This window comes from Monodon monoceros, unplaced genomic scaffold (genome assembly GCF_005190385.1).
Source record: "Monodon monoceros isolate NGI ecotype Baffin Bay Population unplaced genomic scaffold, NGI_Narwhal_1 Super_Scaffold_13, whole genome shotgun sequence".
Taxonomy (NCBI): domain Eukaryota; kingdom Metazoa; phylum Chordata; class Mammalia; order Artiodactyla; family Monodontidae; genus Monodon; species Monodon monoceros.
Genome location: NW_021703769.1, coordinates 31899697 through 32043875, shown reverse-complemented (window position 1 = coordinate 32043875; position 144179 = coordinate 31899697). Strand labels below are relative to the sequence as shown.

General features: G+C 41.5%; 2 protein-coding genes, 1 non-coding gene and 1 pseudogene across 8 annotated transcripts in view; 1 reads left to right on the top strand and 3 right to left on the bottom strand.

Annotated features, from left to right (window-relative positions):
- CHGB (chromogranin B) overlaps positions 1–851 on the bottom strand; it is a 13183-nt gene extending 12332 nt beyond the window's left edge. Inside the window, exon 1 of one of the 2 annotated variants that reach the window (XM_029219397.1) lies at positions 686–851. In XM_029219397.1, the coding sequence (XP_029075230.1) occupies positions 686–734 (49 nt within the window). In that variant the 5' untranslated portion in view covers positions 735–851. Of the gene's footprint in view, positions 1–550; positions 614–685 lie in introns of those variants that run through there. The other variant, XM_029219398.1, reaches the window with a different exon arrangement.
- Positions 852–34118: 33267 nt separating this feature from the next.
- On the bottom strand, positions 34119–123446 carry SHLD1 (shieldin complex subunit 1). 5 transcript variants are annotated; one of them, XM_029220102.1, is made up of 4 exons: positions 123369–123446; positions 114658–114918; positions 112671–112852; positions 34119–35037 (listed from the first exon to the last, which is right to left on the bottom strand). In XM_029220102.1, exons 2-4 carry the CDS (start codon positions 114708–114710, stop codon positions 34595–34597), a joined length of 678 nt encoding a protein of 225 aa, XP_029075935.1. In that variant the 5' UTR covers positions 114711–114918; positions 123369–123446; the 3' UTR covers positions 34119–34594. The 5 variants fall into 5 exon arrangements, with proteins under 5 accessions (XP_029075935.1, XP_029075936.1, XP_029075938.1 ...); XM_029220103.1 differs by lacking the exon at positions 123369–123446 and adding an exon at positions 122408–122427; XM_029220105.1 differs by lacking the exon at positions 114658–114918 and having other exon boundaries at positions 123369–123412.
- Positions 97903–101350, top strand: LOC114893999 (annotated as a pseudogene).
- LOC114895115 lies at positions 101329–101435 on the bottom strand. The gene has a single exon (XR_003793423.1). It is a non-coding gene; the product is annotated as a U6 spliceosomal RNA (small nuclear RNA).
- Positions 123447–144179: the final 20733 nt, after the last annotated feature.

Sequence of the window (144179 nt, the reverse complement as noted above, 5' to 3'; positions counted from 1 at the left end):
CAAAACATCTCTTGCAGTTACCATTTATAACAAAGATGGATTCATTTGAATCTGAAATTACCTCTCCCCAGAGGCAGAAATACAAAATACAGAAAAATATTACACTAAACCTGTGCATACATATACCTGAACACACATATATGAATGTGTTAAGAAAAAAGATATATCTTATCTACATATATACATAAGAGACTTACTTTTATCTAATCATGTTTAAATAATAAAATAATAAATTATACAGTTGCCAACTAATATAATACATGTATTCCTGTCTCTCCGTGGTCATCTGGCTTTAAAAAGCCAAACAAACACTTAATTACAGATACAGAATAAGACTATCACAGCATCTCTCTAAACAGGTAAAGAGGATGTGACATTTTAGAAGTGAGCACAAAATGTGGGGTTTCCTTGGAGGCGCGGGCACGTCTTCTTTATATCGATTAAAACAGACTCTTTTGGTTGGGCTAGGAAGCTCTCTGACTTTTTCCAAGTCAGACGTTGGGGCGGGGAGTTGAAGGGAAATACCCAGGGAAGAGAAGAAAGTAAGAACCTCAAGCAAGAGGGAGACACCATCCACTCAAGCCTCCCCGTCTTCCAGTATCCGCCAGTCAGGATGCCCAGAGCGGCCGGAGAGGCAGAAGCTGGCGCTGTCCGCCGTTCTGAACTCCCCACAGTGCCCACTCACCCGCCATCATCGTGGCTCCCAGGAGGCCGAGAAGCACTGCAGGCTGCATGGCCCGGCTCGCCGGAATCTGCGCAGGAGAAGAGGGCGGCGGCTGACGGTGAGCAGACGTGGACGGAAGGCGAGATGAAGATACTCGGGGAAAACAGCCTTGTATCTTGGTCCCCGCGGTGTGGCGCGGTTGGCGCAGGCCCCGCTCTTTTAAAGAGCAAGCCGGGGCCGCAGGGCCGGGAGGGGCGGGCACCCAGGAGGCGGCGCCCCCTCGCTCAGCCCTGACGTCATGAGGCGGCCCCGGGGCGGTGGCGCAAGTAGGAAGAAATTTACGCCAGTCCAGTCGCCTTGGTGCTCTGGGTCTTGAGCGGGGGTGGGGAGTTAGGCAGAAGAAGGGGTGGAAGGGTGAGGGGAGGTAGTTAAAATGAGTCGGGGGGAGAGGAGCGAGGTCCTGCTTAGATTGTTCAAGCTTATTTCTCATCTCCCCCGCACCGCACCACCCTCCAACCTCCATATCTAGAAACATGTGTTTGAGGCTGTGTATGTCTTTTCACTGTTGTCAGTTGGTCGACAGCCAGTTCCTACATTCAGGCTTACTTTTCTTTTTTCTCATTATTTTATAATCTTTTTATTATTTCAGATCAGCATGTACAGGGAGGGGGAGAAGCCTTTGGGAAGAACATTTCTCAGGAATTCTCTCAAAGCAGGATGACAGAGGAAATCAATATTTTCCTTAGGAAACAGGGCTTTAGACTAAACATGGTATGAGATAGGGGTACAATCACTTTTTTTTAAACCATATCACCACCTAAGTGTTCTGGGAATTTTTTTTTTTTTCCTGAAATGACCATATTTCCCACCTGCTCTGTAGTTTAACTTTGAATAAAACCTGGAGTCCATATGTGTACAGGTATGTGTCTGGACTGTTCTAGAATATCAGTCCATTCCATTTCGGTGGTCTATTTGTTTATCCTTGGAGCGGTACCATACTTTCTCTATCACCATAGCTTTTAAATAAATCTTGATATCTGGTGGAAAAGGTCTTCTCACCTTGTTTTTCTTTAGGATGTTATTGGTTATTCTTGGCCCTTTGCATTTTCATATAAATTTTAGAATCAGTTTTCAATTTTCATGAAAAACTCTGAGGATTTTGATAGGAATTGCATCAAATCTATAGATCAATTTGGTAATAGCTGACATTTTTAATCTGTGGATCAATTTGGGAACACATGACATCTTTACAATAGTGGGCTGACCTAGCTTTTTGATTGCTGATGTTGTTCTGGATATAATTTTATCTCAAGTTGTACAGAATACTATTACTGTAGGAAAAGAAAAGAAGCCATAGGGAAGAACATTTCTCAGGAATGCTCTCAAAGAGGAATTAAGGAGGAAAGCATATCTCCCTTAGGAACCAGGGTTCAGAAAAAAACATAGCTTTGCACATGGCTCCTGAAATAGGTAATCCATCAGGACCCAGTCAGGAAAGTGAAACTACCAGAGGGAATTTAATACAGGAAATAATACTCAAGGATTAGAAAAGCTAAAAAGCAAATAGGAGAAAATGAGGAGACCCAGAGATTGTTAACTGCAGGCAGCTGCTACACCCCGAGGGAATGGTAGGTAAAGAAAGGATGTATCTTCGCTGGACCCCAGAAACATGGACCACCTGGTAGGAGTGGGAAGCTTTACAAGCTACAAAGGCCATGGGGCCATGGAGGAAGGGAGCTAGAACCACAGAAGAGAAGCAGCCACCGCTAGTGATGCATCCCCTTCCTCCCAAGAAGAGAAAGGGGGATAAAAACCCGACTTCTCCTTTCTTTCAGTGCAAGTACGTCTTAGTGTCTGAACATACCTGGGAAAGACTGACAGAGAAGACTTTAAAATTTAGTTTGCAAGGGCCAGTCTCTCCAGCAATACAGAACAGAGGAAGGAATCAGGAAGCAAACAGGCAAAAAAATGGCATATAGTTCAAAACCACAGGTTAGCAGTACAGGTTCTGAATTTAGATTTTTCTCTCAAAATTTATGAATTCATTTCATTTGCATATATAAATGCTTATCAAGCACTGTAGTAGATACATATTCCACTGGCTGTAGCAGATTACAGGGTTAATCCCAACATTAATGGCTAAAGGAAATATACTCCTCCCCCTGCTCTAGCAGAGTTCACTAGTCAGAGAGTAAAGATGGGAGAGGTGTAGGGTAGACTCCAGGTCTACAGAGGAGGGTGAGAGAGCATGGCATGCCAGGAAAATGGCATTACCATGGAAACTGATGCCCTGCAGATGTACATCTACAGAATTCTCTGTGTTTGTGGCCAATAAGATAAACATTTATCTCTGTGACTTTAAGGTTTTTTCCTAATAAAGACCATGTCAATAAGTAGTTTTCCTTAGATAATTTGATCCTACAATACATTTAGTACCTGGTTTCTTAGGTTAGATTCCTAATACACTTTGACATCATTAAGAAATCACAAAACAAATCTTCATCTTAAGAGAAGATAGAAACTATTTTTTAACCTACTAAATTATGGGTAATATAACTCCATATACCTTGCAAGAAGATATATATTAACATTTCTAAAAAGAGGTCAAGAGATGGGACTTCCCTGGTGGTCCAGTGGTTAAGACTCCTCGCTCCCAATGCAGAGGGCACAGGTTTGATCCCTGGTTGGGGAACTAAGATCCTGAATGTTGCACAACACAGCCAAATTAAAAAGAGGTCAAGAGATAGAGCTACAACCATTCAGGTGTGACAAAACAGGGAATCTTCCTCTTCAGTTTGGGGTTTTGCAGAAAATTAGATGAACAGGTGCACTTATTTGTTTATATACTGGAGAGAAAGCAAGAAATAGATATTGAGAACTAGGGGAGATAACTATGATTTGGGTCTGATGGGTTGATAAGACCATTAGGTGCTTGAAAAATCTATTATAGTTAAACACATCACATGGTAAGGATCTAGAATGAAGGCTGCTTGCTGGTCTCTCATATGTTCCTCCTCCCAACATACACACACACACACACACAAACACACACACACACACACACACACACACACTGCAGCAGATGCTGCTGGTTTTCTGCCCATTTCCTTAATTTCCCTCATTCTTACCATTTTGGAGCACACTGGCTTGATTTCCAATGGCCAAGATCTGCATTTCTTTGCCTGATAGCTCTCTCTGGTCACCAGAGCAAACAGAGCTGTGCAAATGGCAAGTTGGAAATGCTGAGGAATCAAGACCCTCAGGAGCAGCCCTCACCCAAACATGAGGTGTGCAAACACCCCAGATTCACAGCCCCCTCAGAGGTATGTATTCTACAAAGGCTCTGAGAGTTTCCCAGCAAGACTGAGCTTAGTTACACACAGTGGAAATTTTCTTGATAGCAAGCTCTTTATGGCTGACTTTTCTTTCCTGTTTTTCTTCTCTACTCCCCACTGCTGTTTCTTGGAATTATCTCCAGATAAATTACTTGCAGTCAAATCTTTGTCTCAAGGTCTGCTTTTTGGGAAAGTTGAACGATGACACATACATTCACAAACATATAGCAGGATGTTAAATAGAATTTTTCTTATTATGTCTGACTTTTGACTGAAGCCTCAAAGCTAGGCAACATGGGTTTTAAGTACTCACATGCTTCAAAGAGAGAAGCCAGTCACATTTCTACAAGACTTGTTAACAGGGGGCCAAACTGGCACAGTGGGTATTACTCACAAGTCTGTGTAAGGGAACACTACAGATACAAACCTAGAAATGCAAAACTATAAAAGGACTGGTTGGAGAAAGAACTTTTTTGAAGAGAGTTTGTAGGGAGCCCTGTACTGTTTCATGATGCTTCTTCCTATCTCTGCCAAGTTGGGGGCCGCAAGAAGCTAACATAAAGTGGAGTTGTCTGCAAGAAGGGAGACTGATATCTCATTTCCTTGCCAGATGCTTGCTGAGCTGCAGAAACCCATAGACTCGCTCCAATGCCAATAGAGGAGAGTGGGAAGGAGATCACAAGGCAATTTAATTTGTGTCCCCAAGAGTTTGAGAGTGAAGTGAGCAAGGTGGAAGTGGGAAGGAGGTCAGCCGGAGCAGCCTCAATGGCAAGTTGAGGGGAGAGGACAGTGGCTGGAACATCTGCATGTGCAGAGTTTTCCCTGGGCTAAGTGGCCTCCACAGAATGCTACTGGTCTCAAGTCACCCCAAAAAGCCCCTGCTTGAAAGAGCAAGGGGATCCCTAAGATGTGCTGATAATGGTAGCTGAGAGGTGTTATGAGAGGTCAGAGAGCATCACTCTTGTCAGAGACTGGGGGAGTGAAGAGGTTCCCATGGAGGACTCTAAAGAATCCACAAAGGTCCCTTGTGAAAGGGCCAGCCAGCATCTGGAGGTGTGCCACAACAGAGGGCACTGAAAACCAACAGAGGACCACAGATGACTGGCCATCTCTGAACCCTCCTCCAACTCTGTCATCCTCCTCTTTGGTCCAGACCTGAAGGAACTGAAGGGAGGGGTAGGATAGGAAAGAAAGAAACAAGGGAACAAAAGGAGAGGCCAACCCTTCCCTCTTCCCCATGACTTGACTTGTTCCAGGTCAGGCAGCAGCTGGGAGTTAGAGGGGCTTTGAATTGGGTGAAAAATAGAAGTTTGGACTACTGTAATAGTCCAGAGTTAATGAAAAGCTATTGTTTTGCCTGAGATATTGTTCAAGGGTCAGAAAAGGAGCTTTGACAGAAATGCTTGCAGACAGTTGTAAGAGAAGATTGAAGCTGCTTCCTGAGTGTACCTGCCAAGTTCATCATGTTCAAATGGGTTATGTGTAACATAGGATAGAAAAATGCTTGCACATTGTTTACAAATATGAGTACTGTAGTATAAGGGGGAATGCTCCGATAGGACCAGAAATCATGAAGAATCCTTGAGAGATAAAAGCAGATAGGTAGAGAGTGAAGGAGAAAAATCACAGCTCCTAAGATAGGACTAATGCAAAAAATCAGAGGAAGTTTGGAGTTCTGTCAAGCCCAGAAGCAGGGGAGGAATGTGGGTGTGAATGTTGAGGAGTTTGAGTGGGGTCCCTAGTGGAAGCACACACAGATGGTGTGGTCCTCCCCTTTTCCAGCACTTGTGCCAAGCAGTGAGTAGCAGAGATGTCAAGACCTGCAACCTGTTCTGTTGGGTTCTTTCCACCTCTTAGGAGCAACCTCTTTCGATCTCTGATGCCTTGATGTCCAGGGGCCTATTTCTCCTCTTTTCCTGAAAAATCCTTCTCTATATGACACTCTTCATAGGGATTTTTGAAGTTTGGTTTCATTCCAAAATATGTATCTCAATTTGTGGAATTTCTAGCAACAAGCCAGAAATAATGGTCATGACCTTGAAATCACAGTAACTTCAGGCCAACATGTCTGATACTGGAAAGCAGAAGCAGTCCTGTGCTGATTGTTTTGAAGTCTCCCTTGCGTACTCTGTCTGGCCTTTTTCTCTGTGCTCATCCTCAGGAGTCATGAAATGTAAGTTGGTTCCATCTCGTGATCCTGAGAGATCTGGTGGACTTAATAAGCACTCTTTGCTCTGAGAGGAGGCATTCTTTTGGTGGTGCTGAATTTTAAATTATTTATGGCGAAGATTAGCGCATACCAACTCCCAGGCAGGCCTCTCCTTTACAAAAATGTATTCTGTAGATGTAAACTCCAGAAAAACTCCATGTAGGCTAATTACAGTTTTATACCTATGAATATTTTATTTCTCAATAATTCATAATGGTCCTCAAGGAGCCATTACCATTAAGTAAATATGCATAATCAGAAACCTCCCAAGATTGTAATTGCCCGTATTTTTGTTCTGGGTAACATGTATATATACAGTGGGCCACTTATCAGTTTTATTAAAGGATTGTTCTCCATCTCTTTCTCCCACTTTCCTACCTGCTTTCCTTTCTTTTGCATTCACTCACAAAGTTCAGAAAACAGCACCGAATAATATTATCCTGCCATACAAACTCAGTACTGCCTAAAACTAAATTACCAATGGATGGGCCAGTCTCAACTTTTTTGTCTTTTAGAAGGTATATTATCCTATTACGTATGAAAATAAATATTGGAAGACTTACTGGATTTGGTCTTTCCCCCCCAGAAGTAAAGTGAAGGCAGACTTCATAGCTAACTAAGGAAAGGAGAAAGAACATTTGCAGGCATATGACCCAAGGGGCAAAGAGGTACCCGGCTCCTGCAGACTAAAGCAAAAGTCTCAGGGTTCATCGGACCTGAATCTTGGGCCAGTTTCTAGCCTAGAGATGGAAGAGGAAGTAAAGGGGCATCCAAAAGGCCCCACTGAATCTATAGCCCAAGGAGAGGTTGAAGAAAGGCCAGAGCAGCACAAAGGAAAGCAGTTGCTTCAAGGGAAATGGTTGAGTCACTGAAAAGTGAACTTGAATTACCCCCACTCCTGAATTCACCCAAAACACCATGAAATGGATAGACAATATTTCTTCAAAGCTAGAGCAATGATTTGTTTGCATAATAAGTAAATGTTTTATTGTGATACTCTGGACACTGTTTTGACAGTGGGAATGTAGAGCAGGAAAGAAAACAAGAAGAGTATATAAGAGACAGAGTGTCATACACACAAGTTCCTACCCCCTGCTCTAAGTAAACCCACACATGGGTGTTCTTGGATGCTGCTACCTCTTGATTTGAGGTAAAAGGGCACAAAGAGGGACTTCCCTGGTGGTCTAGTGGTTAAGACTCTGTGCTCCTAATGCAGGGGGCCTGGGTTCAATCCCTGGTCAGGGAACTAGATCCCGCATGCTGCAACTAAGAGCCCGCATGCCACAGCTAAAGATCCTGCATGTGGCAATGAAGATCCCACATGCCACAACTAAGACCCAGCTCAGCCAAATAAGTAAATAAATAAATTTTAAAAGGGCACAAAGAGGCAATGAAAGCCTCAGAGAAGGCACTGAAATGCCAAGTCAGTCAATGGCCCCCAAGCCTCTCATTTCCATACTCTCTTTTCCATTTCTCCCCGGCCCTCTAGACGAAAGGGAGACACCAAGAGAACTTTGGGAGGTGAGGAAGAAGTAACTTGGGGACCACGCTTTGTCTCCTTGTCATTCTGCTCTAGAGTAAGCATCCAGATGACCCAGCTTCCATCATCTTCCTGTCTCAGTATCTGATAACATCCCACCATACCAGTTCTAAAAGTGAAGTGGTAATCTGTACAAAATGTGCTATTACAAAGCGCTAATGAATGCTGGGAGGCTCCAAACCAAGCCAACATTACTCCTGGAGGCATTTCAGAGCAACCTGTCCCTAGAGACCTCCAAGGGGAGAGAATCCATGAGTACAATGTCACACACAGCAAGAGGTTCCCCAGGGACCCACTTCAGTTGGGACCTTCTCAGGATCTCTCAGCTCATACCTGTGAGTTATGGCCCACTTGGTGGGCCAGCTCTGCTCTTGCTCCACACAGAAACAATAACTCCCATAATTATATTCTTGGGGTGAGGGTGGGGCTGCTGAAGTGGACATTTCTGTGAACACTGCAAAGTGGGTGGTGGGAAGCCTTTCCAGAACTCCTGGGAGGAGGGTGCAGGCCTTTTAAAATCTCTGTCCCCTGACGGCATTTGATCCAACTTCAGGGGGTTAAGGAGGTTTTTGTCTCAGGGTGTCACTTGACTGCCTCTGCTGATTTCAACTGTCCACAGCGAATACACTTTACCCTGTGCCTATGGGCTCAGCCTTGCCCGAATCTTAGGACGCCTTTTAGCCTCTGTTAGGAGAGATTCACAGAGTTTAGCATCAGGCCACGTTTCTATGTGGTTGGGTTCAATCTGGAGTCTGACTTTTTGTGACTAGTCTTATTTCTGATTCGTCTTTAACCTATCCTCAGCCAGCTCTACTGTAGCCCAAAATTATATAATGTATGATTAAGAGTTTGGGACCTCACTCCTGTAAATGGTGTCTCCATATTTTCAGGTGCTCTGCCACAAGCCTTGGGGTCATCCTCAACTCCTCTATTCTCTCACACCAATAGCTGATCTTTTAGAAAATCCTGAAGACTCTTAATTGAAAATAAGTACAGAATTTAACTGCTGGTTTCCACCTCTAACTACCACTACCACTACTACAAGTCACCACCATCCCTCAGCTAGCTAAATGAATGGCCTCCTCACTGCTCTCCCTGCCTCCACTCTGGTCTCTTTATAGTCCACCCTCCATATAGCAGCCAGACAGAGACTGAAATGTTTAGTCATGTCGCTGCTCTGTTCAAAATGCTCCAGTGGCTCCCATTTCACTCACAACCAGCCTTTCATGATTTGGTTTCCTTTACCCCTCTCACTTCTCCTCTCATGCACCCTGCTCCAGCCACACAGGCCTCTGTGCTCTTCCTAAAACATGCCAAGCATTCTTCTGCCTCAGATCCTTGGCACTTTCTGTGGCTTCATTGCCACCTTTTCAGTGAGGCCTTCCCAGACCTCCCCTCTCCCACTTTGCCAGCTTTCCTTATCCTTTCTCCAGATTTATTGTTCTCCAAAGTACTTATTACCACTAGTAAAACAGCACATTTATTTTACTTATTTGTTTGCTGCCTACATCTCCCACTAGATTGCAAGCTCCATGAGGGTAGGGGTTTTTGCCCTTTTCATTCTGTACTCTATTCCTGGCACCTAGAACAGGGCCTGGTACATTGTGGCTGCTCATTGCGTGCTGCTGAGTGAATGACTGATGAACAACCAAATGTGGGAATCGTTATTAGGGAGGACATTCAACCAATAGGAAGGTGGGTGGTCTACTTCTGAGAACATTAAAACTATGACATTGTGTAGCATTTACTGGGTTAAATTCAAATGTTAGATTATTTTTAAAAACTATTCAATTATGTTCACTGGCATTTACAATGTTTGGATATTTGCTATAGGCTACAGTTTTTTGTAAATACTGCTAAGCTGTATGTTTCTTATATATTGAAATATTTTAAGAAATCCATAATAATGAGTAAAGAATTGCTAATTTTTCACTTTCAGTTTCTAAAAATTAATATTTTTTGAAAATTTAGAAACACTACAATGAGTGAGGATACAAAAAGTTTACTGAGAATCTGTTTTGAAACTTTACCCAGGGTCAGTTTTGTTCCTGGAGGACAAATAAGTTTCCAAGAGGCGTGGGTTTCTACAGGAAGCATAGATATTTAGTAAATGTCATAGGCTAAAGAAGCCACAGAAAGTTGCTTTTGTTTGTCTTCTCTCCCATGTTCTCAATTTCATTTAAAACATCATTTTACTTTTGCCTTGGCTGACAAGTCAGCTCATATGCCCATGGCGGCTTAAAAGAATGTGGCAACCTGAGTTGCCATTTGGTTGTAGGATAAGCAGTTTCTTAACTACTCTGAGGCCCAAGCACCCAGGGTGAAATTGCAAGATCTGTGGCTTCCCACGTGCCAACTGTATGTTTTCCAGCCCAAATGAGTTTAGGTGGAACAAGATGTGATCCAACCATATCAAGTTCTCAAAGGGCAGCGACTGCTCTCTTGAGAGTAAATTATTCTTTATCACAATAGTAGAGACAATTGTGTCTGCAGAAGATGCCCTCTGGTCCTGGGGGCTGGTAAGCAAAGAGAGGGCGTGAATGAAAATCATCAAGCACATGCTTAACTTCTCACCTCAATCCAAGTCAAAATGGAAGTCTCTTTGGCTTCTTCTATCAGGAGCCAAAGTTGTCCTTTGAAGCCAGGAAAAAGCCAGCAAAGAGTTCACAACTCTTACACTTTAGCGAGTGTCATCGACAATGGTCATGCTCTGTTCCACTCACATTTTAGTATGTGGCTAGAGGAGGGAAGAATTAAAATTAAATTTTAATTTTAGATTAAATGGACCACTCATTCTGTTGTAACATTTTTGTATGTGGCCTGTGATATTGTGATTCATAACAAGAAATATACGTTTAGTCTCTGTCCCTGTTTCTGGCAAAGAGCTCTTAAAACCCTTGGAATTTCCTAAGAGTGATAAAGTTGCCTTGATATTCAGAACAAGCCTCTTTTGACTGAGTTTATGTTAAGAAGGTGACTTTTGAAAGCACCTAAGGATGGGAGCTGGTTGCTGGGGGAACCAACCACATGATTGGAGAGTTGGAACTTTCAGTCTCATCCCTTGACCTCTGGGGAAGGGAGAGGGGCTGGAAGTTGAATTCATTAATCAATCATGACTATGTAATGAAGCCTCCATAAAAATCCCAAAGGATGGGGTTTGGAGAGCTTCCTGGTTGGTGAACCAAAGTGCTTGCATGTGCCATCATGCTGGGCCCCAAACTCCATGAGAACAGAAGCCCCTTTGTCTGAGACTTTGCCTTGTGCATGTTTTCATCTGGCAGTTGATGCATGTCTTTTAATATCCTTTGTAAAAAAACAGAGATCTAGTGACTAAACTGGTTTCCTGAGTTTTGTTAGCCACTCTAGCAAACTAATTAAATCCAAGGAGGGGGTCAAGGGAACCCTTCATTTATAGTCAGTCAGTCTTGGACTTGTGATTGGCACCTGAAGTAGAGGGCAGACTTGTGGAACTGAGCCCTCAACCAATGGCATCTGATGCTATCTCTGGGTTGACAGTGTCAGAATTGAGTTGACTTGTAAGACTCCCAGTTGCTGTCTTACAGTTGCTTGGTGGTTTAGGGAAACCCCAAACTGCACCCCACTCCACACATTTGAATTGGTTCATCAGAATCTTTATGGTCAGAGGAGGGGAGAATTAAGATTAAATTTTAATTTTAGATTAAATGGATCACTCATTCCAATGTAACAAACATGCTCTGAGCTGCTAATTAGATACACAGGTAGATGTAGATGTAAAAGATGTAGGTTACGTAGATGCAGGTGCTGATATAGATGATGTGGTTTATGTAGGTACTGTAATGCTGTTGTCAATCACATAGATGTAAATGCACATGTAAATGCTGTAGATATAAAGACAGATGTAGACAGAGTAGATTTCAATATAGGTGCAGATGTGCATGGCATAGCTGTAAACACGGATGTAGATTAAATTTTTTCAATCTCAGCACTATTGATATTTTGGGCTGGATATTTCTCTACTGTCAGGGGCTGTTCTGGGTATTGTCCTAGTTGCCAGGGGCACTCTCTCCCTCATCCACAAGTTGTGACAATCAAAAATGTTTCTGGATGTTGCTAAATGCCTCTTGGGTGCCAAGTTGCCCCGGATGAGAACCAGTGATGTAGCCAACGTAGATACTGATGTAGATTTAAGCATCCATGTAGATGATGCATATGATGAACATGAAAATGTAGCTATAGATGATATAGATGTAAACACAGATGTAGGTAAAGTGTATGCAAATATGGATGTAGATGATGAAGTAAGAGTAGATATGAATGATATAGCTCTAAACATAGATGTAGATGATGTGTTTGATATAGATAGATGGCATAAATATAAATTTTATGATCTGGGCAGGAAAATGTAGGTGTTAATGATGCAGATGACATAGACTAAGTATAGGTGATGAGATAGATATCTAGACAGATCAATATAGAAGTAAGTTTCCCAACTTGAATTTAAGTTCTTCGAAGGTGGTATATATTCATATCTCCAAGAGTAATTTGGAGGTGTTCATTAATGATCTGTTGATTGTTTAACTAGTTCTACCACTTAGGAGCCAATAGAGTTCTCTTTAGTATTTCAAGTATGCTTTCTATTAAGAAAAGATTATCTTTAGGAAAGTTTGTGGTAATTTAAAACCCCAAGTTATAAACAAATGTATGTGGGTAGACATTTAATACACTTAAAAAATATCCTTCATATATTTTCCCAACATTTTATTATGAAAAATTTTCAAACATGCAGAAAACTTGATAAAAGTTTTTATTTATTTATTTATTTTTGGTTGCACTGGGTCTTCATTGCTGCGCGCGGGCTTTCTCTAGTTGCAGCGAGTGAGGGCTACACTTCGTTGCGGTGCGTGGGCTTCTCATTTGCGGTGGCTTCTCTTGTTGTGGAGCACGGGCTCTAGGCGTGCAGGCTTCAGTGGTTGCGGCATGCGGGCTCAGTAGTTGCGGCACGTGGATCCTAGAGTACATGGGCTTCAGTAGTTGCGGTGCTCAGGCTCAGTAGTTGTGGCGCACAGGCTTAGTTGCTCCACAGCATGTGGGACCTTCCTGGACCAGGGATCGAACCTGTGTCCCCTGCATTGGCAGGCGGATTCTTAACCACTGCACCACCAGGGAAGTCTCTTGATAAAAATTTACAAATAAGAGCTGTATACCTACCAGCTTTTACCATTAACATTTACTATCCTTACTTATCTCATGTCTATCCATCTAGACACCATCTGTCCATCCATCCATCACCTCATCTTACTTCTTGATGCATTTCAAACCAAGTCCTACTTATGTTTTTAATTGATTTCTTAGAAGACTAAATTCCTGAAAAACTACTTACTTCATATACTTAAATACTATCATTTTACTTGTGATGGTCATAGGTCACTTGGGATATTCTGCAGAATAAATCTTTGTAGTGTTGAGAAGGTCACCATGACATTTATTAAAAATTTGAAGCTGAAATTCAAAAGGATAAGCCCAGAGCTTATTAAGGAGAGACACTGAGAACAGGGAGGCTGTGGCATTTCTCCCACCTCTCTTTTGGGAGAGTTTTCAGACCAAGGGTAAGCAGCTTTCTGTCAGGAATGGTTTAGTGTAGTGTTGCCTGAAGGCAGAGAAACTTCCCAGGTGATCTATTAAGGTCCTTTTCATTAGAGCCAACTGACTGAGATCTCCCAGTCTTTACTAAAGGTTGATAATCAGGGTGGAAGAAGAAAAAAAAATGATGAAAACCAGAAAGACACCAGATTCAAGCTATCCCTTCATTAAATAAGATTATACATCAAGCCTCAGATGGCCTTTCAACTCACTCAGTGAATCCTCGTAGGATGTTCATACACCAGACAACAATTGAGTAAATGTTTCTGCTCTCACCGAGGTCCCAGCCTTTCTTCCCAGACATCGCTAAGTTGCCAACTCACAGCTGGCTGGCCCACAGTTTACACTGATGCTATCCATAGTCCTAAAAGAATCTGACCTTTTCCTTTGGAGACGAGAAATACTATATCCCCTCAAGATCACATTCCCCAAACTTATCATGTTTAGCAAATAGTTAATCTCTCCAAAACATCAAAGCTGACAGGGACCTGTCTAAAGTGCATTGGCTGTAGACTGTGGCATTTCCAAACATCTAGGATGTTACTGAATGGATGGAGGTTGGAGTCAGTCAGTCAGTGAGATTTATTCAGTTATTCCAGGGCTGTGGTCAGGGTCTGAGCTGTTAGCGTGTTACCAGACAGGGAAGAAAGAGGACTCAACCACAGAGTGACCCTGTAACGTGGGTGGAGAGCTACTGAACAATGAGTAGTGCAGTAAGCAATCTGTATCAATTGGAAATTTGGTTTGGGGGAGGCAGAGGATGTGCATCTACCAGTTGATTCCGGGAAGATTTACTCTGGGCTCTGAATGGATGGGGAGCAGAAAGTTTGTCCACTAGTCTGGAGGATGAGAGAACACAGTGTAGCAGATGCTGAGGATACCCTGCCCGCATCACCCTGGGCCTTGACATTTTGTGCACAGCAGCCTGACTTCCAACTGCCGGAGGGCTTTGTTTGGTGGTTTGGGTTTGCTTTGCCTAGACACACAGCAGGCCAGAAGTGCTGGAGAGTTAGTGCCTTCCCAGCTGCAGCCTTCGACCAAACACTGTGGAATTGGTGTTTTTATACCCCAGCTCCATAACTCCTTGTTCAGGATAACTGAGGCTTACATTCTGCACTGGCCCCCCAGAGTTCCCCAATAGGGTTAAGTTCCAATTGTCCACGGTGGCATCTTCCTTAAGCAAGCACCTCCTATTGGCTTCCGTCCCTCCTGTCTCTGTTCCCCACTCCCCTACTCAAATAAACTACTTGCACTTGAACTTGTGCCTCAGAGTCTGCTTCTAAGGGAACCTAAACTAAGACACACAGGCAGTGGACAAATGCTTTGAAGATCCCTCTGGCTCATTATTTTCTCTCTTGTAATGTGTTAAGATGATCAGAAAACAGAGAAGACAGGGACTGCCAAGCACTCTTACCTCAGCCCAGGAAATGCAAGGACATCTTTTCCTGGTAACAAAAAAATTCTTTGCCTTTGGGAACAGCTGCCACAGTGTCAGCTCTGGCTTCATATTACTTACCCACACAATACTATCTTCCATTATAGAATTTGAGAGCCATCAGAAATACACTGAGAGAACAGTGACAGAATCCTAGCTGTTGCCTCAACAAATCTCCTGTGTTCCAGCTCATCTCTGCCCCAATCTGATATGTAGCAACATGAAATATTTTCGAATGCAAATCTAATCACTAATGGAATCCTTGTAGAAGAAGTTTTAATGCCCTTGGAAGCCACTGTGCTCACACTGAGCATCTGAGTGAGAGTCAGGTGGACAGATCGATCTTCAGTTTTCCCCCAGAAATTAGGCCAGGAGACAGTCACTGAACTACTAGGACACAAAAGAGACTGTTTCTCCTCCAATGAGGTTAAATCCTTTGCAAAATCAGCACTTAGAATAGTGATGTTTGTCTGGGGATGTAATCCATTTTCTGGAGGTGGTAGGAAATATCTCTATATTTCGTAGAACTAAAATAACTACTGTTGTCTATGTCCTTACACTAACAGAAGTTCAATCGTGGAGATAAAGTGTCATCTGCTATCATGGGAGGATAATTAGCATCCTAAGGCTCTTTCCTCTATGATGTGGGTCATGGTGGGAAGCAGGATTCACTTCCTGCTGTAGAAGCAAGCCAAGCCAGATGGCCCTTTCCCTGACCCCTGGCTGAAGAGGGCAGTCACATTATCCAGCCTCAGCAACTCAGGTGTTCCCACCCTGGATTTTTAATTTAGACTCAGGAACAGTTCAGAATTCCATGGCAGCAGAGGCACTTGGGCTCTTGGCCTCAGCTGTGGTGGTGTCCATCAGCCAGAGAGGCATCAGGGCCAGGGTTAGGGACATTCAAGTCAGGCTGTCCCTGCAGCATGACCTCAGCTGTGTTCCTGCGGCCCAGCCTCTCTCAGATCCTGCCTGTCTTTAAAACCTAGTTATCCAGGCTTCTGGTCAATTCTGTTAGCCCCCATTATCCTTCTACTAAAGTTAGCTGGAGTCTACTCCTGTTATGTGCCATCCAGAACCCCGAGGGGCACAGAGAGTGATATCCCCAAGTGTACAGAGTCTCTCCTGTAGGTCAGAGACCTAGCTTTTGTCTAGGGGACACCTAGATGTCTAGATAACTAGTCAAAGGAGCCTTATCTCCTTCGCTGCAGGGGGCTTGATTGCATAATTTTTAAGTTTCCTTTCCTGTTCTAAAAGTCTGTGACTCTACATGGAGTGTTGGACAGTGAAGACACAAAACTACTTGAGCTTCTGTATCCTTAGTGGTAAGAAGAGGGTTTCTAGAAAAATAAATGCCATTGTGTGAAGCCCACAGATGGATCTGGTCCATATCAAACAATCAAAGAGTATCTCAAGTCTATACTACGTATATGTCCCCAAATATCTCAGTTCTATATCGTGCATATGATTGTATCTGGTAAACATTGTTTGGGGCATATCAAGGCAAAGGAAACCCATAGTTCAATTAACAATGTTCACAGGTGTCTGTTATATGAATGGTCCCATTGGAGACAAAGAATCAGAGATGTTAAGACAGGGAGAGTGACTGGCACTTTTACGTACTCAGTAATATGAATGACTTTGTAGCCATGAAAACAGTCTGGAGAGTGGGCAGTGTGGTCATAACATGCATAGATCATGGAGTTTGGTTGGGAGAGTAGAGGTCATTTGTTTTTAAGCCCTTCCCATGGTCACACTATAACAATTTCAGGGAAAACCCACTTGAAACATTATGAATCAGGGAAACTTTTGTAGTTAATGATAAACCAATCTAGAGAGTGGTTCAAAACAGTTTTTGAAGGAAAGGGAGACTATTATAGATTAAAAGAGGCTTAAGAGATATGTCAGCCAAAAGCAATGGTAGATCCTTGTTTAAATCCTGATTCAACTAAAACTGTAAGAACACAGACTATTAGATGATGTTAAGGAGTTATTGATGATTATCTTGGAGGTATTAGTGTTATTATGGTGTGTTTTTTTCCCCAAGTCCTTATCTATTAGACATACATGCTGAATCTATGGGTGAAATAAAAGAATGTCTTGGATTTGCCTTAAAATATTGTAGCACAGTATTACTGAAAGTGTGGTCTGTGGATCAGTGCCAGTTTGCCAATTGTGTGCTATTAGTCTGTGGTAAGTGCAGACATTGACAATGAGTGTTTAGAAACAGTGACAGCACTTTGCATTGTCATGGCATCCAAGCAGCTATGAGTGGACTTGTCTCATTGACCAGCGCAGAGCCCAGTTGGGTATTGTTGAACTTGCATGCCCAGCTGCCTGTGGTCCATGACAGATTGGAAATTAAACAGAAGGATTCTTCACCACTGATAGCTTAAGAAGAATTGCTTTAGCACACACACAAAGAGGGGCAGGGGTGGGTAGAGATAGATGAAAAAGAATGGCAGAAAGTTGATGACTGTTGAAGCTAGGTGATGGGCACATAGTACAATTCTCTCTATTTTTGTGAAGGTTTGAAAATCTACATCGTTTGGTTTATTAAATAGTTTTTAAACACCCAGCCTGTTAATGGAGATATTTTAAATACATACATTTTCAATGCATATATTTATATCTAAACATATAGTATATATGTATGTGTGTATTTCAAATAAAATAATATAAAAATGACACAGAATTCATAGCTCACACAGCTTACATAACATATGTAATGTTATTTTACAGAAATATTAGGTAAACAAAGTAATTTCCTGGATCATAAGCTTGGTGAGCTTTTATTATATAATTATAATAAACAGATTATATAATAAACACCTTGAGGCCAAGGATCCTGTGAGATATCACTTCTGTTCCTCCACAGCACTCAACCCACAGTACTGCAGAGTTAATGGTCCCTAATAAACCCTGGCTGATAGGCTAAACTCAGGAACTGAATTGTTATGAAGAGTGGTTTAACTCTCCATGCACTAACAACACACCACTCAATCAATCAATTTGAAAATCAGTTTCCTGAATCCACCCTCACAGAGATTTGTCACGGAACATTTGAGACTGAGGAGGACTTCAAGCTTTGCTAATGTCCTCATTTTGCAAATGGAAATGAGGGCCAGAGAAGTTATATGAGCTTCACTGGATATTCTGCTTGTTAGTGCCAGTGCTGTTGCCTCTGATGCCTACAATTGGACTGTTCCTTCTGCCATGATGTTTCTCAGAACGTACAAGTTCACCTCCCACCCCCTGCCCCTTGCTCCTCGTTTAAAATTATATGGTTTCAGTTGTAGGAAAGAGAAAGAAGTTGTCAAGCTGACTCCACCAGGAGGCTGAACAAGAGGTGCGACTATAGAATAGGTTCATGTAATGGTCAGTATTTGCCCAGCACTGCTCTGCGCCTCTGGCCTTCAGGAACTTTCTGTCTATTTGGGGAAAGCAGATGTACACATGTTAATAGAGGATGGTCCTGATGTGTAGGATTAAAGCATAAATGAGTAGCTGGGTACAGCTGGGGGTGGGGGGTGGGGCTGGAGAAGGGAGGAATATCTTGGAGGCCGTAGAGCTTGGGCATGAGGTCAGAGAACCAAGGAGAGGGAAGAATCCTAGGGTTAGAATCACACAGACCTGGGTTTGTGCTTCAACCTGTTGGTATAAAAGAGCTTGGGCATGAGGTCAGAGAACCAAGGAGAGGGAAGAATCCTAGGGTTAGAATCACACAGACCTGGGTTTGTGCTTCAACCTGTTGGTATTAAAGAGCTTGGGAGGTTTCTGTGGGGAACAGGATGGGATCCAACACTGACTGGATTTAGAAAGACCAATATGGTAGCAACAGTGTGTGGGAGTGTCTGGCAGCAGGGAGAACCATGAGGAGGGCCTAAGGAGATGAAAGCGTAGAGCAGGTGATGGCAGTGGGAAGAGAGAGAAAAGGCAGATGTGAGAACTTTGACTTTTAAGTAAAAAAAAAAAAAAACACCAAAAATCCCCCCAAGACTATGTGATGTGCCAGGTACTGTTCTAATACCATACAAATCTGAACTTATTTGAACACCCTGAACTAGTATTATTGTTATTCCTGAAACTGAGACACAGGAAGGTTAAGTCACATGCCCAAGGACACACACTGATAAATGGTAAAGTCAAGATCACACCCAGGCAGTTTGGCTGCTGCGTCTCAGCTCTTCACCACTGCATGCTATAGTGAAGTAAAGGTGTTATAGGTTAAAGTCATGATGACTCCATCATGACTAAGTGACTTAGAAACTGTTAATGCCATTGACAAGTTAGATACATTAAATGAGAATATTAGCCTGGGGGAAAGCAGATACATATACTGGGTTTTTTATATGTTTTGTTTAAGTTGACAAGGCTGCATCTGAGTAGAATGTCCTGTGGGAAATTAGAACTATAGGACAGGAACTCGGGAGAGATGTGGTTGTTAGTTCCTTTCTGTCAGCACTTGAAAAATGTTGTGCCACTTCATTCTGGCCTCCATGATTTCAGATGAGAAATCTGCTGTCATTTGAATTGATATTTGCCTGTAAGTAATGCATCATTTCTCTCCTGTTGCTCTGAAGATTTTTTTCTTTAGTTTTCAGAAGTTTAATTATGATATGTTTTGACGAGGAGTTTTTTAGATTTATCCTATTTCAGGTTCACTTAGCTCTTGAGTCTGTAGGTTTCTGTCTTTCACCATTACTTCAGCCATTATTTCTTTGAATGTTTGTTTAGTCCCACAGTCTCTCTTGTCTCCTGCTGGGATTCTGATGGTATATATGTTAGAGCTTCTGTTACTGTCCCACAGGTCCCTCTTTTTCCCTAATCTCTCTTAGCTGTTTTTCAGATTGAGTGAATTTGATTGAATAGTCCTCAAGTCCAGTGATTCCATCTTTTGTAATCTTCAATCTACCATTAAGCCTATCCTATGAGTTTTTTATTTTAGTGGTTGTACTTTTCAGTTCTATAATTTTCACTTGGTTCTTTTTTGTAACTTCTATTTCTTTGCTGAGGTTTTCTATTTTTTCATGTTTCTGGGGATTTCATAATTGCTGGCTGAAACCATTTTAGAGTGGCTGCTTTAAAATCTTTGCCAGATAATTCCAACAACTGATTCATCTCACTAGTGGTGTCAGTTGATTATCTTTTCTCATTCAAGTTGTGATTTTCCTGCTTCTTGGTATGACAAGTGATTTTTTTTATAGTATTTGGATATTTTGCATATAATGTTAGGAGACTCTTGATCTTATATAAATCTTCTATTTTACTGGGCAGCCACTCTGTTTAGTTTTTTTTAAGGCTTACTCTTGTAGGCTATCATTTCAATGACAGTTTAGTTTTCTGAGCCCTTGCAATGTTGCTCTGATCCACTTTGTTCTTCTGGCTCTGCTTAAGCTCCAACTGGATCCCTACATATGATGCCTACATGGGTTAAAGGTGCTTCCCTGGGCTGCTTGGTGTCATTAGGCAGATGAAGGGGGTTGCCCTGGGTTACCTTCTGTCACTGCATAGAAGGCTGGAGACACTGAGCCTGCTGGCACTACTAGTGAATTTGGAGGGGCTTGCCTGTTGTCATCTGGTGTGGGGCAGTGGATGAGCTTGGTTCCTGGGTTTCTCTGTTTCCACCGATGTGGGCAGATTGGGTCGACTGTTGTTTGGGGTGGGAGGGTAGGGCATGGGATGGGTTGGCCGACCTGCATTTTGCTGTTACCACCGCTATGGGCAGATCAGTCTGCTGCTGACTGTGACTGTGGGGTGAGGGATGGGTTGGAAATTCATTTCTGCTTCTTGCTGCTGCTGTGAGCGGGTTGGTCCTGCTGCTACCACAGGGTATGAGTCTCCCCACTAAGGCTTTGGTATCATTCTCTTTTCCTGGTCCTTTAGCCAGAGAGAACAGGCTTTTCTCCCTTCCTCCTCTCCTTCTTTCCTTCCTTCCTTCCTTCCGTCTCTTTCTTGCTTGCTTGCTTTCTCTTGCTCTTTCTTTCTCTCTCTCTTTTTGTCCATTGTTTTTGTTTTTTTTTAAATCTGTTGTCTGTTGTTGGTTTCAGGTTGGCTGGTACCCAGGATCTATGGAAGATAAAAGAACACTCAGAGAATTCACCGTGGTGTTTTTCTTCAAGACATGAGGTCCCCAGCCAGTCCTTTTTCTTCTTTCCATCTTTAAGAGTCCTTCAGAGTAGGATTGTCTGTCGAATTCTTTCCATGGCATTTGGCTGTTTTTAGAGGGGAGGAGCCAGGAAAAATGAGTCTATATCATCTTCTCCTGGAACTGGTAGCTGCCTCAGGATTTTGAGCAAATGTGTTTGTTTAAGCCACTGTATTAGCTGCTGACTGCTGCTGTAATAAATTACCACAACCTTAGTGGCTTAAAACAACACAAATATATTATCTTGGGGCTGCATTCCTTCCAGAGGCTCTGGGGAGAATCCATTCTTTGCCTTTCCAAAGAATGCTATCTGTGGTCCCCTTCCAGCAATGGCATCACTTTGACCTCTGCTTCCATCATCACATCTCCTTCTCTGACTCTCAAACTCCTGCCTCCCCTATATAAGGACACTTGTGATGATATCAGGTCTACCTGGACAATCCAGGATGACCTTTTCATTTCAAGATCCTTAACTGAATCATACCAATCATATCTGCAAAGTCCTTTTTGCCACATAAGGTAACATATTCCCAGGTTTTAGGGATTAGGTCATGGACATCTTTGGGGACCAGTCTTCTGTTTGTTACAAAGCTAATAGATCTACTTTTGGATATAGATTCCCCAGCTCCCCAGCTCTTCTTCACAGAGGCAGCAGGAGTTATGTTTCTTCTGCATGTCTCCAAAGATATTTTACGCATCCACAAACATTTCTCTTTTGCCTCCATTTCCCCCACACAAATGGTAACTCACTGCATAGACTCTTTTTCTCCTTGCTTTTGTCTTCCAGTTAATAATAGAGTTTGGAGATCTTTCTACATCAGAATAAAAAGAACTTCCTCATTCTTTTACAGCTGCATAGTGGTCCATAATGTGGATATGCCATAATCTATCTAACCACTCCTTACTATGGGAAATTAAAGGCTCCGCTGGGATTTGAGGGGGTGACTAACGATGGCCTTACTTTCAAGGGGAGAGGGTACTAGTCACAGTCATGGCTGAAAGGGGCTTCAACTGAGCAGCAGTAGGGCAGAGGCCAGATTAGAAAGGGATGATGAACTAGTGAGCACAGAACATTACTGCCATTCTTACAAATTCACAATTTCACTGTGCTCTATAATTTACAAAGGGCTTTCAGGCATGTTTTATATTAAGATATGTTGAATATTCATTAACTTATGAGAGCCTCATAAAGACTTTGAGACATAACAATCACCTATTATCTACAATTTGCAGATAAGTAAATTCAGGCCCACAAAGGTTAAGTGACATGCTTGGGGGTGAACAGCAGCAGAGCCATCTCAAGGTCTTCTTTGTTTCCAAATTCCAGCAACTTGTGTCTTAGCTATTTCCTTGGTCCAGAAGATGGAAGCAAAGGGAAGAAAAGGAGCTGGAACAGGGCTAACATCATTAAATGAAGGGTTTTTTTTTTCTCTCTTTCTGTGTGTGTGTGTGTGTGTGTGTAATTCTTTTTTTTTAAGATAAAGGAAACCTGGAAATACATGATGGAAAAGTGAGAGGAAATGGGAGAAGGCTGAGGATACAAGACAGTGGGGAGAGAATGTGAAAAATCACGGGAGGGTTAGGCACTGCATCCTTGCTGCCAGGAGTTCTTGAACCAGAGCATCTGAGAATTCCACACCTTATATCCAAATGGGCCACACACCTTCTAGAGAGTCAGTGGGGCAAGCATTAATCAGGATCCCAGGGGTATCTGGCAAAGGTAACCAGAACGCTTTCACAGCTCGAATACACATGAACTACATTCTCATAAAATAATAAAGTGTGCTTAAGGCATTTGACATTAAGCTGCAAATGCTGAAGGAGGCCGAGGAAAAAATAACAGTGACAGAGGGGTCCTGAGTCTTGTGTCTTCTGTGAATGCACTACCCAGAAAGACAGCAGTTGGAAAGGATTCACTTGGGTGGATTTGTAGAATTCTTGCTTCAGCTGCTGGTAAAACCACTTTCTCCAATGCACAGCTTTCAGGTATTTAAGAAAAAAGCAATGAGAGAATAAGGCCAGTGGGTTGCAAGCAGGTAAGCAGGCTTGAGTCTGGTTCCACAAGCCTATTTCTTGAGAGAATCATTTATCCCAAAGGGGCTGTCATTTGGGTCTCCTTAACATGGACTTTCTCCATCCAAGCAAGAAACTGACATAGGTCGCCACAGAAACGACTGTGCAGAGGTAGCCCAAGCCCTCAAGGGACAGTTTGGGTTTTCTGAACACTGTGTTTTTCTGGTAAACGAACCATGAGAACTGATCAGCTCTGGAAGGTCTAAAATCATGGCCCATGGACCAATAACATTCAGGGATGTGGCCATAGAGTTCTGTCAGCATGAGTGGGAATTTCTCGACCCTGTTCAGGAGAAGTTGTACTGGGATGTGATGATGGAGAACTATAGTAACTTGGTCTCAGTGGGCCATTCCATTTATAAACCAGACACAATTGTTTTATTGGAGCCAGGGAAAGAACCCTGGATGGTTGTGAGGGAAGAAACAAGAAGCTGGAGTACAGATTTGTATTCAAGTTATAAAATAATCAGCGAAAGAAAAACTTTTTTATCTGGAAAATGTTCATCTCTTTCTGCATCAGAGAATTCATAGTGGTGAGAAACTCTATGAAGATAAAGAATGTGGGAAGGCCTTTAGTTATGCCTCAAACCTTGCTCAACACGGAAGAGTTCATATTGGAGCAGACAGCCAGGACTCCAAGATGGCATCAGTCGTACCACTGAAGGAGAAGTTCCTGGATGTCAAATTAGGGGAGCTGCCACACTGGATACTAATGCAGGATTTCATCCCTAAATACATTGCTGGAACATTTCAAAGAGGTTATTACCAGTATTACCACACTATTTTAACGTGAAGAAGGGGAGTGTTGCTGGGCTTTCTATGGTGCTGGCAGCTTACGTGCTTTTCAACTACTGCCATTCTTACAAGGAAATTAAACATGTGAGTTCCCTGGCGGTCCCATGGTTAGGACTCCACTCTTTCACTGCCTAGGGCCTGAGTTTGATCTCTGCTCATGGAACTACGATCCCGGATTTTGGGGTCTTGGTTCCCCAGCTGGGGGTCAAATCTGAGCCCTTGTGGTGGGAGTGCCAGTCCTGACCACTGGACCACCAGAGAATTCCTGGCCCCAGGGAATATTAATTGTCATGAGCTCTCCCGGAGGTCCCCATCTCGGCACCAAGACCCAGCTCCACCCAACAGCTTGCAAGCTCCAGTGCAGGACGCCTCATGCCAAACAACCAGCAAGACAAGAACACAGCCCCACCCATCACCCATCAGCCTAAAGTTGTACTAAGCTCACGGACACCTCAAAACACACCCCTTGACACGGCCCTGTGCACCAGAGGGACAAGACCCAGTTCCACCCACCAGAGCACAGGCACCAATCCCTCCCACCAGGAAGCCTACATAAGCCCCTGGACCAATCTCACCCACTGGGGGCAGAGACCAGAAGCAAGAGGAACTATGACCCTGCAGCCTGCAGAAAGGAGACCACAAACACAGTAAATTAGACAAAATGAGATGACAGAGGAATATGCTGCAGATGAAGGAATAAGGTAAAAAGAAATCTTCCATAAACATGAGTAGCCAAATGATTACCACTGAAGAGGGCACACTCTACATTCCTGACCATGACCTTTGCCTGGCAGCCCTGAATCCTCTCATGTCCTAATGGAAAATTAACAATAAAAGATGACTGGTTAAAAAAAAAAAAAAAGGATCTCTCAGCAACTTTCAAGTATGTAATACAGTAGTATTAACTCTGCTCACCATGTTGTATGTTACATCCCCATGACTTATTTTATAATTGGAAATTTGTAGCTTTTGACTACCTTCACCCATTTCACTCACTGCCTCTGGCAATCATCAATATGTTCTCTATCTATGGCTCTGGTCTCACTTTTGGTTTTTTTTTTTTTGGATTTCACATATAAGTGAGATCATACAGTATTGGTATTTGTCTTTCTCTGTCTGACTTCACTTAGTGTGATGCCCTCAAGATCCATCCATGTTGTCACAAATGGCAGGATTTCCTTCTTTTTATGACTAATATTTGACTGTATATATGCCACATTTTAAAAAACCCATTCATCTCTTGATGAACTCAGGTTGTTTCCATGTCTTGGCTTTGTGGGTGGTGCTGCATTGAACACTGGGTTATAGATATATTTTCAAGATAGGGATTTTGTTTCCTTTGGATGGATACCAAGACGTGGAACTGCTGGGTTATATAGTAGTTCTAGTTTTGATTTTTTGAGGAACCTCCTCACTGTTTTCCATGGTGGCTGCACTAATTTGCATTCCCTCTGGCAGTACATAAGGGTTCCCTTTTTTCCACGTCCTTGCCAACACTTGTTATTTCTTGTCTTTTTGATAATAGCCATTCTTACAGGTGTGAGGTGATATTTTATTGTAGTTTTGATTTGCATTTCCCTGATGATTAGTGATGTTGAGCACCTTTTCCTGTACCTGTTGGCCATTTGTATGTCTTCTTTGGAAAAATGTCTATTCAGATCCTCTCTCCATTTTTTAATTGGGTTGTTTGTTTAATTTTCTATTAAGTTGTATACATTTTAAAAAATATATTGTGGATGGTAAGTCAACTATACTCCAGTATAAAGTAAAAATTAAAAACAAAAAACATGGGCTTTCTCTGAATGTAAACTTGCTCATAGAGATTGTGCTCTCTGACAGATAGGGAAAGTGGTTTTCCCCTGGAAAAGAAAGTAGAGTCTGAGAGAGTCAGCCACTGCAAAGTAACCTGGGAGAATGGGAATAGAGAGAGGAAAGGAATAAAAAAATGTTTTGAGTAAAAATGCAGACAAAAGCAAACTGGCTTGTCATTTACTTGGATGTACACAAACCAACATGCGAATGAAATTGATCGTATCTGCTTCATCTTGCTTCCACTGAAGTATTTTAAAGTAAATTACAACCATCAAAATGTTTTACCGCTGAATCCTTCAGTACACATCTCTAAACAATACAGACATTTCCTACATTTTATTTTATAAATATAAATAAGTATCGCTGTTTGCCAGCCTGGACGTGCTAGGCATGGGTGAACAAGATAGAGCTCATGTTTCTTTGGTGGGGGTGGGAGATGGAGAGGTGGGAAGAGACTTAAACCATGTACCACATCGTTACATTTGTTTGGTGTAATCAAGTTATGAAGGTGATGCTCTGTGCTGTATCCATCACCTATGGAAGGTAGCCCCTCCCATAAGGGAAGGTGGGAGGGAGCGGTCCCAGAAGGCTTCTCTGAGGAAGGCACATTGTGGGTGGCCCTGGGGTGGGAGGAAGGTCAGCATTCTGGAGCAGGGAGCAGAGAAGGATAGCTTGGGGTTAGGTATGGGCTCTGACACCACCTCCACTACCTATTAGTTCTCTGTGCCTCTGTTTCCCCATCTGTAAAATTGGGCCAGTAACAGGGGTGTTTGGAATGATGGTTGACACTTATTAAGGAATCCACAGTCCTACCCAAAACCTGTTGGTTAAGGAGATGGCATGTTGAGCAACTGAGAAGCCACTGTGGCTGCAGCAAAGAGAGTAAGGGTGAAGCCCTGGGATGGGCAGGACCAACTGCTAGACCAAGGGCAGCGAGAAGCATGGAAGGCAAGTGGCAAGGTTGGGTCTATATTTTTAATTTTTCAGTTACTTATTTCATTGCAAAGGTAATACATGCTTTCATTTTGGATTGCCATGTCCCCACACCTTTGTTAACACTTCACAGGATTGATCTTTTCAATTTCTTACCAATCATATGTATTCTAAAATGGCAACACTTTTTAAAAACTGCATTTCTTTTTTCTTGGCTGCATTGCGTCTTCATTGCTGTGCACAGGCTTTCTCTAGTTGCAGCGAGCAGGGACTACTCTTTGTTGTGGGTGTGGGCTTCTCATTGCAGTGGCTTCTCCTGTTGTGGAGCGTGAGCTCTAGGCGCGCGGGCTTCAGTAGTTGCCCTGCATGGGCTTCAGTAGTTCTGGCACACAGGCTCTAGAGCTCAGGCTCAGTAGTTGTGGCTCACAGTCTTAGTTGCTCTGTGGAATGTGGGATCTTCCCAGACCAGGGATGGAACCTGTGTCCCCTGCATTGGCAGGTGGATTCTTAACCACTGTGCCACCAGGGAAGTCCCTAAAAACTGCACTTCTGTGATAACTTATATCAAGCGGCTATTCATACTGTCCCCTGAGAAAAAAATGCACAACCTAACAGTTGCGAGTATTCAGGGAACTTACTGAGGACTATAGCCTGGGAAGGCAGCCTCCCAGATAGCTCTGGGGAACTGTTCCAAAGAGCTAAGGGAGGAGCCAGGATATATAGGAGTTTTTGCTGAAAAACACAAAACAAAACATGTAGTTGAACATCAAAAGATTACTGCTAATCCCCAAAACCAGACATTTCAAGTTAATGATTTTAGTGCTTTAGTATGGGAAGATGCAAGAGTCTGGGCTCATTGAAATTATTCCTTTGATATGAACCTTAACTATGAAGGGCCAGCATCTAGTTTTTCTCTGTACTGAGTTCCCCTCAGGGTGCACCATCAGGGCAGCTGCCTTGGCTGAGGGCGTGATGGCTGCAACAGTCATTGTTTATTGAAATGCCAGGCAATGCTTTTTGCCCACAATATTTACTAACAATTTGCATTTCTTCTGTGAAGTACCTGTTCATACTCTTAGTTCATCTTTCTATCCATTTGCCATTTTAGCATTTATTTACAGAAACTCTTCATATATTACATTAAACTCTTGTTTGTTAATATCTGAGCAAATTTTTTCTCAAGTCTGTCTCTTGTCTTTCAACCTTTCTTTCCTTTTTAAATAAACTTTTTTTCTATTATTAAGATTTCATACATAGAAAAGTAGAAAGACTAGTGAATCTCCATATACTCATTACCTAGATGTGGTAACTGATAACATTTTGTCATATTTGTTTCATTATCTTGTTTCTGATAAAGTATTTTAAGTATTATAATTTTTTTAATTTAATAAAAAATTATAGACATTAAGACATTTACCCTAAATCCTCCAGTATACATCTCTATTTTTTTTTACAAAACCATAATACCATTATCACATATTTATGATATCTTTCAAAGTTTTTTACTTTTATGTAGTCGTAACTGTCAGTCTTTCATTGTTTTGCATTGCTATCTGTTTTAGGAAGTGCTTTCTCATGCAAAGATTATTAAAAAACTTATCTTTATTATCATCTGCAATTCTATAGAGGTTTTTTTTTTTGCACTTAGATCTTTAATCATCTGGACTTTATTTTTGTGTATATTGTGAGGTGGAGATCTCACCATTTATAGAATATTTAGGTGATTCAACATTTACCAGCGTTTTGAAATGTTGCCCTTAACACAGACTAAATTCCCATGGGGACTTCCCTGGTGGTCCAGTGGTTAAGAATCTGCCTTCCAGTGCAGGGGATGCGGGTGCAATCCCTGGTTAGGGAACTAAGATCCCACATGCCGAGGGACAACTAAGCCCACGTGCCACAACTACTGAGACCGTGTGCTCTGGTGCCTGCATGCCACAACTAGAGAGAAGCCTGTGAGCTGCAACTAGAGAAGCTTGTGCACTGCAACGAAGAGCCTGTGCGCCACAACGGAAGGATGCCACATGCTGCAACCAAGACCCAATGCAGCCAAATAAATAAATTAATTTTAAAAACTTCCATGAATATGGCAACTTATCTTAATTTTGCTTAAAATCTTCAAGTCCCACTGTCTTTAGAATAAAATTCTAATTCCTCATCTGGGCTTAAAAGGCCTCCCCCTGCTTACGAAACTCATCTACCACTCTGCGCTCTGCAGACTGTGCTCTAGCCCCAGGGACCTCCTTCCATCTGGGCACTCAGAGCTCATACCAGGCTGTTTCACACTGATTTCGCACATGCCATTCCCTCTGCCTGGATGCTCCAGCCTCTGTGTGGCTGGCTCTGGGGAACCTTGCAGCTCTTAGTTCAAATGGCACTTCTTCAGAGTCCTTCTCAGACCACCCAGTCTAAGCACCCACCCCAGGCACTACTACATCCCTTTTATTGCCCCAAAGCACCTCTCATTATTTGAAGTTACCTTGCCTGTTCCGTCACCCACTAGAGGGTAAACTCCATGACAGCAGGAGACCTTCCAGGTCTGGTTCCCTGCTGTTGGGTCAAAGAAAGTAGACTTTCATCATTTTGATAGAAGTTGCCAAATTGCCCTGAGAAAAGCTTTGCCACTTTACTTTCCCCTTGATAGTCAATCAGAGCACTTGTCTCTCTGTACTCTTGCCAGAACTAGAGTCCTTCCAACTTTTTACCACCTCCAAAATACAAAAATCAAGAAACAAAAACAGACAAACCCAAAACAACTAAGGGTATCTTATTTAAATAAATTAAAATTTAACCTCATAAATTGCAGTTCTTCATGTTTGAGTATGGTTGTTATGCTTATTAGCCATTTATATATACTTTTTTCTTAACTATCAGTTCATATCCTTTGTCAGGTTTTTCATTTGGTTTATTTCTAATAATTTGTAAGAATTCTGTTTATTAAAAAAGTCTCTTTATTACATGTGTTCGCAGTATTTTTCCCCATTTTGATCTTGTTTATGACCTTAAATATTTTTTGCCTGCAGAATTTTAATATTTCTAAAAAGTCAAATTTATCATATTTTTCCTTTAGGATTTTCAGGTTTTGTGCCATTCTTAGAAAGATCTTCTCTATTCCAAGATATCTGGATAGCTCTTTCCATATATGTATATGTATACACTCATTTTTTATTCTAACATTTTTATGATTTTATTTTTAAATTTTGAAATCTTTAATCCATCTGGAATTCATTTTGATGTCAGGAGTGAGGTGAAGAATCTAACCTTTTTTCTTTTCCTCCCCCAGGGTGGGGAGCCAAATGTGCTAAGACCATTTGCTAAAAAATCCACTTTTCCTCATGGATTTGAAATGCTACCTTCATCATATATTCAGTTTCCATCTACATTTATATCTATTTATGGGCTGAACTATTTTTCTTCGTCTATCTTTCTTTTCTAGTTGCTTTAATCACTGTAGAGTTAGAAACATTCTCACATTTGACAAGGCTAGCTCCTTCTCTTTAATTTGCTAGCTATTGATGCATATTTTGCTTTTTAAAAGGATTCGCACTGGGAATTCCCTGGTGGTCTAGTGGTTAGGACTCCACCCTTCCATTGCTGGGGTGGGGGTGCCCAGGTTCCATCCCTGGTCAGGGAAATAAGATCCCACAAGCCACGTGGTATGGCTAAAAAATAAAGTAAAATAAAATGATTTGCACTATGGCTGCAGGGTAAAGAGAATGGAAAAGGTGGATGTGTCTTGACCTGATGGAACTTCCTTGTAGTATTCCAGGAGAGAGATGGTAGAATAGAGAATAGAACACAGAAGTTACCATAGATTACCCCATTGTATTCCAAATTTTAGTCATTTTCCAGTATACTACCTTTCATAATTATTGATATATCTAAATGTTACCTACACTATTATTAAGTTAATTTTTCACTACTTCAATTCATTTTAAAATTTTAAATACTTACATTAGGTGCATCCTATGTAATATCTGTAAAAGCATAGATCAGACATAGTAGTTATAATATTTTATAGTTATAAATGAATAGATAACAATGAAAATAAACATTGTCCATCTAGCACCTAAAGTTCTTTTGTGTACAACCAGTGGTTTGAGAAACGTTGATCTGAGCAAACCACTCTGATCAGTTCTTTGAAAATCTCTACTCAGCCTGGGCTAGCTGATAGTGTCTGCTGCCTGAGCGGGACGCTGGTTAACAGGTGGGTTCAGTTTGCAAAAATCTTCAAGATGTTCACTTATAAACACTTTTCTGTGTGATTGTAACCAATAAAAAGTTTAAAAAGTAAGTTTTTAAAAGTGTTAAAAGTATCACTGTATTGTTTTGTGCTAATTACCGGTAATAAAATCTATTACATATATAGGTCATGCAAAGAAACAGATTAATGAAGTGAATAACAGTTACACAAACTTAAAACACTGGTAGCTGTTCTCTTCCTTAGAATTCTGAGGTTCCTGCAAGCAAATCCATCCTCCCATACATCTCTGAAATGGGTCACAGATGATATCTTAGATAGAACGTTCAGAGGATGATAAGATGTCAGTGAAGTGATCTGTAGGGCAGAATTAGACAATGATGCCAGAGGCCAGAGCCTTAATATCCTTATCTCTTAGTCTTCATTAAAGGTAAACAGTGATAAATGGAAAATGCCATCCTAACTGCATGAAGATCAAATTAAGGAGTGAGATTGCAGGGAATCAAATATTTTGTACTGACCTGTCACAAGCACTTACTCAGAAACAAGTAAACACACACCACAGTCTTTTTTTACCTTAAGGTGATTCTGGTTTTTAGACTTCTAAATACTCTGCTTTCAGAGTTTACCTTTTTTCTGAACAGCCACAGCACTGATATTAATAAAGTTTACAAATTCGCTGATATTAAAATCTCACTGCCAAACAGAAGCTGCTGCTTCCCAGCATGGAAATTCAAATAGCTTGTATCTTTTGTCCTTCAAAAACAGTATAAAATAATCTAGTTTCCTTCTGTCGGTAGCCATGGAAACTAAAGTCCAATATTTCGGTGACAGAATAATGCTAAAGACTACACCATTCCAGGGCATCTATGGATTTGCTACACATCAATAAACAATAAAACTAGCAACTTCAAAATTCAACCTGTAGATTTTCAATTATAAGTCTCCCTGGTTTCATAATTATTGGGGGGGGGGCAACTGAATTGGAGAAAATGCAGTTGATTGCTTGTCAGAGGAAGATCTGGAGTCTTGTTTTCTCAAGGACGTGTTCATTTCCTATTTCCTTTCTGTTAGGTCTCCTTCCAGTGGTGCCTGCCCTTCGAGGTGGATATTCTTCCTACCTCTAATCATCCCAAAGCTGGAAGCCTTACTATGTAATTCCTGACTTTTAAAAGGGCTTCTCTCTCCAGTCAAGAGTCCCTAAGAGACCTGGCCTGAGAGGGTGCCTTCATTCTTAACATACACACGTAGGCTGATCTATTTGCATAATCTGCTTTCTGGAAATTTTACAGAGTCTTATGCCAATTAAATTTCATCCAGAGTTTCTCAAAGTCTAATTTTTCAGTATTTCCAGCTTCTCTCACTGTTCCCCAGTCAAGTGATAGAGCCCTTTCTGTCAGTACAATTTGTTCGAAGGACCTTCGAGAGAGGGATTAGCGCAGCGATTAGCGCGAGGCTTCTGATTACAATTTCAGGGAGCTCAGTGCGGGGAGATGTCCTTCTACCAACCAAATCTCAAACGAACATTCGGGACACAGCTGAGAAGCAGAGGACCTGCCAGCACAGGCCTGCTCAGGCTATTTAAAGCTGCGCTCCATAAAAAGAATGAAATAATGCCATTTGCAGCAACGTGGACGGACCTAGAGATTGTCATACTGAGTGAAGTTAGACAGAGAAGGACAAATATCATATGATATCACTTATGTGTGGAATCTAAAAAAAGGGTAAGGGGACTTCCCTGCTGGCGCGGTGGTTAAGAATCTGCCTGCCAATGCAGGGGACACAGGTTTGATCTCTGGTCCGGGAAGATCCCACATGCCGCAGAGCACCTAAGTCCGTGCGCCACAACTACTGAAGCCCGTGCACCTAGAGCCCACGCTCCACAACAAGAGAAGCCACCCCAATGAGAAGCCTGTGCACCGCAATGAAGAGTAGCCCCAGCTCACCTCAACTAGAGAAAGCCCAAGTGCAGCAATGAAGAGCCAACGCAGCCAAACATAAAAAAATTAAAAATAAATTAAAAATATAAAAAAAGGGTACAAATGAACTTATCTACAAAACAGAAATAGAGTTACAGATGTAGAAAACAAACTTATGGTTACCGGGGGTAAGGGTGGGGAGGAATAAATTAGAAAATTGGGATTGACATATACACACTACTATATATAAAATAGATAACTAAAAAGGAACTACTATACAGCACAGGGAACTCTACTCAATACTCTGTAATGGCCTGTATGGGAAAAGAATCTAAAAAAGAGGGAATATATGTATATGTATAACTGATTCACTTTGTTGTACACCTGAAACTAACACAACATTGTAAATCAACTATACTCCAATAAAAATTTTTTTTAGTTAAAAATAAATAAATAAATAAAGCTGCTCCCTGGCGAAGCAAGGGAAGGACAGGGGTGAGGGGCCAGCCATTCAGAGGGTGACAGAGGGTGCTGGCAGCAGGCAGGCAGAAGACAAAAATAATGAGAGGAAGGAGTCCACTTGGGCAAAGGATTCCTTTTTCTCTTCCACCACAAATTGACAAGCTTGCATCCATCAGCCTAGCTTATCATAAGTGATCTTACACATACTTTGGTGGGTGGTACACATTTTTTTTTCTCACCTTTCATGTTTACAATCTGGTGGAGATGAAAAGCCTTTTTTAAAAAAAATGTGCGAATCTTAGCTGTTATTTTAGATGGCTCAAATGTTCCTTCCATACCCAGTTAATGTTATAAAACAGGAAACTCTGGTTTTGGAGAGGCAAAGGTATGATTAAGATGTGATGCACTTTTTGGAACCATATTTAAATCTTTGTATTATTGGGGGACATACGTTCCCAATCACATGGTCACAGTTTTACAATTTGGTAAAATTCTTATACTTGATTCAGCATAAGGCTTTGTTTCCTTCAAAAAAACTCACTGAGGGCTTCCCTGGTGGTGCAGTGGTTAAGAATCCGCCCGCCAATGCAGGGGACACAGGTTTGAGCCCTGGTCCGGGAAGATCCCACATGCTGCAGAGCACCTAAGCCCGTGCGCCACAGCTACTGAGCCTGCGCTCTAGACCCCGTGAGCCACAACTACTGAGCCTGCGTGCCACAACTACTGAGGCCCGCGTGCCTAGAGCCCATGCTCCACAACAAGAGAATACAATGCAATGAGAAGCCTGTGAACCACAACAAACAGTAGCCCCCGCTCGCCGCAATTAGAGAAAAAACCCCATGCAGCAACGAAAGACCCAACACAGCCAAAAATAATAAAAATAAAATAAATTAAAAACAAGAAAAAAAATTCATTGAATGGAAGCCTATTCTCTTAGGTCGGCTTCTTCCAGAAGTAGAATCTGAGTCAAGGGTTCAGGTGCAAGAGATTTATTAAGGAAACGCTCCCAGGAGACACCAGTGAGTGAGAGAAGGACAGGGGAAGGAAGGAGCCAGGCAAGAGTGAGATATCATGCGAAGCCCCAGCCTTGGCCTGGTCAGGAGGAGAGCTCTGGAACTTGAATCATGCCTCAGAGCATGTCCTTCCTGGGGACAAGGAAGCTGGACTTTCAGACTCGCAAACCAGTTGGTCACCAGCCTTAGGTCAAAGGGTGGGGTAGGAGATGGGGTGGCCACGGAGGCAATAAAACCCCCAGACACTGCTGGCTCTCCATTTGGGCTGAACTGGCTCCAGGACCAGATCACATATGCCAGCCTTTGCCTGCAAAGCACTTAGCTGGGGGTTGGGCACACAGAGCTGGCAAGAGACCTGAGGGGTTCTGGGTGATGCACCAACAGTATCAGCCACAGGGCTACCCCCCATATGCTTGCTCTCACCACCAGGCAACAGTTATGGGTCTTTCATCAAGTTCTGCTGCAAGAGGAAATGAATAATTTCTTTTGAAAGTCCTGGGGTCAGCTTGTCATCCTCCAGAGACGCACTTCCTTCTCTGGTTGGGTAAAAGTGGGCGTCCCTGGAATGCTTCTGTAAGATGGAGCAGCCGTCCCGGTTGAAGATGACCCGCGCCATTTGAAAACTGCGGAGGGTGTACTTTTGGTTCTCCTTGCCCTTCAGTTCATTGATTTTCTGAGAAAGGCACTGGTAGACAGATGTGGAGAGTGAATTTCCAGAGGCTGGCTGTGGATGGCCAAACACTTCATAGAATGTGTCCAGAGATTTCCGAAGTCCAGCATCCTCTGTGTTTGTCTCTGGTGGGCCCTTCACAGAAGGGTCAAGCCAGGAGTACTCAGAGGTCCAGGAATCATTTTGTTCAGTATTTAAGTTACTAGTGTCTGCAAGACAAAACACATTCCAACACTCAAACACATATTTTAAAACATCAGAAAGCAAGGCAGGGGCAGATGATGTTTCTTTTCAGTCTAACACACTCACTGTTCCTGGGCAACTGGCAATGGACAGGATCAGCTGATGGCAGAATCTGTTCCCACCATCCTGGGATTATGCCACTTGTTTGCTCAAAGTAAGATACTTGCATGTATCAGGGGTTCTTAACCTGGGAGTCCTTATATAGAAATTCAGGGTGGCTGTGAACTAGTATGGGGGAAAAATCTTATCTTATTTTCATTAACCTCTACCTGAAATTAGGAATTTCCGTCCATGATGAATGTACGCAACAAACTTATTAGCAGCAGTACCTGTGATCCTGTTGCCAACAGATCACAGTTATTTTCATTTCATATTAGAGCTTGTCGAAGATGTTTTAAAATACCATTTATGCTTATCATTATGCTATAGAACAAACTGTGTCCCTCCAAAATTCATATGTTGAAGGCCTAATCCTTAACGTGACTATAATTGGAGATGGGGCTTTTAGGAGGTTATTAAGGTTAAATGAGGTCATAAGGGTGTGGCCCTAATCAGATAGGACTGAAGGCCTTATAAGAAGAGGAAGAGACCCCTCTCTCTCCTTATTGCCTCCTACCACCCACCAGATGTGCAAAAAACCAAGGAAAGGCCATGTGAACATGTGAGGACACAATGAAAAAGTGATCTTCTGTAAGCCAGAAAGACAGTCCTAACCACAACATGACCATGGTGGCACCCTGATCTCAGACTTTCAGCCCCTGGAACTGTGAGAAAATACATTTCTGTTGTGTGAGCCACCCAGGTTACAGTACTTTGTTAGGGCAGCCCAAGCAGCCTAAGACACACTACTCTGAAATCACCATAGTTATTAGTTCTGACACTAGCTCTTATTATGTGAGTCTTAATAAAAAAGCATTACTGGGCTTCCCTGGTGGCGCAGTGGTTGAAAGTCCGCCTGCCGATGCGGGGGACGTGGGTTCGTGCCCCGGTCCGGGAAGATCCCACGTGCCGCGGAGCGGCTGGGCCTGTGAGCCCTGGCTGCTGGGCCTGCGCGTCCGGAGCCTGTGCTCCACAACGGGAGAGGCCACAACAGTGAGAGGCCCGTGTACCACAAAAAAAAAAAAAAAAAGCATTACATATTCTTTACAATATCATATCTTTGTTCTTTAAATATATATATATGTATATTTTTTTAATTTGCAAGTTGTAGAATTCCTTATAAAACTACCAGGTTTATTCTTTAAAATTTCATACTTTAAATCAAAGTATATTTTCCTTTTTTCACTCCGATATAAGCTTTATTAAATTACTAACTTTAACTCCACACACACCCCACCCTTGCTAATTCAACAAGTAGTTATAATAAAAAATATCTGTACTTGCTAATGATGAAGAATGTTGAATGATGCAGTGGGTGAAGTTTTAGAAAAGGAGGCAGAATTTGGGGTTTTGACTCTAGTTTTACTACCAGGTAGATATGACACCTTTCTGAGCTTTGGATTTCTCATCTACAAAACAAGAGTTTTACTAAATGATCTCTTGCCTAGAACTTCTATGGTAATACAGGGAATGGAGAAGTATAATCCAAAGCATTAGAGTATCCAAAAAAATGTGGACACATGTTCTGTGAGACACACGCAGGGCCACACGTGGACAAGCATTCATTGACTCAACACACATTTACAGAAAGGTGATGATATAAATGTAATTCATTACAAGTTGCTACAAGGTAAACAGAGGATGCTGAAGACCGTGTTCTTCACCTGAGATAGTTAGACCTTAACTAGGAAGAGGAGACATACTTCTAGACATCAGACAACTGGAAAATACTCACAGGATATACATAAATACACAAAGATGTGATGACATTGACTGGGGACAGTGTGGATGCAAAGGCAAATGCAGAGTAAGGGAAGGATCAGCATGTAGCAGAATTAGTGAGGAGTGCCTCTTTGGAGAAGGCTACGTGCAGTCTTATTAGGAAGGGACCAGAATCAGAAACTGTGGAAACAGGAGGGTTAATGAACAAGGCCATGTGGCAAGAAGAAGCAGAAACTAAACTACTCCATGGCTGGTTGTCATTATCCCCCTCTACCAGCTGGCTGTACCTTCAGCAGCCTAAGACCCAGCCTGGAGGCAGAAGGAGAGAGAATTCACAGAGTGGCCAGACAGGCTCCTGGGACAGACAACAGCGACCACACTTTTTAAACAATTCAGTGGCAGGGATGGCTTCCATTACACTGGATTTCAGTAAGCCTAGTTTATGTCCCAGGCCCCTCAAGCCTAAAAAATAAAATAAAATTTTTAAAAAAGGAAAATAAATTTCCTTTGCTGCTGCTATGCCCAGAGCTTCCGCCTAGTTCTGCCTAAGTTCCTCCCAACAAGCCCATTGCTGAACTGCAGCCTCCTGGATGGGCAGAGGGTGAGGGAGGCAGAGGCTGGCCTCTTTCCAGTTCTTGTGTCAGAGAAACTGCAGGAGAGGACTTCCTGGCCACCTCACTTGGAATGCTGAGCACACTTTCCAATAGCAACTTTCTTATCCATGTAGGTCAATAGGTTCTACAACGTGGAAGGTGATGTGGATAGACAGAGTGGAAAGCTGGGGATCATCTAAAGCAGAGTGATCTGTAACACAGTCTCCAAAGTCAAGCAGACCCAAGTTCAAATCCCTGCTCTGCCAAATTCAAGTTGTGCAACACTAAGTTACTTAACATCTCTGAGACTCAGTCACCTGGTGTGCAAAATGGAGACACTACCAGTTATCAGCTCATGATTCTCATGTTGTGAGAATTAGCTAAGATAATATATGCAAAGCACTTAGCCCACCCTGAAGAATGGCTGATTCCAGGCTGGTGATGGGAAAGTACAAGATGAGCCTGGACATCTCACCATTCTCTAATGCTCAAAGAATGATGGGGGCACAGCAAGGGGGAGCTGAGGCCGGCTCAAAAGGGATCCCTTGGCCAAATCTAGAACAACTTGAGCATCAAAATAATGAGAGTTAACAGATTATAACCCATTTATTAAAACAGAAAACCATGAATCCATAAAATAATTGAAAGCTTGAAGAGGAATGGGATACTTACAGCCTCAGAGTACCTCCCCATAAGATACTTATTAGTTACAAAGGGAAAAAGAATAACTTTAAATACAGTGGAGAAGCGTGGCAAATATCACCATCCACAAGTGATCTAAATGAGCACCATCAGTAACGGGACAAATCAAAATCATGTGCCACCTGACCAGGTGTAACAGGAAGACCCAGCATCACTCCTCGGATAGTCCTGCCAAAGGTGCATCACCTGAACCAATATGGGGAAGCGGCAGACAAAACCAAATCAAGAGACATTCTATGAAATAAATGGCCTGTACTCTTCAGAAGTGCCAAGTTCATGAAAACCAAGGAAAGGCTAAGCAGTTGTTCCAGACTGAAGGAGACTACAGAGACAGGACAACTAAATGCAGCACACGATTTCCTCTGGCTCCTTTTGCTCTACAGAACGTTCTTGGGCCCCATGAATGGGGTCTGGGGATGAGATGGTAGTAATGTGTCACTGTTAATTTCCTGATTTTGATGGTTTCATTGAGCTTTGTAGGAGAATGTCCTTGTTTGTAAGAAAATCAAGGATGGTGGGCAACAGGTTGGTGGCTTACTCTCAAATAATTCATGAAAAAAAATGTTACTTGTACTTGCAAGTTTTCTGAGTTTGAGATTGTTTCAAGAAAAAAAAATTAAAACAAACCTCTGGAGGAATAATTGTTAAAATTTCTTTGGGTGGCCTATTTGAACATTAAAACAAACCAAACAGCCTTAGTCCAGGGCTTGGCAAATGTACTCACCTAACGAATGTACTGCCATTAGAGAGGCGAGGGGAAAGGGGAAGGGGAAGGGTCCCACCATGGCAGGATGAGGTGTTCCTTCCCACCTTCTTCCCCACAGATGATCTGGTCCTGGGGGATAAGGCAGGAAGCCAGAGGCTGAGAAATGTCAATGGGAAGAGTGGGAGAGAGAAGGAGAGCTCAGCAGTGACACTCCAAGTAGCAGGGCATGTACTTATTCAGTAACTGGTCAATAACTTTGATATGCAGATTTAAAATTTTTCATCTGTGTCTCACTGTTATATTTCATTTAATTTTTGAAATTCAGTATCCACAAAAGAACCTAAAAAACTAGCCTGTCTCCTCTATTTTACATGCAAATGTCAAGCAGACAGCAGCTCATCTTCGAAGAAACCCTCCTTCCCCTTTCCAGAAGAGTAATGACAATATGCATTGAGTTATTTACTACATCAGTTCTTTTGAACACTGCTTCCAGTTCATTTCAGACTTTGATTTCCTTTTAAAATTTGCTTTACTTCCAACTACAAAGCCATCTCTCTAATCATGTGGCTGTTGTGGCCTTTTGGGCATATTAAATGTTTGGGTAAATTATTTAAATTTAAAACATTTAAGTTAAATTTAAACATTTAATATGTTTGGGTAAATTTAATCTAAAAATTATTAAGAGTTATTGTACGCTGTTCAGTTACTAGGGAATGCACTGCCATTCATGCATGCTGCACAAAGCAGGTGTCAGCACTCACTCAGCATTTACTGTGCTCCCACTGGGTGTGAAGCACGGTCCTGGTGGAGCAAATCCAACCAAGAATGAGGCTGTGAGGCATCTAGGCTGTCTTCCTCACTCCATCCTGGGAGGAAGGCATCCAAATCATTTTAAAATATTTTTATTCTAACATAAAGTAATCCATTTGTTCTCTAAGACATGAACTTTTCCGTCAGCTCTATCCTGTTGCTGTTGCAGTTGAAGGGTTTTGTTTTGCTTTGATTTTTATTTATGTGTAAAGAAACCTGCTGCAATGATTTCACAGATGAGAAACAGGCAGAGAGATACAGGGGTTTAGAAAGTTGCACAGCTAGTTAGTAGTGAGGCTCACACTTGACATTGGGATCCTGACATTTCATTTCTCAGATAGTTCAAGGATCAGTTTTGGCTTTCAAACAACTCCTTATTTTTACATTGGCTCATACTATTTCTTAGCTATTTGTACCCACCATTCCCTTGACCCATCTCCAAAAAAGGTAAACGTTTCATTAAAGAATTTCTAATTAACATTTATAGTACAAATAAAAAACATTATATCATGAAAAAAATTATTTAAATTTAAATTTACCCAAACATATTAAATGTTTCTTCACCAGTATACAAAGCCAATCACTTCTTTTCCTGATGCACCTACACATGGACAGAAGATGGATCTCTGATAACTTGGTCAGTTCCTTCTCAGTGGAGCATCCTCACAGCTATATTCAAACCCCACTTTATTCTACCTGTTGTTAGAGCTCAGACCTGTAGGGCTCTCAACTGGGGACTCTACTCTAGGGACAGACTGGGGACGTTTTTTTGTCAGTGATTGGAAAGTGCTACTTGCATTTAGTGAGTGGATGCCAGTGGTGCCCTCCACCCACAGAAAGCAACACTGGCTCAAAGGATTCTGGAAGGAGTGGGAAGTGAATGCTGAATCCTACTGAATTGTAATAGATTGATTTGCCTTGAGCTCCCCGAGGCACCTTTGCTACTGATCCCTGCATAGTGAATGCCCTTCTTGCTGGCACCTACTTGCACCATGCTTTCCTTCCTTCTCAGACCTTGAGATGGCTTTTTTTTTTTTTCTCAGTAAGGGCCCCAGTCCTAATGATTTTGGCATTATATAAATTGGGTGGAATTTCCCTTTTTATTTCAATATGCTTTCCATCATGAATAGATTTCTTTAGGATTTGCAAGAAGGGAGAAGGGTGGGGCTTGACGCCACAATGCTCTTGCATGCATTGCTTCCAGGTCATCTATTCATCAGAACATCCATTTGTTAAATTTTTTTTTGACCAAGGAGAGAAGAGATAACGTATAGATATTTGAGATTCTTATAAACCTAAAACTATTTTTTATATCTTGAGGAGTTATAGAGGTTATTTGAGTTTAGTAATCTGAGACAGTCAATTAGCATGGAGCATTTGAGATTAATGGCTGCGTTCTGAGATTATTGCCATTGGCCGTCAGAAACCCGGATATTTAATGGGGGTTTCTTCCAGCGACTCTTCTGTGCCTACTCCTGCGGCTGATAAGCGCACAGCGGGGTTTGACCTCTGCGGCACATTTTAGCTTCCATCCTGAACAGGTTCCCTTTAAATGGGCTTGACGTTTAACTCTGCCTCCTCCAGGCAGCAGCATCAATAGCCGCCCACTCTGCCTATTTGTCCAGAGTTTCTTTTACCAGCAACTGCTAATTGGGGGGATCTGTGGCTTCAAGGCTGTACAGAGCTGAAAGAAATCTACTCTAAGACAATAAAAATATGGCGAATTATCAGGATTCAAGGAAAGAAGGAACATGTGGTTTGTATGGTCTTCTATGTTGCTTGGAGGGGAAGCTGCCCCTTTCTCAGGGCACTGCATGGCACACTCCTAAGGGTGACCCTGCTGCCTTGGTTTGTCTGTTGGAGGCTCTAAGAAAAAGCCATGGGCATGAGAACAAGGTGAATGGGAGGAGGGCACACTTTGGATGCACTGACTCATCTTCTTCATGACAGCAGTCAGAGGCCTCCCAAGGTCTCTACATGGGTGAGCTACCAATTTTAGTATATTAGGGTTTGTGGTCCAAGGATGTGGGGCACCACTCTGCTAGGCTGCATCTTCCTGCTCCAGATCTCACCTACCTTTCCTTCATATCCTCTCCTATGCCTCTCATTCCTGCCTCCCCACTCCATACTTTGTGGAGGAATAGAGGATTGAACAGGATCACTGGATGGACAAGAATATGTCCTACCTCCAGCCCCACAGGCTACAGGGTGCTGATACCTCTGCATCCTGGCTTCTTTCCTGATCCTGGAACGTATCAGGAATGTTCCCTCTTCAAAACCTTTGCACTTGCTGTTCCTCCCTGTGGAACATGCCTTTTCCACATATCTGCACAGTTGGTTTCCTCACAACCTTCAGTTCTCTGCTCAGATGTTACCTTCTCAGTGAGGCCTTCTATATTAGTCAGGATGGGCTAGGGTATACTACTTAACAAGCAAGCCCCAAATCTCATAAAACAGCAAAGGATTGTTTCTTACTACTTGCACTCTGTGTCATACTACAAGTGGATCTGTATCATCCTTGCCCTTTCCCTGGAAGCCAGGCCACTGGGGCAGCCACTACCTCAATATTGCTTAGTGACTATAGCAGAGGGAAAAGAGCACAGTGGAGCAGACAGTCACCAGGAGAGCTCTGTCACTTCTGTTCACATATCATTGCCAATGTTAAGTTGTATGGCCAAACCTGATTTCAAAAGAATGAGCAAGAAAAATTCTCCTGTAGGGAGAGGCAGAGATTACTGGTGAACAATAATTCAGTCTGCCATACTTTCCTTGAGCACACTATTTAAAATTACATTTCCTTCACTCCCTAGACCCAGGCTGTCCTTATCTCCCTTGTCTGCCTTATACTTTCCATATAAACCTACTAGTACCTAATAATATATGATTTGTTTGTTTCTTGTCAATCTTCTCCTACTCAAGGCTTTTTGTCTCTCTTGTTACCTGGTGTATCCCCAGGGCCAGCACATGGTAGATACATTTTAAAAATTTTGATGTTTTGTTTTATTTGATGAGTTTTACTTTCAAATGCACATGTAAATGTGTGTATTACTAGGGTGACCACTATTCACTAGTGTGACTGGGGTGCTTGTCCAGGAAATCCCCAGTTTGTGCCTATTGTCTCAATTAATTATTAATAGCACCCTTTTTCACTCTCAAAAGGGCCTTGGGTTACACAATCCACTATGTGAATACATGAATCATGATAAATTACATATATAAGCTGATGCTGGAGGAGGGGGCAGATATATCTTGGTCAACAGTGAGACGTTCCACCACACATACCTGGGGTGGGGCAGGGGGGTTGAGTTTGATGCCAGAAATAATCCCAGTCTGTGGTATAAATAATGTACCTATAGACTTTTTTTTTTTTGCTAAACGTTCTGTGGATTTGTTCTACTGTACTCCAAGACCATCCTCTTTTCCTTTCTCTTCTCTTTCATACCTGGTATTTCTCCTACCCTCTTGCTGTCTTTTTATTACTGCCCTGCAAGTGAAGGGCCTCAGTTCACTCTACCCCATCAGCAGCTTGCTTAGATTCCTCTTTCTGGTTTCATCTGACTGTCCCCCTCCCCTTAAGGTATAACACCAGCCCTGTTACTTACTTCCTATCTTATTAATAATGTAAAATTAATGACAAGAAAAATCAATCAGCTTAAGCCTCCTTTTGCCTGATGGTTTATACATTTTAGAATTTGCAGCTGTTCCTTTAAAGGACAAAAACCACATACAAGGGAGCCCAAGGAGGTGTGGACATCAAGATATTTAATCCCAGTTAACACCTCAAAGGATGGATGGTCTGGTCAGGTGCTTTTGAAACCACAGTCTAGGTCTGTACTTACTTACATCTGAAAGTAAAAACTGGATGAATCACCCATGCTGTCACCTTTCATCCTAATGACGAACAGATGCAATGGGCAGAGGACAGAGACCTCTAAAAGGCAACTGCTGAGAAATAAAATGAATGCTGGAAAAATACAAAAATATGTGTGATAGATGAACAGCCCTAAAAGTAGGTGCCCGGGGCAATTAATAAGGCCAATCTTTACTGTCTGATTCATAAGCTATCTTACTTTTACCTTGGCATTTTATGTTTTTATCTAAAGAAATTAAAATGTTCTGAAAATTACAGGGAACTATAATATCCAAGTTCACACCACTCCAGATTGACAATTAACATATGTCATATTTGCTTCAAGTCTTTTTTCCTATTAAAGAAGAATTAAACAATTCAATTAAAGTTGACATAGAAATAGAAATTCCTCCATAGAAATTGATTCCTTCCAGCCCATCTTTATACCTTACATATATATGTATCCATAAGCAAGACAGAGTGTTGCTTTATGTGTGATGATCTTTTTAATCTTATTTTCAATATACAAAGTTTTGCTTTTTTTCACCCAACCTTATGATGTTTTACTTCTAGCCATTATTGATATATATATATATATATATATATATATATATATATATATATGAATGTAGGGACAGGCTGCATTAGTTTTCATCCATTCTCTTGCTGAAGGACATGTAGGTTGTGCCTAATTTTTCACTATCACAAACAAGGCCTTAGTGAGCCCTTGAGCACTTGTGAGACTTTCTCTGGAAATACATACAGGAGTGGAATTGCTGAGTTGAAGAAAACGTGTTTTCAATTTCACTAGATCCTGCCAGATCACTCTCCAAAGTGGTTGCAGCATTTACAGTCCCACCAGCACTGTCTAGATTTTCCTGTTTCTCCACAGCTTTGCCAAACCCTGATATTGTCAGACATTTCAAGCGGTATCTCATTATTGGGTTCACATTTCCCTGATTACTTGCATGGCTGAGCTGCTCTTCATATACTTATTGGTCACTTGAGTTTCCTTACTGTGAACTGCCTGTTCATATTCTTTACCATTTTTCTTTCTGGTTTTTTTTCTCTTTTCTATATTCTTTTTAACGGCATAGAAAATGAATTATAAAGAAAACAATATCTTTCTCTGACTTTTCTCCAATTAATCTCATGACTAGTTTTTTTCCAGTCTGAAGGGGATTAAACAAAAAAAATGTGAGGATGAAATAAAGACTTCGTGAGAAGCCTCAAGTTCTGTTTTTGTTTTAATGGCAAACCTTCTAAAGCAAAACAACTCTCTTGGTGTCAGCTTATCACTAACCAAAAAGTGATATTATGTTTCTACTTGATTTGATAAAAAAGTCATACACCAAGCCTGATCCAGGGGCAGGGATCACATCCAGCTTACTGAGTCTCATTTTCCAGGCAAGAAAATTAAGATAGGACCAAGTCTCCAGAGTCATTTAATGCAGGGATTGGCAACTAGAACACAAAAAAGGTTAATCTGCTCATTAATTTTCTTAATTAAAATCATTTTCATGTAACTATCATTTGCCATAATGAGGATCGCTGTTGGTTTCACACGTTGGTGATGATGGGCCAGGCAAGGGGTTCAAGAGCCTCCCGAGATGATTCATAATTGACGTTTAGAGACCACAGGCTTGGATCCTAGAAATGCATAACAATTCTCTTTTTTACAATGAGACTGAGGATTAGCCCAAGTTAATGGGACAGAGAACCTGACCCTTTCACAGCTGGAAAAGCCATGGGGAGTTACCTTGTTCAACTCTCTCACTTTCTGGACCAGAACTGTTTAGCTCCAGTTGGAACAAGAACTGTGGTCCCCACAGACATAGAGAATAGACTTGTTGCCAAAGGGAATGGTGGGTGGGGGAGGGATAAACTGGGAGTTTGGGGTTAGCAGATGCAAACTATTACATATAGAATGGATAACGACAAGGTCTTACTGTATAGCACAGAGAACTATATTTAATATCCTGAGATAAGCCATAATGGAAAAAATATTTTTAAAATGTATATATATATATATATATATATATATATATATGTATAACTGAATCACTTTGCTGTACAACAGAAATTAACATTGTAAATCAATTTTTTCAATTAAAAAAATTGTTAGAAAAAAAGAACTGTGATCCACTGATTGTTAAAAAAAAGAACTGTGATCCATTGACCCCGTCCATGTCTGGGTACGAGGAGCCCTGAGAAGGGATGACCAGGAGAGGCCATCAGACAAGGGACCTAAGCTCCTTCAGGAGCCATTGCAAATTAGGAGCTTCACAGTAACATTTAAAGCCTGTGTTTTAAAGTGTTTTTCCCCCAGGTGGTTTTTAAAATCGCATTTACATGGGATGTTTCAGCAGATTTGTTTCAAATCCTGGCCTAGATAGTAAGGAACAATTGTGAGCAGAAAAAGCAAATGATTTGGATTTGGGTTGCTATGGTAACATTACCATTTTTGAATACGGCTGTTTACTTCAGCAGCCTTGATTTAAATGTGAGCCGCTAATTAAGATGATGCTTGAAACTTTAACCTTCACTGTAAGAAAAAAGTAAGCACTTTAAAAATGATGCTTGAAGTGTTGCTGGAGACATATTTAGCAAGAAGATCATTCCCCTTTGCTGGAGAAGCAGAAACCCAATCCATTTTCCTTGAAGAAGAATGAGGGCCTACTCACAATCTGTCCAAATCCACAAGTCAGTATCTCCTAGTTTGTTTGTTTGTTTGTTTGTTTTTGCGGTACGCGGGCCTCTCACTGTTGCGGCCTCTCCCGTTGCGGAGCACAGGCTCCAGACGCGCAGGCTCAGCGGCCATGGCTCACGGGCCTAGCGGCTCCGCAGCATGTGGGATCTTCCCGGACCGAGGCACGAACCCGTGTACCCTGCATCGGCAGGCGGACTCTCAAACACTGCGCCACCAGGGAAGCCCCAGTATTTCCTCGTTTTAAGATTTAAAGAGGAACAGAACAGAATTCCTGTCAAAACTGAGCCAGTTCCAGTGTTGACACCAGCAGTAAGACTTTCTGAGAGTGACAGACAAGGAAAGTCTGATATTTCTCTACACATAGCAGTATTTTTGTTAGACACATATTTGTGTAAACAGATTTCACTCCACATCAAATCAAAGTTAAGTACATCTATGAAGTGACAGACTGAACTGGAAACAAATACACCAGAATGTAAATATATAGCTGAGTGTTCCCCCTTCAAAATAATCACCCTGGGGAGTGGGGGGCAAGCTCTTATTTTAAAAATGTTGATGTTGCTGAGAACATTTTGGAGCCTCTTAGAAAGTGTCTTCGCTTGCTCTGGAAACTTTTTTTTTTTAACATCTTTATTGGAGTATAATTGCTTTACAATGGTGTGTTAGTTTCTACTTTATAACAAAGTGAATCAGCTATACATATACATATATCCACATATCTCCTTCTTGCGTCTCCTTCCAACCCTCCCTATCCCACACCTCTACGTGGTCACAAAGCACCAAGTTGATCTCCCTGTGCTATGTGGCTGCTTCCCACCAGCTATCTATTTTATATTTGGTAGTGTATATAAGTCAATGCCACTCTCTCACTTCATCCCAGCTTACCCTTCCCCCTCCCCGTGTCCTCAAGTCCATTCTCTACATCTGTGTCTTTATTCCTGTCCTGCCCCTAGCTTCTTCAGAACCTTTTTTTTTTTTAGATTTCATATATATGTGTTAGCATACATATATGTGTTTTTCTCTTTCTGACTTACTTCACTCTGTATGACAGACTCTACGTCCAGCCACCTCACTACAAATAACTCAATTTCGTTTCTTTTTACGGCTGTGTAATATTCAACTGTATATATGTGCCACATCTTCTTTATCCATTCATCTGTTGATGGACACTTAGGTTGCTTCCATGTCCTGGCTATTGTAAATAGAGCTGCAGTGAACATTGTGGTACATGACTCTTTTTGAATTATGGTTTTCTCAGGGTATATGCCCAGTAGTGGGATTGCTGGGTCGTCCAGTAGTTTTATTTTTAGTTTTTTAAGGAACCTCCATACTGTTCTCCATAGTGGCTGTATCAATTTACATTCCCACCAGCAGTGCAGGAGAGTTCCCTTTTCTCCACACCCTCTCCAACATTTATTGTTTGTAGATTTTTTGATGATGGCCATTCTGACTGGTGTGAGGTGATACCTCATTGTAGTTTTGATTTGCATTTCTCTAATGATTAGTGATGTTGAGCATCCTTCCATGTGTTTGTTGGCAATCTGTATATCTTCTTTGGAGAAATGTCTATTTAGGTGTTCTGCCTATTTTTGGATTGGGTGTTTTGTTTTTTTGATATTGAGCTGCAAGAGCTGTTTGTAAATTTTGGCGATTAATCCTTTGTCAGTTGCTTCATCAGCAAATATTTTCTCCCATTCTGAGGGTTTTCTTTTCATCTTGTTTATGGTTTCCTTGGCTGTGCAAAAGTTTTTAAGTTTCATTAGGACCCACTTGTTTATTTTTGTTTTTATTTCCATTTCTCTAGGAGGTGGGTCAAAAAGGATCTTACTGTGATGTATGCCATAGAGTGTTCTGCCTATGTTTTCCTCTAAGAGTTTTATAATGTCTGGCCTTATATTTCGGTCTTTAATCCATTTTGAGATTATTTTTGTGTATGGTGTTAGGGAGTGTTCTAATTTCATCCTTTTACATGTAGCTGTCTAGTTTTCCCAGCACCACTTATTGAAGAAGCTGTCTTTTATACATTGTATATTCTTGCCTCCTTTATGAAAAATAAGGTGACCATATGTGTGTGGGTTTATCTCTGGGCTTTATATCCTGTTCCATTGATCTATATTTCTGTTTTTGTGCCAGTACCATACTGTCTTGATTACTGTAGTTTTGTAGTATAGTCTGAAGTCAGGGAGCCTGATTCCTCCAGCTCCGTTTTTCTTTCTCAAGATTGCTTTGGCGTTTTGGGGTCTTTTGTGTTTCCATACAAATTGTGAAAATTTTTTTTCTAGTTCTGTGGAAAATGTCATTGGTAGTTTGATAGGGATTGCATTAAATCTGTAGATTGCTTTGGGTAGTATAATCATTTTCACAATGTTGATTCTTCCAATCTGTGAACATGGTATATCTCTCCATCTGTTGGTATCATCTTTAATTTCTTTCATCAGTGTTTTACAGTTTTCTGCATACAGGTCTCTTGTCTCCTTAGGTAGGTTTATTCCTAGGCTTTTTATTCTTTTTGTTGTAATGGTAAATGGGAGTGTTTCCTTAATTTCTCTTTCAGATTTTTCATCATTAGTGTATAGGAATACAAGAGATTTCTGTACATTACTTTGGTATCCTGCTACTTTACCAAATTTGTTGATTAGCTCTAGTAGTTTTCTGGTAGCATCTTTAGGATTCTCTATGTATAGTATCACGTCATCTGCAAACAGTGACAGCTTTACTTCTTCTTTTCTGATTTGGATTCTTTTAATTTCTTTTTCTTCTCTGATTGCTGTGGCTAAAACTTCCAAAACTATGTTGAATAATAATGGTGAGAGTGCTCAACCTTGTCTTGTTCCTGATCTTAGTGGAAATGGTTTCATTTTTGTACCATTGAGAATGATGTTGGCTGTGGGTTTGTCATATATGTTCCTTATTATGTTGAGGTAAGTAAGTTCCCTCTATGCCTACTTTCTGGAGGGTTTTTATTATAAATCGGTGTTGAATTTTGTTGAAAGCTTTTTCTGCATCTATTGAGATGAAATTAGCTAATCCAACAGCACATTAAAAGGATCATACACCATGATCAAGTGGGGTTTATCCCAGGAATGCAAGGATTCTTCAGTATACGCAAATCAATCAATGTTATACATTGTTATACAATGTATACAATGTTATACAATGTATACAATGTTATACAATCAACCATATTAACAAATTGAAGGAAACTTCTTTTGGATGTCCTCATTGGTGGCAAATCTCCATCCACAGAAGACAGAATTACCCTTTTGGAAAAAAGAGGCATTAGGAGTGAAATCTGATAAATAATGTAGGTGATCCTGCAGGGTAACTGGGCATGGGTTAAAAAGCAAGGTTTATCTCCAAAAGGAAATTGCTTTTCTTTTGTTTTGCATGCTGGTTCTGAAAGTAGTTCTCACAAAGGAATTCCAAAGTCAGTTCTATGCAATAGCAAGCTGCATGGTTTCAATGTACATATATGTTCAAATTTGCTACCTTAAAGGACAGGCTAATGTGGATTTAAGTTCCGACTATTGTAAAAAAGCTCACAGTCATAGATTAGAAATCTGAATATTTTTGTCCTGAGAGATAAGATGTTGGTGAGCGTGGACTTTGTATTTAGAAGACTTGAGTTTAGTCCTACCATGGCCACTTACTGCCTATGTGACCATGGGCAAGTTACTTTACATCTCTGAATCTCCATGTCTTCATCTGTAAAATGGGAATAATAGCTCTGCCTCATAGGACTGTTGTAAGAATTAAATGATTTATTAGTATAAAACCTAGCATGTAGTAAGTGCTCAACAAATACTTTATAATTATCACAGTGACAAGAGTAGTACCAGAAGCAGAGTTGTTACATGTAGGTATTAAACTATTTGCCATTTAGCATCTAGGACTATTTTTTTGTTTTTTGGCCACGCCATGCGGCACATGGGATCTTAGTTCCCTGACCAGGGATTGAACCTGAGTGTCCTACATTGGAAGCACGAAGTCTTAACCACTGGACTGCCAGGGAAGTCCCAGCATCCAGGATTTAAAAAAGTGAATTGCAAATGCTCCTGTAGGTCTTCTCTGCAGTGATAAATTAACATTATAAGCAAAGTCTAGATGAACAAGCATTCATTCCTGACTGAAAGGAACATCACTTTTACTTACTGCTCCATCCTGGTGTCAGAGTTAGTGGGATGAATCATAGTGAACATTGCCCATCTCACAGCAGTAGGACTATGATTACAGAGAGGTCCCAAGTGCATGCTCTGCAAAGCAAACACAATCCCACTGTGGGTGGAAACAGCAGATTCCTCAGCGTGTGGGCATGTCAAACACAGAAGCCCAGGCTGGTGGAGCCCTCATCTGTCCCCCCAAGGAGCACCAGCACCAGAGTGTGGGTGGGACTGAAATGACTCAACCTCCAGGGAGTCTGTGGGGGTGGTTGTTTTGGAAGTAGATGGAGATCAAGTGAAGAGCTTCAGGGAAAGTTTAGGTTAATAAATACATATGAAAGAGAAACAGGTTACATTAAAAATAAAAAAAAAATTGAGAAACTAGGAAGAAAAGATCTGGGTTCACAGAATGACTGCTGGCTGAGTCAGAATTGTAGTGCTGAGTTAAATTTTAAAAGGCAAGATGAGACTGGGAAATACAATGAGAACAATTATAGTAGATAATTCTTAATTTCCTTCTCTCTTCTCCCTTCTCTCACTAACAGCTGAATCTGAAGAAAGGCAAAGCTTTGCACCTTCTCTTCTGTAACAAATAACTTCAGAGAACACAGAAAACTCAGTGGAAGTGGGAAAAAAGCCATAAACAAAATTTTTAAATAGCATAATATACAACCTATGCAGAAAAGGCCTATAAACAGCAGAGAAGTAAAAGCTAAGGCTGACTGAACGACAGAAAATATGGGCTGTGAGGGGTTTAGGATGTATTTGTGTTGAAAATGTTTCTAACATGGAAACATGAGCTAGAAGGGCTAGAAGTGGGTGCAAATATGGAATTTAAAATTTCCATCTTTATAAGGATATGACAAATCCTCCCTGTGACCAAATATCTAAAAATGCTGGCTAAGATATTTTTTGAAAATCTCTTACAGTGCATGACTAAGCTGGAATAAAGTAAAGAAAGTCCTCAGAGACCAAAAGGAAAACAAGAGTGGGTGTTCCAAGAGGTAAGTGAATCCTGAGCTGGTGCCTAAACCCAGCATATCAGCTTTAATGGCCACACAGCATTCAGGACACAAAGTCTAGGTCATGGCTAGATGGGGTGCTTGAAAGGAAACTCACTGCACAAGGCCGAGAGCCCTGTAGCTCCACCCTTAGAGAAAAGATGGACTAGAAAGAAATGTGCCTTGGAAAGGGCTGTAGGAACTTCCCTGGTGGTCCAGTGGTTAAGACTCCAAGCTTCCACTGCAGGGGGCATGTGTTCAATCCTTGGTCAGGGAACTAGGATCCCACATGACATGTGGCGAGGCTAAAAATATTTTTAAAAAATAAAAAAATAAAGAAAAGGGTTGCACTAAAAAAACTTGCCTGTCTTGGCTTTGCTCTGAGTGGAGAGAAAAAAAAGAACCATCTCTCCAGAAATATAACCATGAGCCAGACCTCACATATATTTGTGGCCTGAGTTGAGACTATTCTGTGATCTAAAATCCTCTATGCCAGGTATTTATTTTAATATGGTTCCAGATTAATGTGCTCTCATATGTTTAGAGAAAGCAAATGCAAACCCTTTTTAGAAGATTGTACTCTCACTCCAAATCTCAAAAGAAACCCTACTCACAAAGTTCCATGGAATATGTTTACAATAAAAACAATACTCACAAAATACCTATTTAAACAAGGCACCTTTGTTGAGAGGGAGTAAAGAAAAAGCACCAGCACTAGAATGAGACCCACAGAAACAGATTATTGGAGTTAATAGAATATAAAATAAATGTGTTTTTGTTAACGAAATAAAATAGGGATTCAGAAGTTTGACTAAAGAACAAGAAACTACAAAAAATAAACAGGTAAATTAGAAAAAGAGAAAAAAGCTTAGAAAAATGTCAAATTATAATAATAGGTATTTATACCTCAGTATATAGGTAAAACAGAAGATTAGACACTGCTGGACAGAAAATTAGAAAATGGAAATCAGATTTGAAGATTTACTCATAATTTACCACAGAAACAGAGATGGAGAAAACAAAACAAAACAAAACTGAGATGTGTAAGTCAAAGTGAGATGTTCTAACGTGCATCTAATGGGAATTTCAGAAAAAGATAATAGAGAGAATGTAGGAAAGGCAATGACAATAAGTTAATGAGTGAGAATTTCTTAGAACTGATAAAAGCATGAATTCTCAAATTTAGTAATCACAGTGTTTTGCAAGCAGGATAAATAAAAAGAATTCTGTGGCTAGGTACCAGATAAAACTGTAGATTATCAAAGGCAAAAATAAAAATCCTAAAACCAGCCATAAAGAAAAGACAGATTACCTATAAATGAATGATAATTAAGTTGACTGTTGATGTCTCAATAGCAGCAATGCAAGCAAGAAGGCAGTGGAATAATATCTTCAAAGTTCTAAGAGAAAATAACTGCCAACCCAGGGCCACTCAGGAAATAATGAGGAAATTAAGACATTTAACTGGCCATTTAACAAAATCATAAATGTCATAGCCAGACTTCCCTCATATCCAAAGCTCATTCTCTAAGAGTGCTTAAAATGGACAATATTCATACCACCTAAGTCAATTTATGGAGGTTTTATCTTAAGGCAGAGGAATGAGCTACATAGAATTTTCATGTTTTCTTTTCCTTTTGGTGATTCACTAATATAGTTCAGCTATCCTTGAAATGGTATTCCAATGCTAGACTTTGATCCCAAATCACAGGTGATCACCTTAAAAGTGTAGCTTATTCTACATTTTGTTTCCCAAAAGTTTCATTCTGTAATGAATTAATTATGCAAAATCATTCAACTTCAAAGTTGTTCTAGTTGGTTTTATTAAAAATGTAGATGCTTTTAATGTTTTGCAGATGTCATTTTCTCTCTGTAATCAACTGTTTCCATATGTTTTTCAAAAATTACTAACTTGATCTTCCTAAGTCAGCTCATGCTGCTACTCTAGTGCCCTCAGTATTGCAATATTAACTGTGCAGCCATTGGCCTACAGACCAAGCACTCTTTGGGAAAAAAAGGAAAATAATTATTTTTACTCTCTCATGATATTCACTCTCTTTGAAGAGATCACATGAAAGAAGAAATAAAGCTTAATTTTAAGAAAGCAAACTTTCTTTTAGCCAATGAACTATGCCAATCATAAGAAGATAAACAGAACAGAGGTTATGACTCACAAGCTTATTAGCGGTAACATTTACTGCCTTATTGATTTTTTGTTACCTAAGATCCTTCTTAAATTCATTTCATTTCACATATAAATGAAACCGTTTTCTTGCATAAACCTAGAAAGGGGTACAAATTTGTAGGGGACTATGAAGAAGGAAAAAGAGGAAAATGACCTAGTTATACTGGTCATTCCAGATAACTAAATTTTTTTGACCTCTGAGTGGCAAAACCTCAAATGCATTTGAAACTTCAGCTCTTTTAAAAGGAGCCCCCCAAACCCCATGCACACAATAAATCTTTCATGCATATTTCTTTCTTTTTTTTTTTTTTCGGTACGCGGGCCTCTCACTGTTGTGGCCTCTCCCGTTGCGGAGAACAGGCTCTGGACGCGCAGGCTCAGCGGCCATGGCTCACGGGCCTAGCCGCTCCGCGGCATGTGGGATCTTCCCGGACCGGGGCACGAACTTGTGTCCCCTGCATCCGCAGGCGGACTCTCAACCACTGTGCCACCAGGGAAGCCCCATGCGTATTTCTGTTTTCCTATACCCTGACCTAGGTCATAGATAATTGGGTATACACATATGTAAAAATCCACCAAGCTGTAACACATAAGACTTGTGCACTTTATAAGAATTGTATCTCAATGTTAAAAATATCTGCACACATTAGCTTCTGCTTGGAAAGCTGACCATTATACAGCTCTTATGGACTGGAAACCTTGAGACTAAAACCTGAGGTGTATTCTCTGTTATCTGGAACTGTATTTCCACACATCCTTAGCACAGTTCCATCTGTCAGTCTGCCTATCTCTCTCTCTCTCCATCTATTCACCCACCCATCCATCTCTCTATGAGAATGACCCAGATAGCAGAATAAAAACATTAAACTGTATCCAAAATAAATATATCAATAAGTATGGACTAAGGCTGAGAGGAGTGAGAAGGGTCACTTCCAAGTCATAGGATGGAAATGTTGAAAGTTCCCCACAGAGGAGAATGTGTCAGCTACTTTTTAAAGACTATAATTTGGAACAGAGACCCTTCTGGGGTGGGGGAAAGAGGAAATGCTTCATCTGACATGACAAGTTATAAATCACAACACTGTCAGTTTGGGAAGGGTAAATATTTGCTGAAGATTAAGTACATGGCAAAGGTACATCATTAAATCTAAAGTGATTAAAAAGCTCAGTTTGTTACCACATACCTCTACTCCATCTTTAATGAGCACACAGCCTCAATAACCATGAGCTGTAGTCTAATCTATCTCCACGGTGCAGAAGGAAATGATAAATGTTTTCAGCATGACTTCCAACAAAGTGAGTCTGAATTAATTATTCCATGTGCAAGTGCAAATGGATTTGGTTAAACAAATGAGCCTACCCACCAAAGACATCAGCCAGATACTGGACTGAATTCATATATTAATCAAACGTACATCAGACTGAATCAGTGACGTGCACAGAAGTAGGACTGCTCAACGCTTATATTTTATTGATAATTGCTAACTAATTTTTATGTTTATAAAAGTAATATGTGCTCAGAGCTTTTAAAAGTCAGATGAGGATAAAAGTCTGACAATGAGCAATAATACTTTGGAACATCCCTGGTGGCGCAGTGGTTAAGAATCCGCCTGCCAATGCAGGGGACACAGGTTTGATCCCTGCTTCGGGAAGATCCCACATGCCACAGAGCAGCTAAGCCTGTGTGTCACAACTACTGAGCCTGCGCTCTAGAGCCCACAAGCCAAAACTATTGAGCCCATGTGCTGCAACTACTGAAGCCCGTGTGCCTAGAGCTCTTGCTCCGCAACAAGAGAAGCCACTGCGATGAGAAGCCCGCGCACTGCAACAAAGAGTAGCCCCGCTCACCGCAACTAGAGAATGCCCGCACGCAGCAACAAAGACCCAATGCAGCTAAAAATAAATAAATAAATAAACTAAAAAAACCCCCACAATACTTCCTTGCCTCCTCCATCCTCCTCCCCATTTCTCAGAGTCTACATTCCAACTTGCTGTTCCACCTAGTTTTTAAAATCTTTTTATGTCTAATGACGATGATCCTGTATGATAACTTATCAGTCTTAGACACTATATGTTGATATCATTAGGCCTCATCACATACACTTACACATGCCCCTGTGCATAGAGACTTACCTTCCCCTGTTCTCCAAATACAATTATGTCACATTTTTAAATTAAATCAACATTCAGTTTTTAAGTTATTATAACTATATAAAGTTGATCACTGCTTTATTGTACGATATTATTGTTTCTGTGCTTAATAGTTATTTCTCTTTTGCATTTGCTTGCTTTGCTTTGTAACTATCCCTAACTCTACCCACAACCCCCAAGAGCCTCTCAGTGTAACGTCCACATGTCCACCTGGCAGAACAAGCTTTCAGTTCCCCAGCCTGCTGAGCACTTGCCTCTGCAGCTCTCCACCCTCCAGCTCCAGGCCTGCTCCACGGCTGTTGACCCGGGTCTCCCCTTTGTTGCTCTCCTAAATTTTTTATATTATTTCTATGATGATTTCCTCTGCCCCACTTTTTGTTTTGTTTTTTGTAGATTTATTCTGCTCCATCATTGTCTCTGTTTCTTTTGAGTTCTTTATTTCATATTAGTCTTGGTTTCTACATTTTACAATGGAGGATTTCCACAAATACCTGGTGATCTTTGGCTATGAGTCCATAATGTAAGGGTGGGGTATTAAAACGCTAATTGGAAGCTCTTGCCATGGGTAGGGTTTATAGACTGGTGGCTGGTGGACTTCATATAGGGTGACTGATTTTCATTCAGGTTTTCCAGAGATGGATCCTCTCATCTCCACAATGGCCAGGGAGTGATGCATGAGGATCCTGTTTTAGACAGAAAGGTCCAGACAGTCCTCTTTGAGGAGATGGCATTTAACTGGGAAGCCCTAAATGCAACAAGGGAAGAAGCAATGTGAATATCTGGGGCAGATGGGTTTCAGCAGAGGAAATGGCAAATGCAGAGTCCCTGAGATAGAAACAGGTTTAGCAAGGATGAGGACCAGCCAGGAGGCCCTGTGGCTAGAGCAGAGGAAGCAACGGGGAGACAGAAGGAACGACGTGCATTTATAATTTATGGAAACAATTTTCACAGAGACCTTGTCAGAGACATTAAAAAGCCTAATATCAAAATATTTAGTGACAGTTTATAAAAACGAATCTGAATCATTTTTATGGTACTTGACATCAGACAAAAAAGATCACAGTAACTTGCCTTTGTTTGGTTAATCAGGCAAGCTTACAGTTATGTGAAATTGTTTATCCTTGTTCAACCTTGTGAAGATTGTGAAAAATGAAAACTCTATACCTCATAAACACTTACACTAGAGACTCTGAATAAGATATAAATCTGTCCACACATCTTAACTAAATCAAAGGAAGCAGCTCATGTTGAGAAAAATCGAAAACTTAAAAAAAAAAACCCAACCAGTTGCCAAGGCAACAAGAAAAAAAATTAGACAGAAAATAAATTTTCCATCTCAAACACTATCACATTCGAAAGCTGAGTATCTTCTGGCCCTGCTTTCGAAGTTTTATTTAACCTTTATTCAGTCATTTCCAGAGACGGTGGAAGAATTGAGAATCCACAGAACCCAGGCCTCTGCCAAAGCTGGGGGGTGGGCAACACACTAGTAAAAAGCACTGTAAGGGGAGGGGAATAAACCCTCTGGTTCACAGGCTAAGGCATAAGAACTACCTTCTTTACTTGAAATTATTCTGCGACTTTTCCTGTATGACACAATTTTGCAGAGAACTTCCACTTATGAGCTAGACACCAAATGGTTATTGAGAGAGTGGAAGGTCAAATAATGTGCTGGAGGATTTCCAGATCCTTCCCCTTGAACCTGTACAATTTCAAAGGGTGACTCAGAGCTGACATTAAACACCATCTGTGTTCCTCAACCAGCCACCCCGCTAAAAGCCCTGCCGCCCGCAGGCTGCCAAACACGGTCCCGACTCTCCCCTTGCCAGCTTTCTCCACCTGGAGGCTCCAGTGCTTCTTGGGGTCCCTGTGGCCCCTCCTCTATGAAGCCCCCGCAGGTCCCCAGGCAGAGCTGACCGGCCTGTCCCACGCCCCGCAGGGTCCAGTGTATGGCACCCAGTGTCTCTTCCACATCCTGCTGAAGGCCGGTGCACAGCTATTTTCTTAGATCTGGTTGTGGCTTCCTCGAGACAGGGACCCTGTCCCAGCTACAGTGAGACACTGGGCCCAACACGAGCTTGGGGAAAGTAGTTTTAGCGAATGAGACAGAATTAATTAATATACTGCTCTAGATTTTAATGCTAAAGAACAATCTCAAAACACCATCAACAAGTAGCGGGAAGAATCTGGAAAGCGGGTGGAGGGTAGAGGGAGGCAACTGTGTCTGGCCCCAGCTCAGGCCCTGGCCAGCCGTGTGACTGCTGAACCTCTCTCATTTTCCAAACTGAGTCTGCAGAACGCCTCCTGTGTCCTGAGAGATGGTAGCAGGTGTTCCATGAAAAAGGGGCTCAGTTTTCCAATAAGTTCCAGATGGTGGGGTCAAAAGCATAAGTCAGGTCTTTTTACCGTAGGCCTTTGTGCAATAGTGTCTCACCTGGAGGAGGATGGAAGGAAGCGGAGCAGGCCAAGCCCCTGAAAACACTGATTCTCATTTTCATTACTGTTGCTCTTCTCATCCATCTACACTCTGTAGATTTTTTTTTTCCATAATGACGATAGATTATTTTTCATTAAAAAAAAAAGCTATTTTACTAAAATAATTAATCAAATTAGAATGTAACCTAGTTGGATGAGCTTGTATTTATTTTTCCTGTATTATTATAGAAAAGATCCTTTTTCTAAAGTTACACTCTATTAGTTTCGCTATCAAAATAATTTTTTTTAACTTTGGAAAGTTATATTTGAAGAAAAGCACTCACAGGATAGGAGAAACTCTCACCCTGGGTACGGGAAGCCTCCACCATAAACCTTCCTCCTGGCAGGCAGCTCTGCTCCGGCCTTCAGAAGGCTTGGGCTTAGAGGGTAGCTCCCGATCTGCTTTCCCCAAAACTGGCACTGCGTTCCTGACAATAAGGGCATAAATACCACATCTATGAACACACGCTTAAGCAGATATCTGCATTCCAAGGGTCACAAAGATGAAGGGAATCAAATGTAAACACACGTGAAGTTTTGTCTCCTCAATGCCAAGGACAGCAGGCACTTCTTAGATGAATGGGTTCTAGGCAAGAGAATTATAGGACCACTCAGGTAACTGAACATAGGCCATGGTTTAGACAAAATGGAAATGATAAAGATGCAAATCCAAACTTTAGCCTCTTTCTCTTTTCTATAACTATTTCTACAGCTAGCTTTTATATAACTGTTCTGTGTGTGTATGTGTGTGTGTATTTCTCTCTCTCTCTGTCTCTCTCTCATATCTCACACACACACACACACACACACACACACACACACACCACAGGATCTGCATTAGATGGACTCTGTTCAGGACAATCATTTATAATAACATGGTGAAGCAGAGGCCTAGAGATAATGCAGATGTCACGAGGTCCCCAACCAGAGCTGAGCTGAACAAACAATGTTCCCATTAAGGTATTTTAAAGATCAAGAGAAACAGTTTTTCAGGGTTACAGGGGTGATTTTTCTTCTTACCAATGAATAATCTCATTTAAATGAGTATCATTTAAATCCTTTAAGAATCTAAAGAGAAACTAGGGACAAAACTCAGAGGAATCTGGAGCAAAAAACTGAAGAAAGGAAGAGGAGAAGCAGAGGAGCCTATTTTAGGACTATTTTAAGAGGAAAAAGCAAAAGTACAACACTGTAAGGTGTGTGCACCCAAGGGCACGACAGATGGGGAGCTCCGGGTGTGACAGGAGGACAGACCCATCAGCCACATAGCACTGCTGCAGGAAGGCAATGACCACCTTGTTCCAGAAATGTAAAGAACAGCACAGCCTTGGACAGCTGCCCAGAAACCTCCTCCTGGAGAAGCAGATCTTCTGTAAGATTCTTGAGCAGAGACCTAGGGTTAATGAGATGTTAAGGTCTAAAAGATGTTAAAGTCTAAGAGATCTAAAAGATCTCATCCTGCTTTCAGGATGAGACTGAGAACAATACTATTAGTAAACAGAATAGCTCTATGCTGGAAGAATTCTAAGTCTTTTCAGTGATTTGGAGTATAATATACCCACCAGCCATGCTAACCTCAAAAATGTAAGCAGTGGATAAGAGAAGCTTCAGTTAAATATCATGAAATACTATTCTACGGCCTAGAGCTCCATCTAAGCTCCCCCTTCACACAGGGAGAGTAAAGGAAACCAAGGCAGGAACACATGCAGTTTCCACTCTACCCAAGAATCCTTCAAAAATGTGGAGAAGTCTCTCCTAGGCTCACTTCCATTACTCTTATGAAATGAAAAAAAGAAAACAATAGGGGGAGAGGAGGACAGGGAGCATGAAAGTAATGCATTGTAAGAAAAGAAAAAGAGAATATAACAAAATTGTAAGAGTTTCTCTCTGAGTGGAAGGATTATGGGTGTTTATCTTTTTCTTCTTGTGCTTTTTTATATTTTCCAATCTTCTACAGTGAACATGTAAACAAGAAAATGTTTAAAGAGAGAGATCAAAGGGACTAGAGAAATCAAATTGAGACAACTCAAAGGAAGCGACACAACTATTGCCACTTAAAAGCAAATGCTGGGCTTCCCTGGTGGTGCAGTGGTTGAGAGTCCACCTGCCGATGCAGGGGACACGGGTTCGTGCCCCGGTCCGGGAATGTCCCACATGCCGCGGAGCGGCTGGGCCCGTGAGCCATGGCCGCTGAGCCTGCGCGTCCAGAGCCTGTGCTCTGCAACGGGAGAGGCCACAACAGTGAGAGGCCCGCGGACCGCAAAAAAAAAAAAAGCAAATGCTTGCTCTGTCTCAGGCAGTGTCTCTGTTCATCTTCCTGTTTCTTCAAGGACAACAGTAATTTGTCAAATATTTATTAAATGTGCACCAAACGCCCGACCCTGGATGGAGAAATGAAAGGTGGGGCTGTTGTCCTCAACAAACTTGCAGTCAAGAAAGACCCAAAAGAAATAAAACACCAAGAGCACTATAAAATGCTAAACCATGTTCTTTTGATGACAGTTATACTCAGAGCTCATAGAGAACAGAGTCAGAGATGCCATAAAGAGTTCACCGAACTGGGACCCCAGACCTGGCTCCTAAAGGAAATGGGGATTTGGATAAACTCCCATGGTTCTCCACAAAATGATCAAGGCTAGGTTGAAGTGTCTCTGCTTTCTTTTGGTAGTTAATTAATATGGTCCTGTTTAAAGACAATGCAGGGCTTGTGTGCCTGGACCTTTTGTCAAAGTGTCACTGTAAACTTCTACCATTTCTAATGAGTTGGCATGAAAATTATAGCAATGTTATATTTTCAAATTGATATATTTTTAACTTTTTATAAATTATACACATATGAAAGTGCCTAAATCATAGCTCTATTAATCTTCACAAACTGAACATACCCGGTATAACCAGCACCCAGAGCAAGAAACAGAACAGCACCAGAACCCCAGGAGCCCTTCTTGTGCCCCCTCCCAGTTACTACCCTTCCAAGTGTTACTCTCATTCTGACTTCTAACACCTAGGTTGCTTTGTCTTTTTTATAGTGTATATAAATGGAATTACACAGTAGATACATTTGATATCTGCCTTCTTTCACATAACCTTCTGTTTGTGAGACTCATCCATGTTGTTGTAGAGAGTAGCAGTTAGTTCATCTTCAATGATGTATGTGTACCATTGTATGAATACATGACCATTTAGTTATCCATTCTACTGAAGATGGGCACGTGGGTGGTTTCCACTTAGGGATGTTATAGTTGGTGCTGCTATGACTATTTCAGTGCATGCCTTTCCATGAACATATGGGTGCATTAACTGATGGGATACAGGGTACACAAATGTTCAGTTTTTAGAAATCCTGCAAGTAGGTGTCATAGCTTATCTGAGAATTAAGGGCCCATCTCTGCTTTTTCCTGTTCCTGGCTCTAAAGATGGAGTCCTATATCAGGCCTGGTCCAAATCTGATCTATCACCAAAGATGGGGAGCCCCCAAACCATTCTATTTTCATCTACCTTAAAAATATTGTCTTCATAGACATTGCCTATGCTTATTTTTTTCCCAAAGAAAAGGCTGTTAACTAAGAAGGGCAGAAGAAATTACATTGTTATTAAAGGCAAATTATAAAGGACAAGCTGTCTAGTAAAACACAACTTATAATTACAATTATCTTCAAAATAAATCAAATTATCTGTATAAACCCAATGACTCACTGGTAAATTAATGAAAAATATGACAGTGTTGAGCTTTTAATTGCTTCTATTGCAAAACCCCCAAACCCAAACTTCGGTTATCAGGCAGAAAAGAGGCAATTAGTTTGTAACAGATGTGTCAGTAAAAACCTGTTACAATGTGGCTCCAGAGTTAATAGTTTCCAAATTTATGAAGTCCATCTGTCCAATTTTTTCAGGTTTTCACTTTAGACAATCCTACTTAGATAGTCCCTCCAAACGAATTGCTTTTTGTTTTGTTTTGCTTTTGATCAGGGTCTTTTTTTTTTTAATATTTCCAGTATATAAGCTTCATATGAGCCCTGTTATCTCAAACTCCAAGTTTAATTTCTTTTCCAGAACATTTTTTTCATAATATTAAACCTCAGAAAAACAGCAGATGACAAGATTATTGAGCAATGGTAGGGCTGAAACAAATTAAGGCTTTCAGGCTGTGTTGTTGCTGCTGTTTGCAAAAAGTAATCTTTTTCAGGTTATCAAACATCACTTGTGACCTTTAAAAAGAACTCCCTGAAGTCATTCATTCATAATAAAATCTGGTTAGACTATTACAATAGTGAATAATGTAAAATGATGCCAATTTTCAATTATAAGACCTGATAATGCTTATTACACATCTTCAGTATTATTGAATAGGTTTGAAATGATCCAAATAGCAATCAAATATATTTTGCTTGGCACCATCAGATGAAGAAACTACAAATAAACACAATAAGGAAAGAGAAATGAGAAATAGAATAATTTCAGGGAAAAAAATTGCCCCAATAGTATATCCCCTATGGAGATGGAAGGAAAGAAGAATTTGCCCTTGGTACAAGATCTACTCCCATTCAAGTAGAAAGGGTGGTTATTCTACTGATGGGAGAGTGGGGTCATAAAGAAATGACCCCTTAAAGCAGTAAGGAATAACTTGAAAGGCATGAAAAGGAACTTCATGGGCCCTTCCATGGCACCTAGAATCCCTACTCTGCTGGCTTCCTGAGGTTATGACATGACACAGACCAATATGTTTATTCATTCAACAAATACTTATGAAGGATCAATTATGTACCATACACTGTTCTACAGTCTGGAGATTCTGTGATGAAAAACACAGCTATGGTCCCTGCCCTCATGGAGCTAAAGATCTAGAAGAGGAGGTAAGACAAGAAATAGATAACTCCACAGATAAATTCTAGTAAGTGACATATAGGGTGCCCCAGACAGCAACTAAATACTGGATATTTTAGGGAGAGGCAGTTGGGGGTGACTTAGTTACATACGACATGTGATACCAAGTGTCAACCAAGTGTTAAATATGCTGAATCCATTATTCATAACTAACACCATCTGTAGCCAGGTAAGTGATATCAATATTTACTGCATCTTTCCATTAGTCATTTCAATATAACTATTTTTGGGGGGCACTTATTTTTATTTCAACCACAAATAAATGCAGAGTTGAGTATGGTGAGGTCTCTCTTCAAAGAGTGGATGATCAAGTCTACAGAGGAAGCAGCCCCACAAATAATCCTCCAGACCACAACATGAAAGGCACTGTAATGAAGCTGTGAGGGAATCTAACTGAAGGCAGGGGAAGACTGCAGAGAACAAGGGTATCCAGGCTGGACCCTGTGAAAATGTAGCACTTCTCCAGGCCTAGAAGGAGAGAAGGGCACTCTTGGGAAAGGGAATGGGCATGAAAAACCTTAAAGTGGTACACAGGTCATGGCATGTTTGATGGGCAGCCTGCAGACTGTCTGAGCGGCAGGGGAGGGGACCAGAGTGGTGGATTCCAGGGCAGAGACAGGAGGGCTTATGGGTGGAGAGATGGGTGTGGGCCAGGCTACAAGGGGCCATGACTCAAGGCCGAGTGGGGGCTGCAAAGCAGGGGTACCACAGGGCACTATGCAGACATTTTCCACCCACCCTCTTACCTAGATCCACTCTTTACTTGGCTCCACCTTGCTCTGCCCTGGGAGGCTGACCACATGGACTGCACAGATGGTCACCCGTGCCCTCTCTCTTGGGGTTGAGAACCAAGGAGAGGCCTTGCAGGAGATGCAAGGAGGGAGAAAGGTAAGGTGGGACTACTCCCCTGGCTCCCTTCCTGGGTGGTTGCCATGGGATGACTGCATCCCTCCTCCAAGCTCACGACTCCCATCAGGCAGCCCACTCACCACAGCTCCTGGAAGCACACTCTCTCAGGCCCTGGCCATGCTTCCCCTTGTGGTTTTCTCACTCCTGCTCACAACTTTGTACATAATCTCTTTATTAAGCTTCCCTCAAATTACCTGGTTGGACTGTGTTCTCTGTTCCCCACCAAGACCTGAACTGATGCAGTCATGCAGCAAGGAAATCGGGAGGTGGCTGAGGAAGGCATTAGAGGCAAATGCAGAGAGGGAGATGCCTGTGGGAGAAGGAGGGGACTGGGGGATGGAAGGTCATGATGACAGAGAAGAGTGGGTCATCGGGGAGGTGGAATGCCAGACTAGCCACAGACTACAGCACTTATGTGAAAACTGCCGTGTGCCAGGCACTATGCCACAGGCTCTAACAAAACTCACTTAACTCTTACAGCTTCCTAATGAGGCATCCCATTGAACAGATGAGGAAACTGAGGCACAGAGAGGGTGAGTGACTTGATTAAGGTCCCAAGCTAGTAAGTGGTGAAGCTCAGATTTAAACCCAGGGAAGTCTAGTACCAGAGTCATGTCCTGAAACCTCTGTGCTAGCCTGACCGCTCTGGCTGGGCAGAGAAGGGCCCTTCAGAATTCAAGATCTTGGAGGAGGCAAGGCAATGGTGACAACAACTCTGGGGAAAGCCATCTGTGTAGATTGCTGAAGTAAGGCTACTTGAAGAAAACCTTGCTACCCTGTACAAACTCTACCTTAGTGACAATGTAGAATCTTGTGCAGAAATCTAAAAAAAAAAAAAAAAAAACTATGTCCAAATAAATTACAGTCAGTTGGGAATTCCCTGGTTAGGATCCTGGGCTTTCACTGCTGAGGTCCCAGGTTCAACCCCTGGTTGGGGAACTGAGATCCTGTAAGCTGTGAGGTGTGGCCAATAACAGAAACAAAAAAACCCACAGATTTACCATAAAACCATAATTATGTTCCTAAGAAACCTCACACTATCAAAACACATATCACATAAATAGTTATTTCAATATGGGAAAAAAAGGGGGATGGTGGTGAGAGATGGCAAGACTAGATAATTTTTCCTGTAGTAGCTTCGCCAATAAAGTTTAATTATATTTTGTTACCATCTAAAAAGAATAAATGACTTGATCACAGACCAACAGAGAACCACAAGCAAAACCTGAACAGCACAGAAAAATAACCTGCATCCAAGTTCACAACCAACAAAGACAAAGAAAAGGGGCCTCACATAGTGCGGCCGTGTGCCCTGTGCTCCACGGGCAGCCGCTTCCTTTCTCCAGCCCAGGGGAGCCTGTGAGGGCACTCACATCACAACCCCTACTGGTCCAGAAAATGCAAAACATGCTTCCAACACACTCAGATGCATAATAACCAGTTCGCAGAATGAACTTACACCGTAAGGAAAATATTGGTCAATAATGTTTGTGTGGGGTCTCCTGCAGCAGGTAAAGTCATGAAATCAACAGGGCTCTGTGACGTGTAATTACAGCAGGGCATGTCCCGTGACTTCTTTTAAACGGCATCTCACCATCTCAACTCACTACCTTAACTCAAATAACTTCCATAGCAACAACTTTCCTTTCCTTAAGGAGAAAGAGAGGAAGGGAAAATGCTCCCTAGCCAGACTCGTATATTTTTCATTTGCCCGGTGCACTGCGAGGTTGTAATGAGGAATGCAACAACGAGCTCTTAGAAATGTCGCGGGGGGGTGGGGTGGGTTGCAGCTGCACGGTGGGTGTCTGACGATAGCTGACCTTAGCTGCTGACTGTGCTGAAGGGTCTCTGCTTTATTCTGTTCTTCCTGAACATCCTCAGGTGGGGTCCCAGGCACAGGAAAGACGGGGGCTGCAGAGAATAGTCCGTTTCTGCGGTTGTTCCCTCGACATCAGGGCAGGTTGCCATTACTGTGTGTACACTTAAATTCTTTTTGCAAGAGGGGGCAGCTGGCAGATGACATTTGTTAATCAGTACTGTTCCATACACTCATATTAAAAGGAGCCAAGAAACCTACGCTACTGTGAATATTTATCCTTTCAGGTTCAAACTGCTAATTTGTTTTATAGGAGGACACCCTCTCTTTGCCGTATAACAGGAGACAGTCAATAAAGGACTTTGAAAGGGATATGGTTTAGCTGAGTGTACTGCCAATTTTTAAAACCTCCTATTTTCTTGATATCTCAACACCCCTGAGCAGAGGCTGTGAGCACCCGCCAGGCGACCAGATGTGCAGTGTGATGAGGCTGGTCCCTTCTTGCCCTTCCCTGACTGTGACTGAGTGACATTCAAACACACCAGTAAAAATCCCTTCACACCTTTTGCTTGTGTGGGGATCGTGCCTGAACCTGGGTGCTCACTCTCTCTCAGCTCCTGACCCTCTTGCTGAGTCTGTTCCTCCAGTGCTCCTCCCACGAGGCCCCCTGCCTAGCCTGCATGCCTCCCTCCTCTAGGACCTGTGAGTATAATAAACCCTCTCACTTCGTATGCTTCTCCAAGTGCGGCTGTGCTGACAGCATCCTTAAGGACCCCACAAGGGGCACTAGCTCCCCATTTTCAACACACTAAGCAATCTGGTGGTTCTGAAAAGGAAGCTAACGCCTCTGATGACTGTGGCAGTTAGGAAGACACAGACTTCAATCCACATTGCAGAAAACTGGAGATCTCATCATTAAATTCTTCCATGGGAACATATTTCCCTTAAAAATGCCAGTTTGGGAAAGAGAAATTTTTTTAGCCTGGATATGGTCAATTTACATACAAATGTATATAATTTTAACTAGTTCTATTTCTTATGTTTCTGATCTATTTTAAAACATTGAATCCAGATTTCTTTTAATATGATTTATCCAATGACTGGTAATATTTCTCTCCCTGTTACCATTTGCTTTCAGCTCACTCAATTCCCTAAGCCCCCTCCTTTTTCCAAGAAGGAGAGGTTCACTTCACTCAAACCATGATCATGGGTAAAATTCATAGTCAAAATTCTAGTCCACTTTAAACTACGTTTGATAGCTACCATAAAGAGTAGCACTTCTAGTCCTCTTGACTAAAGGGTAAAAGTAGACAGTAGATAGCTGTAGGCTTTAGATCCTTGTGCAAGATGGTAACTTGAGCTGAATCTTGTAGATTCTACATTGCTACTGCTTCATTTGGGAAATAACACTTTAGATCAAGGCAAAAAGTAGATACACAGGTTAATATTTCATCCCAGATCTCTACTGCAGTGTTTAAACGATAGTTCTTCAATTATGGTGGAAGAGGAATATTAATTAATTCATTCACTGTTTAACACAAATTTCTTGAGCAGCTGTTATGTGTCAGGCATTATTCTAAATGTTGAGGATAGAGCAGTGAATAAGGGAAACAAACAGCTTGCTCTCATGGAGCTTATGTTCCCACTGGTAAAACAGACAATAAACAAGCAAATAGAGACTTTAACTAGAGACAGTGATAAATCCCACGATGAAGATAAAGTAGAGGAAGGGGATAGAGAATGATGCGGATGGGGAAGACAGGTTGGATGGGGTAGGCCAACAAGGCTTCTGGGGAGTCACATTTGAGCAGAGATCTGAAGGAAGAGAGGGAACAAACAATGTTCCAGTGGAAGAACATTCCAGGCTAAAGGACCTGCAAGTGCAAAACCCCAGAGGTGGGAATGAACTTGTGTGTGGCTGGTGAGAAGTGGGTGAGGAGGAGGGGGCATAGCCAGGCAGGGAGGGGCCAGATCACGTGGAGCCCAGAGACCAATGGAAGAGATTTGGATTGTGTCCTAAGTACACTGGAGGGGTTTAAGCAGGAGAGTGAAGTGGCAGAACTGAAAGTTTACAAAGAGGTTGCTCTGGCTGCTGCTGGAGAGTGGATCAAAGAGGGCAAGAATGTGACTGGAGACCAGTTAGGAGGCTACTACAGAGTTAGTGCAAAATGGCAGCTTGGGCTTGGGTGGAGTGATGAAGGTGGTGAGACACTGCCATACCTGGAACACAACTTGGAGATAGAGCCTGTGGGATTTATTTGCACTGGACACAGAGGGTAGGTTTGGGGCCTGAAGAACTGGGTGAAGAGAAGAAAATTAGGAGAGAGGCTGAGTTGTTTGTTTGTTTGAGGGGGATCAAGAGTTCTATTTGAACTTAAGTTTGAGGTGCTTATCAGATGGCCATCTAGAGCAACTGAGTAGGTAGCTGAATGTACATGTCTGGTGCTCAGGGAGAGCTGACATCAAAGAAGTTAAAAGAGATCACCGAGGGATTGATGCAGAGGGTGAAGGGAAGAGGCCTGAGGTCTGAGCCTGAGATGCTCCAGGGGTTGGAAATCAGTTAGAAGAGCCAGAACCCAACAAAAGAAGCTGAGAAAGAGCAGCCAATGAGGAGGAGGGAGAAGCAAGAGGAAGGGGTGTCCCAGAAGCCAAGTGAAGAACAGGTGTCCAGGAAGGGGGTGACCAGCTGCATCAACTGTGCTGTTTGGTTAAACACGATGAGGACTGAGAACTGACCACGGGAGTTGGGAGACAAAAGGCACCACAAGTACACAATAATAGCAGGGGTGCAGTGTGTGGAGGTAGGGGAGGGGAGGCAAAAGCCCGACTGAGTGGCTTGGAGAGAAATTAGGAAGAATGAAGAGTGTGTCAGACAAGCTAGACTCCTCTTTCACAGCCCTTTGCTATAAAAAGGAACAGAGAAATGGGGCAGTAGCCGAAGAGCAATACGGGGTGAAGGGAGGATTTCTTTTTCTCAAGATGAGAGGTTTTATGCTGGAAAGAATGACCCAGTCAAGAGGGGAAAATCAATAATGCAGGAGAGAGGAGATAATTGGAGGTGTGATGTCCGTGACCAGGAGAGAGGAGTGGGAATTGCGTACAAGTGGAGAGAATGGCCTTAAACAGGAGCACAAACTTAGTCACTGTAACAGACATGGGCCTCTGGGGACAGAGGCAGATGGTAGGTGATGAGAGAGTTCTTTTTCTGCTGTTTGAATTTTCTCAGTAAAATGAGAAGCAAGAAGCAAGGTTTATTGCTCATAGGGTGATCCTTAATAGAGGCCGAAATGACCCTGCTTCCTCTAGACCCGGGCAACAAGCAGCCGATGGTCCGATGGGGACACCAAAGCCCACTGGGCAGCCCAGCTCCCCACGTGAGAACTGCCAACTGCCAAACCCAATTCTTTTTCTTTGTTTCTTTTTCTTTCTCTCTGTCTCGCTCTTTTTTTGTGTGTGTGATTGATTCCCATTGCGGAGTTTACTCATGTTGTAAACTGAGCTACAATTTAGTTTTAGCAAAATAATACAGTGTATAACATTTAAATTAATGCTGTGATGTAGTGAATGTGTTAATTATTTTGATCTTGGTAATCATTTCAGTGTATAAGTATATCAAACCATCACACTGTAAACTTTAAATATATACAATTATATTATTTTCACTTATTCCTCAATAAAGCTGTAAAAAAAAATGATGAGCCCATTTCTAAGAAGAGGAAACAGTTGTGAGAACCTGACTTAGCAGCCAGGAGAAGGCAAAAGAAGGCAAATCTCTGAGGAATCAAAACCAGGCAGGGAAAAACTACTAATCCTTCAGCAACACTTAAAAAATTAAAAATATTTGATCCATTTGCTTTCAATTTCCCTAGTGAACCTTGCCTACTTAGTGAGAAAAATACTAATGTTCCAATAGGGAAAATAGGCTAAGGACATTTACAAAGAATTCATAGGTAAAAAATGTGAATGGCCAATCCATATGAAAAAATTACTGCATTTCATCCATAGAGGCAGAAAGTAGAATGGTGGTTGCCAGGGGTGGGAGTGAGGGAAATAGAGAGTTAGTGTTTAAAAGGTACAGAGTTTCAGATTGGGAAGAAGAAAAAGCTCTGGATTTGGACAGTACATAAAAAAAATTCTGGATTTGGGTGGTATAAAAAGTCCTGGATGGACTTCCCTAGTGGCGCAGTGGTTGAGAGTCCGCCTGCCGATGCAGGGGGCACAGCTTCGTGCCCCAGTCCGGGAAGATCCCTCATGCCCCGGAGCGGCTAGGCCCGTGAGTCATGGCCGCTGAGCCTACGCGTCCGGAGCCTGTGCTCCGCAACGGGAGAGGCCACAACAGTGAGAGGCTCGTGTACTGCAAAAAAAAAAAAAAAAAAAAAAAGTCCTGGATGGTACAATGTACTTATTGCCAGTAAACTATACATTTTAAAAAATGGTTAATATGGTAAATTTTATGTTATATGTTATATACCACAAATAAAAAAATTTTTGCATTTAATTGGTAAAGAAATGCAAATTAAAACAACGAGATGGGGACTCCCTTGGTGGCGCAGTGGTTAAGAATCCACCTGCTAATGCAGGGGACACGGGTTTGAGCCCTGGTTCGGGAAGATCCCACATGCCACGGAGCAACTAAGCCCATGTGCCACAACTACTGAGCCTGCACTCTAGAGCCCACGAGCCACAACTACAGAGCCCGTGTGCCTCAACTACTGAAGCCCGCGTGCCTAGAGCTCCATGCTCCGCAACAAGAGAAGCTACCACAATGAGAAGCCCGCGCACCATAATGAAGAGTAGCCCCCGCTCGTCGCAACTAGAGAAAGCCTGTGCAGCAACGAAGACCCAATGCAGCCAAAAAAAAAAAAAAAACAACGAGATGATGGTTTGCACCCATACTCTATCCTCAGTGAGGTCACCGGGTGGGTAAGACCCCTGTGGAAGAGGTGGATGTTACCCAGGATGCAGGTAGACCAGCCCCCTCCCAGCTTGCTGGGTGGAGGATAAGCAATGTCACTTTCCCAGAGGGCTATGGGACTCAAATGCTTTGACACTGTAATTTGGCTGTCAAGAGTCTATTCTAAAGAAAGCATCAGTAGCCAGGCTCAGAATATCTAAGTGCATATGTATGCATCCACTGTATGCTGGAAGGCCACGAGGGCACTACCAATGGATGACAGCTTGGAGGAGTGTCTGGAAGACACAAAGCACAATGGGCAAGATAGACCATAAAACTCAAAGGTGCTGGACACCCACACCCCACCCAGCTGAAAGAAAATGGAATGCAAAAAGTGAGTTTTCTAGCAGAATCTGAAATGATCCTGCAGTAAGAAGCAGGAGGAGCTGGAAGGAGAAAGTGTGGGGAAAGGAAGAGGAGGAGGTCTGTCTGGATATTATTTAAAGGGATCAGTAGAGTTGAGCCAGGTCTCCCCCGTCACACACCATAAACATGTTCCTTCTCAGAGCTGCCAGCTCTGGTGTGTGTCAGCAGGATGCAACACGAAAAGCATGGGACACTGATGTGCACAGTGACATTATTTGTAAGAGTAAAAATATTAATAATAGCTGGCAAAAATGGTTAATAAATTATGGCATATCTATATAATGCAATATTTTTCAGCAATTAAAAATGATATTTTTGAATTTAGATGATATCAGAAAAGGCTCACAGTATAATGTCTAAAGAAAACAGACAATTGGCAAAAACTGAATCAGGTCTGTGGAATAATCCACAGTGGAGCTCTGTATAAATGTTGATTTTTCTGATTTTGATAATTGTACTGTAGTTGTATAAGAGAATGTCCCATTTTAGGAAATACACACTGTACTAAAATATTTATGAGTGAAGGAGCATTATGTCTACACTTACTCTCAAATGATTAAGAGAAAAAATAATATAATTCTCAAATGAATAAGAATGATGAAGCAAATGTGGTAGAATATTCTCAATGGGAGAATATGAGCGCAGGGTATAATTTTTTAGAAAAGCAAATAACCCAATTTAAAATAAAGAGCCAGTGATATGGACAGATAATTCACAGAATAAATTAAAATATCTAAGAAAATTATATAGGATGATGCTCAAACCTTACTAGTAATCAGAGAAATGCCAATTAGAACAATGCGTTCTTGTTTTTCACCCATATCAGTAAGGATGTGGGAAAACAGTCACTCTCAGACATTTTTGGTACAGGCTTTTGGAGTGTTAGCAGTACTTATGTAACAAATTGGAAATGTGCATGCCCTTTGATGCAGTAATTCCACCTTCTACGCACCTATTCTACAGAATGAAAAAAAGCAGCATGCAAAATTATACATAGAGAATGACCCTTATTTGGTTAAAAAAAAAAAAAAGAGCTACAAGTAAATCACAAAAATGGTGACAATGATTAAGGATTATCACCAGGCTTTAAAAGGAGATGGTTTTCTTCTCAGCATTGCTTTTAAAAATGTATGAAATACTCAAACAAGCAGGAAACATACAAAACTGAAAACAGCAAACCTCCATGTACCCAGCAACCATAGTTAAGTGATGTTAACAGTTATGAGAAAATAAGTCATCAGATATATTTGAAGACCATCCCAACTTCTTTCCATCCTTTTCATCCTAGAGTTTCTTCTTTCTAAGCTTTCTTCTTTAAGTTTGTTTGTATTTTACAATGTTAACCTATTACCATTATAACAAATACGAACCTTTAGAAAAGCAGCGTTGAATGGAAACAAGCAAATCATTTGCACACTGCTCAGAATGCCTGGGAGACCTCTGTAATTCCCTCTATTTGTTATTGGAGAAACTGGGGTACTGTCAGGTACCTCCACTTGCATGCCATAAGATTGGCTAGTTACAGGTCTCTGAGTGGAAACAAAATGCCATTTAGAAACCAGTAGATTTCACATCTGAATGCCCAGGTAACTCTTCAGTGGATCAGTACCTGGTGAAACAGCAGTTGCAACATGACTGAGCCGGAAGGAAGGCCTGTGCTGATTACCTTTCTTTCTAGTACAACCACTTTGTTACTGTTGAAGAATTTAAGTTCTAGAGCAAGCATGTGACTTGCTCAAGACCAGACCAGGGACTCATATAGGGGAGAATAAAGGAAGGGCTCTACCAGCAGCCTGGTACTGGATCTCTCTTTCCCTTTTTGGAAAATGAGGGCTAAAAGGCCCCATAGCTTTGAGAAGGTGTTCCCAGGATGTTCCACTGAAAATAGGTTCCCTCCAGATTTCCCACACCTTGAGCCTGGTCAGTGCCCCCTTCAGTGGACACAAGAGAAGGGGCTTTTCCCTTGTACTGGGTCCCTGGTCTTGTTCAGGTTGAGATTGTTCATCCAAATCCAAAAGTCTGCTTGGTGATCAATCTGTGCCTCTCAAGTATCAGCTCTTTGGCCCTACTGTATGATAAGAAACTATATAATTGGCCTCATTGTTGGGATTTAAGGACACGCACATGAACACACACATTCACAGCCCCACAGCTCTGGATTTTCACTTTATATGTCTCAAGAAGATGAACAACAGAAGCAGTAAATATCAATTCACCTGACCCAACATGATGGACTTTTAAATGAAATGACCACCTGACCAATAGCCCACATGGTTGCCAAGACTCCAAGATGACCCCTAATGATCCCCATCTCCTGGTATTCACACTCTTGAGTAACCTCCTACCATGCTGTAGTGGGGCAGGCCTGTGTGACGCATAGAACATGATAGAAGTGATGGTCTGTTGCTTCCAATATTAGATTATAAAAGGCACTGTGGCTTCTGTTTTGAGCACCCTCCACCTCTCTCTCTCTTTCTCTTAACTCACTTGGGGAGAAGTCACCTGCTTTGTCTTGAGGACACTCAGCAGCCCTGTGGAGGGGCCTGGAGAACTGAAAACTCCAGCCAGGAGTGACATGAGTGAATCTTGTTGGAACCAGATCCTCCAGCTCCAGTCAAGGCTTTGGCTTGACTGAAACCTCATGAGAGACTTAGAGTCAGAAGCCCCCAGCTAAGCCACTCCCAGATTTTTGACCCCCAGAAACTGTGAGGTAATGAATGTTTGTTGTTTTAAGCTGCTGAATTTTGGGGTAATTTGTTATCACTCCCAATAGATAACTGAGCTCACTGTCCCTCAATACCCAGCATGCTACAACAAAGTTTTTACCAAATTATATTTTAGAGGTTAAGAAATGTTGGTCACAGACTTCCACAAGATTTTTTTTTTGAATTTTATTTTATTTGTTTTTTATACAGCAGGTTCTTATTAGTTGTCTATTTTATATAAATTTATTTATTTATTTTTATTTGTTTATTTTTGTCTGCACTGGGTCTCTGTTGCTGTGCGCGGGCTTTCTCTAATTGTGGCGAGCAGGGGCTACTCTTCGTTGCAGTGTGCGGGTTTCTCATTGCGGTGGCTTCTCTTGCTGTGGAGCACGGGCTCTAGACACGCGGGCTTCAGTAGCTGTGGCGCACAGGCTTAGTTGCTCAGTGGAATGTAGGATCATTCCCAGACCAGGGCTCGAACCGTGTGCCCTGAATTGGCAGGCAGATTCTTAACCACTGAGCCACCCAGGAAGTCCCCATAATTTCTTATTTTCTCAGTTGATTAAACTCTGATAGTAAAAGATGTTTCAAAGGACTACAGGTTGTTGCCATAACCCAATACCTGAGCAAACTGTGCCTTTCAAAGTAGGACTGGGAAACTCTCTCATAAAGGTTTTCAGGATGCTGCCTCCCGGCAGGCTCCCCCTCAGCAGGATGCTGAAATCCTCCATGTGCCTCTCAGATGGCTCTGGATCTGGGACAATACATCAGGCTCTTAGGTATGGCCTGGCTGGCTTTGTCATCCCTGGTCCCTTTCTCCAGGACACGGTAAATCAAAGGCCCAGGCTAAAGCTTACCCATCAAACCCGGAGATGAAAAGAAGACAAGACGAAAGGAGACATAAATAAAACCTTTCCCCTGTGAGACAGCATGACAGCAGCCTAAGCGATCATTTAATATCAGCCTGCAGTAACATTTTCCTCTCTTTATTTTATGAACTTTACTTGGACTTCCACAGCCATTCTTTTTTAAACCTACCCGTGACAAACAACTCTGAGTTTGCTGATAAATATATCACTGGGGGAAAATGTCTTCTAATCTGGACATTTCAGAAATGGGTTGCTTGGATTTTCTATCACTAAAGGGTAAATTTAAATTCTAAGACAGCAGAGACTGTATCTAGTTCACACTTTCTCCCCAGGAGCTAGCACAGTGCATTTATTCACCAACTATGAATTTACTTTCCATCTTTGAAGGCCTATCAGTCAAAGGGTATCTGCTGAGTGCCTATGGGTACAGCATGGTGGAAGGAGCTGTAAGGGCCATGAAACTTAACATGGCATAGACCTGAGGCACTGAAAAATACTATCAGGTCCCCATGTGTGTCCACTGGAATCCAGAAGTTCTTTAGGCATAAACACAAACGTGTGACTTTCTTAGCAAATTACCTGCTGTTTAAATAGTTTATAGAGTTGCTATGGTGCCTGAAATCAATAAACATTCATTGAGTACTTATTATATGTAATGAAGGCAAAGCAGTTACAAAGGTGAGCATTACAGTTAACAAGCAAAGTTTGAGATTGAAAATAATGGATAAAGGTAAGAGAATAGATGATTTTTTCCTTCTAATGTTCTGTATTTTCAAAGTGTCCTAAAATTAGCATGTATTGGTTTTAAAAATCAGAAGAAAATGAATGGTATTCCTGAAGGGGTGGAATCAGGTGAAAGGGGGAAAAATATTAGGCAAGTCAGCAAAAATGAGTCAGGGAAAGGCGACCTCTGCTGGTGAACCATTACGATGACGAGCACGAGCTTTGGAGTCTGCAGGTCTGGGTTCAAATCTCAGCATTGCTGCAATATTAGCTGTGTCTGTGGGGAGGTAATTTTGCCTTTCTAAGCCTCAGTTTCCTGATCTATAAAATAGGGATAATAGTGTCTTCTTTAGGTAGAGAATGAAGAGTAAATGAGATAATACACTGAAGGATCTCAGCTCAGTAAATGGTGGCTATTATTTCTATATTATTATGGGTGACAGTGAGTGATATCTGATACAGCTCTTGGTGTTACTATAGCAGCCCCAGATTTCTCTCCTGATACACAGCTGTAGAGCTCTCTCCTACCCCATTCTTCTACCACTTTTCTTTTTTACTGTTTTCTCTTCTCTTTTCTCCGCTGCTTTTGTCTCTGCCAGTTGGAACCAGTAACACTCACTGGGGTGCTTAGGTCTGCAGGCAGGCTGTAGTTTAGTGAGGCAGGGCCAGATAATGTGGTCCACAGTTCCTGCCATCCTGCCAACTCAGTGTGTGATCTCAAACCTCTTAGTCACTCTTGGCAACTCTGTCATCTAACTTATAAAATGGAGACAAGATCTCTGCCTTTACTTACTACAGAAGAATAGTAGAAAAAAAAATCTAAGTAAATAACCTCCAGCAATGACAGACTAACTGGTACCAGACTTGCACTTCTGCTGTAAACAACTAGAAATCAGGACAAAATGTATGGAACGACTGTTTTCAAATATTGGACACGGGTAGTATAGGACTTTGACCCCTGAGAAAAGGGAAACAAAACAAGATGTGCCTACGACTGCCCCAGCTTCCTGCCTGGAGGCACTTTTTGGACCACAGTGCAGGGAGTGGGATCCAAGCAGAGCACAGCAGTCTCCACAGTGAGGAGACAGAGATTCGAGCTTAAGGTACCTGGAATTTGTGAGGCTAAGTTCTACAGAGAAAGAGCTCCAGAGACTGGAACAAGGATTCTTTTTGAGTCTTCCACTGAACACTAAGCTGTGCATATTTATGGTGAAACTCCATAAAGCCAGGCAAAGCCAGGGAGGGAAGCTGAGCTGAACAACTCCAAGAACTTGCACAGGGCTGGGAGACCTCCATGTTCTGACAGCCACAGTGGAGAGACCCTGTTGAACATCCAGCGTATTCAGTAGAGACCCAGAACGGGCACACCTTGGTAGTAAGCTAAACTAAGTACAGAGTAAAGGATACTCCAAAATCTCTCTAATGAACTTAAAAACAAGCCTGAAACCATCAAGTTGATAAGCAAGTAACTTAACTGCCTGCCAAAACAAACTTCAGTACTTTTTAAAGACAGCAAACTCCAGACACTTAACAATGTAATATCATGAAGTCCAACCATCAAGTAAAACTTGATGGAGAAGAAGCAGTAATAGGTATTTTGAAAAAACCTGGCTCATTTCTAGATAAGTCCAAAACAGCCACCAGTCCTTTTTGTTTGTTTCTTTTTGCTTTGTACTTTGAGGAAATAGTGCTGTAAATATATGACTATTTCTCTAATTGTTATTTTCTGATATTTGCATTTTCTCCTCTTCCATATAAAAGTGTAGAAGAGGCTCTTTATCACAGAACTAACTTTACAAGCAAAGGAAAAATGTACTAATTTACTCCACTAAAACTAAAATTCTTCCAGCCTCTATGCGCATGTCATCTGTCAGAGGACTTTCCTGGCCATGGTGCTTAAATTGCACCCCATCTCTTATGCTGCATGCCTTTTCTTCATAGCACCAGCTGATACAGTATTTATTTATTTGTTTTGTTGTATATTTACCCCTTCTGTACCACCTCCAAACAGGACCCTGGTAACTAGAATAAAAGCTCCTTGAAGGCAGGGTCTTCATCTATTTTGTTCACTATGTATGCCCAGTGCCAAGCACAGGGCCTGGCACATAGTAGATGCACAATAAACATTTACTGAATGGATAAATGAACAACATCCACTGCATTTTAAAAAATCCAGTCATCAGGGGTTCAGGTAAACAACTGATTACAATATGGAGAAAACAGAAAAGAACTCAGCATGTTGGTGAGGCATTAACACCTGGTGAGAGAGATACACATGGAAAAATTACTTCTCATTAACCTAATGATTTGCTCTAGAAAGCAGAGAGACATTTAACTGAGCTTGAATCTTGGTATAATCTACTAAAAATATGATCCACAAACTTTACAGAAATCTCTCCACCACAGAAAATTTAATCAACAGAAACGAATAGCCAGCCACCCATTCACTTGTTCAAAGATATCAGAATTTTTAAAAACTGAAGGAATCAAATTTCATGCATCATAATCTCTAAGAAATAGTTATTAATAGTATTTATTACCATTTCCCAGTTGCCTATTAAGTACCAGGGCACAGTAAGCAGTGCTTTATATGCTCTGTACATCAAAGCGTCCTGAGTGCTGGCCTATAAACTCATGCTGGGCCATGATGAAATTCTCACCAGTCCACGGCCAAGTGAGAAAACCAGTGACTAGAGAAGCCTGATCGTGATTTTGGGATTAGGTTCTTCTTCCATTTTGGATATTAAAATATCGTGTCTTTCACAAAATGATGGGGGATTTGTGGAATGACTGGTATAGGCTGTTTTTTTGTTTGTTTGTTTTTGTTTTTTTTTTGCCATACGCGGGCCTCTCACTGTTGTGGCCTCTCCCGTTGCGGAGCACAGGCTCCGGACGCGCAGGCTCAGTGGCCATGGCTCACGGGCCCAGCCGCTCCGCGGCATGTGGGATCCTCCTGGACCGGGGCACAAACCCGTGTCCCCTGCATCGGCAGGCGGACTCTCAACCACTGCGCCACCAGGGAAGCCCTAGGCTGTTTTTAAGATCTTTCGTTGGCAAAATGAAAAGTTGGGCCAATCTCTATTGGGCCTCAAAAAAAGGAGGAGGAGGAGGCGAGAAAGGAGGAGAACCCAAACTGTATCCAAACACTGCGAAATGTCTCCAGGGGGCAAAATCACCCCTGGTTGAGAATCACTGGTATGGAGTGAAAACTTGAGTTATCTACAGAAGTGAGGGAGGATGGATGCATTGTTGTAAGACATAGAATAACAGTAATTAGAAGAAAATTTGTCCTGGCCTGTAGCTGGAGCTGCCGAGGGCCATTCTTGGTGGCAGAGTGGCAGTCCCTTCAGGAGCAAGCTGGAGTGTGGCACTGGGGACCCACCTCACATGAGACACACAGCTTTCCCAACATGGACGCCACTAATCAGACACCTGACCGAAAGGATGTGCCCACAAAGGGAAAAGGGGATTTAAGTGTGAACACAGAACAAATAAATCTAATTCTAAGGATCTGTTTAAGGAGAGCATATCTGTTCCCCACCCCCATAAATTATTTATCTATTTTTATTTTATTTTTTTAATATCTTATTGGAGTATAATTGCTTTATAATGTTGTGTTAGTTCTGCTGTACAACAAAGTGAATCAGCTATATGCATACATATATCCCCATATCCCCTCTGTCTTGAGCCTCCCTCCCACCCTCCCTATCCCACCCCTCTAGGTCATCACAAAGCACCGAGCTGATCTCCCTGTGCTATGCAGCAGCTTCCCACTAGCCATCCATTTTACATTTGGTAGTGTATATATGTCAATGCTACTCTCTCACTTCGTCCCATGTTACCCTTCCCCCCTGTGTCCTCAAGTCCATTCTCTACGTCTGCGTCTTTATTCCTGCCCTGCCCCTAGGTTCATCAGTACTATTTTTTTTTATATATTCCATGTATGTGCATTAGCATACAGTATTTGTTTTTCTCTTTCTGACTAACTTCATTCTGTATGACAGTCTCTAGGTCCATCCACGTCTCTGCAAATTGCATAATTTCGTTCCTTTTTATGGCTGAGTAATAATTGCATTATTTATATATGTACCACATCTTCTTTATCCATTCTTCTGTTGATGGACGTTTAGGTTGCTTCCATGTCCTGGCTATTGTAAATAGTGCTGCAATGAACTTTGTAGTACATGTATCTTTTTGAATTATGGTTTTCTCAGGGTATATGCCCAGTAGTGGGATTGCTTGGTCATATGGTAAATTTATTTTTGGCTGCGTTGGGTCTTTGTTGCTGCACACGGTCTTTCTCTAGTTGTGGCAAGCTGGGACTACTCTTCACTGTGGTACGTGTGCTTCTCATTGTGGTGGCTTCTCTTTGTTGCGGTGCGCGGGCTCAGTAGTTGTGGTGCACGGGCTTAGTTGCTCCACAGCACGTGGGATCTTCCCAGACCAGGGATAGAACCTGTGTCCCCTGCTTTGGCAGGATTGTTAACCACTGTGCCACCAGGGAAGTCCTTATTTTTAGTTTTTTAAGGAAGCTCCATACTGTTCTCCATAATGGCTGTATCAATTTACATTTCCACCAACAGTCCAGGATGGTTTCCTTTTCTCCACACCCTCTCCAGCATTTATTGTTTCTAGATTTTTGATGATGGCCATTCTGACTGGTGTGAGGTGATACCTTGTGGTTTTGATTTCTATTTCTCTAATGATTAGTGATGTTGAGCATCTTTTCATGTGTTCGTTGGCAATCTGTATGTCTCCTTTGGAGAGGTGTCTATTTAGGTCATCTGCCCATTTTTGGATTGGGTTGTTTGTTTTTTTGATACTGAGCTACATAAGCTGCTTGTACATTTTGATGATTAATCCTTTATCAGTTGCTTCATTTTCAAATATTTTCTCCCAATCTGAGGGTTGTCTTTTTGTCTTGTTTATGGTTTACTTTGCTGTGCAAAAGATTTTAAGTTTCATTAGGTCCCATTTGTTTATTTCCATTACTATAGGAAGTGGGTCAAAAATGATCTTGCTGGGACTCCCCTGGTTGCACAGTAGTTAAGAATCCACCTGCTAATGCAGGGGACATGTGATCCAGCCCTGGTCCGGGAAGATCCCACATGCTGCAGAGCAACTAAGCCTGTGGGCCACAACTACTGAGCCTGTGCTCTAGAGCTCATGAGCCACAACTACTGAGCCCGCGTGCCACAACTACTGAAGCCCATGTGCCTAGAGCCTGTGCTCTGCAACAAGAGAAGCCACAACAATAAGAGGCCCGCACACTGCAATGAAGAGTAGCCTCCGCTCATTGCAACTAGAGAAAGCCTGCATGCAGCAATGAAGACCCAACACAGCCAAAAATTAATTAATTAATTAATTAATTAACTTTAAAAAAAAAAGGATCTTGCTGTGATTTATGTCATAGAGTGTTCTGCTATGTTTTCCTCTAACAGTTTTATAGTGTTTGGTCTTACACTTAGGTCTTTAATCCATTTTGAGTTTATTTTTGTGTATGGTGTTAGGAAGTCTTCTAATTTCATTCTTTTACATGTAGCTGTCCAGTTTTCCCAGCACCATTTATTGAAGAGGCTGTATTTTCTCCATTGTGTATTCTTGCCTCCTTTGTCAAAGATAAGGTGACCATATGTGCGTGGGTTTATCTCTGGGCTTTCTATCCTGTTCCACTGATCTATATTTCTGTTTTTGTGCCAGTACCATACTGTCTTGATTAATGTAGCTTTGTAGTATAGTCTGAAGTCAGGGAGCCTGAGTCCTCCAGCTCTGTCTTTCTTTCTCAAGAATGTTTTGGCTATTCGGGGTCTTTTGTGTTTCCATACAAACTGTGAACTTTTTTGTTTTAGCTCTGTGAAAAATGCCATTAGTAATTTGATAGGGATTGCACTGAATCTGTAGATTGCTTTGGAGTATAGTCATTTTCACAATGTTGATTTTTCAAGTCCAAGAACAGGGTATATCTTTCCACCTGTTTGTATTGTCTTTGACTTCTTTCATCAGTGTCTCATAGTTTTCTGCATACAAATCTTTTGACTCCTTAGGTGGGGTTTATTCCTAGGTATTTTTTTGTTGTTGTTGCAATAGTAAACGGGGGTGTTTCCTTAATTTCTCTTTCTGATTTTTCATTGTTAGTGTATAGGAATGCCAGAGGTTTCTGTGCATTAATTTTGTATCCTGCTACTTTACCAAATTCATTGATTAGCTCTGGTAGTTCTCTGGTGGCATCTTTAGGATTTTCTTTGTATAGTATTATGTCATCTGCAAAGAGTGACAGTTTTACTTCTTCTTTTCCAATTTGGATTCCTTTTATTTCTTTTTCTTCTCTGACTGCTGTGGCTAAAAATTCCAAAACTATGTTGAATAATAGTGGTGAGAGTGGACAACCTTGTCTTGTTCCTGATCTTAGAGGAAATGGTTTCAGTTTATCACCACTGAGAATGATATTGGCTGTGGGTTTGTCATATATGGCCTTTATTATGTTGAGGTAGGTTCCCTCTATGCCCAGTTTCTGGAGACTTTTTATCATAAATGGGTGTTGAATTTTGTCAAAAGATTTTTCTGCATCTACTGAGATGATCATATGGTTTTTATCCTACAATTTCTTAATATGGTGTATCACATTGATTGACTTGCATATATTGAAGAATCCTTGCATTCCTGGGATAAACCTCACTTGATCACGGTGTATGATCCTTTTCATGTGATTCTGTTTGCTAGTATTTTGTTTGCTAGTGTTTTGTTGAGGATTTTTGCATCTATGTTCATCAGTGATATTGGCCTGCAATTTTCTTTTCTTGTGACAAGAAAATTTTCTTGTGACATCTTTGCTTGGTTTTGGTATCAGGGTGATGGTGGCCTCATAGAATGAGTTTGGGAGTGTGCCTCCCTCTGCTACATTTTGGAAGAGTTTGAGAAGGATAGGTGTTAGCTCTTCTCTAAATGTTTGATAGAATTCACCTGTGAAGCCATCTGGCCCTGGGCTTTTGTTTGTTGGAAGATTTTTAATCACAGTTTCAATTTCAGTGCTTGTAATTGGTCTGTTCATGTTTTCTATTTCTTCCTGGTTCAATGTTGGAAGGTTGTACTTTTCTAAGAATTTGTCCATTTCTTCCAGTTTGTCCATTTTATTGGCATATAGTTGCTTATAGGAGTCTCTGATGATCCTTTGTATTTCTGCAGTGTCAGTTTTTACTTCAAGGAGAGCATATCTGTTAATGCTATCAAGATTTACTCTAAACAGTAGTTAGTATTCATTTCATGGAATTAAAATGGGTTGCCCATTTTTGTGCAAACATGTACATTCAGCTCCTTTCTACTATTTTGTTGTACATCTAGTTCTTTAGTGACTTTTTATAAAGCTGTCACTTTTATCACTTATGAACACAGTTTTAGAAAGAAGAATCCACCCCAACACTTCTCACCTCCTCTTATGAAAAATCCTTTTATAGTTCCACCTCTGGAAGAACATTCTAATGATGCATGTGCCACAGCTCTGTATCTGCCACTATGGAAACTCATTTAAAAACGCCACCCCCCTTAAATTCCTTCATGGCATATTAATTTGACATTCTAAAACAAATATTTTACCGTGAATTAACTCCTAGCAAATAGTAAGATCAACCCAACTAACCTGACTTCTATAGCCCTTCCGCCATCTGTAAATGTTTCTTATACATTCTTAAAGGGATCTTTTGTTAGTCAATAGGCTTTATTATAAATATTCTCCACTAAAATCCACTAAATCACTAATATTTAAAATAAAGCAATATAGTTCTCAAGATATGATTCTATTAATGAGAGTATTCATTCACCAAATGCATTGGGTAAGATATGTTATGAGGAAACCCACTACCAGATTTTCTGTGAGAGTTAAAAAGTGGGGATGACCTAAACATCCACCAACAGACATCATATCAGATAAAGTATGGTCCAACCATACAGTGGAATACTCTGCAGCCACCCAAAATATGAGATTTACATGTACTAAAATGGCAAGATGCCTTAATATAGCATTAAGTGAAAAGAGTAAGATACAAAATGGTATGTATAGTAAAATCCCATTTGCATTTCTAAGAAACAGATACATGAGCTGTTTGTGTTATGTGTAATATATGTGGTGTATGTGTATGTGTGTATATGTATGTATGGGTAAGTATAACTATATGTATGTATATGCTTATAATTGCATAGAAAATATCTGGAAAGATGCACAGAAGTTATTTATGATGATCTCTAGGGAGAAGTACTGAAGAGACATGAGACTTTTATATTTCATTTCATACCCTTCTGTGTTATTTATTTAAATAAATTTTTTAAAAGGATGACTGTCTTCATCACTAATATCATAACTATCCCCAAAGTGGGGACCTCCCTCCAAAAATGTAGCAGCAAGTCTGCAACAAGAAAGATATGCTTTGGATTTTCTCTACAGCTCATTGCCTGAAATCACTAATGGCTTCCAGGGCACGAATCCTGAAGCCTGACAAAGAAAGGCTATATCTTTAAAAAGGAAGTCTCCAGGGCACTGCTTTTCCAGTAGTGTTCAAATAATTCTCGGGTTATCTGGCTTGCCAAATTGGGAACATTCCACAGAAATAGGACTCTAACTTATGAAACTGCTTTGAATAATGTAGTATCCTATATATTATTTTCAGAAATATTTTCAGAAGTCAGGAGTTTACACTGTATTTCTGGATTTTAATTTTTTTAATACCAAAATGATATCATTGTCCCAATTTTGAATCACAATTCAAGCAGAATCAAATGTGGCCAAGAGCTGCCCTTGGCCCAGCATAGGAAAGGGACCCAAGACATAGAGCACAGCCCTGCGGGGCTGCAGCTGAAAGCAGTGGGCACTGTCCCAGCATGTGGCTGCTAGCCAGCTGACTTCTAAGCTAGTGTGCTCATGAACACAATGAGGATTCAAGGCAGAAAATTACAGGTGATGGTTACAGGACAACTCACTTGCTCTCAGGTACTAAAAGCAAGTCTTGCAGTGAAAGACACAATCTGTGGCATATTAGTGGAGAAGATGGTGACAGGGCTGGCAACCATCAATGCCACTCTACACCCTCTCTCACCCCAAGTCACTCAGTTTACATCCCCTGGGTGTACAGAAACAAAAACAGGGGATACAAATAAGGAATGTTGGTACCTTAACTGATCAGCACAGCATAGGCAGGCAAGATGGCTAGGAAAGTCAATTCTCCCATCACTCTGAAGAGACATAGTGATGCTGAATCTCTCTGTCCATAGCCAGAAGCAGATGCCAGCGACCTCAACAGATCCAGGGACAACACTGTGGGCCTCTGTTCCACTTCTATCAAGATTATTGTTTGATTTCTTTTAGCCCTAAACCCAATTCCTTCAGAACTTGGGAAGTAGTTTATCAAAACTCAGGCCTGACTGGTAAGAGTAGAAATGGGCACAAGGCATTTATTGCAGATGATACGCTTTCTCACAGTAATATAGGAAAATGATCAGTGCTCTTAACCATCACAAGAGGTGGATATATGACAGAAGAAAAAGAGACAAGTGTCTTAATTTTCAACAGGGAGGAAGAAGGTATAATCTAGAAATCTATACATTATGGACCATTGAGCCTGATGCTTAAACAAGAGTTAAAAGTATAGAGGTGAGGACTGTCATTTGTGACACCTGTTGTGTGTCCAACCCCATTGGTTAGGTGCTATTAGCCCCATAAAACAGATGAAAAACTGAGGCTCAGAGAAGTTCTTAACATGCCTAAGGACACCCAGTAAAAAATGATAAAACCCTTTAAGCCCCAAAAGCTGTACTTTCTCCCCATTCAACAAAGAAAAGGAGGTCGCCAGGCCCAGCCACGTGTCCTACAACATTAGGCTCACCTCTGTCTGATCACAAATTTAGCAGACAGTTCAAATATTTACATTCTTACTTTGTTGCCTGCCCCAAAGTACCTTTTTCCTGTCTAAAGAAACCGAAAAATGTACCACTTGTAGAAAGGTCTAATTTCTTTATTTCAAGAAACTAAAAGGGTGATGGGGAACTGATTGATAAAGGACAGTGAGCAGGGGAAACACAGTCATGTTACAGTAGCTTCATGACTGTTAGACCAAGAGCTGAGCATCAGGTACAGCTTTCCTATGTCTGGCAAAACAAGATTATCTTCTGGGAGGGAAAGGGGGCATTTGGGGACAGTGTTGTAAGATTTTTGTTTTTCCCTCAGCTGATCACCGTGGGATGCTGCCAGGGCTCCTGCTGCCCGGACTCCACAAGATTTCCCGGGCTGGGCAAAGGCCTTATTCACCACCAGCACATAACTCTCTTTTCAGTAAATAAACTGCCAAAGAATCTGAATATGTGGCATCTCTTGGGTTGTTTGTTGTTTTTCTCCTTGCCTTCAAACACTTCAAGTTTATCAAGTCAATAGGAAACATCTCATGCAAAGCTGAACAAGAGGGCTTCCCTGGTGGTGCAGTGGTTGAGAATCTGCCTGCCAATGCAGGGGACAAGGGTTCGAGCCTTGGTCTGGGAAGATCCCACATGCCGCGGAGCAACTAGGCCTGTGAGCCACAGCTACTGAGCCTGCACGTCTGGAGCCTGTGCTCCGTAACAAGAGACGCCGCGATAGTGAGGCCCACGCGCCGCGATGAAGAGTGGCCCCTGCTCGTGGCACTAGAGAAAGCCCTCACACGGAAACGAAGACCCAACACAGGCAAAAATAAATTTATAAAAAAGAATTATTATTAAAAAAAAAAAAGCTGAACAAGATCTGGCTTCTAAACATAAATCCCTGTTAGATGCACCAGCACATGTATCCACATATCCATGCCAGTGGAAAAATGTCAAATGCACTGGTCTACAGGGTTAGTTAGGTGACAGACACCTTCATCTAGGGCAATGTCTGCGATGGAATTCCTGTTAGGCCATCACGGAAATGTTCTTGTACAGTCCCAGATTGGTTCCAAGACAGTGAAAGATTTTACAGGATGTGGCAGACCCTGAACAAACAAAACTAGCCTGCAGGGACCTTAAAGTCACGTAGAAAACACACAAGAGACTGAGTGGAGGATAGATTATTCTTTTCGGGAACTATACTAATGTTTTGCATTAATTTTAATGATCAAGTCATAGGAATAGGCAACTTCCTCTTTTGATTGAGGAGGAAGGAGACAGCCTCCCAACTCCGAGTTAGCAAGCCCATCAACACCTCCTCTTGTCATTGTTGTTTTATTCCTTTAAATGTTAAATCAAGGCCTAGGCTTCTGGCGGGGGTTCCCTCAAAACCGCATGCTACATTTGAGGCCCCCTTTTTCCCCCCGTGGGGAAAGTTTTCATTTTTTCTATCAGATTTTTTTTTTTTTTCGGCTGCACTGCACGGCTTGCAGGATCTTAGTTCCCCGACAAGAGATTGAACCTGGCCCCAGCAGTGAAAGCACCGAGTCCTAACCACTGAACTGCCTGGGAATTCCCCAGATTCTTTCTTTTTAAAAACCATTTTAAAAAAATTGAAGTATAGTTGATGTATAATGTTGTGTTAGCTTCAGGTGTAGAGCAAGATGATTCATATATATATACACACATCTATCTATCTATATATATACATCTATATCTATATCTATATATTCTTTTTCAGATTCTTTTCCATGATAGGTTATTATCAGACATTGAATATAGTCCCTGTGCTATACAGTAGGTCCTTGTTGTTTACCTATTTTATACATAGCAATGTGTATATGTTAATCCCAAACTCCTAATTTATCTCCCCCTTTGTCTCTGCTATCCCCTTTGGTAACCATAAGTTTGTTTTCAATGACTGTCAGTCTATTTGTTTTGTAAATAAGTTCATTTGTATCATTTTTTAGATTCCACATAGAAGTGATATCATATAATATTTGTCTTTCTTTGTCTTACTTCACTTAATATGATAATCTCTAGGTCCATCCATGTTTCTGTAAATGGCATTATTTCATTCTTTTTTATGGCTGAGTAATATTCCTTTGTGTATATGTACCACATCTTCTTTATCCATCTATCAGATTTTTGAAGGAATCTTCAGTCAAACAAGATGAAGAACAAATGTCCTCATGCCTCTCTGGTTTTCAAGAATGTTGTGTTGAAATTCAGCCCCTCTTGAATTACAAGTGTTGTGGGCTTTTTGAGCATATGCTTAGGGTGAGAATAAGCCCAGGGGAAGGCCAGGGCTGGTGATCAAGCCAGATGGGAGCCAGAGCAAAAAGTCACCCATTTCCCTTTATCCTGGCCCTGGCCCAGGAGTGTGTGTGACAGAGAACTTGATGGTGTCAGCCTTGGAGGAAACCTCGAGAAGCACTGCTGCTTGAGGGAACCACTTGGGCAATATTGTGTATGGTGGTCACTGACAAAGCTCTGGAGTGAGACTGCCTAGTTCTACCATAGCCTTGGTTAAATAACTTAGCTGGGCCTCAGTTTTCTCAACTCTAAAATGGGGATGAGGGAGTTCCCTGGTGGTCCAGGGGTTAGGACTCTGTGCTTCTACTGCAAGGGGCACGGGTTTGATCCCTGGTTGGGGAACTAAGATCTCACACGCCACACAGCCAAAAAAAAAAAAGAAATCTCTAAAATGGGGATGAAAACAGTATCTCTCCCCTTGCTTATTGAAGGATTACCTGGGATAGGGCCAAGGAAACAATATATGTCAGCTATTGTGATGACTATTTATAAGTGACTTTATACTCCCTTTGTAATCATTCTTTTGTGTGACCTTTGCAGTGAGCACTTCCTGAGGGTGAGAGATGTATCACAATCTCTATGTTAATTCTCCTTTATAAGAACTTCCAGCCACATGTCTTAAAAGTACATTCTAAAAAAAAAAAGTATATTCTTACCTCTGCTACTTAACTATTTCAGAACTTCTATCTTCAAAGGACCAAAGAAAGTTTATTTCATCCATGTTTTTCTAATATTTTATCTTCTGTAGGTATCACATGAAGTCTACAATGATTTGAACATTTCTAACCTAACAGACAAAATGACAAAGTGAATTTTCCAACCTCTGCCATTGATAACACTCACTGGCTAAAAATTTCTCATATGCGTGATGCTTTGAACTTCTTTCAGTGCTTTCATAACTCTCTTTATTTTATTTTTGTGGTTCTTTACTTACTTATACCCCTACCTTTTCCCATCAAGGACTGAAGGTGGCTTTAAGGACACACAAAATCACAAGATAGCATAAAATAAAGACAGAGCCAAGGAAGAAAAACAAAGAAGAAAGAACACCAAAATCCCTGGGAATTGGGGAGAAAAAGGCCTTGTTCCTATTTCACAGAGAAGGAAAGCAGGGCACAGAACCACTAAATGACTTTTGAAGCTGTGTGGGTTAAAAGCTAGAAATATCATGGGCTTCCCTGGTGGCGCAGTGGTTGAGGGTCCGCCTGCCGATGCAGGGGACACGGGTTCGTGCCCTGGTCCAGGAAAATCCCACATGCCGCAGAGCGGCTGGGCCCATGAGCCATGGCCACTGAGCCTGCGCATCCGGAGCCTGTGCTCCACAACGGGAGAGGCCACAACAGTGAGAGGCCCGCGTATCGCAAAAAAAGAAAACAAAAAATTTATTGTGATACAGCAATTTTTCTTATACAAACATAGCTTGAAGAACAATTTAAGGTATATATAAGGGTTTAACCATAAGAATGTTGAACACAGCCCTTTATAATAGCAGAACATTAGAAAGAGTGAAAATGATCAAAGATAGGCAACTGTTTATTTGTATAATGATTTTAAAAGTTGTTTCAGAGAAATATAAGGCATAACAAGGAAAAGGTGATCTGACAGGCATTTTAAAAAAAAAAGGACCAGTATTTCTTGAGATGTCCAACAGATTTTTTCACAGGAAGTTTTATTGAAATAAGCCTGAGAAATAATGCAGATAGATCCTGTGAACTTCTACCCACTTTCTCCTAATGTATTGTACTTCAAACTGTAGTATATTGACATTGATAAATCCAACCATCTTATTCATATTTCTCAGTTTTACTTAAAATCATTTATGTGTATCTATACGATTTTATCACATGTGTAGATTCACACATCCATAATCACCATCAAGATACAGAATATTTCCCTCACCACAAGGATCCCTCATGTTGCCCTTTATAACCAGGCCCACATCCTTCTGCCCACCCCAATCCCTGGTGTCCACTAATCTGTTCTAAAATTTCTAAAAATACTGTCATTTCAAAGATATTATATAGGGCTTCCCTGGTGGCGCCGTGGTTGAGAGTCCGCCTGCCGATGCAGGGGACACAGGTTCGTGCCCTGGTCGGGAAGATCCCACATGCTGCGGAGCAGCTAGGCCCGTGAGCCATGGCCGCTGAGCCTGCGCGTCCGGAGCCTGTGCTCCGCAACGGGAGAGGCCACAACAGTGAGAAGCCCGCGTACCACAAAAAAAAAAAAAAAAAAAAATTATATAAATGGAATACAGTATGTAGCCTCTGGGAATCCGCTGTTTTTTCCCATGCAGCCTAATTCCCTGGAGATTCACCCAAGCTATTGTGTGCATGGCTAGTTCATTCCTCTACTGCAGAGCAGTGTTCCATGGTCTGAATGCACCACAATTTAACAATTCTCCTATTGAAGGATAACTGGGCAGTTCAAGTTTTTAGCTATTATGAATAAACATGCTATGAACATTCATGTACAGGTTTTTGCACAAATCTAAGTTTTCAGTTCTCTCAGATTAAATGTCCAAGAGTGCAATTACTGGATCATGTGGTAACTGCATGTTTAGTTTTATATAAGAAACTGCCAAACCATTTTCCAGAGTGGCTGAACCATTTTACATTCTCACCAGCAATGTATGAATGATCCAGTTTCTCTACCTCCTCACCAGCATTTGGTGCTGTCATATTTTTTAATCTTAGCATTCTGATAGGTATCATTATGGTTTTAGTTTGTATTTCCCTGTGGCTAATGATGTTGAACACATTTTCACGTGCTTATTTGCCATCTGGATATCCCCTTCAGAGAAATGTCTCTTTGTGTCTTTTGCCCATTTTCTAATTGGATTGTTTATTTTTTTCTGTTGAGTTTTGAGGTTTCTACATACTCTAGAGATACTGGTCCTCTGTCTGATATCAGATTTGCAAATACTTCTCCCAGTGTGCATCTTATCTTTTCATCCTCATCATGTGGGTTTTCAGAGAGCAAAAGTTTTTAATTCTGATGAGGTTCAATTCATCAGTTTTTTGGCTGTCGTATTTTTCATTCTACCATTTACATTTGCTTCTTTTTCTAATTCTTTGCTGAGATTTTCTATTTTTCATTTATTTCCAGAGAATTTGTAATGGATTGTCAAGCATTTTTATGTTGGTTGCTTTAAAACCCTTGTCATTTAATTCCAAATCAGTGTGATTCATCTCACTGTTGGTGTCTGTGACTGCTTCTTCGTTCAAGTTGTGACTTTTCAGCTCTTGGTTTGACAGGTGATTTGGGGTTGTATACTGAACATTTGTCCACTATGTTTAGAGACTATTCATTTAGAGAATCTTGGTCCTATTTAAATCCTTCTTTTTAGCAGGCAGCCATTCTCTTTAGGTTCAGCACTCAGGTTCTGGCCTGCTTTCATGGGCTGCGGTCTAATTTTCAGAGACTCTGCTGTTCATTGTGGTTTGTCTGGTGCTGCTGAGGCCCCCACAGGTCCCTGCTGGTATTGTCTGAGGGCCTGGCCTGGCCTATAGGTGTTCCTTGGCAGGGGGAGATCTCAGGCCCCTGGGCAGACTTCCCAGGCAGGGCTGCTTGTTGAGGTGGGGTTCCCCTTTACAGTGCCCCCCTCTTTGCTGCTCCCCAGCTGCCAGAGTGAATGTGGGTAAAGGAGGGGAGTCTCAGGCCCATGAAGATAAAGGGACTTCCCAGGCTGGGTCACTTGCAGTGCTGGCAGAATCCCCCTGTTTGTGCTTCCTGGATGCCTAGGTCTGGCTTAGTAGGGGAGGGGCATCTTGGGCCCAGTGGAGGAGAGCACTTCCCCTGGTCACTTATTGCTACGGGTCTCCTATAGGCTCCCCCTTGCTGGGTGCTGGGTTCTCCTGATGATGTTGGATAGACAACCTGTCAATCATGGGGTGAGAGGAGCCTATGTGACCCCTTCTTGTTTCTAGATGTAGGTCAGGGTGCACTGGTCCTGGTCACCTTCTCTATGCTGTTCCTTCAGTCCTGGGGCCCCCAAAACAATTCATCTTATTCTTACCACTGCAAATGTCCTACTTTGGATGCCACTTGCGTTTCCAGGGTGTATAGTTGTACTTAGCAGAGAAAAGCAGGGAGAAATAGGTCTACACTATTTTATCAGATTACAAAAGATTTTTTAAATCTCTTACCTTTTAATGCTCCTATAATTTCATCAAATAAGGCATATTTAAATCCTTTGATCTTATCTTTTCAGAAGAAAATATAACATTTATTTGGCAAATGTGCAGAAAAAAAAGTCAGATAGCATTTTTTATATCTGTATTCTACCCTGTAATCAATCAAGCAAGATATGTGAAAAGGTGTCCTCAAATTATATAACATGTGCAGTAACTAGGCCTAATTAATAAGTCACTTTCTCAGACTTCAAATGAGTAAAATAATCTCTAACAACTTTGTTCATCTTTGTTTTAAGATGAAAAAACTCTGCAAAGAATGAATTACAAAGGCTTAACACATGGTACATTTAAATTCTTTTTCTCTGTAAGGCTAAGGAACATGAAAAAAGTGGCCACAAGAGGGCAGCAGACTCAAACTCTGCCCCATAGCAAGAGCCTGCCAAGCACGTGTCCAGGCTCCAGACCCAGAGTAGCTGCTTAAGTATTACTGGCTAAAAACACAGGATATTATTTTAACCCATTCTCCCCTTACACTTTACTTCTAAAATGGCATTGGTCCATGGATAACGTCCTCATCTTTTTATCTATACTGTGCTTAACATGTCCCAATATTTTCCAAAAAGTTCTTTGTAAAAGAAAATTCTGGACATAACAATTACTGAATACATTGTAAAGAAATGAAGTTAAACCGCTTTCCTTGTTTGTTTTTAGAATTTATTTTAATTTTCCACTCGTTTGTATTATTTTGTAAGCAGGAAAAAACTCACAATACTATAAAATATAAGAATACAGTTTTCTTAATAGCTTTAAAAGACAGTCTTTAGGGGTATCCTTAAAACTGTAATCTCGGGATTCCCTGGTGGCGCAGTGGTTGAGAGTCCGCCTGCCGATGCAGGGGACACGGGTTTGTGCCCTGGTCTGGGAAGATCCCACATGCCGCGGAGCGGCTGGGCCCGTGAGCCATCGCAGCTGAGCCTGCACGTCCGGAGCCTGTGCTCCGCAATGGGAGAGGCCACAACAGTGAGAGGCCCACGTACCGCACAAAACAAACAAACAAACAAAAAAAAAAACCTGTAACTGCAGGCAGAGTGCACAGAAGTAAACAAGCCTCTTCTCCCACAGCAAGTGTCCTTGACACTCAAAGGATGATGAGAGATGGTACAGATCACAAATAGCATTCCTGAGCCTTAAAAATAATTCTACTCGGGCTTCCCAGGTGGCACAGTGGTTAAGAATCTGCCTGCTAATGCAGGGGACAAGGGTTTGATCCCTGGTCCGGGAAGATCCCACATGCCGCAGAGCAACTAAGCCTGTGTGCCACAACTACTGAGCCTGTACTCTAGAACCCATGAGCCACAACTACTGAAGTCAGCGTGCCTAGAGCCCGTGCTCCGCAACAAGAGAAGCCACCACAATGAGAAGTCCGCGTACAGCAACAAAGATCCAATGCAGCCAAAAATAAAGAAATGAATAAATAAATTTATTAAAAAAAGAATTCTACTCAAACTGTTATCACCTCTACTGACTATTTAACATTGTCTACAGTTTAGCAGGCTAAAATACAGAACTATATGTATGTATATATATATATTTTTAAGGGATAGAAAAGTCACAGTTAGAAGTAGTCTGTAAAGAGGGTCTCCAAGGAAATAGGAGTTGCCAGGTCACTATGTGACTTTCAGTGACTTTCTTCAATATCCTGGGGTTCAACTTCCCCTTGGAGAAAATGAGACAACTAGGAGACCTTGGTAGTTTTCAAACCTTTTTTTTGGCCCTGACATCCTTTCTTCCAATGAATAATTATCTGGAGGATGAGCAAGAGTGGAGAGTCCAGGGCTCACTACTGTCTCCCAGTCCTGACCTGTAGCTCTCAAAAAGCTGCCTGGAGCACAGTTTGGGCACACTGGCCCAGAAGCTGTACCACTCTCTAACTCTGTGGGCCTTAATCATGTACACTTAGGGTTTACCCTTCACTCCTTGGGTCACACAATTAGGACACATTGCTGCCTTCCAACAGTGGCAAGAAAAGAGTTCAAAACCCGTTTAGAACCTGAAAATTAAGCCTAGTTGGCTGAATCTGCATAACTCAATCCAGGAAGTGGTAACAAAATGCAGAGATGCATTGCCATGAAGAATACTCAAACTTCCCAAATAAAATCCATCAACTTGATATGTGATAGGAAGTTTCAGATTTTGTTCTATGATTTCTCAGAGAATTGGCTCATCAGTCTCCTTCTTTCCCTTCCTGAGTGTATCTTAGGTCCAGTTTAGAGGAGGCTCTGTCATTAGCTACTAGGTTGGGTACTATTTAATGCAGCTATAAAGAAAATGTCTTTAACATTATTTCCACGTCTGAAATATACCCTGACTCCTGTTTAAAATGACAACACCACATCCAAAATTCTACAGTTATTATGTAAATTCTATTTTAAGATTTTGAATTTAAGAGCTTATAATTTCTTATGGAAATAAAATATTCAAGAACTACAAATGGATACCACATGAATAGCAGAAAGGAAAAAGACATGCTTATCTACTCTTAAAAAATAAATTCCTTGGATGAAATGCCTAAACACACAGGTTATAAAATGGCCTTTGAAGATTGGGATGTTGACAGATTCCAAAAGAAGAATAAGGAGCATCAAACCACCATTTACTTTAAACTTATAGCCACTTGTCAGCAGGGCCTTTAATCATCTAAGACACTGTGTTTAATATTCAACTTGCTGTATACACTCAACTAATTTCCCCAACAACTGCTCTTAGAAGTTCAAGTTGGAGGAAAGGGCTGAGGTTTCCCACCTCCACGCTGCAATGTCAAAGCAACTGCAGAGGAACACTGTGTCCTGCATTAGAATACATCTTGGGTGCTCTCCAGGATAAAGGTTTGCAAGGGCTCTGATGAGACAGGCCACGTGAGCTACCCAGAGTTTATCAAGCTAGAATGGTACACACAGGAACTGCACCTCCAGGAAGCCTTTGTGACTTTGAGTTTGAGAGGTTTCTCCAAGACTATTTGCCATTTCACTCTGCACTTTCATTCTGTTTACTATATGCTTTCTTCAAGCCCAGTAATGAAAGAGAAAGGAAATGTGTATCTAAGAGGCAGGGAGTTCAAGTCTATCAACAAAAATGTACTTGGGACTAACTGACAGGTTGGATTCATCAGTCTCTGGAGTAGACTGGAGCTAATCAGGGAGGGGAGAGCACACTTCAATGAGGGAAACAATGCAGCTGAGGCACCAGGGCCTGACTCAGCACAGAAACAGGCCCGACTGGAACAGCAGGCCTGTGTTAATGAGTAGTTAGACACCAGCAGGGGCTTGTATTCAGCTGGTGTGCACCTGCACAGCCTTGCCAGTTGTTAAAATATTGCAGTACTGTTGAATTGGTTGTTAAATATTTTGAACAAATACCCCAGACATCATATTACACAGTCCTGAAAATGAGGCACAGGAGCCTTGCGAGGAGTTGGCAGGAAAGTGAAGTGGACCAGGACATCTCAAGGGGATTTAAATAGAGGACGTGAAGCCAACTGTGTTTCGGGAGGAACTTCTTGGCGTGTGGCTCTTCTGCCTGATCTCCCCAGGAAGCGCAAAGGCGGGGGTTTCACAATCCTGTGCTTGGCCAAGGTGATAAGTTGTTGTTTGCTCCCCAGCAATTCATAGGAAGTGGCTAATCGGTCACCTCAGGACAGATGAGCTCTGTTTATTTAGACAGAGCCTGGCCTCACCTGCCTTTGGTACCCAGACAGAAACGACCAAGGCTTTGAGGTTTTTCTAATACTCTCAGATTCTTATCAACCTGCGCACTTCTTGGAAAGCACTCTCAAGCCTCACGTCCTTTGCCACGAATCCCCTCCCCCGGGGCACGGGCAGTGAGGTGGCAGCTGGGCACAGCAGATAAGGGCAGAGGAGTATCTGTTTCGCTCCCGGCACCTGAGCAGGAGCAGTTGGGGTGGAGGTCACGGCCGGAGAATGAGGAAGAGTCTTGCGTGAGGTGACGAGGGAGGAGGGAGAGCAGGGCCTTCTTCCAGAAGCTGGGTCAGTGACAGGCCCACAAAAGAGGCAGATGCATGGTGACACGGGGAATCCATACAAAAGGAGCCAAGTGCAGTGAGTCCCAGGTTGGATGCGCCCAATGCTGGGCGACCCTGGTGACTGCAACTGGAAACTTTTGACCATTCACCAACCCCTAGAAGAGCAATTTCCTAACGAAACTTTTGACCATTCACCAACCCCTAGAAGAGCAATTTCCTAACAACACACAGCAGCAAAAAGCAAACCAAGAATGAAGTTGGCTTGGGAAGTGGATGTGTTGAGAAGCTGAGACGGGATGGCCACCATCGGGACACCTGCAGAAACCAACGTGCAGATAGGCCGGGTCTCTGACAAACTAGGGATCCAGAGTTATTGGACTAGATTAAAACATGGGCCAAAGTCTCCAGGCGGCTGGTGAGGGAGAGAGCCTGTAACCACAGGCACCTTAGAACATGCAGTGAGGGGAGGAAAGCGACTCAATTTACAAGTAGAAAGTGAACCCTCAGGCTCCTGGACAGTCTGAGAAACACGTGGTGGAAGATGGTCAGCGCAGAGCCCATTGGCTGGGCACTCAGGGCAGTGACTCCCCCAGAGGTTAAGGCTGTCCATCTCAAGTTCATGGCTTGGTAACGGCCAGATTACCAGTGACAACCTAAGTTTACTTTGTAGAAAATCTTCTCACCAAAGGCAGATCTAGAATGTTTACAACAAAATAAACAGCTTTCCATGTAAGCATCTCCTACTGATGTCAGAATGAAGTCCTTCTGTGGTGGATAAACCTGAGCCCAGTTATTTCCATTTAGCATAAACTGTCAGATGTGGGCTGTTAAATAAACGGATGGCTGCCTCCCATTTGACCCCAGCATAATCCTTGCTCCCATCATGGCTCAAACATACCATTTCCACTTAGTTCACAGGAACCTCTGGGTGATCTGGTCCATTTTTAAAACAGTCACGAGTATTGTCAGTAATAAATGGCATAACCTACAAAAGTACTAGAGTGGCCGGGTGTACAGCCGAAGAAAATTTTTGAAAATATTTAAGTCTGAATAAAATAGTATCAAAACCTAATATTCCTCCCTAAAATTACCCCCTCCCAAAATGAGTTGTTTGCTCTATCAAGCTAACGAACTTGCCTACATTTATTTCCAGCAGCTCCTTGTCCCATGGGTATCAGCCCCTTGGTTACTTTCCAGGTTAGAAAAAAGCAAACTTGTCTCAAAGTATGACTTAAAATGCTGCCTTTGGATTCGCCCCAGCTCTGCCATTTAATTAGTGACACTGGGCAAGTTTCCTAACTTCTCTAAGCCTCATGTCCTCAGGTATAAAATAGGGCTAATTTCCATTTTTCAGGTTTGTGGTAAAAATGGAAAGTGGCAAAGGTTTGTGAAACACTAAGCGTGGAGCCCAGCAGCACAGAACCTGATGGGCAGCAAGCCCTCCACAAACAGAAGCAATCATTGTTCACCCATTCTAAGACATTCCAGAACGCTGTTGCGCAGAGAGAAACGCCCAGGCACAGAAGCTTCCTTGGGGGACTGTGTGCAGCCCAGCGGGAGTGCTGGGAGTGCTGCAGAGGGTCAGGCACAGCCACGGGCAAAAGGCGGGAGATGGACACTAAGGACAGTTCCACTGGGAAAGGTCAAGCTCCGGGGTGGGGAGGGGAGGGGAGTGTGAGAAGGTGTGGGGGTGGGAAACCTAAACAGGATGCTTTTCAAGGGCAGCAGACAGGCAAATCCCCAAATCTCTCTCCTACCTGCCCTGATTCCAGAAATTGAACCTCTCTTTTAGGTTAAGGCTCAGTACTCTTAAGAACTGGGACTCCAAAAGCACAGAGGCGGGTGACTCATCTGTGTGTGTGTGTTTGCCTTGACAGAAGCGACAGAGTTTAAGCCGCTGCACAAGAGTCTATAACTTACTTTACACATGATATATATATATATATATATATATTTTTTTTTTTTTTTTTTGCTGTACGCGGGCCTCTCACTGTTGTGGCCTCTCCCGTTGCAGAGCACAGGCTCCGGGCGCACAGGCTCAGCGGCCATGGTTCACGGGCCCAGCCGCTCCGTGGCATGTGGGACCTTCCCGGACCGGGGCACGAACCCGTGTCCCCTGCATCAGCAGGCGGACTCTCAACCACTGCGCCACCAGGGAAGCCCCACGATATATTTTTTTAAATATTTATTTATTTGGCTGCGCTGGGTCTTAGCTGCGGCGTGCAGGATTTTTGTCACCGCGTCCGGGATCTTTGTTGCAGCATGGGGGATCTTTTCTTTAGTTACAACACGCAGGATCTTTAGTTGCGGCATGAGAACTCTTATCTGTGGCATGTGGGATCTAGTTCCCTGACCAGGGATCAAACCCGGGCCCCCTACATTGGGAGCGCGGAGTCAGACACTGGACCACCAGGGAAGTCCCACTTTGCACATGTTAAATGGCTGACAGTTCTGCCGTGTCTCCATCAGTTACACATTTTGACTTTTCTTTTGGGAGGCAGAGGAAATCTGACAATCTCCTCCTCCAACACTGAACATGCTATGGGGCTAAATTCAGGCTTTGAAACTGAGGAGGACCCTGTGGGGCTCCCAGGCATGGAGACTTTTCTGTCCCCCGTTTCTTGTGAGCAAGACTCCGGCCTCCATAACCTTCCCTGAGTTCCAAAGGGCAGATTTGAACTGCTGCTAATCAAGGGAGGAGCAGCCAAGAAACCACCTGAGGCCAGATTAAAGACCAGAGAAGCTCATCAAGATTAGGAGATCACCTGAGACCCTGCACACACCCTCATCTTGTCAGCAACCCCACCTTTGAACTATTGCTATAAACTCCTCATCAAATCCTCCCAGGTGGGGACACATGGTTTTTCAAGACAGGAGCCCGCTGTGTCCCCCTTTGCTCAGCAAAGCAATAAAGCTATCCTTTTCTACTTCACCCAAAACTCTGTCTCCAAGATTCGATTTGGCACTGGTGTACAGAGAGGCTGAACTTTCAGCATCAGCTTCACCTAATTCAGTGCTGCCTATGACTCCCAACCCTTATACTGGAACCTTTCGAAGTTATCCATAAGCATCCTTAAGCTATGTATGTGCATGGGGAGTGGGGAGGGGAATGGAGACACTTTATGTTGTGATCAACTTCAACCCTAAATAAATGTGGGCCTCTCTCGTAATGAAATAATAACAGCATTTACTCATCCATTCTTTCTTTTTAATTTTTGTTTTGTTGTTGTTTTTATTTTTACTCATCCAATCTTCATACAGTACCTGCTCTCCTGGAATTTATGTTCTAGTTGGGGGAGACAAACAAATAAATTAACAATAAAATACATAGGGTGCCCAATGACACTAGTGCTGTGGAAAAGAATAAAGCCAGGGAAGGACATGATGAGGGAGCATCAGCAGGAGAGAGGCAAGGCTGGGTGTCTCTGAAGGGTGAGCATGCTAGGCAGCAGCCCAGCCTGGTGTGGGAAGGATGGGTGATGGTACAAGGTGAGGTCAGAGAGGCCAGGCCCAGGGCCCCAGGGGCATGGGGCCAGGTTAAGTCCTCTTAAGTTTGGCTTAGGCTCTGAGTCAGATAAGAAGCCACCAAAGACTAATATAATATGATTTACACTTTGAAAGGATCCTCTGGTCTCTGTGCTAAGAAGAAACTGTAGGAGTGAGGAATCAAGATGGCAGAATAGGAGGATGCGGAATTCACCCTTCCTTACAAGTACATCAAGAATATATCTACAGGTGTGGCCCTGTTACCCTGGAGAGCTGAAGGGGTCTGGAGGTCCTGTGACGGTGTTCTGGGATGGAGATCTAAACAATATAAACATTAAACAGTACAGCTGCCTCAAATCCCAGGGAATTTCAGAATGACTGACACTTCTGAAGCTGTTACAAATTTTGAAGAGATGTTTGCCAGTAGATTCATAGAAGATGACAAAGAGTACCAGGAATACCTGAAACGCCCTCCTGAGTTCCCTCCAATTGTTGAGGGATGGAATAGCAGAGCTGGTGGGAACCAAAGAAATAGAGGCAATCAGTTGCAAGATAACAGACAGTTTAGAGGCAGGGATAGCAGACGGGGGTGGCCAGGTGACAATCGATCCATCAATGGCATGGACAAACCTGGGGTAACAATTACTCACAGCACAGACAAGAACCTTACTATCCCCATCAATATGGACACTATGGTCACAACCAACGGCCTCCCTATGGCTACTACTGATAGAAATGTCAGCAGCTTTTAGTAAAACCATTTACTCTGTTAACATGACAAAAATTTATGTTGTATTTTCTGTTGGTCATAGTTTTACATCTGATTGTAGAGAGTGGATTGATTTTTTGGAACTTGAGAAAGAAAGAAAAAACAGAAGAAAAGAAATGAGAAGGGCCAGCATCCCTGGCGGGGAAATCAAGGTGGGGAGAGGTTCCTGCACTCAGAAAAGCCCATTCATGGCGGGAAAATCAGCTGGGGCAGAAAGGGACCTTTGGGGAATTGGAGGTGAACACAGCAACCGGTCTGTGGAAGGCAGGACAAAGTAAGAACTGCATACATGGTCCGTGCCACAGCCCTGCGCACCCCAGCCTGAGTCACGTGTCTCCTGGTGTGGAGGGGGCTGGGTGCTGGAAACTGGGGTTTGGAGAGTGGACCCGGGGAGGACAGCGATTGGCTGTGAAGAGACAGCCTGAAGGGACAGGAGTAAGGAGCTCCACAACAGGGGAGGTTTTTGGAAGAAACCCAGGCTGCTATAGAAGCAAGGTATCATTGTTGAGTGGCACACAAGGAGAGGAGCCACCATTGCAACCCCCTTCCCCACCGCTGGCCCCTGCCTCCACGGGCACTGGGAGGGACTCCCACCAGAGCGAGCATGTCCCAGTCTGTTGCAACTTCCTGCCAGTCTCTGTCACCGCAGACACTTTACACGACCCAGTTGTGGCTGCCTTATCCCTCCACAGCCTGAGTAAGTTCCCCAGTCAGCCTGGGTGCCTCAATCACTGCTGCTTTCACCACCTCTCGCCTGGGTGGGGAAAAGACACCTAACGGTAGCCCACATGCAGAGGTGGGACCAAAACCAAAGCTGAGCCCCAGGAGCTGTGCTACTAAGGAAGAGGAACGGAATTCTCTCTGTGCAGTTGCACGAGCTGTGGATTAAATCCCTGTGATCTGCTTGGTAAACCCTGCATCTGAGGAATATCTGAATGGACATGTGCTCCCACAACTGAGACCAGTCTAGCTTTAGCAGCTGAGGGCAAGTACATGTGGGAGATGGGCCAGGTCAGAGTCTGAGCTGCTCCCACAGGGCCCACAGCAGGTCCAGAGACCTACCTAGAGGTATTGGAGGGCCTCCTGGGGAGGGAGGGGTTGGCTGTGGCTCACTGTGGGGTCAAGGACACTGAGAGTGGAGGCCTCAGGAAAATATTATTATTACTATTGTTTTTCTATTTTTAAATTAATTTTTATGGGGTATAGTTGCTTCACAATGTTGTCTTAATTTCTACTGTACAGCAAAAAAGTATGGAACGCTTCATGAATTTGCATGTCATCCTTGCACAGGGGCCACACTAATATTCTCTGTATCATTCCAATTTTAGTATATGTACTACTGAAGCAAGCACTCTTTTTTGGTTTGTTTGTTTCACTTTGTTCTGTTGTTGTTTTCTGTTTTAATTTTATTTAATTTTTAAATATATTTTTTACTTTCCTATTTTTACTTTATTGTGGTTGTGTGGTTTTTTTTCTTGTTTCTCCTTTTGTTCTTTTTTTTAATCGTCTTTGTGTGTTTGTTTTATGTTATCTTTGCTTTTTTTTTTTTTTTTGCGGTACGTGGGCCTCTCACCGTTGTGGCCTCTCCTGTTGTGCAGCACAGGCTCCGGACGTGCAGGCTCAGCAGCCATGGCTCACAGGCCCAGCCGCTCCGCGGCATGTGGGATCTTCCCGGACCAGGGCATGAACCTGTGTCCCCTGCATCGGCAGGCGGACTCTCAACCACTGCGCCACCAGGGAAGCCCCATCTTTGTTTTTAGTTTGCTTTCTGTTTTGTTTTGTTGTTTTTGTTAGTTTTTTATTGTTTGTTTTGGGGTTCTTTTGTTTGTTTGGTTGTTCTCTTGGGATTTTTTGTTTGTTTGTATTTTCTTTTTTTCTGTTTGTCTGTTTGGTTTTGCTTTTATCACTTGTCTTGGGTTTTGCTTGTCTGCTTATTTTCTTTTATTCTTTTTCTTGGCTGTGCAGCTTGTGGGGTCTCACTTCCCCAGCCAGGGGTTGGGATAAGAGTGCCAAGCCCAGGACACCGGACCACCAGAAAACTCCCGGACCCAGAGAATATTAGTCAGCATGAGCTCTCCCAGAGGTCTCCATCTTGACACTAAGACCTGGCTTCACCAAACTGCCTGCAGATTCCAGTGCTGGATGCCTCACACCAAACAACCAGCAAGACAGGAACACAGCCCCACCCATTAGCAGACAGGCTGCCTAAAAGTCATACTAAGCTCACAGACACACCAAAACACACTACCTGACACAGCCCAGCCCATCAGAGGCAAAAGACTCAGTTCCAATCAACAGAGTACCGGCACCAGTCCCTCCTACCATGAAGCTGACACAAGTGCCTGGACCAACCTCACCCACCAGGGGGCAGACACTAGAAGCAAGAGGAACTACGACCCTGAAGCCTGTGGAAAGGAGACCATAAACACAGTAAGTTACACAAAATGAGACAACAGAGAAATATGTTGTAGATGAAGAAGCAAGGTAAAAATCCACAAGACCAAATGAATGAAGAGGAAATACGCAGTCTACCTGAAAAAGAATTCGGAGTAATGATAATAAAGATGATACAAAATCTTGGAAATAGAATGGAGGCACAGATTGAGAAGATAAAAGAAATGTTTAACCAGGACCTAGAAGAACTTTCAAAGAACAAACAGTGATGATACAATAACTGAAATGAAAAACACACAGAAGATAGAATAAGTGAGCTGGAAGATAAAATGGTGGAAATAACTGCTGAGGAGCAAAATAAAGAAAAAAGAATGAAAAGAAATGAGGACAGTCTCAGAGACCTCTGGGACAACATTAAATGCACCAACATTTGAATTATAGAGGTCCCAGAAGACAAAGAGAAAGAGAAAGGGTCTGAGAAAATATTTAAAGAGATTATAGTCAAAAACTTCCCTAACATGAGAAAGGAAATAGCCACCCAAGTCCAGGTAGTACAGAGAGTCCCATACAGGATAAAGCCAAGGAGAAACATGCCGAGACACATACTAAATACACAAAAAAATATTACATACAAAGAAAAAGTATTAAAAGCAGCAAGGGAAAAGCAACAAATAACATACAAGGGAATCCTCAGAAGGTTAACAGATGACCTTTCAGCAGAAATACTGCAGGCCAGAAGGGAGTGGCAAGATATATTTAAACTGATGAAAGGGAGAAACCTACAACCAATATTACTCTACCCAGCAAGTATCTCATTCAGATTTGACAGAGAAATCAAAAGCTTTACAGACAAGCAAAAGATAAAAGAATAAAGCACCATCAAACCAGCTTTACAACAAAAGCTAAAGGAACTTCTCTAGGCAGGAAACACAAGAGAAGGAAAACACCTACAAAAACAAACCCAAAACAATTAAGAATATGATAATAGGAAAATACATATCAATAATTACCTTAAATGTAAATGGATTAAATGCTCCAAGCAAAAGACACAGACTGGCTGAATGGATAAAAAACAAGGCCCATATATATGCTGTCTACAAGAGACCCACTTCAAACCTAGGGACACATACAGACTGAAAGTGAGGGGATGGAAAAAGATATTCCATGCAAATGGAAATCAAAAGAAAGCTGGAGTAGCAATATTCATATCAGACAAAATAGACTTTAAAATAAAGAATGTTATAAGAGACAAGGAAGGACACTACATAATGATCAAGGGATCAATCCAAGAATATATAACAATTGTAAATATTTATGCACCCAACAGAGGAGCACCTCAATACATAAGGTAAATACTAACAGCCATAAAAGGGGAAATTGACAGTAACACAATAATAGTGGGGGACTTTAACATTCCACTTATACCAATGGACAGATCATCCAGACAGAAAATTAGTAAGGAAACACAAGCCTTAAATAACACATTAGACCAGACAGACTTCACTGATATTTATAGGACATTCCAACTAAAAGCAGCAGAATACATTCTGTTCTCAAGTGCACATGGAGCATTCTCCAGGGTAGATCACACCTTGGGTCACAAATCAAGCCTTCATAAATTTAAGAAAATTGAAATCGTATCAAGCATCTTTTCCGACCACAACACTATGAGATTAGAAATCTATTACAGGAAAAAAAAACTGTAAAAAACATAAACACATGGAAGCTAAACAATACACTACTAAATAACCAAGAGATCACTGAAGAAATCAAAGAGAAAATCAAAAAATACGTAGAGACAAATGATAACAAAAACACGATGTTCCAAAACCTATGGAATGCAGCAAAAGAAGTTCTAAGAGGGAAGTTTATAGCAATTCAATCTCACCTCAAGAAATAAGAAAAATCTCAAATAAACAATCTAACCCTACACCTAAGGCAACTAGAGAAAGAAGAACAAAGAAAACCCAAAGTCAGTAGAAGGAAAGAAATCATAAGGATCAGAGCAGAAACAGAAACAAAGAAAACAATAGCAAAGATCAATAAAACAAAAAGCTGGTTCTTTGAGAAGATAAACAAAATTGATAAACCTTTAGCCAGACTCATCAAGAAAAAAGGGAGAGGACTCAAATCAATAAAATTAGAAAGGAAAAAGGAGAAGTTACAACTGACACCGCAAAAATACAAAGCCTCATAAGACACTACTACAAGCAAGTATATGCCAAAAAAATGGACAACCTGGAAGAAATGGACAAATTGTTGGAAAGGTACAACCTTCCAAAACTGAACCAGGAAGAAATACAAAATACGAACAGACCGATGACAAGTAATGAAATTGAAACCGTGATTAAAAATCTTCCTGCAAACGGGACTTCCCTGATGGTGCAGTGGTTAAGAATCGGTGCTCCCAATGAAGGGGGCCTGGGTTCAATCCCTGGTCAGGGAACTAGGTCCCAGATGCATGCCGCAACTAAGAGTTTGCATCCCTCAACTAAAAAAGATCCACCATGCTGCAACTAAGGAACCAACGTGCCATAACTAAGGAGCCCACATGCCACAACTAAGGAGCCAGCAAGCCACAACTAAGACCCAAGCAACCAATAAATAAATAAAATAAAATAAATATTAAAAACAAATCTTCCAGCAACCAAAAGTCCAGGACCAGATGGCTTCACAGGTGAATTCCATCAAACATTTAGAGGAGAGCTAACACCTATCCTTCTCAAACTCTTCCAAAAACCTGCAGAGGGAGGAATTCTCCTAAGCTCATTCTATGATGCCACTATCACCCTGATATCAAAACCAGACAAAGAAGTCACAAAAAAAGAAAATTAGAGGCCAATATCACTGATGAACATAGATGCAAAAATACTCAACAAAATACTAGCAAACAGAATCCAACAACACATTAAAAGGATCATACACCATGATCAAGTGGGGTTTACCCCAGGAATGCAAGGATTCTTCAATATATGCAAATCAATCAATGTGATATGCCATATTAACAAACTGAAGGATAAAAACCATATGATCATCTCAATAGATGCAAAAAAAGCTTTTGATAAAATTCAATACCCATTTATGATTAAAAACTCTCCAGAAAGTGGGCATAGAGGGAAACTACCTCAACATAATAAAGACCATATATGACAAACCCACAGCAAACATCATTCTCAATGGTGAAAAACTGAAAGCATCTCCTCTAAGATCAGGAACAAGACAAGGATGTCCACTCTTGCTACTTTTATTCAACATAGTTTTGGAATTCCTAGCCATGGCAATCAGAGAAGAAAACTAAATAAAAGGAATCCAAATTGGAAAATAAGAAGTAAAACTGTCACTGTTTGCACATGACATGATACTATACATAGAGAATCATAAAGATTCTACCATAAAACTACTAGAGCTAATCAGTGAATCTGGTAAAGTTGCAGGATACAAAATAAATGCACAGAAATCTCTTGAATTCCTATACACTAACAATGAATGATCAGAAAGAGAAGGAAACAATCCCAGTCACCATTGCAACAAAAAGAATAAAATACCTAGGAATAAGCCTACCTAAGGAGGTAAAAGACCTGTACTCAGAAAACTGTAAGACACTGATGAAAGCAATCAAAGATGACACAAACAGATGGAGATATACCATGTTCTTGGATTGGAAGAATCAACATTGTGAAAATGACTATACTACCCAAAGCAATCTAGATTCAATTCAATCCCTATCAAATTACCAATGGCATTTTTTACAGAACTAAAACAAAAAATGTTAAAATCTGTATGGTGACACAAAAGACCCTGAACAGCCAAAGCAATCTTGAGGGAAAAAAATGGAGCTGGAGGAATCGGACTCCCTGACTTCAGACTATACTACAAAGTAACAGTAATCAAGACAATATGGTACTGGCACCAAAACAGAAATATAGGTCAATGGAACAGGATAGAAAGCTCAGAGATAAACCCACACACCTATGGTCAACTAATCTATGACAAAGGAGGTGAGGATATACAATGGAGAAAAGACAGTCTCTTCAATAAGTGGTGCTGGGAAAACTGGACAGCTACATATAAAAGAATAAAATTAGAACACTCCCTAATACCACACACAAAAATAAACTCAAAATGGATTAGAGACCTAAATGTAAGACCAGACACTATAAAACTCTTAGAGGAAAACACAGGGAGAACACTCTTTGACATAAATCACAGCAAGATCTTTTTCAATCCACCTCCTAGAGTAATGGAAATAAAAACAAAAATAAACAAATGGGATCTAATGAAACTTAAAAGCTTTTGCACAGCAAAGTAAACCACAAATAAGACGAAAAGAAAACCCTCAGAATGGGAGAAATTATTTGCAAACTAAGCAACTGACAAGGGATTAATCTGCAAAATATACAAACAGCTCATGCAGCTCAATATCAAAAAAACAAACAACCCAATCAAAAAATGGGCAGAAGACCTAAATAGACATTTCTCCAAAGAAGACATACAGATGGCCAACAAACACATGAAAAGATGCTTAACATCACTCACTAATTATTAGAGAAATGGAAATCAATACTACAGTAAAGTATCACCTCACACCAGTCAGAATGGCCACCATCAAAAAATCTACAAACAATAAGTGCTGGAGAGGATGTGGAGAAAAGGGAATCCTCCTACACTGTTGGTGGGAACGTAAATTGGTACAGCCACTATGGAGAAGAGTATGGAGGTTCCTCAAAAAGCTAAAAATAGAACTACCATATGACCCAGCAATCCCACTCCTGGGCATATATCTGGAGAAAACTGTAATTCAAAAAGATACACATGCACCCCAATGTTCATTGCAGCACTATTTACAATAGCCAGAACTTGGAAGCAACCTAAATGTCCATCAATAGAAGAATGGATAAAGAAGATGTGGTACATATATTTAATGCAATATTACTCAGCCATAAAAAGGAACGAAATTGTGCCATCTGCAGAAACGTGGATGGACCTAGAGACTGTTATACAGAGTGAAGTTAGTCAGAAAGAGAAAAACAAGTATTGTATAATATTGCTTATATGTGGAATCTAGAAAAATTATACAGATGAACTTATTTGCAAAGCAGAAATAGAGACAGACAGAGAGAATGGATGTATGGTTATCAAGGACGAAAGAGGGGAGTGGAATGAATTGGGAGATTAGGATTGACATATATACACTATTATGTATAAAATAGATACCTAATAAGAACTGAGTGTATAGCACAGGTAACTCTACTCAATGCTCTGTGGTGACCTAAAGAGGGGATATATGTATACGTATAGCTGATTCACTTTGCTGTACAGCAGAAACTAACACAACATTGTAAAGCAACTATACTCCAATAAAAATTAATTTAAAAAAAGGAAGAAATGCAATTTTTTGAATATTCATATTTAGTTGACTGGGTGTACCTAGTTAACCATTATTATTCAATTATTTAATTATTTGTTTGTTTATTTATTTATTTATTTTGGCTGTGTTTGGTCTTTGTTGCCGCACACAGGCTTTCTCTAGTTGCGGTGAGTGTGGGCTGCTCTTCATTGTGGTGTGCGGTCTTCTCATTGCAGTGGCTTATCTTATTGCAGAGCATGGGCTCTAGGTGCATGGGCTTCAGTCGTTGCAGCACGCAGGCCCTAGAGAGTGTGGGCTTCAGTAATTGCAGCGCATGGGCTCAGTAGTTGTGGCTTGCAGGCTCTAGAGTGCAGGCTCAGTAGTTGTGGCTCACGGGCTTAGTTGCTCCGTGGCATGTCGGATCTTCCTGGACCAGGGATCGAACCTGTGTCCCCTGCATTGGCAGGCAGATTCTTAACCACTGCGCCACCATGGAAGTCCCTGTTCAATGTTTAATTTAGTGACAATTTACTGTAATTATAGATGTCACTATACACAAAGCTTATCTTTATTATGAATTATTTCTTTAGTTTTGGTTAACAGAACTGGAATTCCTGCATGAAAAGTAAAATATTTCTAAGCCCATGTATATGTATTTCCATATAGTTTCTATATGAATATGTGAAAGCACAACTTATGAGTGAAGTTTCTCTGCTTTTATATATTCCATTAAAGATAATAATAGAAATAAATAAATTTTTTTTAAAAAAAGAAACTATAGGAGGATAAAGAGCAGATGTGAGAAAAGCTAGTTATGAGATTAACAATAATCCAGAAGACAGATGCTACTGGCAGGGACCAGGGTGGTGGCAGTGGAGACAAAGGAGAGCTGACAGGATTTGCTGATAGACTGGATATGAGATTAAAGAGAAAGAAAGAAGTTGAGGATGACTCCCAGGTTTCTGCCTAAGTGAACAGAAGGATGGAAGTACTTTTTTGAGATGAGAAAGCCTCAAAGAACAGGTGTGTCTATGTATATATGAGACGGTAGAGGAATCAGGAATTTGGTTATGTCAAATTTAGGAAGTCTAATAGAAATCTAAGTGATGATGTGAAATACATAGATAGTATAAATGTCAAGCCAGAGATCCAAACTAGAGAGAGAAATCTGGGACTGAGCGGGGTACTGAGAGCATTTAAGGCCCCGAGACTGGATAAGATCACTCAGGGAAGGGTGTGATGACAGACAGGAGAGCTGAGGACTCAGCTCTGGGCTCTCCAACACTAAGGGGCTGGAGAGGAAGGAATCAGGCAAAGAAGACTGAGAACAAATAAGACAGAAAAGTAAGAAAAAAAACATAAGATGCTGCTTCCCAGAAAGCCCACTGAAGAAATAATTCAAGAAGGAAAAAAGTCAATGCTGCTGACAGATCAAGAAGGAGAACGCTTGAGAAGTGACTACTGGATTTAACAATGTGGAGGTCATGACCTTGACAAGAGCTATTTCCATGGAGTGATGGAGATAGAAGCCATGTTGGAGGGTTTTAGGAGGAACTGGGAGGAGACGAACTGGGGACAACAGGTGTAGATTACTCTTCTGAGGGTTTTCTGTAGAAGAGAACAGAGGAATGAGTCTGTAACTAGATGGGGACTTGGGGTCTAGGGTGGGCATTTTGTTAAGATGGGAGCTATTAAAGCATGTTTGTATGATCATGAGAATGACCAGTAGAGGTGGGATCAACGATGCAGGAGATTACTAGAAGTGACAACCTTGAGTAGGTGAAAGCAGACAGAAAGAGAAGGACAGGCAGGGATGGGTTTCCCACAGAAACAGGAGGGAAGGAAGCTGATGGATGTGAAGTGTGAGTGTGTGCTCATTCTCTTTTGGGTGCTTCTGTTTTCTTGATTAAATAGGAAACTAAGATTATCAGCTGAGAAAGAGGTTGAAGGAGGTAATGGGGGTTTGCAAAGAGAGAAGAAGATACTACAAAGTCATCCAAGAGGGCAGGAGGATGAACATGCTAGGAAAATAGTGTGTGATGGATGGGCAGCAAGGAGGCTCAACTTGAGGTAGGAGGTCTTGAATTTAATGGATCTTGTCATGAGGATGTGGAGAAAAGGGAACCCTCATACACTGTTGATGGGAATGTAAATTGGTGCAGCCACTGTGGAAAACAGTATGGAGTTTTCTCAGAAAACTAAAAGGAGAACTACCACATGACTCAGAAATTCCACTCCTGGGTACCTATCTGAAAAAAACAAAATCACTAATTAAAAAAGATACATGCTCCCCAATATTCATAGCAGCATTACTTACAATTACTAAGATATGGAAACAACCTAAGTGTCCATCAACAGATGAATGGATAAAGAAGATGTGGTATACACACACACACACACACACACACACACACACACACACACACACATACGCACAATGGAATACTGCTCAGCCATAAACAAGAATGAAATTTTGCCATTTGCAACAACAGGGATGGACTTGGAAGGTATTATGCTAAGTTAAAGAAGTAAGACCACTTACATGTAGAATCTAAAAAATAAACTAGGGACTTCCCTAGTGGTCCAGTGGTTAAGAATCCGCCTTCCAATGCAGGGGATGCAGGTTCGATCCCTGGACGGGGAACTAAGACACCACAGGGCAACTAAGCCTGCGCGTCACAACTACTGAGTTTGCGCGCCTTAACTAGAGAGTCCATGTACCACAAACTACAGAGCCCATGCGCTCTGGAGCCTGTGCGCCACAACTAGAGAGAAGCTCATACACCACAACTAGAGAGAAACCCACAGGCCGCAACTAGAGAGAAGCCCAAGCACCGCAATGAAGAGCCCAACCGCTGCAACGAAAGATCCCACATGTCTCAACAAAGATCCTGTGTGCTGCAACTAAGACCCAACGCAGCCAAAAATTTTTTTAAATAAATAAATAAAATAAAATAAATTAAAATAAATAAATAAAACAAACTAGTGAGTATAACAAAAAAGAAACAGACTCAGAGATATAGAGAACAAACTAGTGGTTACCAGTGGGGAGAAAGAAGGGAGGAGGGGCAAGATGGCATAGGGGATTAAGAGGTACAAACTATTATGTACAAAATAAATAAGCTACAAGGATATATTATACAACACAGGGAATATAGCCAATATTCTATAATAACTATAAATGGAGTATAACCTTTAAAAATTGTGAATCACTATGTTGTACACATGTAACATATAATATTGCACATAAATTATAGCTCAGTTAAAAAAAAAATGGAGCCTGGTCAGCGTGGTGGTGTGCTGAGGTGCCCAGGCACTGAACTCATGAAGAGCTGGATTTCCAAAGCCCACCACATGCCAGGCATTACACCTCATACACTTTGACCCTCATTATGGCTGCCCCGTGACAAGGTAGGCATTACTATCTCCATTTTACAAATGAAGGAACCAAGACATGGAGGCCAAATGACTTGCCCAAGGCAAAACCACAGAAAAAAGCAGAACCAGAATTCAAACTAGACAGTCAAATGCAGCACCACCACTCCCCATGCCGTGCAAAATGGTTGTCTCAGGATATGAGTGCTCCTTCCCATGTTTAGACCTTTATAAGGGCTTCCAAAAGAATCTTTTTTCATGAAATGTCTAGATTTTAAACAAATACTCCAATATAAATATTTCAATGGTCAACTCAATTCAAATTAATAACAGTTGCTTTCTTTGGGATGGAAAGTAATGTAGAGGCAGCAGGATGGGAAGGGGAAGAGGAAAGGTTAAATGAACTAAGATTCTGAGCCTAGAAAGAAAAAGGATAAGAAATGATCTAATTCTTGCTCTGGAACTAAATTAAACAGGAATCTGACTGATCCTGATTACTATGTCCTGAAAATCAGAAAAGAATCATCAGGGAGTTTAAAAGTATTTTTTTTTCATAGAATTCTTAAAGATAATGACAGGTGCACACCCTACTTACTGCCAATGTTGAATTCATCTTCATCAAGGCCCACATTTTCTTAGTACCTGCGTGCTCTTTAAAAATATATATTTGGGTTTCTTAATATTAACAACAACAACAATAATAATAGCACCAGAATACTGTAATAGCAATTGCCTGAGCACCAATGTATGGCAAACACTATGATGTGCCCCTGCACTGTTCCCTGAGTTAAACCTACTCCATGAAGCAAGCATTTTGATCCCCATTTTGTAGCTGATTCTGGAACGCAGAGGGGTTAAGAAATATGACCTGAGTCACACAACCAGTAAGTGGCAAAGCTTTGAATATGTGGACCTACAGGCCTGGATTAGGCAATAAACAGGGAGGAGATGGGCTTTACAACCAGAGATGGTCACTAACTATGTCAAAGAATTATCATTAAACTTAAAAAACAGACTTTTCGGCAATTCGGTCAGGGGAACTTACAGAAAAGTTGTTACCTAAATCCAGAGTATACTTCATAAGAGGAACACTAAAGTCCCTATGACACACAACAGGTCCACATGGCTATTTTCTGAAGTTTTAAAAGAACAAAACAAAAAAAACAATTCTACCCTCTCCCAGTGAACCAAGTGCTCCCTGCCTCTAAATGGATTTGGATGGAGATCAGAAAGGGACTCAGACAAAAAGGCCTCCAGGAAACAGCTCCTTGTCCTGGTTCCACCAGGGAGGCTGTCCTTTGAAGTCTCTCCCAACAGTTTTGCTTAGATAAGATGTTTTTCTCCCCGAGACAATGAGTGATTTCTCAGAGATCTGCCTTTGGAAGACAGAGAAACAAACTATCACATATAGGTATATGTCAGGATTTTTTTGTTTGTTCAATGTTAGTTTGTTTTAAACTGTGCTTCTTACCTGGATCTGTATCAGAAGAGCAAGGAATAGAAAAGGCTTCCTCAGAACTAAAAGCCTCACTGTTGGCCTCCTGGCTGGGTCTCTGCAACACGTAATCCCTTATGTCATAAGCTGATGGCAGGTCCAAAGCATTGCTCTCCTCTGACTGGCTTCCTGGAGTGGCTTCCTGATTTGCCATAGTCCTGCCATGGAAAATATAAAACAATTCAATACAGAAGGTATTGCATAAGAGGAGCCTCCATTACAGCCATGGCTTAAAGCACCTTAAAGGCCAAAAAACAGTAGAACCAAAATAATTTACTTTCCTGTTACTAACAGTCTTCCTTGTCTTTGCTTTACTTTCCTGTTATTAATGGTCTTCCTTGTCTTTGCTTTAGACCCAGTATTTGTTTACCATGTTTCTTCATCATGAGAAACAAATAACTCTCAGCACAGAAAGAAACCATGAATCATTTCAGCTGGAAAGTGAACTGCATGTCTGATAAGGATGAAATACTGTTTAGCACTATAATCCAAGGACTACACAAATATTTAATGAGATGGGAAACTGTCCATGATATATTAAATGGAAAAAGATTTAAAAACTATAGGTAGGGTTTGATCCATATTTTATAAAATATCGTGTGTGGGATGTGTGTGTATGAAATATACAGACCTATAGCTAGAAAAAAAAGTCTAGAAGGGTATATCCCAAATTAATTCCAGTGATAATTAACTCAGTGGTTTAATTTCTGGGTAGTGAAATTACAGGTGATTTGCATCTTCTTCTGTGGCCTTCAGACAACTGTTAACATGCCAGGCCCCAGGGATGCAAAGATGAATGTGATAGACACTTCCTTTGAGTTGCTCAGGTTGGGATGATCCAAACACAGAGACAGACAGTGCTAACACCATGATAAGATGAAGAGGCACCCAGAGAGGAGCAGTAAGGCTTTCTGGAGGAGGCTGTCCCCAAGTGTGGGGCAGGCCATGGCCAGGGGACAGTATGAACCCCAGAGGAACCAGCTTGGGCAACCATAACTGGCAAGAGGTGTTGAGAGTTTTGGACATTTCTTGTTAAAAATTAGGTGTCCCTTATCCCTCCTGGTTGATGTCTACCTGTGGGCTGGAGGGCTCTTTGCAGTACATCCAGCCCTGCCCACCTCTCTGTAAAATAATTATGGGCCTGGAGAGATCCTGGACCCTCTGCTACTCTCTGCCTCTTAAGTTGTCATCAGTAAATCTTACTATGGTCAACACCACACCCTGTGACTACCACAGGCCACCATGTACCATGCAGAGGAGACACATGGTCAGATCTGCAGACTTGGCAGCTGGACAGCAGGCAATCTCAGGAGCGACAGGAATTCAGACAACTGTTGTGGTCCCAGTGAGAGAGGAAGAGCATGTGAATGAGGGCAGGGCACTAGCAGCCAAGAGCAGGGGACAGACTAAGAAGATATTTAGGAACAGAAATAAGAGTCGAACTTAATAACTGAATGGATAAAAGGGCTAAAGAGGAACCAGAAGTCAACAAAGAGTGGTAGCTTCAGTGACAGGGTTGTATTATCAACTGAGTGAGAGCAGACCGGAGAAGGATAGGTTTGGGAGGAGGCAGTATTCCAAATTATGGGATATTATCCAGCTGTTAAAATGACAGTCAGAACTTGAAAGATCTATGTCTGAATGACAGAAGCAATTTCAGAATAACATGAGCAGTATAATAATACGAGTAGTTAACATTTATTAAGTGCTTTTTGGTTGCCAGGCATTGTGCTAAGAGCTTCATCTGCAACAGCCCTATGAAGCAGGTAATCTTATTATTACCCACATTTACAGTCAGATAGTCGGCCCCAAACACAGAAGAAGTAGAGTAACTAGCCCAAGGAAACCCGTCCAGAAAGTACCAACCTAGGATGAACCCAGCTCCAGAGCCTCCCGACTGCAGCCCAAACTACCACCTGATCAAGCAAAGATAGGAGGTATAAAAACAAATCAACAGAGAGACCTGGCAAGACACCTCTCATTTGAGGACACCCAGTCACATGCTGTTGTGGACATTCGCTCAGGCAGACAGTGAGCCAAGACATCAGCTGATTGCTTCTGGAAGGAGTGAGGTGATCAAGATTCCCAAAGAAGCAAGAACATCCTGTCTTTGCACACTGCTATTTTAGCCAACCAAGCCCGAAGTTTCAGCAAACACCTCTGCTGCAGGCATCTGTGGCTCCTCCTTCTGCCCTCATCTTACCAAACACTGCTCTGGAGGTTTCTGGAAGGGAACAAACAGGTTAATAAATGACAGCCACGTATCCTGCTTGCCTACAAAGTTGCATTGAAATCAGCCAGCAACAGAAGTCGTTATTAATGACGTGGAACAAAAGGAATCCTTTTTGAAAACAAATAGCACCTTGATGTGATATCTATCTTTTCTTTTATAATCACTTATATTAAATGTCAAATACATCACAAACTGGTTATTTGAACAAAAAAAAGAAAAAAACAATCTACTGAAAGGCAGAATCCTGTTTATTACAAAATAAGTACCTGTGCATGTAAAACATTATTTTGGATTCAATGAATTTGTACAGGAGAAATCAAATAATAGGGACAGGTGAGACCCTTCTAATGATCTGAAACTACCTAGGCTGGCCAAGTAGAATGCAATGATTATCCTTTGCCCCAAAACTTTTGATATGTGGTTCAATTTCCTTCTCTAGAAATGCTTATTTTCTTCTATTAAAGGTGCTTTAATTACACAATCTATGCCTTGTGACTGCAGGCACAAGAAGTTTCTCAGTACATAAATACCTGCTTACCAAGAGAAAGCAGCCATTGCTCTACAGATTCTTACAAATCTACAAAAACAACTCAGTCAGGGTCCATGTATAAGAAGCAGTTTAATTTCATTTACTTTTTTCTTTTTCTTTTTTTTTGGCCGCACCATGTGGCTTGCGGGATCTTAGTTCCCCAACCAGGGACTGAACCCAGGCCATGGCAGTGAAGTGCCAGGTCCTAACCACTGGACTTCCAAGGAACTATGTACTTTTTTTTTTTTTTTCCAATTAAGGCTCTTTCCTCCCAATATTTTACATGAAAAATTTCAAACAAAGGACAGTGGAAAGAATTTAATACAATGACCATCCATATAGCTACTGCCTAGATTTCTTTATTCTTACTCAATTTACTTAAACACCAAAACAAAACCAAAAACAGTTCACCCATTTCTTCCACCACTCTCCCCCCGCCACTTCTGACAACCGCCAATCTGCTCTCTGTATCTATAAGCCTAATATAAAGTATTTGTATTTCTCTGACTCATTTCACTTATAATGGTCTCAGGGACATTCATGTTGTTGCAAATAGCAAGATTTCATTCTTTTTTATGGCTGAATAATATTACATTGTACATATATATCACATCTTCCTTATTTACTCATCCATCAATGGACCCTTAGGTTGTTCTTCTATCTTGGCTATTATAAATAATGCTGCAATGAACATGGGGGTGCATATATCTTTTCTAATTAGTGTTCTTGTTTTCTTTGGATAAATACTCAAAATTGGAATTCCTGGATCATATGGTAGTTCTAGTTTTAACTTTTTGAGGAACCTCCACACTTTTCTATAGTGGCACCAATTTACATTGCCATGAGTTTTCCATTTTCTCTATATCTGTGCCAACACTTGTTATTTCTAGTCTCTATTTATTTATTGGCCACGCCCTGTGGCCTGTGGGGTCCTAGTTCCCTGACCAGGGATCAAACCTGCAACACTGCATTGGAAGCGCAGAGTCTTAACCACTGGACCACCAGTCTTTTTTTTTTTTTTTTGCGGTACGCGGGCCTCTCACTGCTGTGGCCTCTCCCGTTGCGAAGCACAGGCTCCGGACGCGCAGGCCCAGCGGCCATGGCTCACGGGCCTAGCCGCTCCGCTGCATGTGGGATCTTCCCGGACTGGGACATGAACCCGTGTCCCCTGCATCGGCAGGCGGACTCTCAACCACTGCACCACCAGGGAAGCCCAGGACCACCAGTCTTTTTGATATTAGCCATTCTGACAGGTGTGAGGTGATATCTCATTGTGGTTCTGATTTGCATTTCCCTGATGATTAATGATGTAAAGCATCTTTTCATGTACCTGTTGGCCATCCATATTTCTTCTTGGGAAAAAATGTCTACTCATATCTTCTACCCATTTTTTAATTGGATTGGTTTTTTTTTGCTATTGAGTTGTATGGGTTCTTTATATATTTTAGATATTAGCCCCTTATCAGATATATGATTTGCAAATACTTTCTCACATTCAGTAGGTTGCCTTTTCATTTGTTGATGGTTTCCTTTGCTGTGCAAAAGATTTTTAGTTTAATATAGTCCCACCTGTTTATTTTTGCTTTTGTCGCTTTTGGTTTTGGTGTCAGATTCAAAAAATCATCATCAAGACCTATGTCAAAGGGACTTCCCTGGTGGCACAGTGGTTAAGAATCTGCCTGCCAATACAGGGGACATGGGTTCGAGCCCTGGTCTGGGACGATTCCATGTGCCACAGAGCAACTAAGCCCCGTGCGCCACAACTGCTGAGCCTGCACTCTAGAGCCTGCAAGCCCCAACTCCTGAAGCCCCTGCACCTAGAACCCGTGCTCCACAACAAGAGAAGCCACCATAATGAGAAGCTAGCGCGCTGCAATGAAGAGTAGCCCCCACTCACCACAACTAGAGAAAGCCCGCAAGAAGCAACGAAGACCCAATGCAGCCAAAAATAAATAAATAAATAATTTTTTAAAAAGATGTATGTCAAGGACTTTATCACCTCTATTTTCTTCTAGGATTTTTACAGTTTTAGGTCTCAAGCTCAAGTCTTTAATCCATTTTGAGTTAATTTTTGTGTATGGTGGTCCAATTTCATTCTTTTGCATGTGCTGTCAATTTTCCTAGCACTATTTATTGAAGAGATTGTCCTTTCACCATTGGACATTCTTGTCTCCTTTCTCATAAATTAATTAATATATGCATAGGTTTATTTCTGAGCTCTCTATTCTGTTCCACTGATTTATGTGTCTGTTTTTATGCCACCCTACTGTTTTAATTATTATAGCTTTGTAATATAGTTTGAAATAAGGGCACATGATGCCTGCAGCTTTGTTCTTTCTCAAGATTGCTGTGGCTATTCAGAATCTTTCATACTTCAAAATTTTTTTTTGTTTGTTTTATTACTGTGAAAAATGTCATTGGGATTTTGATCGGTATTGCATTGAGTCTGTATATTGTTTGGGGTAGCATGGACACTGTAATATTAATTCTTCCAATCCATGAGCACAGAATATCTTTCCATTTATTTGTGTCTTCTTCAATTTCTTTCATTAATGTCTTGTAGTTTTCACTGCACAGGTCTTTCACCTTCTTGGTTAAATTTATTCCTAGGTAAAAACAAAAATCTTTTAAAAAGAAAAAGAAAAAAACTTATTCCTAGGTATTTTATTTTATTTTATTTTATTTTATTTTTCTTGCGGTACACGGGCCTCTCACTGTTGTGGCCTCTCCCGTTGCGGAGCACAGGCTCCGGACGCGCAGGCTCAGCAGCCATGGCTCACGGACCCAGCCGCTCCGCGGCATGCAGGATCCTCCTGGACCGGGGCACGAACCCGCGTCCCCTGCATCAGCAGGCGGACTCTCAACCACTGCGCCAGCAGGGAAGCCCTATTTTATTATTTTTGATGCAATTGTAAATGGGGCTGTATTCTTAATTTCTCTCTCTGATAGTTCATTATGCAACCGACTTTTGTGTGTTGATTTTGTATCTTGCAACTTTGCTGAATTTGTTTATTCTAACAGTTTGTTGATGGAGTCTTTATGGTTTTCCATATATAATATCATGTCATCTTCAAACAGTGACAGTTTTACTTCTTCCTTTCCAATAGAGATGCCTTTTACTTCTTTTTCTTGCCTAACTGCTCTGGCTAGAACTTCCAGTACTATGTTAAATAGAAGTGGCAAAAGTAGGCATCACTCTCTTGTTCCTAATCTTAGCTGTGGGCTTGTCACATATGGCCTTTTCCTAGATTTCATAATTAACATTTTACTATGATTTTCTTTATCAGATAACCAGCTATCCAACTCTCTATTCATCCATCAATTCACTTATTTTTATACATATTTCCATTTAAAAATTGATATAATGAAAGCTTCTGAGGGGATGTGTATGATATAATCAATTTGCATCTTCAAAGGCTCACTCTGTCAGCTGAGTGAAAGACAAATGAGAGGAGGGTAAACGTGAAGTAAGGAACACAGCTAAGAAGCTCTGCAAAAATGTCCAGAGATGTGCAGGGGCTCTGGAGTTGGAGAGACTGCTCTCACTTTTTAGCTGTCACCTTGGGCAAGTCACTTAACCTCAATTTCCTCATCTATAAAAATGGCTTGATTACTATGCTTACCTCATAGGGTTGTCATAAGGATTATATAAAATTAATGCATGTAAAATACTTAGTACAGTCTCTGTGCTCATGATGGTTAGCTCCAATAAGTAAAACAGTAATAATTAAAAAACAAATCACAGGCTCCTCTCTTCCCAGCCAACCACCAGCCCATTTGCCCCTCTACTTCCCATCCTATAGCCATGTTGCTTCTTTCATTCTTTTCCAGTAGATTCTATGGTTCACAGTCTTGTTAATACCCTGAACTTCCCTGCCCTGCCCATTCTGTCTTTTCATCACACTCCTTTGGCAAAATTCAGCCTAGATGACCTCAACTATCTCCCTATTTTCTGTGTGCTGGACATGAGAGTCATCAAACAGGTCAGGGCAGACTGGCTCTCTCTAAGTGTCTGAGCACCCACCTGGAATGGGCTATCTGGCTAAATGGATCCTGAGATGTTTATCTCATAACTTCCTCTCAACCCCCTCCTCGACTCTTTCATATTTTCTCCACTCTTCTTCAACTCAGACCCTCTCCATCACTCACATACCTTCCTCCTCTTTTCAGCATATCATCTCATTTCCTAATTGACAAGGGAAACAGAAGCCAGCAGAGAGGAACTTCTTCAGCTCTATCAACATAACAAAGGCTCCCACGTCCGCACACTGCTTTACCTCTCCGTAAAACAGGGAGCTGTCCCTTGTGTGGCAAAGGCCAACCACTCCACCTGGGCTTTAGATTCCACTCTCTGGACTTTTCCAGAAGCCTTCGGAGACGATAATCCCTTCTCTGGCTTCTGTTCCACTGGATCTTCACTTACACTTTTCAACAGGCCCAAATCACTCCCATTTTCAATAAAACCTGGTGTGTAAAAGAATATCCTTATTCTTTGGAAATACCACTCAAATATTTAGTGTTAGGGAGACATGATGTCTGCAGTATATATATATATATATATATATGAGAGAGAGAATGATAAAGTAAATGGGGCAAGTGTAGACAATTGATGAATCTGGAAAGTGTTATTTCGGAGTTCCTTGTACTAGTCTTGCAATTTTTTGAAGGTATAAAATTATATCAATATGAAAATTGTCAAGAAAGAAAAGCAAAACGAAAACCTTTGACACCTGCCTTCCTCACAGCCTATCTCCTCTCACTTCCACAGACTTCTCAAGAGTCTAGAATTGGCTCATTTTCTCATCTCCACCAACTCAATCACTCCACCATAACTTCTAGAAATTCCTTCTTCTGACACTCTTTCTTTACTTTTCAGGAAGCCACTCACCCAGCTGACATCCCAGGTAGGCCTGTTCCTTCCTGCCTCCTCTGTGGCTCATCTTCCATCTCCAATTGGACTTCCTCAAGGATATCCCAAGGCTTTCTCCTCTTCTTTCCTCCTCTGAAACATTAATTACCACCCAGAAACTTCTAGCCTGGTTCCCCCAACCTCTGACCCCACTTCTATCTTTCCATCAGGTTTTCCAATAAGCCTTGCTTCTTCCCGCTGCACCTGTCCTTCCCTCTTGTTGATAACTATTCTAAAAAATGGAAGACGGAACACTTCCCAGTTTACGCAATGAGCCCACTGTTATCCTCACACCAAAACTAGACAGAGACATAACAAGAAAACTATAGACCAGTATCATGAATACAGACACAAAAATCCTTGACAGAATACTAGCAAAATGAACCGAGCAACATATAAAAAGGATTACACTCCCTGACCAAGCAGAACTTATCCCAGAAATGCAAAGTTGCTTTAACATCTGAAAATCAATCAATGTAATACACTATATTAGGATATGGGACAGAAACAACAACAGACACACACACACACAATCAACTGACAAAGTCAAATACCCATTCATGATCAAAACACTCAGCAAACTCGGAAAAGAAGGGAACTTCCTCAATCTGATAAAGGGCATTTTTGAGAAAAACCATAGCTAGCATCGTACTTCATGGTGAAAGACTGAATGCTTTCCCCTTAAGCTCAGGAACAATTTAATATTAACTGCTCTCATCACTTCTATACAACATTGTACTGGAGCTAAAACCTTTAGCTGCACAATTAGGCAAGAAAATGAAATAAAAGGCTTCCAGATTGGAAAGAGAGAAGTAAAACTATTTCTATTAGCAGAAGACATGATCTTGTGTATAGAAAGTCCCAATGAATCCACTTAAAAAAAAACTACTAGAATAATTAAAGTTAAACAAGGTTGCAGGATACCAGATCAATACAGAAAAATCATTTGTATTTATATACACTAGCAATAAACAACCTAAAAATGAAATTAAAAATATAATTTTGGACTTCCTTGGTGGCACAGTGGTTAAGAATCTGCCTGTCAATGCAGGGAACATGGGATTCAAGCCCTGGTCTGGAAGATCTCACATGCCGTGGAGTAACTAAGCCCATGCACCACAACTACCGAGCTTGCGCTCTAGAGCCCACAAGCCACAATTACAGAGCTCACGTGCCGCAACTACTGAAGCCCACATGCCTAGAGCCCATGCTCCGCAACAAGAGAAGGTACAGCAGTGAGAAGCCCGTGCACTGCAACGAAGAGTAGCCCTCGCTTGCTGCAACTAGAGAAAGCCCATGTGCAGCAATGAAGACCCAACACAGCCAAAAATAAATAAAATAAATTTTTTAAAAAAGAATGTAATTTCATTTACAATAGCATCAAAAAGAATAAAATACTTAAGTACACATAATGAAAAATATGTAAGTCATGTACACTGAGAACTATTTTAAAATGTTGAAAGAAACTAAAGCTCCAAATGAATGCAAAGACATCCTATGTTCATGGAATTGAACACTTACTATTTTAAAATGGCAATATTGCCCAAATTGGTATATGGATCAATACGGTTCTTACAAAATCTCAGTTTTTTTTTTTTTTTAATTTGCAGACATTTGACAAAACTGTTTAAAAGTACATATGGAAATGCAAGGGGCCCATAAAGCCAAACCAATCTTTTTTTTTTTTTTTTTTTGCGGTTCGCGGGCCTCTCACTGTTGTGGCCTCTCCCGTTGCGGAGCACAGGCTCCGGACGCGCAGGCTCAGCGGCCATGGCTCATGGGCCCAGCCACTCCGCGGCATGTGGGATCTTCCCGGACTGGGGCACTAACCCATGTCCCCTGCATCAGCAGGCGGACTCTCAACCACTGCGCCACCAGGGAAGCCCAAGCCAAACCAATCTTGAAAACGAAGAACACAAATTTGGAGTACTCATACTTTCTGATTTCAAAACCAATTATAAGCTGCAATAATCAAGACTGTGTAATATTGGAATAAAAACAGTCAGTGGAATAAAATTGAGAGTCCAGAAGTAAAATCTTACAGTTATCGACTGAAGTCCCCTAGATGCCAAGACAATTCCGCAGGGCAAGGACAGTCTTTTCAACGCTAAGACAGCTGGATATCCACATACAGAAAGGTAAAATGGCTCAAGTACTTTGGAAAACAGTTTAGCAGTTCCTCAAATGGTTGGATCAGGCGATCCCACTCGTAGGTATATGTGCTCAAGAGAAATAAAAACATGTGTCCACACAAACTGTACACAGATGGTCATAGCAGCTTTATTCATAAGAACCAAAAAGTGGAAACAATCCAAATGTCCACCAACTGATGAATGGATGAACAAAATGTGGTATATGAATACAAGGAATATTTTTCTGCAATAAAGGAATTAAGTTCCGATACATGCTACAACAAGAACAAACTTTTAAAACATTATACTTAGTGAAAGAAGCTAGTCAAAAAAGACCACATATTGTATGCTGCTATTTATATCAAATATGCAAATTGACAAATCTATAGAGACAAAAAAGTAGACTATCAGTTGCCTAGGACTGGGAGGCCATAGTGAATAGAGAGTAACTTTTAATGGGTACAAGGTTTTTCTTCGAGATGATGAAAATATTCTAAAATTAGATTGTGGTGATGGATGCACAATTCTGGGGATATATGAAAAGCCACTGAATTTTACACTTTAAATGGGAATTTTTTGTAATATGTCAATTATGTCTCAAGAAAGTTGTTTTTAAAAGAAAGAAGAACCGAAGTTCATTTAGACACACTGCACGCAAATTCTGGGGCTTCCCCAAGGCGTTCAATGCAGAGGCCGCCCGTGGTGGGGGAGGGGTTTGGGAGCAGGCCAGGGAAAGCAGCCGTAACTTCCCAATTAGGAAAGAACAGCCTGATGCCTTGCGGAGACCCCCTCCCTTCCCCCAATCCGATCCACTCGTGAGTCCGCAGAGAAAACTGGCCCAGAAAAGTCGCCAGGCCCCGATTACACTCACCGCCCCGCAACAGCAGCCGCCTCAAACCGGAAGCGGTGACTCCACGTTTGTTACCGGAAAAGCAGAGTTTGAAAGGAAGTCGCAGGAACCATCTTTGCTGAGGTCAGAAAAGAACAAGGGAAGGCAGTTACGGCCATCTTGACTGAGGGCATTGGCCCCGCCAACACTGCTTTCCACAAATGGCTAGTTCGGGCAATTTCTAGAGGTTTATTGATAAATGTGCTTGGTGAATACTAAAGGGAACAGGAGAAATATTTTAAACGTTTAAAAATTTGAACGTCTACATTTAAATAAACATAAAAATGTAGAGTGAAATTAACAAAGAGAATGTTAATATTTCAACATGTTGCTTTCAGGTAGCTGTACACAACTACCAGAACTGCAGGACCACGCGAAAGAGTTGAGGGTTATTGTTCCATTTCATCATCTTCTTGAAAACGTCCTGTACACTCACAGCCTCCTATAGATGTCTACACTGGGATAGAACCCCATAAATCAGGAGTCCTACACTAGCTGAGGTTTGGCCAACTACCTGCCAGATACTTTGAGCTTATGGCAAGCAAGCTGACTGATGTAGTGACCTTTTGAAGACAATTTTTTTAAAAAATAAATTTATTTATTTATTTATTTTTGGCTGCTTTGGGTCTTCATTGTTGTACGTGGTCTTTCTCTAATAAGTTGCAGTGAGCAGGGGCTACTCTTTGTTGCGTTGTGCGGGCTTCTCACTGCAGTGGCTTCTCTTGTTGTGGAGCATGGGCTTTAGGAGTGCGGGCTTCAGTAGTTGTGGCGCATGAGCTTTGTTGCTCCACGGCATGTGGGATCTTCCTGGACCAGGGCTTGAACCTGTGTCCCCTGCATTGGCAGATGGATTCTTTTTTTTTTTTTTTTTTTGCAGTACGCGGGCCTCTCACTGTTGTGGCCTCTCCCGTTGCGAAGCACAGGCTCCAGATGCGCAGGTTCAGCGGCCATGGCTCACGAGCCCAGCTGCTCCATCCACAGCATGTGGGATCTTCCCGGGCCGGGGCACGAACCCGTGTCCCCTGCATCAGCAGGCGGACTCTCAACCACTGCGCCACCAGGGAAGCCCATATTTAGACAAACCTAACAAGGCGACTGTAAATTTCACTTTTGCTTCCAGCTTTATGCTTTGATAATCAGTGTATAAGTTTTTTGTTAATACTTATTTATTTGCTGCACAGGGTCTTAGTTGCAGTATGTGGGATCTAGTTCCCCGACCAGGGATCAAACCCAGGTCCCCTGCATTGGGAGTGCAGTCTTAGCCACTGGACCACCAGGGAAGTCCCAATCAGTGTATAATTTTGATTTTCACTTTTTTCCATGTGTATCTCACAAAAATACACATGCTACTCTTCCAAAGTAGCATTATAGATTGTGATTAGAGAAAGCCTGGAATGACATTAAGTTATTTTCCCATCCGTTTTAGGAATGATAAACTCAAATATAATTGAATGAAATTAATTATCTTATTATGCAACCATTAAAACTGACTTTAAAAATAACAACTTGTTGGGGAACTAAGATCCCACATTCTGTGGGGTAAGGCCAAAAAAAAAAAAATTACGACTTGCTACAGGACTTCCCTGGTGGTCCAGTGGTTAAGACTCCATGCTCCCAATGTAGGGGGCCCATGTTCGATCCCTGGTCAGGGAACTAGAACCCGCATGCCGCAACTAAAGGATCCCCCGTGCTTCAATGAAGATCCCGTGGCTCACCCAAATAAATAAATATTAAATAAATAAATATATATATATGTATATATATATATATCTCAAAAGAAAATCCTGGATCATGCTTTGCATTCTCAGTTTTCATGTCTCTTTAGTCTCCTTTAACCTCCGTTTCTGTCTTTGTATTCTTGACGTTGACATTTTTGAAGAGTACAGGTCAGTTATGTTGTAGAATGTCTCTCAGTGTGTTTGTCTGATGCTACCACCTGGTTCTCAATGGCATTGAACATTGCTGATCACTCCCTCTCTCTGGAAAGCCCTTGTCCCTGAGGTCCCCTGATACCACCTTCTTCCAATGTTTCTCTTTCGCCTCTCAGTCATCTAAATCACCTTTACAAACTCTTTCTCTTCAACGTGGACCTCTCTCAGTGTTCTTAAATCGTCTTCTCTTTTCCCTCCCATGCAGATGATTCCCAAACCTCTAAGCCAGTCTCCTCCTGCGATTCAAGTTGACATATCCTCCAATACCTTTATCTCAACCTCCGCCACAAAAATTGTAAGAAAGAAGTGTTTATTATTTGCCGCAAGTAAGAAAAACATCAGGACCTCTCCCAAAGCAGTGTCTTCCCAAAGCAGTGTCTCCCCGAACAGCATAATTGAGGAATTTTTAAGCTAAGCATACATGCATATTCATGTAGGGGTCTGAGCAGAGGATAATTAGCATAGAATTGGGGCAAAGGTTGACAGAGTCCAAGCTTTCATTGACTGAAGTCATGAAGGTCAGTAAATGTCAATATCTTCATCCCTTAAGTTCCAGTTGATCTGGTGGTTGAGTGCTGGTGGGAGCAGTGGTTAAATTCTGCAAAACAGCTCAAGAAATTGCTTCAGGTTAATTTTTACCATTGAAACAGAACTGGGAGTATTTACAACAGATTTATTATCTTTGTTATTGTTACTTCTCTTGCCTGATAATAGTCATATGTTCCTGCATTCTTTTTTTCCCTTAAGATCATTAATTACTGAGACTCACTCAAGGGCAAGCATTGTGCCCAGGCTTAGATCACAAAATTGGCTTAGGCCAAAAATGGCTTCTCTTAAGTCAAGAAAGCCATGCCTGGTTCTCTGAGGAACCCCTACCCTATCTGCTTACACTCACCCCCACCCCAAATCTCCTGTCTCAGTGAGTCAGACCGTTTGGTTGCCAAAGACAGAAACTTTTTCTCCTCCTTTGTCAGCATGTCCCATATCCATCAGTAATCTTACAGATTCTTTCTCTTAAAGATCTACTGAATAGATCTTAATTCTCTCCATCCTCGCTGCAACTTTCTGAGTACAGCTCACCATTATTCACTACCTAGATGACAAAAGCTTTCCATCTCCCCCTGAAGCCAGAGTTCTCTTTCTCTTATTTTTTTCTTTTTTTTTTGGTCCCTGCGCTCAGTGCTGAGCCCTAACCACTGGACAACAAGGGAACTCCCCAGAGTTTTCTTTTTTAAATGAGGAGTAATCATACCACTCTCTTGCCCTCCCTCAGGCTGAAACTCAAACTTCTTTCTTTTTTCAATTATTTAAAAAAAATTTTTTTGGGGAGGCCACGCAGTGTTGCATGTGGGATCATAGTTTTCTAACTAGGGGTTGAACGCGGGCCTCCTGCAATGGAAGGGTGGAGTCCTAACCACTGGACCACCAGGAAATTCCCTGAAACTCTTAACCAGGCTTAGAGGACCCCTACTCCTTATCTCCCATTACTATCCCCCAACCCTCCACCTATGCACCATTTTCTTTTCCTTAAATACTCCACACTTGCTCTCTCTCACCTCTGAGCTTCTTACCCATACAATTTCCTCCTTAGGAACACTCTCCTCTCCTCTTCTTCTGTCTCTCCCATGCGTCTGATCTCAGCTTTAGGGAATTCTTCCAGGAAACCTTCTCTGACTTGTCAAATATGAGTTAGTTGTCCCTCCCAGGAAAGCTCACACTCCCCCTGATTATCCTAAACTCCTTTGCCTTTTTGGTTTCCCCTACTAGACTGTAAGTGCCTTGAGGGCAAGTACCATGTCTATTTCATACTTGTAGTCTAGAGCCCTGCCTAATGACTCACATGGAAGTACTCAAGAAATTTCTGTTATATGCAGGAATAAATAAATCTCTTCCCAGGTCTCCTCCATTCCCCACCCCACTCAACACTTACAACCTGCAAGAAGTGTAAAAAACATGACTTTTTCCTGACCTGTTATCAGTGAAACAACCCTTGGAGCCTTTTGCCACAGCCATTCTTTCCCTGAAAAACAAGTTTGTTTACTTATAAACTAATTCTCATTTATTCTCCTGTGGCCTTTCTGTGATAAGTTTTATCTTTCTGATGGGAGCAATTTCCTGGAGCAATTTCTGAAGACTGGAGTGACTTTCTTTGCCATATAGCATGCCTCAGACCATCCTTTTTGGTAATACCACTTTCACTTGGTCAGTGCACAAGAAATGAAAACTAATTGAAGTCATCATCAAAACAAAATAGTTAATAATTGGGACCTTTAATCTGCAGAGATGGCAAAACAGTTTATTGCATTCCAAAAGGGCCAAAAGGGAATGCTGTTTTGCCATTGATTGTATAATGACTGTATAAATTGAGTTATGTCACAGTTTTATGAAACTTTTATATTTCAGAGTTGATTTTTCTACCATCAGCTAAGCAAGCTACTTTAGCCAAATCTATTTCAGCAGAAAGAAGTCATTTTAGGTGAAAGACCAAAATAGCTCTTTCAAAGTAGAATGATATTGTTTGCAATGACCTTATCTCTCTTTATCATTCTGAACTGTGATCTAATTGCTCTTCCATCTGGGGATTTACCTTTAAGAAAGAAGAAAGGAAAACTTACTTCAAGGGTTAGGTAACTGATGAATTTCAAGGCATTTTATTGTTTTTCAGTCATGCAATATTATAAAACTATAACTAAGCAATAAGTTGATAACAAAGGAAAGAATATCAGATAGATATTCCCTGACCAGACTGGAAGATCCATAAGGGTGGAGGTGTGGGTTTTATTTACCAATGAATACCCAGCACTGGACAGTGTCTCACTCATTATAATGAACATAAGCTTGGACCTTAAGATCTAAAAATCAGTGCTAGCACAATACTAGGCAAATAGTAAAGACTTTAAAAATACTGCTTATTGGACATTCCATGATACTGGAGAAAAACATCTATTCCTAGCAACTCGACCCTATGAGGACTTAACAAATAACATACGATTTCATGATGAAGGGGACAGATATGTCTGACCAACAGCCCAGAGCCACCATGGACTGTCTACACTCAACCGTGGAGCAACAGGTGCCTGAATGTGCTGTCAGGAGACTGAGCTTCAAACCTAACCAATTCTATGAGTGTAGCCATTTAACCGCTGTGAGCCTTAATTTTCCCACCTCTAAATCCTTTCCAGGACTATTAAAAAAAAAAAAAAAAAAAAAACTGCTTGATGGAGTAATTGACTGGCTGATGGCCAACAATACTAAATTCACTTTTCTCCCAAATGATTTGAGCAAGGCCAGTGTCTCCCTTGATGTAACAGGAAGAGAACGACCAAATCTCTAGAAACTCTTATCAATGGAGAAGGCACTGACTTAAATCTGCATAACAAGCTTTCCCTTGTTTACTGTGCTATTCCTGTGCCCATAACTGACTGGCCCCACCCTCAACATCCTCTCTTGTCTTTAGCTGAGGGTAGTCTTTAAGGTGAGAGTTTGGGCCATTTTGGTGAGTTACTCAGTTTTCCTGGGTCTCTCCCATGTACACATGTTATTAAACGTATTTAATTTTCTCCTGCTATTCTGTCTCATGTCAGTTTAATTCTAGACCAGCCAGAAAAACCTAGAAGGATAGAGGAAAATGTCTTCCTTCCCTACAGAGGCTTATTATCCCTTAGGGTTTCTGTGGGCCAGTTTTCTGGCAGTGGCATGGTTAGATGCAGTCGTGTCCATACTGGCTTCTTCACAGAGCTATAAGAGTGTGCTCACAGCAAAGTGCCTGGATTCCTCGAAGCAAGGGTAGCAAACTTTTTCTGTAAAGGACTATATAGTAAATATTTTAAACCTTGTGGGCCACCTCCAGGTTCTGTCATAAATTCTTCTTTTTTTAACTATATTTTAAGAATATAAAAACCAATCTTAGCTCACAGTTTATACAAAAACATTCTGCAGGGCTTCCCTGGTGGCTCAGTGGTTGAGAGTCCGCCTGCCGATGCAGGGGACATGGATTCGTGCTCCGGTCCGGGAAGATCCCACATGCCGCGGAGCGGCTGGGTCCGTGAGCCATGGCCGCTGAGCCTGCGCGTCCGGAGCCTGTGCTCCGCAACGGGAGAGGCCGCAACAGTGAGAGGCCCGCGTACCGCAAAACAAAACAAAACAAACAAAAAAAAGACATTCTTCAGGCTGGATTTTGTCCATAAGCCCTAATTTGCTGGTCCCTGCCCTAGAGTACGCAATCCGAGAGACCAAAATAAAGCTGCCGCGTCTTTAAAAGCCTAGCCTGTGAAGTTACACACTGTCCCTCCCACTGTATTCTGTTGTCACTTATGGCCTGATTCATTGTGGAAGGGGAACTACACGAGGGTTTGAAGACTGCTGAAGGCAAGGATCATCTGAGGCCACCCTGGAGGCTGACCCACACGGTGTGTTTAAACATGTCTGAGAAGCATACATTTGATTGTCTCCAGATGATGTTTTTATTATCTTTGACAATGACCTTCTGAAATAAGGAGAGACCATGCAGAGAATTGTGCTTACCATAAAATATAAAATAATTTGCTCCTAATTGCTTGGTATTCTTCTAAATTATTCCCTGAAAAGGTTTAGAAAATAGCAAAGAATATAAATAACTAGATAGTGAGTGGAGACTATGATTTCCTTTTTCCTTTTAAAAAAACTTTTTGGCCACGCCGAATGGCATGTGAGATCTTAGTTCCCTGACCAGGGATCAAATCTGTGCCCCCTGCTGTGAAAGTGCAGAGTCTTAACCACTGGCCCGCCAAGGAGGTCCCAAGACTATGATTTTCTATTTTCAAAAACCCCACAACTCCTAACAAAATTATTTTGAAATAGTAGACATTAATAAATGGTTGTTGAGTTAAAATATATATATTTCTTTCCACAAAATAGCCCTTCTTTTTTTAATTCCACCCAATTATTTGGTACTCTGTAAGCCAGATATAAAGATTATTTAACTATCTATTTTTCAGCTAGTTGTACTGACTTTATACAGATACAATATGATTTTTTTCTGAGTAAAAAAGAAAAATGTAGGAAAAAGCATGTTTTAAAAAAAGTAGAAATGCCTCACTGTCAAAGATACAGCAATCACTTTTTTTTTTTCTTTTTAAATACCCACTTGTTGGGACTTCCCTGGTGGTCCAGTGGTTAAGACTCTGGAGACTTCCCTGGTGGCATAGTGGTTAAGAATCCACCTGCCAGTACAGGGGACACAGATTTGATCCTTGGTCTGGGAAGATCCCACATGCTTCAGAGCAACGAAGCCCATGTGTCACAACTACTGAGCCTGTGCTCTAGAGCCTGTGTGCCACAACTACTGAAGCCCACGCACCTAGAGCCCATGCTCTGCAACAAGAGAAGCCACTGCAATAAGAAGCCTGCACACCACAACAAAGAGTAGCCCCCGCTCGCTGCATCTAGAGAAAACGTGCACAGCAACGAAGACCCAACGCAGCCATAAATAAATAAATAAATAAATATTTTAAAAATACAAAAATAAAGACTCCGTGCTTCCACTGCAAGGGGGCCAGTTTCAGGGAACTAATATCCCTCAAGCCGCACAGGGCGGCCAAAAAAAAAAAAATTAAATATCCACTTGTCTTTTTGACATATACCTTTGAGTGATATTCTCAACAATAAGTCTCAATGCCCAGATGTGAGCAAGTATGCAGCGGACTTGGTGGACCTTGCAAAGAACTACTGGCTTTGGCTGGCTTTATCAGTCACTTTTGAGTCTCCAATTATTTTGCTTGTCATTATCTTTGACAATGACCTTCTGAAATAAGGAGATAAAGTAAAACCACTTTCTTACACACCATGATGGTTAAATCACAGGTTCAAACATCAGGCACCAAATTACCGACCTTCCCCTTCCTCCCAACACCATGACCTAGAGGAAGCCCGTGGGGTGCAATTCAGAGACCTGTGCAGACTGGTGTCCTCAGGCCTGCATTTCTCATCCTTAGCTGAAGATAGCATTCCCCATGACACCAAAAAGCATTTCAGTCATTTGCCCTCTTCCAGTAAAAAGTAAAATACACTCACATTAATGGATCACAAAATTTAATGTTGAAACTGTTGTCAACCCAGGTACATGTGCCCGAAGCACAGTGGGGCCAAACAAGCTGAAACGTCAGAGTTCAGAGCAGAGAGAGGTTTACTGCAAGGGCTAAGCAAGGGGTATGGGCTGCTTGTGCTCAAAAGACCTGAACTCCCCAGTGGTTTGGAGGAAAGTTTTTAAAGACAAAATTTGGGGTGAGGGCTATAGGTGTGTGACTTTCTTCTGATTGGTTGGTGGTGAGGTAACAGGGTGGTGTTCCAGAACTCTTGTGCTGGGCTTGAAGTTACCATCCTCCACCTGGACGGGGGCCTTAGCTCCTGTCGAACATAGAGATTGTATCAGATTGTTCTGTATATCCACGGAGGAGGAACTAGGACTCTGCTTTATTGATGCACTATTGTGTGCCCTAACTAGTAACTATTTGAATCTGCACTTTGGAACTCAGGGAAGATCTAGGAAGCTGAGGCCTTTTTTTACCAATAAAGAATGGAGAACGCAGAAAGTCTTTTGTACCTGTGATACAGAGCAGGGCCCTATGGGGCTGCTGGACACAAAGACTTTCTGTGTCCTCCATTTCTTTGATTACAGAAAATAGCCTTCATTCAGCCTCCATGACCTTCCCTAAGTTCCAAGGGGCAGAGTCAAGCAGTTGTTAATTAGGGAAGGGAGGATGTGAGACAAGGGAGAAACAAACAGTCAAGAGAAGCAATAGTGCAGCCTTAGGGCAAGGTCCTCAGTCCCCATCAAAGGATACACACAACAATATCTTTGAGTTGTTTTGCAGATACTGAAACTCCCTCCAGGTGGGAGAAGTTAACGATTAACAATGGTATGCTGCCCACAAGCATGTAGACCCCAGACCAGTTGGAACCTGAAGGTTGATGATGCTGACTCCTACTTACCTCACCACCAACCCATCAGAAGAATGTCCACGAGCTGATCATCCCTCTTTGAACCATTACTGTAAAACTTCTGACTATCCTCTCCAAGTGGGGACACATTGTTTTCAAGGCAGGAGCCTGCTGTGTCCCCCTTTGTCTGGCAAAGTAATAAAGCTATCCTTTTCTACCTCACTCAAAACTTGGTCTCCGAGATTCGATTCGGCACCGGTATACAGAGAAGCTGAGCTTTTGGCATCACCTGGGGGAGCCTTGCAGAGCCCTGCTTGGTTTCAAAACTGAGTCCCCCTAAAACCGAATTCCATTACCAAGTTTATGATTAAGCTCTCTATCTAAAAGTTTATTCCCTTTCTTGTCCCCTCTGACCTCAGCCCTGTGCTAACTGAACACTAATCAAGCAGAGTCAGATGACTAAAATTGCTGTTGTCAATAACATCGTTAATGTACTAAAATTGCTATTATAGACATCACCATTAATGTACAAACTCAGGTTGTTTCTCCAGGGCAAGATGAACTCACAGACCCCCGAGCCATGGATGACCTGGCCTGAGAATCATAGACTGGAAACATGCTGACTCCCAAAACTGGGAACTGTCACAGAAACATCACGAAACAGTGATTAGTCCCAGCCTTTTTGTTTTTCCCTTTAAAAAACCCCCTAAATCAAAGACCAAGATGGACTGGATCTGAGGCTTGTTTCCTACTCCCTTGCTTGGTGCCCTGCAATCAATGATGTACTTTCCTTCACCCAACCTCCTGTCAGTAGATTGGCTCTGCTGCGAGTCGGGCAAGTGGACCTGAGTTCAGTATGGTCCACTTTGTACGTTCCAAAAGTTCCCTTGAGTTGTGCAACTCTTTGTTTTCCAGTCCTGGGAAGTGTATTTCTAAACACTAAACACTGAGAAGGTCTTCCTAACCATTACAAACCCCATCAGGTGTGAGAAAAAGAGTAAGAATTTGACTACAGAGAAATGTGAAAGGCACCTAAACACATAATGGAGCCACAAACAAATCAGACAAGGAGCTAATAGCCATGTTATGTAAAGAGGTGGCTCCACAGGATCTGTTCTGGAAGGATATCCGTGGTTAGTTGTTAGATGGGACAAGCAAAGTTCTAAGGCAGTTGCATGAACGTGCATAGAAAAATTGCAGTCAATATACACCAGTTATCTCTGGGAAGTATCTCTAGGAAGCAGAATAGGGTGGGGCTGAGTGAAGAGTGAATAATATCAGTTTTTACTTTATAAACATCCATACTTTTTAGATTTCTTTTTACAAGCTTCAATTGGTAATTCAATACAACTATAATGTGTTAATAATAACTAAGTTTGGTAGAGAATTCTAGACTGTGCTTGAGCATTAATGAAATGGATTTCCTCACTTAATCATTTATAACAATGCTGTAAGATACTATTATTACGCCCATTTTACATATGAGGAAACTGAGGCACAGAGAATGTAGGTAACTTGTAACAGAGCTCACAAGTAGCTGGTGTAAGGCCAACTGGCCTGAGGCAGGGGAACACAACCAGATTCACAGGTTGCATCAGAACGAAATTCTCCGGACCACCCAGTTCCAGAAACTGCCCTGGAGACATTCCGGACCACCCAGTTCCAGGAACTGACCTGGGGATTTTGAACCCAGCCCAGCCTTCCCGCCTTTCGAGGGGCGGGACTAACGGTCCCCCAGGATACCCGAAAAGACCACCAAATAAGGAATACCCTGCGCCCTCCCAGATTCACCACACCCCTTTCCCTTCTTCCCCTATAAAATCTTGCCCAACCCTCGTCCGGGTGCGACTTCTCTGGCCCCTGTCTCTCGGACCAGTGAACCTCGCCCGGGAGCGCTCCCTAATAAAGCTCACTTGAAGCTTTCCTCTGTTTCGCGGTGCCGTTTGTTAAGATCCGACCTTACAGCTGGCTAAAAAGATGCAGTTTAAAATATATAAACTGAAGAATGCGATTGACTATCCTAAAATAGTAACCAGAGTTACTATTCCCAGCTTTAGAGAATAATTTAAAAGAAAGTTTTAATTAAACAAAATTGAACTGGAGCTCACTGAACTCATAAGCATTGTTTAGAAACATTATTAAAATAGAGCAGATGCAGTCCTGTACTGGATACCTGTGATCCAAATCCTTTGTGTGTTTTAGAAACATCCCTGTGTGTGCCATAAATCCCCCACGTCAGAGTGCCTCGTTGCTAATGTGGCCCGTTTAAAGGACAAGAGAGGGAAAATCACTAACAAAGCATAAATGAAGTATGTAATTACAAAGCGTAAATGCTCCAAATCAGTTGATGTTGAGAATAAAAATTTAAAGACATCCGTTTCACTGGGTTTACTCTCTTAAATTGGCTCCCTCCTTTGTTGTGAGAGAGGCAGTGTTTGCTTGTAATCTGCAGTGACCCTCCAGGATCAGCAGCCTCACAGTTCCTGTGGTTCCCGATGCTCCTGTTGTATAAAAAGGAGATAATAAAACCCATCTTCTCCAAGGCCTTAGGGCAATGTGGTAAACATATCCTCCTTTTGCTACCAAAGTGATTGTCATGGCTCCCTCCCTGCTCTCTGAAAAAAAGAGAAGCTCTTACCTTCTGTTCCCTGATAATGTCCAGTTATAAATACCCATTATCAGGAAGTCCTTTGAGCAGACTGAAATCCATTAACCTCCAAAGAAGACAATGAGTCAGTTGTTCCTAAAGTTCCAAAGGGCAAAGCCAACCTCTCAGGAGGGTGAAATGGGAGGCTACCTATTAGGTCATTTGAACAGCTCAAGGTAGAACATTCTGCCTCAGAGTATCTTTCATCACTTTGTAAGTGAAGTTCCACCTTTAGAAATGCATTCCTTTGAAACATGTGGAGCCCTCCTTAGAATGAAAGTACTTTCCCATCAACTCTCCACACTGGCAGTCAGTTCGAAGTTGAATCATTAGGAATAATGCCTAGAAGGCCCCTGGTCCTCGAGTCCAGAGGTGTGAGGGGCCTGCCCAGGAGAGAGACATAGACCATCTTGCCTTGGGCCACCCTAGGATCCCAAAGGCTCTAGACCTTCCAGGTCAGCGTATGCCTACATAAACAAGGACAGGCTGACAAGCTGCTTTCCAACTGCACGGAAACCTCCAGCTTTGGCTGGGTTCCCCTGAAGTCTCCTCCCTCCCCACCTGGGAACAGCAGTTTCCCAGCACAGAACTGGACTCGGGCAGTGCTTAGATGTAGACCTGAGCTTCCCAGGCAGGACACTTAGAGGCTTCTCCTTCCTTTGAACCCCAAGAAGACTGTTTTTATTTTGTTTTGTTTTTCTTCTTTGAAATTATACTGTTACTACAGATTTCCTAATCCTTTCCACAGAGAATGGGTCAGTATTCTGCTCTAATTAAGGATCATTAAGTCCTAAATAAGCATGCCTTTTCCCCTGTACAAAAAGAACTCACTACATCCACATTCTTTCTCTGGACATATAGCCTACCATCCCCTAAGCTCCAACACTGCCAAACTAAGGGCCATTCCCCCCAGCCCGGGTGAGAAAAGGTTTTCATAACAGAAAAACATGAATGCACATTTAATCTATAGAACGCATGGGGCTGGGGGACGGGCAAGGCGGGAACTAGCAAACTGCAGATGTTTCTTTAGATGTTTACTGCCCCACAGTCAGTCATCCAGCCAGTTGAGAGGCAGACACACCCCATGTACCAGCCCCTTCAGAGAATCATCTCGGAGATTAATAGCATTAGGAAGAATTAGGACTTTGAGCTCTGGACAAGGATTTACTCAGCCAGCCATGTCACAAAAGGCCGTGAGCTCTAGTAGTTTTCTGGTAGCATCTTTAGGATTCTCTATGTATAGTATCAAGTCATCTGCAAACAGTGACAGATTTACTTCTCCTTTACCGATTTGGATTCCTTTTATTTCCTTTTCTTCTGTGATTGCTGTGGCTAAAACTTCCAAAACTACGTTGAATAAGAGTGATGAGAGTGGGCAACCTTGTCTTGTTCCTGATCTTAGTGGAAATGCTTTCAGTTTTTCACCATTTAGGACGATGTTGGCTGTGGGTTTGTCATATATGGCCTTTATTATGTTGAGGAAAGTTCCCTCTATGCCTACTTTCTGCAGGGTTTTTATCATAAATGGCTGTTGAATTTTGTTGAAAGCTTTCTCTGCATCTATTGAGATGATCATATGGTTTTTCTCCTTCAATTTGTTAATATGGTGTATCACATTGATTGATTTATATATATTGAATTCTTGCATTCCCGGAATAAACCCCACTTGATCATGGTGTATGATCCTTTTAATGTGCTGTTGGATTCTGTTTGCTAGTATTTTGTTGAGGATTTTTGCATCTATGTTCATCAGTGATATTGGCCTGTAGTTTTGTTTCTTTGTGACTGGTTTTGGTATCAGGGTGATGGTGGCCTCGTAGAATGAGTTTGGGAGTGTTCCTCCCTCTGCTATATTTTGGAAGAGTTTGAGAAGGATAAGTGTTAGCTCTTCTCTAAATGTTTGATATAATTCGCCTGTGAAGCCATAATTCAAAGAGTCATGTACCAAAATGTTCATTGCAGCTCTGTTTACAACAGCCAGGACATGGAAGCAACCTAAGTGTCCATCATTGGATGAATGGATAAAGAAGATGTGGTACGTATATATAATGGAATGTTACTCAGCCATAAAAAGAAACGAGGGCTTCTCTGATGGCACAGTTGTTGAGAGTCCGCCTGCTGATGCAGGGGACGCGGGTTCTTGCACCAGTCCAGGAAGATCCCACATGCCGCGAAGTAGCTGGGCCTGTGAGCCATGGCTGATGGGCCTGCGCGTCTGGAGCCTGTGCTCCGCAACGGGAGAGGCCACAACAGTGGGAGGCCCGTGTACCGCAAAAAAAAAAAAAAAAAAAAGAAACGAAATTGAGATATTTTGTAGTGAGGTGGATGGACCTAGAGTCTGTCAAACAGAGTGAAGTCAGAATGTGAAAAACAAATACCATATGCTAACACATATATATGGAATCTAAGAAAAAAAAAAAGGTCATGAAGAACATAGGGCTAAGTCGGGAATAAAGACACAGACCTACTAGAGAATGGACTTGAGGATATGGGGAGGGGGAAGGGTAAGCTGTGACAAAGTGAGAGAGTGGCACGGACATATATACACTACCAAACGTAAAATAGATAGCTAGTGGGAAGCAGCCGCATAGCACAGGGAGATCAGCTTGGTGCTTTGTGACCACCTAGAAGGGTGGGATAGGCAGGGTGGGAGGGAGGGAGATGCAAGAGGGAAGAGACATGGGAACATATGTATATGTATAACTGATTCACTTTGTTATAAAGGAGAAACTAACACACCATTGTAAAGCAATTATACTCCAATAAAGATGTTAAAAAAAAAAAAGAATAAAGTTGGCCATACACAAAAATAAAAAAGGCAGTGAGAGCCTGCTCTGATTTAAAAGTGATAAGATAAACTTATTGCTAGTCTTCTAACAGTTGTCCCTAACATTCCTCCAAGGATCTTCTTTCTCTGCCTCTCTCTATGGCTGATATTGCTCACCTGTTTTACTGGGGAAATTTAATGAATTGGACATAATATTTTTCATGTAAATTAACTGCTTCCTGCTGACTGGTACTTCTTTTCCTCCCTCCTTCTGGTTCTCCAGGAAAAAAGTTCTTATTTATTTATTTTTTTTGGCCATGGGATCTTAGTTCCCTGACCAGGGATCGAATCCGGCCCTGGCAGTGAAAGGGCTGAGTCCTAACCACTGGACCACCAGGAAATTCCAGAAAAAAGTTTCTCACAAAGATGGAGTTGAATTAGAAAGAACTTCTTTTCCCTGAGGAGACAACAGAAAGTCAAATAACTCAGTTTTCAAGGACTGCCAGGGAAAGTCACTCATGGAGTGCAATTGCTCCTTTGTAAATTCACCCTCAACAACTGCACTCACCCAACAAGGTGTGGTCTTTCCTTGCATTTTTCTGGTCAGTGCAGGCTCCTCCCCTTCATTTCAAATTTCTCTCCTCTCCCTCTCAGCTGCTAACTTGCTTCCTAATGCTATTAAACCTCCAATACCATCAAGATCCAGACCACCTTCTCCTCTTTCCCTCCATTTAACACAGAAGTTGCTAACAGTCCCTTTTTGTCTTTCTTTGCCCTGTCCTCTCTCCCACAGTTTCACAGGACGTTGGTCACCCTAGCGATCTTCTTTCCCTGCTCCCTTTCTCTGGCCAGTTGCTCCCTGTCAACTGATCCTTCACATCTACATCTATATATCCATTCCTTTACCTGTAATACACATAATATATATAATACGTGTTGCAAATGTTTTCTCCAAGTTTGTCATTAGTCTTTTGACTTTGTTTATAATTTTTTTGTTTGTTTGCTTGCTTATTGTGTTTTTAGCCATGCAAAAGTTTCTTCTTTTTAAATAATTCTGTTTATCAATCTTTTCTTTAATGGCATCTAGATTTTGAGTTGCAAATACCTTTTCCTGCCCTGAAAATATAAAGGAATTCACACACGTTTTCTTCTAGAACTTACATACTTTCCTTTTTACATCCAGTCCATTTGGAATTTATTCTTGTATATGATATGAGATGTGGATCCAGTTTTATAATTTCCACATGGCTATTTAGGCATCCCAACACCATTTATTAAAATATATTTTAATATCTTTATATTAAAAAGATTTGAGAGATTTGAGATGCCACCTTTATCATATTCTAAATTTCCATTTGTATGAGTCTATTTATGGATTTTCTGTTTGCTCTGTCTATTCATGTCTGCCATAATAACAAAACAAAACAAAACAAAACCAACCATCCCTCAGCCTTACATGCTTCTCTAGATTTTGCCTTAACTCTCCGTCCCCTTCATAAACTTTTCAAAAGAATTTTCTATACTCTGCTTCCATTTTCTTACCATTCACTCCTCAGTTCCCTCCAAGCTAACTTTCACCCTCATCACTCCATCAAAAGATCTGAGCTTGAGTCATCGCTATAGGCAGATTTCAACCTCACCTTATTTGACATTGTTGAATACTCTTTCTTTGAAATGCTCTCCTGATTGGCTTTCAGGTCTCTACCAGCTCTTGGTTTTCTTCCTTTTTCCCTGGCCAGTCTGGCACACTTTCCTCTGCAAGTTCATGCTACCCTACCAGACCATTCAGGATTGGTGAATTGAAAACTCACTTCTTACCCCTTTCTACACATTCTCTCTAGGTGATCTCCTTCCTGCCCACAGCTCCAGTTCTTTTATTTATTATATAGCAGGTTTTTATTAATTATCTATTTTATATATATTAGTGAATATATGTCAATCCCAATCTACCAATTCACCCCCCACCCAGGTTTCGCACCTTGGTGCCCATACATTTGTTCACTACATCTGTGTCTCTATTTCTGCCTTGCAAACTGGTTCATTTGTACCATTTTTCTAGATTCCACATATATGTGTTAATATGCGATATTTGTTTTTCTCTTTCTGACTTACTTCACTCTGTATGACAGTCTCTAGATCCATCCATGTCTCTAAAATGACCCAATTTCATTTCTTTTTATGGCTGAGTAATATTCCATTGAATATATGTACCACATCTTCTGTATCCATTCATCTGTTGATGGGCCTTTAGGTTACTTCCATGACCTGGGTATTGTAAATAGTGCTGCAATGAACATTAGGATGCATGTGTCTTTTTCAATTATGGTTTTCTCTGGGTATATGCCTAGTAGTGGGATTGCTGGGTCATATGGTAATTCTATTTTTAGTGTTTAAAGGAACCTCCATACTGTTCTCCATAGTGACTGTATCAATTTACATTCCTACCAACAGTGCAAGAGGGTTCCCTTTTCTGCACACCCTCTCCAGCATTTATTGTTTGTAGATTTTCTGATGATGCCCATTATAACAGGTGTCAGGTGATACCTCATTGTAGTTTTGATTTGCATTTCTCTAATAATTAGTGATGTTGAGCAGCTTCTAATATGTTTGCTGGCCATCTGTATGTCTTCTTTGGAGAAATGTCTATTTAGGTCCTCTGCCCATTTTTGGATTGGGTTGTTTGTTATTTTAATATTGAGCTGCATGGGCTGTTTATATATTTTGGAGATTAATCCTTTGTCCATTTGCAAATATTTTCTCCCCTTCTGAGGGGGTCTTTTCATCTTGTTTATGGTTTCCTTTGTTGTGCAAAAGCTTTGAAGTTTCATTAGGTCCCATTTGTTTAGTTTTGTTTTTATTTTCATTACTCTAAGAGGTGGATTGAAAAAGAACTTGCTGTGATTTATGTCAAAGAGTGTTCTTCCTATGTTTTCTTCTAAGAGTTTTATTTTTGTGTATGGTGTTAGGGAGTGTTCTAATTTCATTCTTTTACATGTAGCTGTCCAGTTTTCCCAGCACCACTTATTGAAGAGACTGTCTTTTCTCCATTGTATATCCTTGCCTCCTTTGTCATAGATTAGTTGACCATAGATTAGTTGACCCTTATCTCTGGGCTTTCTATCCTGTTCCATTGACCTATATTTCTGTTTTTGTGCTAGTACCATATTGTCTTGATTACTGAAGCTTTGTAGTATAGTCTGAAGTCAGGGAGTCTGATTCCTCCAGCTCCATTTTTTTTTTTTTTTTTTGCAATACGCGGGCCTCTCACTGTTGTGGCCTCTCCCGTTGCAGAGCGCAGGCTCCGGACACACAGGCTCAGTGGCCATGGCTCACGGGCCAGGTTGCTCCACAGCACGTGGGATCTTCCTGGACCGGGGCATGAACCCGCATCCCCTGCATCAGCAGGCAGACTCTCAACCACTGTGCCACCAGAGAAGCCCTCCGGCTCCATTTTTTTTCCCTCAAGACTGCTTTGGCTATTCAGGGTCTCTTTGGTCTCCATACAAATGTTAAGAATTTTTGTTCTAGTTCTGTAAAAAATGCCATTGGTAATTTGATAGGGATTGCATTGAATCTGTAGATTGCTTTGGGTAGTATAGTCATTTTCACAATATAGGTTCTTCCAATCCAAGATCACAGAATATCTCTCCATCTGTTTGTGTCATCTTTGAATTCTTTCATCAGTTTCTTATAGTTTTCTGAGCATAGGTCTTTTACCTCCTTAGGTAGGTTTATTCCTAGGTATTTTATTCTTTTTGTTGCAATGGTGAATGGATTTTTTCCTTAATTTCTCTTTCTGATCTTTCGTTGTTAGTGTATAGGAATGCAGGAGATTTTTGTGCATTAACTTTGTATCCTGCAGCTTTACCAAATTCATTGATTAGCTCTAGTAGTTTTCTGGTGGCATCTTTAGGATTCTCTATGTATAGTATCATGTCATGTACAAAGAGTGACAGTTTTACTTCTTCTTTTCCAATTTGTATTCCTTTTACTTCATTTTCTTCTCTGATTTCTGTGGCAAGGACTTCCAAAACTATGTTGAAAAATAGTGGCGAGGTGGACATCCTTGTCTTATTCCTGATCTTAGAGGAAATTGCTTTCAGTTTTTCACCATTGAGAATGATGTTTCCTGTGGATTTGTCATATATGGTCTTTTTTATGTTAAGGTAGGTCCTCTCTATGCACACTTTCTGAAGAGTTTTTATCATAAATGGGTGTTGAATTTTGTCAAAAGCTTTTTTTGCATCTATTGAGATGATCATATGGTTTTTCTTTTTAAATTTGTTAATATGGTGTATCACATTGATTGATTTGAGTATATTGAAGAATCCTTGCATCCCTGGGATAAATTCCACTTGATCATGGTGTATGATCCTTTTAATGTGTTGTTGGATTCTGTTTGCTAGTATTTTGTTGAGGATTTTTGCATCTATATTCATCAGTGATATTGGTCTGTAATTTTCTTTTTTTGTGGTATCTGTCTGGTTTTGGTATCAGGGTGATGGTGACCTCATAGAATGAGTTTGGGAGTGTTCCATCCTCTGCAATTTTTTGGAAGAGTTTGAGAATGGGTGTTAGCTCTTCTCTAAATGTTTGATAGAATTCACCTTTGAAGCCATCTGGTCCTGGACTTTTGTTTGTTGGAAGGTTTTTAACCACAGTTTCAATTTCATTACTTGTGATTGGTCTGTTCATAGTTTCTATTTCTTCCTGGTTCAGTCTTAGAAGGTTATACCTTTCTAAGAATTTTTCCATTTCTTCCAGGTTGTCCATTTCATTGGCATAGTGTTGCTTGTAGTAGTCTCTTATGATGTTTTGTATTTCTGCAGTGTCTGTTGTAAGTTCTCCTTTTTCATTTCTAATTTTATTGATTTGAGTCCTCTCCCTCTTTTTCTTGATGAGTCTGGCTAATCGTTTATCAATTTTGTTTATCTTCTCAAAGAATGAGCTTTTAGTTTTATTGATCTTTGCTATTGTTTTCTTTGTTTCTATTTCATTTATTTCTGCTCTGATCTTTACGATTTCTTTCCTTCTGCTAACTTTAGGTTTTATTTGCTCTTCTTTTTCTAGTTCCTTTAGGTGTAAGGTTAGATTGTTTATTTGAGATTTTTCTTGTTTTTGGAGGTAGGATCATACTGCTATAAACTTCCCTCTTAGAACTGCTTTTGTTGCATCCCAGAGGTTTTGGATCATTGTGCTTTCATTATCAGTTGTCTCTAGGTATTTTTTGATTTCCTCTTTGATTTCTTCAGTGATTTCTTGGTTATTTAGTAACTTATTGTTTAGCCTGCATGTGTTTGTTTTTTACCTTTGTTTCCCTGTAACTGATTTCTGATCTCATAGCATTGTGGCCAGAAAAGATGCGTGGTATGATTTCAATTTTCTTAAATTTACCAAGGCTTGATTTGTGACCCAAAATATAATCTATCCTGGAAATGTTCCACACTAGAGAAGAGTGTAATCTGCTGTTTTTGGATGGAATGTCCTATAAAAGTCAATTAAATCCACCTGGTCTATTGTGTCATTTAAAGCTTGTGTTTCCTTATTAATTTTCTGTCTGCATGATCTGTCCATTGTTGTAAGTGAGGTGTTAAAGTCCCCCACTATTATTGTGTTACTGTGAATTTCCTCTTTTATAGCTGTTAGCAGTTGCCTTATGTATTGAGGTGCTCCTATGTTGGGTGCATATATGTTTATAATTGTTATATCTTCTTCTTGGATTGATCACTTGATCATAATGTAGTGTCCTTCCTTGTGTCTTGTAATGTTCTTTACTTTAATGTCTATTTTATCTGATATGAGTATTGCTCCTCCAGCTTTCTTTTGATTTCCATTTGCATGGAATATCTTTTTCCTTCCCCTCACTTTTGGTCTGTGTGTGTCCCTAGGTCTGAACTGTGTCTCTTGTGGACAGCATATATATGGGTCTTGTTTTTGTATCCATTCAGTGAGCCTGTGTCTTCTGCATCATCCTCTGACTCCCTTCCCCAGCCCCTTCCGTGCTTGCCTGAACTAGAATCAATGCTCCCATCATATCCTCTCTGGGTACCATGTACCTCACCTTGGAAATGTTATAATCACAGTTAGAATTTTATGTTTACATGGGAGATTTATTTTTAATATCTGTGAAGACAGGACCACATCAGTCGTTTTTGTCAATTTATCCCAACATGTACCTCTGGGCCTGACATATGGTAAATAAATGAATGAACATAAATAGACTCTAATTCTTTCAAACTCTTTATTTTCTTTACTTTAAACTTTTAAAGTGGGAGTTCCTTGGTGGTCCAATGATTAGGACTCATTGCTTTCACTAAGATCCTGCAAGCTGTGTGGTGCAGCAAAACAACAACAACAAAAAAAACAAAGACAAAAAAACAAAAAACCCAACCAACCAAACAAACAAACAAAAAAAAACAAGAAACTTTTAAATAAATAAGATTTTATTTTTTGAGATGTTGTTATGAAACATGGGATAGCAGCCAAGTGTGGAATTTGTTATTATGGCTAGGATATTGGGAATCAGGAAA

What these genes read in the sequence shown, in the direction of transcription:
- SHLD1 (XM_029220102.1), bottom strand. Translation starts at nt 114,710, where the DNA reads ATGTCCACAACAGCATGTGACTGGGTGTCCTCAAATGAGAGGTGTCTT. An exon ending in AATGAGAGGTGTCTTGCCAG is followed by an intron (nt 112,853 to 114,657) that starts GTCTCTCTGTTG and finishes TTTCCATGGCAG; the next exon opens with GACTATGGCAAATCAGGAAG. An exon ending in CTCTTCTGATACAGATCCAG is followed by an intron (nt 35,038 to 112,670) that starts GTAAGAAGCACA and finishes TTTGTCTTGCAG; the next exon opens with ACACTAGTAACTTAAATACT.